Source organism: Chiloscyllium plagiosum, unplaced genomic scaffold, assembly GCF_037043375.1.
Source record: "Chiloscyllium plagiosum isolate Xiang-an unplaced genomic scaffold, Cpla_swu_hap1 HiC_scaffold_19, whole genome shotgun sequence".
In the NCBI taxonomy this organism is placed as follows: domain Eukaryota; kingdom Metazoa; phylum Chordata; class Chondrichthyes; order Orectolobiformes; family Hemiscylliidae; genus Chiloscyllium; species Chiloscyllium plagiosum.
In genome coordinates this window covers 72463967-72608145 of record NW_028270157.1, presented here as the reverse complement: position 1 = coordinate 72608145, position 144179 = coordinate 72463967, and the positions used below count along the sequence as shown (strand labels likewise).

The window sequence follows — 144179 nt, the reverse complement described above, 5'->3', positions numbered from 1 at the left end:
TTCTCATTCATCAGCACAGGGACTGCTGTTCTCTCTAATATACACCAGGACTGCTGTTCTCTCTAATATACACAGCAACTGCTGTACTCTCTAATATACACAGGGACTGCTGTTCTCTCTAATATACACCAGGACTGCTGTTTTCTCTAATATACACAGGGACTGCTGTCTCTATAATATACACAGGCACTGCTGTTCTCCTTAATATACACAGGGACTGCTGTTCTTTCTGGGAGACACAGGAACTGCTGTTCTATAATATGTACACAGGAGCTGCTATTCTCATTCATCAGCACAGGGACTGCTGTTCTCTCTAATATACACCAGGACTGCTGTTCTCTCTAATATACACAGCAACTGCTGTACTCTCTAATATACACAGGGACTGCTGTTCTCTCTAATATACACCAGGACTGCTGTTTTCTCTAATATCCACAGGGACTGCTGTTCTCTATAATATACACAGGGACTGCTGTTCTCTATAATATACACAGGGACTGCTGTTCTCTCTAATATACACCAGGACTGCTGTTCTCTCTAATATCCACAGGGACTGCTGTTCTCTCTAATATCCACAGGGACTGCTGTTCTCCTTAATATACACAGGGTTTGCTGTTCTTTCTGGGAGACACAGGAACTTCTGTTCTATAATACATAGACAGGAGCTGCTATTCTCATTCATCAGCACAGGGACTGCTGTTCTCTCTAATATCCACAGGGACTGCTGTTCTCCCTAATATAACACAGGGACTGCTGTTCTCTCTAATGTACACAGGGACTGCTGTTCTCTCTAATATACACCAGTACTGCTGTTCTCTCTAATACACAGAGGAACTGCTGTTCTCTCTAATATACACCAGGACTGCTGTTCTCGTTAATATACACAGGGACTGCTGTTCTCTCTAATATACACCAGGACTGCTGTTCTCTCTGATATAGACAGGGACTGCAGTTCTCTCTAATATACACAGGGTCTGCTATTCTTTCTGGGAGACATAGGAACTTCTGTTCTATAATACATAGACAGGAGCTGCTATTCTCATTCATCAGCACAGGGACTGCTGTTCTCTCTAATATACACCAGGACTGCTGTTCTCTCTAATATAGACAGGGACTGCTGTTCTCTCTAATATACACAGGGACTGCTGGTCTCTCTAATAAACACAGGGACTGCTGTTTTCTTTAATATACAGCAGGACTGCTGTTCTCTCTAATATCCACAGGGACTGCTGTTCTCTAATAGACACAGGGACTGCTGTTCTCTCTAATATACAGCAGGACTGCTGTTCTCTCTAATATACACAGGGACTGCTGTTCTCTCTAATATACAGCAAGACTGCTGTTCTCTCTAATATACACAGGGACTGCTGTTCTCTCTAATATGCACAGGAGCTGCTGTTCTCTCTAATATACACCAGGACTGCTGTTCTGTCTAATATCCACAGGGACTGCTGTTCTCCTTAATATACACAGGGTTTGCTGTTCTTTCTGGGAGACACAGGAACTTCTGTTCTATAATACAGCGACAGGAACTGCTATTCTCATTCATCAGCACAGGGACAGCTGTTCTCTCTAATATACACCAGGACTGCTGTTCTCTCTCATATAGACAGGGACTGCTGTTCTCTCTAATATACACAGGGACTGCTGTTCTCTCTAATATACACCAGGACTGCTGTTTTCTCTAATATACATAGGGACTGCTGTTCTGTCTAATATCCACAGGGACTGCTGTTCTCTATAATATACACAGGGACTGCTGTTCTCTATAATATACACAGGGACTGCTGTTCTCTCTAATATACACCAGGACTGCTGTTCTCTCTAATATACACCAGGACTGCTGTTCTCTCTAATATACACCAGGACTGCTGTTCTCTCTAATATACACAGGGCCTGCTGTCTCTATAATATACACAGGCACTGCTGTTCTCCTTAATATACACAGGGAGTGCTGTTCTTTCTGGGAGACAGGAACTGCTGTTCTATAATATGTAGACAGGAGCTGCTATTCTCATTCATCAGCACAGGGACTGCTGTTCTCTCTAATATACACAGGGACTGCTGTTCTCTCTAATATCCACAGGGACTGCTGTTCTCCTTCATATACACAGGGTTTGCTGTTCTTTCTGGGAGACACAGGAACTGCTGTTCTATAATACATCGACAGGAGCTGCTATTCTCATTCATCAGCACATGGACTGCTGTTCTCTCTAATATACACCAGGACTGCTGTTCTCTCTAATATAGACAGGGACTGCTGTTCTCTCTAATATACACAGGGACTGCTGGTCTCTAATATACACAGGGACTGCTGTTGTCTCTAATATACAGCAGGACTGCTGTTCTCTCTAATATACACAGGGACTGCTGTTCGCTCTAATATACAGCAAGACTGCTGTTCTCTCTAATATACACAGGGACTGCTGTTCTCTCTAATATACACAGGGGCTGCTGTTCTCTCTAATATACACCAGGACTGCTGTTCTCTCTAGTATACACAGGGACTGCTGTTCTCTCTAGTATCCACAGGGACTGCTGTTCTCTCTAATATACACAGGCACTACTGTTCTCTATAATATACACCAGGACTGCTGTTCTCTCTAATACACACAGGGACTGCTGTTCTCTCTAATATACAGCAAGACTGCTGTTCTCTCTAATATACACAGGGACTGCTGTTCTCTCTAATATACAGCAGGACTGCTGTTCTCTCTAATATACACAGGGACTGCTGTTCGCTCTAATATACAGCAAGGCTGCTGTTCTCTCTAATATACACAGGGACTGCTGTTCTCTCTAATATACACAGGGGCTGCTGTTCTCTCTAATATACACCAGGATTGCTGTTCTCTCTAGTATCCACAGGGACTGCTGTTCTCTCTAATATCCACAGGGACTGCTGTTCTCCCTCATCTTCACAGGCACTACTGTTCTCTATAATATACACCAGGACTGCTGTTCTCTCTAATACACACTGGGACTGCTGTTCTCTCTAATATACAGCAAGACTGCTGTTCTCTCTAATATACACAGGGACTGCTGTTCTCTCTCATATACAGCAGGACTGCTGTTCTCTCTAATATACACAGGGACTGCTGTTCTCTCGAATATACACCAGGACTGCTGTTCTCTCTAATATACACAGGGACTGCTGTTCTCTCTAATATACAACAGGACTGCTGTTCTCTCTAATATACACAGGGACTGCTGTTCTCTCTAATATACAGAGGGACTGCTGTTCTCCTTAATATACACAGGATCTGCTGTTCTTTCTGGGAGACACAGGAACTTCTGTTCTATAATACAGAGACAGGAGCTGCTATTCTCATTCATCAGCACAGGGACTGCTGTTCTCTCTAATATACACCAGGACTGCTGTTCTCTCTAATATACACCAGGACTGCTGTTCTCTCTAATATACACAGGGACTGCTGCTCTCTCTAATATACACCAGGACTGCTGTTCTCTCTAATATACACAGGGACTGCTGTCTCTATAATATACACAGGCACTGCTGTTCTCCTTAATATACACAGGGTCTGCTGTTCTTTCTGGGAGACACAGGAAATTCTGTTCTATAATACATAGACAGGAGCTGCTATTCTCATTCATCAGCACAGGGACTGCTGTTCTCTCTAATATACACCAGGACTGCTGTTCTCTCTAATATACACAGCAACTGCTGTACTCTCTCATATACACAGGGACTGCTGTTCTCTCGAATATACACCAGGACTGCTGTTTTCTCTAATATACACAGGGACTGCTGTCTCTATAATATACACAGGCACTGCTGTTCTTTCTGGGAGACACATGAACTGCTGTTCTATAATATGTAGACAGGAGCTGCTATTCTTATTCATCAGCACAGGGACTGCTGTTCTCTCTAATATCCACAGGGACTGCTGTTCTCTCTAATATACACCAGTACTGCTGTGCTCTCTAATACACAGAGGGACTGCTGTTCTCTCTAATATAGACAGGGACTGCTGTTCTCCTCAATATACACAGGGAGTGCTGTTCTCTCTAATATACACCAGGACTGCTGTTCTCTCTGATATAGACAGGGACTGCTGTTCTCTCTAATATACACAGGCACTGCTGTTCTCCTTAATATACACAGGGTTTGCTGTTCTTTCTGGGAGACACAGGAACTGCTGTTCTATAATACATAGACAGGAGCTGCTATTCTCATTCATCAGCACAGGGACAGCTGTTCTCTCTAATATACACAGGGACTGCTGTTCTCTCTAATATACACCAGGACTGCTGTTCTCTCTAATACACACAGGGACTGCTGTTCTCTCTAATATACACCAGGACTGCTGTTCTCTCTAATATAGACAGGGACTGCTGTTCTCTCTAATATACATAGGGACTGCTGGTCTCTAATATACACAGGGACTGCTGTTTTCTCTAATATACAGCAGGACTGCTGTTCTCTCTAATATCCACAGGGACTGCTGTTCTCTCTAATATACAGCAAGACAGCTGTTCTCTCTAATATACACAGGGACTGCTGTTCTCTCTGATATACACAGGAGCTGCTGTTCTCGCTAATATACACCAGGACTGCTGTTCTCTCTAATATCCACAGGGACTGCTGTTCTCCTTAATATACACAGGGTTTGCTGTTTTTTCTGGGAGACACAGGAACTTCTGTTCTATAATACATCGACAGGAGCTGCTATTCTCATTCATCAGCACAGGGACAGCTGTTCTCTCTAATATACACCAGGACTGCTGTTCTCTCTCATATAGACAGGGACTGCTGTTCTCTCTAATATACAGAGGGACTGCTGTTCTCTAATATACACAGGGACTGCTGTTCTCTCTAATATACAGCAGGACTGCTGTTCTCTCTAATATACATAGGCACTGCTGTTCTATATAATATACACAGGGACTGCTGTTCTCTCTAATATACACAGGGACTGCTGTTCTCTCGAATATACACCAGGACTGCTGTTCTCTCGAATATACACAGGGAGTGCTGTTCACTCTAATATACAACAGGACTGCTGTTCTCTCTAATATACACAGGGACTGCTGTACTCTCTAATATACACAGGGACTGCCGTTCTCCTTAATATACACAGGATCTGCTGTTCTTTCTGGGAGACACAGGAACTTCTGTTCTATAATACATAGACAGGAGCTGCTATTCTCATTCATCAGCACAGGGACAGCTGTTCTCTCTAATATACACAGGGACTGCTGTTCTCTCTAATATACACCAGGACTGCTGTTCTCTCTAATACACACAGGGACTGCTGTTCTCTCTAATATACACCAGGACTGCTGTTCTCTCTAATATAGACAGGGACTGCTGTTCTCTCTAATATACATAGGGACTGCTGGTCTCTAATATACACAGGGACTGCTGTTTTCTCTAATATACAGCAGGACTGCTGTTCTCTCTAATATCCACAGGGACTGCTGTTCTCTCTAATATACAGCAAGACAGCTGTTCTCTCTAATATACACAGGAGCTGCTGTTCTCTCTAATATACACCAGGACTGCTGTTCTCTCTAATATCCACAGGGACTGCTGTTCTCCTTAATATACACAGGGTTTGCTGTTCTTTCTGGGAGACACAGGAACTTCTGTTCTATAATACATCGACAGGAGCTGCTATTCTCATTCATCAGCACAGGGACAGCTGTTCTCTCTAATATACACCAGGACTGCTGTTCTCTCTAATATACACAGGGACTGCTGTTCTCTCTAATATACAGAGGGACTGCTGCTCTCTCTAATATACACCAGGACTGCTGTTCTCTCTAATATACACAGGGACTGCTGTCTCTATAATATACACAGGCACTGCTGTTCTCCTTAATATACACAGGGTCTGCTGTTCTTTCTGGGAGACACAGGAAATTCTGTTCTATAATACATACACAGGAGCTGCTATTCTCATTCATCAGCACAGGGACTGCTGTTCTCTCTAATATACAGCAAGACTGCTGTTCTCTCTAATATACACAGGGGCTGCTGTTCTCTCTAATATACACCAGGACTGCTGTTCTCTCTAGTATACACAGGGACTGCTCTTCTCTCTAATATCCACAGGGACTGCTGTTCTCTCTAATATACACAGGCTCTACTGTTCTCTATAATATACACCAGGACTGCTGTTCTCTCTAATACACACAGGGACTGCTGTTCTCTCTAATATACAGCAAGACTGCTGTTCTCTCTAATATACACAGGGACTGCTGTTCTCTCTAATATACAGCAGGACTGCTGTTCTCTCTAATATACACAGGGACTGCTGTTCTCTCTAATATACACCAGGACTGCTGTTCTCTCTAATATACACAGGGACTGCTGTTCTCTCTAATATACAACAGGACTGCTGTTCTCTCTAATATACACAGGGACTGCTGTACTCTCTAATATACACAGGGACTGCCGTTCTCCTTAATATACACAGGATCTGCTGTTCTTTCTGGGAGACACAGGAACTTCTGTTCTATAATACATAGACAGGAGCTGCTATTCTCATTCATCAGCACAGGGACTGCTGTTCTCTCTAATATACACAGCGACTGCTGTTCTCTCTAATATACACAGGGACTGCTGTTCTCTCTAATATACAGAGGGACTGCTGTTCTCTCGAATATACAGAGGGACTGCTGCTCTCTCTAATATACACCAGGACTGCTGTTCTCTCTAATATACACAGGGACTGCTGTCTCTATAATATACACAGGCACTGCTGTTCTCCTTAATATACACAGGGTCTGCTGTTCTTTCTGGGAGACACAGGAAATTCTGTTCTATAATACATAGACAGGAGCTGCTATTCTCATTCATCAGCACAGGGACTGCTGTTCTCTCTAATATACACCAGGACTGCTGTTCTCTCTAATATACACAGCAACTGCTGTACTCTCTAATATACGCAGGGACTGCTGTTCTCTCGAATATACACCAGGACTGCTGTTTTCTCTAATATACACAGGGACTGCTGTCTCTATAATATACACAGGCACTGCTGTCCTCCTTAATATACACAGGGACTGCTGTTCTTTCTGGGAGACACAGGAACTGCTGTTCTATAATATGTAGACAGGAGCTGCTATTCTCATTCATCAGCACAGGGACTGCTGTTCTCTCTAATATCCACAGGGACTGCTATTCTCCCTAATATACACCAGGACTGCTGTTCTCTCTAATACACAGAGGGACTGCTGTTCTCTCTAATTTCCACAGGGACTGCTGTTCTCTCTAATTTCCACAGGGACTGCTGTTCTCTCTAATATACATAGGGACTGCTGTTTTCGAAAATATACACAGGGACTACTGTTCTCTCTAATATACACCAGGACTGCTGTTCTCTCTAATATACACCAGGACTGCTGTTCTCTCTAATATCCACAGGGACTGCTGTTCTCCTTAATATACACAGGGTTTGCTGTTCTCTCTAATATACACCAGGACTGCTGTTCTCTCTAATATCCACAGGGACTGCTGTTCTCCTTAATATACACAGGGTCTGCTGTTCTTTCTGGGAGACACAGGAACTTCTGTTCTATAATACATCGACAGGAGCTGCTATTCTCATTCATCAGCACAGGGACAGCTGTTCTCTCTAATATACACCAGGACTGCTGTTCTCTCTCATATTGACAGGGACTGCTGTTCTCTCTAATATACACAGGGACTGCTGGTCTCTCCAACATACACAGGGACTGCTGTTCTCTCTAATATACAGCAGGACTGCTGTTCTCTCTAATATCCACAGGGACTGCTGTTCTCTCTAATATACAGCAGGACTGCTGTTCTCTATAATATACAGCAGGACTGCTGTTCTCTCTAATATACAGCAGGACTGCTGTTCTCTCTAATATCCACAGGGACTGCTGTTCTCAAATATACACAGGGGCTGCTGTTCTCTCTAATATACAGCAAGACTGCTGTTCTCTCTAATATACACAGGGACTGCTGTTCTCTCTAATATACAGCAGGACTGCTGTTCTCTCTAATATACACAGGGACTGCTGTTCGCTCTAATATACAGCAAGGCTGCTGTTCTCTCTAATATACACAGGGACTGCTGTTCTCTCTAATATACACAGGGGCTGCTGTTCTCTCTAATATACACCAGGATTGCTGTTCTCTCTAGTATCCACAGGGACTGCTGTTCTCTCTAATATCCACAGGGACTGCTGTTCTCCCTCATCTTCACAGGCACTACTGTTCTCTATAATATACACCAGGACTGCTGTTCTCTCTAATATACAGCAAGACTGCTGTTCTCTCTAATATACACAGGGACTGCTGTTCTCTCTAATATACAGCAGGACTGCTGTTCTCTCTAATATACACAGGGACTGCTGTTCTCTCGAATATACTCCAGGACTGCTGTTCTCTCTAATATACACAGGGACTGCTGTTCTCTCTAATATACAACAGGACTGCTGTTCTCTCTAATATACACAGGGACTGCTGTTCTCTCTAATATACAGAGGGACTGCTGTTCTCCTTAATATACACAGGATCTGCTGTTCTTTCTGGGAGACACAGGAACTTCTGTTCTATAATACAGAGACAGGAGCTGCTGTTCTCATTCATCAGCACAGGGACTGCTGTTCTCTCTAATATACATCAGGACTGCTGTTCTCTCTAATATACACCAGGACTGCTGTTCTCTCTAATATACACAGGGACTGCTGCTCTCTCTAATATACACCAGGACTGCTGTTCTCTCTAATATACACAGGGACTGCTGTCTCTATAATATACACAGGCACTGCTGTTCTCCTTAATATACACAGGGTCTGCTGTTCTTTCTGGGAGGCACAGGAACTGCTGTTGTATAATACATAGACAGGAGCTGCTATTCTCATTCATCAGCACAGGGACTGCTGTTCTCTCTAATATACAACAGGACTGCTGTTCTCTCTAATATACACAGCAACTGCTGTACTCTCTAATATACACAGGGACTGCTGTTCTCTCGAATATACACCAGGACTGCTGTTTTCTCTAATATACACAGGGACTGCTGTCTCTATAATATACACAGGCACTGCTGTTCTCCTTAATATACACAGGGACTGCTGTTCTTTCTGGGAGACACATGACCTGCTGTTCTATAATATGTAGACAGGAGCTGCTATTCTCATTCATCAGCACAGGGACTGCTGTTCTCTCTAATATCCACAGGGACTGCTGTTCTCTCTAATATACACCAGTACTGCTGTGCTCTCTAATACACAGAGGGACTGCTGTTCTCTCTAATATAGACAGGGACTGCTGTTCTCCTTAATATACACAGGGTCTGCTGTTCTTTCTGGGAGACACAGGAACTGCTGTTCTATAATACATAGACAGGAGCTGCTAATCTCATTCATCTGCACAGGGACTGCTATTCTCTCTAATATCCACAGGGACTGCTGTTCTCTCTGATATACACCAGGACTGCTGTTCTCTCTCATACACAGAGGGACTGCTGTTCTCTCTAATATACACAGGGACTGCTGTTCTCTCTAATATACAGAGGGACTGCTGTTCTCTATAATACACACAGGGACAGCTGTTCTCTCTAATATACACCAGGACTGCTGTTCTCTCTCATACACAGAGGGACTGCTGTTCTCTCTAATATACACAGGGACAGCTGTTCTCTCTAATGTACACCAGGACTGCTGTTCTCTCTCATATAGACAGGGACTGCTGTTCTCTCTAATATACACAGGGACTGCTGGTCTCTCTCATATACACAGGGACTGCTGTTCTCTCTAATATACAGCAGGACTGCTGTTCTCTCTAATATCCACAGGGACTGCTGTTCTCTAAAATACACAGGGACTGCTGTTCTCTCTAATATACACAGGGACTGCTGCTCTCTAATATACACAGGGACTGCTGTTCTCTCTAATATACAGCAGGACTGCTGTTCTTTCTAATATCCACAGGGACTGCTGTTCTCCTTAATATACACAGGGTCTGCTGTTCTTTCTGGGAGACACAGGAACTTCTGTTCTATAATACATAGACAGGAGCTGCTATTCTCATTCATCAGCACAGGGACTGCTGTTGTCTCTAATATACACCAGGAATGCTGTTCTCTCTAATATACACAGGGACTGCTGTTCTCTCTAATATACACAGGGACTGCTGTTCTCTCTAATATACACAGGGACTGCTGTTCTCTCTAATATACACCAGGACTGCTGTTTTCTCCAATATACACAGGGACTGCTGTTCTTTCTGGGAGACACAGGAACTGCTGTTCTATAATACATAGACAGGAGCTGCTATTCTCATTCATCAGCACAGGGACTGCTGTTCTTTCTAATATACACCAGGACTGCTGTTCTCTCTAATACACAGAGGGACTGCTGTTCTCTCTAATATACACCAGGACTGCTGTTCTCTCTAATATCCACAGGGACTGCTTTTCTTCTTAATATACACAGGGTTTGCTGTTCTTTCTCGGAGACACAGGAACTTCTGTTCTATAATACATCGACAGGAGCTGCTTTTCTCATTCATCAGCACAGGGACAGCTGTTCTCTCTAATATACACCAGGACTGCTGTTCTCTCTCATATAGACAGGGACTGCTGTTCTCTCTAATATACACAGGGACTGCTGTTCTCTCTCATATAGACAGGGACTGCTGTTCTCTCTAATATACAGCAGGACTGCTGTTCTCTCTTATATCCACAGGGACTGCTGTACTCTAATATACACAGGGACTGCTGTTCTCTCTAATATACACAGGGACTGCTGTTCTCTCTAATATACACAGGGACTGCTGTTCTCTAATATACACAGGGGCTGCTGTTCTCTCTAATATACAGCAGGCCTGCTGTTCTCTCTAATATACACAGGGACTGCTGTTCTCTCTAATATACAGCAAGACTGCTGTTCTCTCTAATATATACAGGGACTGCTGTTCTCTCTAATATACACAGGGGCTGATGTTCTCTCTAATATACACCAGGACTGCTGTTCTCTCTAGTATACACAGGGACTGTTGTTCTCTCTAATATCCACAGGGACTGCTGTTCTCTCTAATATACACAGGCACTACTGTTCTCTATAATATACACCAGGACTGCTGTTCTCTCTAATACACACAGGGACTGCTGTTCTCTCTAATATACATAGGGACTGCTGTTCTCCTTAATATACACAGACACTGCTGTTCTTTCTAATATACACCTGGACTGCTGTTCTCTCTAATATACACAGGGACTGCTGTTCTCTCTAATATACACCAGGACTGCTGTTCTCTCTAATATAGACAGGGACTGCTGTTCTCTCTAATATAGCCAGGGACTGCTGTTCTCCTTAATATACACAGGGTCTGCTGTTCTTTCTGGGAGACACAGGAACTGCTGTTCTATAATACATAGACAGGAGCTGCTATTCTCATTCATCAGCACAGGAACTGCTGTTCTCTCTAATATACACCAAGACTGCTGTTCTCTCTAATATACACCAGGACTGCTGTTCTCTCTAATACACAGAGGGACTGCTGTTCTCTCTAATATACACAGGGACTGCTGTTCTTTCTAATATCCACAGGGACTGCTGTTCTCTCTAATATACACCAGGACTGCTGTTCTCTCTAATATCCACAGGGACTGCTTTTCTCCTTAATATACACAGGGTTTGCTGTTCTTTCTGGGAGACACAGGAACGTCTGTTCTATAATACATCGACAGGAGCTGCTTTTCTCATTCATCAGCACAGGGACAGCTGTTCTCTCTAATATACACCAGGACTGCTGTTCTCTCTCATATAGACAGGGACTGCTGTTCTCTCTAATATACACAGGGACTGCTGGTCTCTCTAATATACACAGCGACTGCTGTTCTCTCTAATATACAGCAGGACTGCTGTTCTCTCTAATATCCACAGAGACTGCTGTTCTCTAATATACACAGGGACTGCTGTTCTCTCTAATATACACAGGGACTGCTGTTCTCTCTAATATACACAGGGACTGCTGTTCTCTAATATACACAGGGGCTGCTGTTCTCTCTAATATACAGCAGGACTGCTGTTCTCTCTAATATACACAGGGACTGCTGTTCTCTCTAATATACTGCAAGACTGCTGTTCTCTCTAATATATACAGGGACTGCTGTTCTCTCTAATATACACAGGGGCTGCTGTTCTCTCTAATATACACCAGGACTGCTGTTCTCTCTAGTATACACAGGGACTGCTGTTCTCTCTAATATCCACAGGGACTGCTGTTCTCTCTAATATACACAGGCACTACTGTTCTCTATAATATACACCAGGACTGCTGTTCTCTCTAATACACACAGGGACTGCTGTTCTCTCTAATATACATAGGGACTGCTGTTCTCCTTAATATACACAGACACTGCTGTTCTTTCTAATATACACCTGGACTGCTGTTCTCTCTAATATACACAGGGACTGCTGTTCTCTCTAATATACACCAGGACTGCTGTTCTCTCTAATATAGACAGGGACTGCTGTTCTCTCTAATATAGACAGGGACTGCTGTTCTCCTTAATATACACAGGGTCTGCTGTTCTTTCTGGGAGACACAGGAACTGCTGTTCTATAATACATAGACAGGAGCTGCTATTCTCATTCATCTGCACAGGGACTGCTATTCTCTCTAATATCCACAGGGACTGCTGTTCTCTCTGATATACACCAGGACTGCTGTTCTCTCTCATACACAGAGGGACTGCTGTTCTCTCTAATATACACAGGGACTGCTGTTCTCTCTAATATACAGAGGGACTGCTGTTCTCTATAATACACACAGGGACAGCTGTTCTCTCTAATATACACCAGGACTGCTGTTCTCTCTCATACACAGAGGGACTGCTGTTCTCTCTAATATACACAGGGACAGCTGTTCTCTCTAATGTACACCAGGACTGCTGTTCTCTCTCATATAGACAGGGACTGCTGTTCTCTCTAATATACACAGGGACTGCTGGTCTCTCTCATATACACAGGGGCTGCTGTTCTCTCTAATATACAGCAGGACTGCTGTTCTCTCTAATATCCACAGGGACTGCTGTTCTCTAAAATACACAGGGACTGCTGTTCTCTCTAATATACACAGGGACTGCTGCTCTCTAATATACACAGGGACTGCTGTTCTCTCTAATATACAGCAGGACTGCTGTTCTTTCTAATATCCACAGGGACTGCTGTTCTCCTTAATATACACAGGGTCTGCTGTTCTTTCTGGGAGACACAGGAACTTCTGTTCTATAATACATAGACAGGAGCTGCTATTCTCATTCATCAGCACAGGGACTGCTGTTGTCTCTAATATACACCAGGAATGCTGTTCTCTCTAATATACACAGGGACTGCTGTTCTCTCTAATATACACAGGGACTGCTGTTCTCTCTAATATACACAGGGACTGCTGTTCTCTCTAATATACACCAGGACTGCTGTTTTCTCCAATATACACAGGGACTGCTGTTCTTTCTGGGAGACACAGGAACTGCTGTTCTATAATACATAGACAGGAGCTGCTATTCTCATTCATCAGCACAGGGACTGCTGTTCTTTCTAATATACACCAGGACTGCTGTTCTCTCTAATACACAGAGGGACTGCTGTTCTCTCTAATATACACCAGGACTGCTGTTCTCTCTAATATCCACAGGGACTGCTTTTCTCCTTAATATACACAGGGTTTGCTGTTCTTTCTCGGAGACACAGGAACCTCTGTTCTATAATACATCGACAGGAGCTGCTTTTCTCATTCATCAGCACAGGGACAGCTGTTCTCTCTAATATACACCAGGACTGCTGTTCTCTCTCATATAGACAGGGACTGCTGTTCTCTCTAATATACACAGGGACTGCTGTTCTCTCTCATATAGACAGGGACTGCTGTTCTCTCTAATATACAGCAGGACTGCTGTTCTCTCTTATATCCACAGGGACTGCTGTACTCTAATATACACAGGGACTGCTGTTCTCTCTAATATACACAGGGACTGCTGTTCTCTCTAATATACACAGGGACTGCTGTTCTCTAATATACACAGGGGCTGCTGTTCTCTCTAATATACAGCAGGCCTGCTGTTCTCTCTAATATACACAGGGACTGCTGTTCTCTCTAATATACAGCAAGACTGCTGTTCTCTCTAATATATACAGGGACTGCTGTTCTCTCTAATATACACAGGGGCTGATGTTCTCTCTAATATACACCAGGACTGCTGTTCTCTCTAGTATACACAGGGACTGTTGTTCTCTCTAATATCCACAGGGACTGCTGTTCTCTCTAATATACACAGGCACTACTGTTCTCTATAATATACACCAGGACTGCTGTTCTCTCTAATACACACAGGGACTGCTGTTCTCTCTAATATACATAGGGACTGCTGTTCTCCTTAATATACACAGACACTGCTGTTCTTTCTAATATACACCTGGACTGCTGTTCTCTCTAATATACACAGGGACTGCTGTTCTCTCTAATATACACCAGGACTGCTGTTCTCTCTAATATAGACAGGGACTGCTGTTCTCTCTAATATAGACAGGGACTGCTGTTCTCCTTAATATACACAGGGTCTGCTGTTCTTTCTGGGAGACACAGGAACTGCTGTTCTATAATACATAGACAGGAGCTGCTATTCTCATTCATCAGCACAGGAACTGCTGTTCTCTCTAATATACACCAAGACTGCTGTTCTCTCTAATATACACCAGGACTGCTGTTCTCTCTAATACACAGAGGGACTGCTGTTCTCTCTAATATACACAGGGACTGCTGTTCTTTCTAATATCCACAGGGACTGCTGTTCTCTCTAATATACACCAGGACTGCTGTTCTCTCTAATATCCACAGGGACTGCTTTTCTCCTTAATATACACAGGGTTTGCTGTTCTTTCTGGGAGACACAGGAACGTCTGTTCTATAATACATCGACAGGAGCTGCTTTTCTCATTCATCAGCACAGGGACAGCTGTTCTCTCTAATATACACCAGGACTGCTGTTCTCTCTCATATAGACAGGGACTGCTGTTCTCTCTAATATACACAGGGACTGCTGGTCTCTCTAATATACACAGGGACTGCTGTTCTCTCTAATATACAGCAGGACTGCTGTTCTCTCTAATATCCACAGAGACTGCTGTTCTCTAATATACACAGGGACTGCTGTTCTCTCTAATATACACAGGGACTGCTGTTCTCTCTAATATACACAGGGACTGCTGTTCTCTAATATACACAGGGGCTGCTGTTCTCTCTAATATACAGCAGGACTGCTGTTCTCTCTAATATACACAGGGACTGCTGTTCTCTCTAATATACTGCAAGACTGCTGTTCTCTCTAATATATACAGGGACTGCTGTTCTCTCTAATATACACAGGGGCTGCTGTTCTCTCTAATATACACCAGGACTGCTGTTCTCTCTAGTATACACAGGGACTGCTGTTCTCTCTAATATCCACAGGGACTGCTGTTCTCTCTAATATACACAGGCACTACTGTTCTCTATAATATACACCAGGACTGCTGTTCTCTCTAATACACACAGGGACTGCTGTTCTCTCTAATATACATAGGGACTGCTGTTCTCCTTAATATACACAGACACTGCTGTTCTTTCTAATATACACCTGGACTGCTGTTCTCTCTAATATACACAGGGACTGCTGTTCTCTCTAATATACACCAGGACTGCTGTTCTCTCTAATATAGACAGGGACTGCTGTTCTCTCTAATATAGACAGGGACTGCTGTTCTCCTTAATATACACAGGGTCTGCTGTTCTTTCTGGGAGACACAGGAACTGCTGTTCTATAATACATAGACAGGAGCTGCTATTCTCATTCATCTGCACAGGGACTGCTATTCTCTCTAATATCCACAGGGACTGCTGTTCTCTCTGATATACACCAGGACTGCTGTTCTCTCTCATACACAGAGGGACTGCTGTTCTCTCTAATATACACAGGGACTGCTGTTCTCTCTAATATACAGAGGGACTGCTGTTCTCTATAATACACACAGGGACAGCTGTTCTCTCTAATATACACCAGGACTGCTGTTCTCTCTCATACACAGAGGGACTGCTGTTCTCTCTAATATACACAGGGACAGCTGTTCTCTCTAATGTACACCAGGACTGCTGTTCTCTCTCATATAGACAGGGACTGCTGTTCTCTCTAATATACACAGGGACTGCTGGTCTCTCTCATATACACAGGGGCTGCTGTTCTCTCTAATATACAGCAGGACTGCTGTTCTCTCTAATATCCACAGGGACTGCTGTTCTCTAAAATACACAGGGACTGCTGTTCTCTCTAATATACACAGGGACTGCTGCTCTCTAATATACACAGGGACTGCTGTTCTCTCTAATATACAGCAGGACTGCTGTTCTTTCTAATATCCACAGGGACTGCTGTTCTCCTTAATATACACAGGGTCTGCTGTTCTTTCTGGGAGACACAGGAACTTCTGTTCTATAATACATAGACAGGAGCTGCTATTCTCATTCATCAGCACAGGGACTGCTGTTGTCTCTAATATACACCAGGAATGCTGTTCTCTCTAATATACACAGGGACTGCTGTTCTCTCTAATATACACAGGGACTGCTGTTCTCTCTAATATACACAGGGACTGCTGTTCTCTCTAATATACACCAGGACTGCTGTTTTCTCCAATATACACAGGGACTGCTGTTCTTTCTGGGAGACACAGGAACTGCTGTTCTATAATACATAGACAGGAGCTGCTATTCTCATTCATCAGCACAGGAACTGCTGTTCTCTCTAATATACACCAAGACTGCTGTTCTCTCTAATATACACCAGGACTGTTGTTCTCTCTAATACACAGAGGGACTGCTGTTCTCTCTAATATACACAGGGACTGCTGTTCTTTCTAATATCCACAGGGACTGCTGTTCTCTCTAATATACACCAGGACTGCTGTTCTCTCAAATATCCACAGGGACTGCTTTTCTCCTTAATATACACAGGGTTTGCTGTTCTTTCTGGGAGACACAGGAACGTCTGTTCTATAATACATCGACAGGAGCTGCTTTTCTCATTCATCAGCACAGGGACAGCTGTTCTCTCTAATATACACCAGGACTGCTGTTCTCTCTCATATAGACAGGGACTGCTGTTCTCTCTAATATACACAGGGACTGCTGGTCTCTCTAATATACACCAGGACTGCTGTTCTCTCTAATATAGACAGGGACTGCTGTTCTCTCTAATATAGCCAGGGACTGCTGTTCTCCTTAATATACACAGGGTCTGCTGTTCTTTCTGGGAGACACAGGAACTGCTGTTCTATAATACATAGACAGGAGCTGCTATTCTCATTCATCAGCACAGGAACTGCTGTTCTCTCTAATATACACAGGGACTGCTGTTCTCTCTAATATACACCAGGACTGCTGTTCTCTCTAATATACACAGGGACTGCTGTTCTTTCTAATATCCACAGGGACTGCTGTTCTCTCTAATATACACCAGGACTGCTGTTCTCTCTAATATCCACAGGGACTGCTTTTCTCCTTAATATACACAGGGTTTGCTGTTCTTTCTGGGAGACACAGGAACGTCTGTTCTATAATACATCGACAGGAGCTGCTTTTCTCATTCATCAGCACAGGGACAGCTGTTCTCTCTAATATACACCAGGACTGCTGTTCTCTCTCATATAGACAGGGACTGCTGTTCTCTCTAATATACACAGGGACTGCTGGTCTCTCTAATATACACAGGGACTGCTGTTCTCTCTAATATACTGCAGGACTGCTGTTCTCTCTAATATCCACAGAGACTGCTGTTCTCTAATATACACAGGGACTGCTGTTCTCTCTAATATACACAGGGACTGCTGTTCTCTCTAATAAACACAGGGACTGCTGTTCTCTAATATACACAGGGGCTGCTGTTCTCTCTAATATACAGCAGGACTGCTGTTCTCTCTAATATACACAGGGACTGCTGTTCTCTCTAATATACTGCAAGACTGCTGTTCTCTCTAATATATACAGGGACTGCTGTTCTCTCTAATATACACAGGGGCTGCTGTTCTCTCTAATATACACCAGGACTGCTGTTCTCTCTAGTATACACAGGGACTGCTGTTCTCTCTAATATCCACAGGGACTGCTGTTCTCTCTAATATACACAGGCACTACTGTTCTCTATAATATACACCAGGACTGCTGTTCTCTCTAATACACACAGGGACTGCTGTTCTCTCTAATATACATAGGGACTGCTGTTCTCCTTAATATACACAGACACTGCTGTTCTTTCTAATATACACCTGGACTGCTGTTCTCTCTAATATACACAGGGACTGCTGTTCTCTCTAATATACACCAGGACTGCTGTTCTCTCTAATATAGACAGGGACTGCTGTTCTCTCTAATATAGACAGGGACTGCTGTTCTCCTTAATATACACAGGGTCTGCTGTTCTTTCTGGGAGACACAGGAACTGCTGTTCTATAATACATAGACAGGAGCTGCTATTCTCATTCATCTGCACAGGGACTGCTATTCTCTCTAATATCCACAGGGACTGCTGTTCTCTCTGATATACACCAGGACTGCTGTTCTCTCTCATACACAGAGGGACTGCTGTTCTCTCTAATATACACAGGGACTGCTGTTCTCTCTAATATACAGAGGGACTGCTGTTCTCTATAATACACACAGGGACAGCTGTTCTCTCTAATATACACCAGGACTGCTGTTCTCTCTCATACACAGAGGGACTGCTGTTCTCTCTAATATACACAGGGACAGCTGTTCTCTCTAATGTACACCAGGACTGCTGTTCTCTCTCATATAGACAGGGACTGCTGTTCTCTCTAATATACACAGGGACTGCTGGTCTCTCTCATATACACAGGGACTGCTGTTCTCTCTAATATACAGCAGGACTGCTGTTCTCTCTAATATCCACAGGGACTGCTGTTCTCTAAAATACACAGGGACTGCTGTTCTCTCTAATATACACAGGGACTGCTGCTCTCTAATATACACAGGGACTGCTGTTCTCTCTAATATACAGCAGGACTGCTGTTCTTTCTAATATCCACAGGGACTGCTGTTCTCCTTAATATACACAGGGTCTGCTGTTCTTTCTGGGAGACACAGGAACTTCTGTTCTATAATACATAGACAGGAGCTGCTATTCTCATTCATCAGCACAGGGACTGCTGTTGTCTCTAATATACACCAGGAATGCTGTTCTCTCTAATATACACAGGGACTGCTGTTCTCTCTAATATACACAGGGACTGCTGTTCTCTCTAATATACACAGGGACTGCTGTTCTCTCTAATATACACCAGGACTGCTGTTTTCTCCAATATACACAGGGACTGCTGTTCTTTCTGGGAGACACAGGAACTGCTGTTCTATAATACATAGACAGGAGCTGCTATTCTCATTCATCAGCACAGGAACTGCTGTTCTCTCTAATATACACCAAGACTGCTGTTCTCTCTAATATACACCAGGACTGCTGTTCTCTCTAATACACAGAGGGACTGCTGTTCTTTCTAATATCCACAGGGACTGCTGTTCTCTCTAATATACACCAGGACTGCTGTTCTCTCTAATATCCACAGGGACTGCTTTTCTCCTTAATATACACAGGGTTTGCTGTTCTTTCTGGGAGACACAGGAACGTCTGTTCTATAATACATCGACAGGAGCTGCTTTTCTCATTCATCAGCACAGGGACAGCTGTTCTCTCTAATATACACCAGGACTGCTGTTCTCTCTCATATAGACAGGGACTGCTGTTCTCTCTAATATACACAGGGACTGCTGGTCTCTCTAATATACACAGGGACTGCTGTTCTCTCTAATATACAGCAGGACTGCTGTTCTCTCTAATATCCACAGAGACTGCTGTTCTCTAATATACACAGGGACTGCTGTTCTCTCTAATATACACAGGGACTGCTGTTCTCTCTAATATACACAGGGACTGCTGTTCTCTAATATACACAGGGGCTGCTGTTCTCTCTAATATACAGCAGGACTGCTGTTCTCTCTAATATACACAGGGACTGCTGTTCTCTCTAATATACTGCAAGACTGCTGTTCTCTCTAATATATACAGGGACTGCTGTTCTCTCTAATATACACAGGGGCTGCTGTTCTCTCTAATATACACCAGGACTGCTGTTCTCTCTAGTATACACAGGGACTGCTGTTCTCTCTAATATCCACAGGGACTGCTGTTCTCTCTAATATACACAGGCACTACTGTTCTCTATAATATACACCAGGACTGCTGTTCTCTCTAATACACACAGGGACTGCTGTTCTCTCTAATATACATAGGGACTGCTGTTCTCCTTAATATACACAGACACTGCTGTTCTTTCTAATATACACCTGGACTGCTGTTCTCTCTAATATACACAGGGACTGCTGTTCTCTCTAATATACACCAGGACTGCTGTTCTCTCTAATATAGACAGGGACTGCTGTTCTCTCTAATATAGACAGGGACTGCTGTTCTCCTTAATATACACAGGGTCTGCTGTTCTTTCTGGGAGACACAGGAACTGCTGTTCTATAATACATAGACAGGAGCTGCTATTCTCATTCATCTGCACAGGGACTGCTATTCTCTCTAATATCCACAGGGACTGCTGTTCTCTCTGATATACACCAGGACTGCTGTTCTCTCTCATACACAGAGGGACTGCTGTTCTCTCTAATATACACAGGGACTGCTGTTCTCTCTAATATACAGAGGGACTGCTGTTCTCTATAATACACACAGGGACAGCTGTTCTCTCTAATATACACCAGGACTGCTGTTCTCTCTCATACACAGAGGGACTGCTGTTCTCTCTAATATACACAGGGACAGCTGTTCTCTCTAATGTACACCAGGACTGCTGTTCTCTCTCATATAGACAGGGACTGCTGTTCTCTCTAATATACACAGGGACTGCTGGTCTCTCTCATATACACAGGGACTGCTGTTCTCTCTAATATACAGCAGGACTGCTGTTCTCTCTAATATCCACAGGGACTGCTGTTCTCTAAAATACACAGGGACTGCTGTTCTCTCTAATATACACAGGGACTGCTGCTCTCTAATATACACAGGGACTGCTGTTCTCTCTAATATACAGCAGGACTGCTGTTCTTTCTAATATCCACAGGGACTGCTGTTCTCCTTAATATACACAGGGTCTGCTGTTCTTTCTGGGAGACACAGGAACTTCTGTTCTATAATGCATAGACAGGAGCTGCTATTCTCATTCATCAGCACAGGGACTGCTGTTGTCTCTAATATACACCAGGAATGCTGTTCTCTCTAATATACACAGGGACTGCTGTTCTCTCTAATATACACAGGGACTGCTGTTCTCTCTAATATACACAGGGACTGCTGTTCTCTCTAATATACACCAGGACTGCTGTTTTCTCCAATATACACAGGGACTGCTGTTCTTTCTGGGAGACACAGGAACTGCTGTTCTATAATACATAGACAGGAGCTGCTATTCTCATTCATCAGCACAGGGACTGCTGTTCTTTCTAATATACACCAGGACTGCTGTTCTTTCTAATATACACAGGAACTGCTGTTCTCTCTAATATACACAGGGACTGCTGCTCTCTCTAATATACACAGGGACTGCTGTTCTCTCTAATATACACAGGGACTGCTGTCTCTATAATATACACAGGCACTGCTGTTCTCCTTAATATACACAGGGTCTGCTGTTCTTTCTGGGAGACACAGGAACTTCTGTTCTATAATACATAGACAGGAGCTGCTATTCTCATTCATCAGCACAGGGACTGCTGTTGTCTCTAATATACACCAGGACTGCTGTTCTCTCTAATATACACAGCGACTGCTGTACTCTCTAATATACACAGGGACTGCTGTTCTCTCTAATATACACCAGGACTGCTGTTTTCTCTAATATACAGCAGGACTGCTGTTTTCTCCAATATACACAGGGACTGCTGTTCTTTCTGGGAGACACAGGAACTGCTGTTCTATAATATGTAGACAGGAGCTGCTATTCTCATTCATCAGCACAGGGACTGCTGTTCTCTCTAATATACACCAGGACTGCTGTTCTCTCTAATACACAGAGGGACTGCTGTTCTCTCCAATATACACAGGGACTGCTGTTCTCTCTAATATACATAGAACATAGACCATAGAAGAATACAGCGCAGTACAGGCCCTTTGGCCCTCGATGTTGCGCCGATCCAAGCCCACCTAACCTGAACTAACCCACTATCCTCCATATACCTATCCAATGCCCGCTTAAATGCCCATAAAGAGGGAGAGTCCACCACTGCTACTGGCAGGGCATTCCATGAACTTACGACTCGCTGAGTGAAGAACCTACCCCTAACTTCAGTCCTATATCTACCCCCCCTTAATTTAAAGCTATGCCCCCTTGTAATACCCGACTCCATACGCGGGAAAAGGTTCACACTGTCAACCCTATCTAACCCCCTAATCATCTTGTACACCTCAATCAAGTCACCCCTAAACCTTCTTTTCTCTAATGAAAACAGCCCCAAGTGCCTCAGTCTTTCCTCATACGATCTTCCTTCCATACCAGGCAACATCCTGGTAAACCTCCTCTGCACCCGTTCCAGTGCCTCCACGTCCTTCCTATAGTATGGCGACCAAAACTGCACACAATATTCCAGATGCGGCCGCACCAGAGTCTTATACAACTGCATCATGACCTCAGGACTCCGGAACTCAATTCCTCTACCAATAAAAGCCAGTACGCCATATGCCTTCCTCACCGCACTATTTACCTGGGTGGCAACTTTCAGAGATCTGTGTACATGGACACCAAGATCCCTCTGCTCATCCACACTACCAAGTATCCGACCATTAGCCCAGTACCCCATCTTTTTGTTATTCTTCCCAAAGTGAATCACCTCACACTTAGCTACATTGAATTCCATTTGCCACCTTTCTGCCCAGCTCTGCAGCTTCTCTATATCCTGCTGTAACCTGCCACATCCTTCCTCACTGTCAACAACTCCTCCGACTTTCGTATCATCCGCAAACTTGCTCACCCAACCTTCTAACCCCTCTTCCAGGTCATTTATAAAAATGACAAACAGCAATGGTCCCAAAACAGATCCTTGCGGAACACCGCTAGTGACGGCACTCCATGAAGAAACTTTGCCATCAACTACTACCCTCTGTCTTCTTCCATCCAGCCAATTCCTAATCCAAACCTCCAACTCACTCTCAATGCCATATCTCCGTATTTTCTGCAGTAGCCTACCATGGGGAACCTTATCAAACGCCTTACTAAAATCCATATATACCACATCTACCGCTTTCCCCTCATCAACCTCCTTCGTCACCTTTTCAAAGAATTCAATAAGGTTTGTGAGGCACGACCTGCCCTTCACAAAACCATGCTGACTATCCTTGATCACATTATTCCTATCCAGATGTGCATAAATCCTATCCCTTACAATTCTCTCTAAGACTTTGCCCACAACAGAAGTGAGACTCACCGGCCTATGGTTACTAGGGTTATCCCTACTCCCCTTTTTGAACAAGGGAACCACATTTGCTATCCTCCAGTCTTCTGGCACTACTCCAGTAGACAAAGAGGACATAAAAATCAAGGCCAATGGCTCTGCAATCTCCTCCCTTGCTTCCCAGAGAATCCTAGGATAAATGCCATCAGGCCCAGGGGACTTATCTATTTTCACCTTTTCCAGGATTTCCAACACCGCTTCTCTACATACCTCAAAGCCATCCATTCTACTTATTTGTGACTCAGTATTCACATCGACGACAATGCCCTGTTCCTGAGTAAATACTGAAGAAAAGTATTCATTCAGTGTCTCCCCAATCTCTTCCGCCTCCACACGCAACTTCCCACTACTATCCTTGACTGGACCTATTCCTACCCTAGTCATTCTTTTATTCCTAACATACCTATAGAAAGCCTTAGGGTTTTCCCTAATCCTACCGACTAAGGACCTTTCATGTCCCCTCCTTGCTGCTCTTAGCTCTCTCTTCAGCTCCTTCCTGGCTACCCTATAACTCTCAATTGCCCCAATTGAACCTTCACGTCTCATCTTGAGATAGGCCGCCCTCTTCCATTTAACAAGGGATTCCAATTCCTTATTAAACCACGGCTCCCTCGCACGACCCTTTCCTCCCTGCCTGACAGGTACATAATTATCAAGGACACTCAATAGTTGCTCCTTGAACAAGCTCCACATATCATTTACACTCTTGCCTTGGAGTCTACTTTTCCAAGCCACACATCCTAAGTCATGCCTCACCGCATCATAATTTCCCTGACCCCAGCTATAACTCTTGCCCTGTAGTATACACTTATCCCTCTCCATCACGAGAGTAAAAATCACCGAATTATGGTCACTATCCCCAAAGTGCTCACCTACCTCTAATTCTAACACCTGGCCTGGTTCGTTACCCAGAACCAAATCCAGTATGGCCTCACCTCTTGTTGGCCTGTCCACATATTGTGTCAGGAAACTCTCCTGCACACATTGAACAAACACTGACCCATCTAACGAACTTGAGCTATAGCTTTCCCAATCAATATCAGGAAAGTTAAAGTCCCCCATAACAACCACCCTATTACTGTCACTCATCTCCTGAATCACCTTCCCTATCCTTTCTTCAATGATTCTAGGACTATTAGGGGGCCTGTAAAAGACTCCTAACAGGGTGACCTCACCTCTCCTATTCCTAACCTTAGCCCAAACTACCTCAGATGGCAAGTCCTCATCCATCGTCCTTTCCACCACTGTAATACTATCTTTGACAAGCAATGCCACACCTCCCCCTCTTTTACCCCCACCTCTGACCCTACTAAAACATTTAAATCCTGGAACCTGCAACAGCCAATCCTGTCCCTGTTCTAGCCATGTCTCCGTAATAGCCACAACATCGAAGTCCCAGGTACCAACCCACGCTGCAAGTTCACCTACCTTATTTCGTATACTTCTTGCATTGAAGTATACACACTTCAAGCCACTTTCCTGTTTACAGACACCCTCCTTGGAAATTGATGCCATGTTCCTAACCTCCCTACACTCCAGGCCCTGCACCCTGAAGCTACAATCTGGGTTCCCATGCCCCTGCAGAGTTAGTTTAAACCCCCCCCCAAGAGCACTAGCAAACCTCCCCCCAAGGATACTGGTGCCCCTCAGGTTCAGGTGTAGACCATCCTGTTTATAGAGGTCCCACCGTCCCCAGAAAGAACCCCAGTTATCCAAAAACCGGAATCCCTCCCTCCTGCACCATCCCTGTAGCCACACATTTAAGTGTTCTCTTTCCCTATTCCTCGAATCTCTATCACGTGGCACGGGTAACAAACCAGAGACAACAACTCTGTTCGTTCTAACTCTGAGCTTCCAACCTAGCTCCCTGAAAGCCTGTCTAACATCCTCGGCACTCCTCCTACCTATGTCGTTGGTGCCAATATGGACCACGACTTCGGGTTGCTCCCCCTCCCCCTCCAGGACCCGGAAAACACGATCAGAGACATCAGGTACCCTTGCACCTGGGAGGCAACATACCAAACGTGAGTCTCTCTCGTTCCCACAAAACCGCCTATCTGTGCCCCGAACTATCGAGTCCCCAATTACTAGGTGGGCGGCACGGTGGCACAGTGGTTAGCACTGCTGCCTCGCAGCGCCAGAGACCCGGGTTCAATTCCCGACTCAGGCGACTGACTGTGTGGAGTTTGCACGTTCTCCCCGTGTCTGCGTGGGTTTCCTCCGGGTGCTCCGGTTTCCTCCCACAATCCAAAAGATGTGCAGGGTCAGGTGAATTGGCCGTACTAAATTGCCCGTAGTGTTAGATAAGGGGTAAATGTAGGGGTATGGGTGGGTTACGCTTCGGCGGGTCGGTGTGGACTTGTTGGGCCGAAGGGCCTGTTTCCACACTGTAATCTAATCTAATCTAATCTAATCTACTACTGCTCTGCTCTTCTTCACCCTTCCCTTCTGAGTAACGGGGACAGGCTCCGTGCCAGAGACCTGAGCCCCGTTACTTACCCCTGGTAAGTCATCGCCCCCACAAGTATCCAAAACGGTATACTTGTTCTTGAGGGGAATGGCCGCAGGGGGTCCCTGCACTGGCTGCTTCCTCCCAGTCCCCCTCACTGTCACCCATCTATCTGCCATCTTTGGAGTTACTACTTCCCTATAACTCTGATCTATGACCCCCTCTGCCTCCCGAATGATCCGAAGTTCATCCAACTCCAGCTCCAGTTCCCTAACACGGTCTTGGAGGAGCTGGAGATGGGTGCACTTCCTGCAAGTGTAATCGGCAGGGACGTCGATGGCATCCCTCACCTCATACATGTTGCAGGAGGAACATTGCACTGCCTTCACTGCCATCCCTCTAAAGCTAACTTTTATTTAAAAAAAACTGGGTCTAAAGAATACAACAAGCAAAATTCAGCACTTACCTACTTACCACAACAGATGTTATTATTAGGTTAGAGGAGGAGGGCGGGTGGGAGGCACTACCCGTGTAGTGCCTCGGGTTCCTCTCCTTCGCGCTTTTAAAGGGGGAAAAAACCTACCCAGGTAAGCTTACACTAACTGCTTCCGGGTCTCGGCTGCCCCTCTGGTCGTCGTCACTTCCCCCTGGTGCTCCCGCTCTTTCTGTGAAGAGAGAGTGAAAGAGAAAAAAAACACCGCTGCCCGCTACCGGTAAGTACTTTTAAAACCAAACGGTCTTACCTTCGCTGCTGCTCGCACTGGAAATGACCGACCGCTTCGAAGGGTGAGTATAAATACTCACCGCTTTCCTTCCCGGCTGCCCCTCTGGTCGTCGTCACTTCCCCCTGGTGCTCCCGCTCTTTCTGTGAAGAGAGAGTGAAAGGGACTGCTGTTCTCTATAATATACACAGGGACTGCTGTTCTCTCTAATATACACCAGGACTGCTGTTCTCTCTAATATCCACAGGGACTGCTGTTCTCCTTCATATACACAGGGTTTGCTGTTCTTTCTGGGAGACACAGGAACTTCTGTTCTATAATACATCGACAGGAGCTGCTATTCTCATTCATCAGCACAGGCGCAGCTGTTCTCTCTAATATACACCAGGACTGCTGTTCTCTCTCATATAGACAGGGACTGCTGTTCTCTCTAATATACACAGGGACTGCTGTTCTCTCTAATATACACCAGGACTGCTGTTCTCTCTCATATAGACAGGGACTGCTGTTCTCTCGAATATACACAGGGACTGCTGGTCTCTCTCATATCCACAGGGACTGCTGTTCTCTCTAATATACAGCAGGACTGCTGTTCTCTCTAATATCCACAGGGACTGCTGTTCTCTAATATTCACAGGGACTGCTGTTCTCTCTAATATACAGCAGGACTGCTGTTCTCTGTAATATACACCAGGACTGCTGTTCTCTCTAATATCCACAGGGACTGCTGTTCTCCTTAATATACACAGGGTTTGCTGTTCTTTCTGGGAGACACAGGAACTTCTGTTCTATAATACATCGACAGGAGCTGCTATTCTCATTCATCAGCACAGGGACAGCTGTTCTTTCTAATATACACCAGGACTGCTGTTCTCTCTAATATACACAGGGACTGCTGTTCTCTCTAATATACACCAGGACTGCTGTTCTCTCTAATATAGACAGGGACTGCTGTTCTCTCTAATATAGACAGGGACTGCTGCTCTCCTTAATATACACAGGGTCTGCTGTTCTTTCTGGGAGACACAGGAACTTCTGTTCTATAATACATAGACAGGAGCTGCTATTCTCATTCATCAGCACAGGGACTGCTGTTCTCTCTAATATCCACAGGGACTGCTGTTCTCTCTAATATACACAGGCACTACTGTTCTCTATAATATACACCAGGACTGCTGTTCTCTCTAATACACACAGGGACTGCTGTTCTCTCTAATATACATAGGGACTGCTGTTCTCCTTAATATACACAGGGACTGCTGTTCTTTCTAATATACACCAGGACTGCTGTTCTCTCAAATATACACAGGGACTGCTGTTCTCTCTAATATACACAGGCACTGCTGTTCTTTCTAATATACACCAGGACTGCTGTTCTCTCTAATATAGACAGGGACTGCTGTTCTCCTTAATATACACAGGGTCTGCTGTTCTTTCTGGGAGACACAGGAACTGCTGTTCTATAATACATAGACAGGAGCTGCTATTCTCATTCATATGCACAGGGACTGCTGTTCTCTCTAATATACACCAGGACTGCTGTTCTCTCTAATATACACAGGGACTGCTGTTCTCTCTAATATCCACAGGGACTGCTGTTCTCTCTGATATACACCAGAACTGCTGTTCTCTCTAATATACACAGGGACTGCTATTCTCTCTAATATCCACAGGGACTGCTGTTCTCTCTGATATACACCAGGACTGCTGTTCTCTCTCATACACAGAGGTACTGCTGTTCTCTCTAATATACACAGGGACTGCTGTTCTCTCTAATATACACCAGGACTGCTGTTCTCTATAATACACACAGGGACTGCTGTTCTCTCTAATATACACCAGGACTGCTGTTCTCTCTAATATACACCAGGACTGCTGTTCTCTCTAATATCCACAGGGACTGCTGTTCTCCTTCATATACACAGGGTTTGCTGTTCTTTCTGGGAGGCACAGGAACTTCTGTTCTATAATACATCGGCAGGAGCTGCTATTCTCATTCATCAGCACAGGGACTGCTGTTCTCTCTAATATACACCAGGACTGCTGTTCTCTCTCATATAGACAGGGACTGCTGTTCTTTCTAATATCCACAGGGACTGCTGTTCTCTCTGATATACACCAGGACTGCTGTTCTCTCTCATACACAGAGGGACTGCTGATCTCTCTAATATACACCAGGACTGCTGTTCTCTCTAATATACACAGCGACTGCTGTACTCTCTAATATACACAGGGACTGCTGTTCTCTCTAATATACACAGGGACTGCTGGTCTCTCTAATATACACAGGGACTGCTGTTCTCTAATATACACAGGGACTGCTGTTCTCTCTAATATACAGCAGGACTGCTGTTCTCTCTAATATCCACAGGGACTGCTGTTCTCTAATATACACAGGGACTGCTGTTCTCTCTAATATACAGCAGGACTGCTGTTCTCTCTAATATCCACAGGGACTGCTGTTCTCTAATATACACAGGGGCTGCTGTTCTCTCTAATATGCAGCAAGACTGCTGTTCTCTCTAATATACACAGGGACTGCTGTTCTCTCTAATATACACAGGGGCTGCTGTTCTCTCTAATATACACCAGGACTGCTGTTCTCTGTAGTATACAGCAAGACTGCTGTTCTCTCTAATATCCACAGGGACTGCTGTTCTCTCTAATATACACAGGCACTACTGTTCTCTATAATATACACCAGGACTGCTGTTCTCTCTAATACACACAGGGACTGCTGTTCTCTCTAATATACATAGGGACTGCTGTTCTCCTTAATATACACAGGGACTGCTGTTCTTTCTAATATACACCAGGACTGCTGTTCTCTCTAATATACACAGGGACTGCTGTTCTCTCTAATATACACCAGGACTGCTGTTCTCTCTAATATAGACAGGGACTGCTGTTCTCTCTAACATACACAGGGACTGCTGTTCTCCTTAATATACACAGGGTCTGCTGTTCTTTCTGGGAGACACAGGAACTGCTGTTCTATAATACATAGACAGGAGCTGCTATTCTCATTCATCAGCACAGGGACTGCTGTTCTCTCTAATATACACCAGGACTGCTGTTCTCTCTAATATACACAGGGACTGCTGTTCTCTCTAATATACACAGGGACTGCTGTTCTCTCTAATATACACCAGGACTGCTGTTCTCTCTAATATACACAGCGACTGCTGTTCTCTCTAATATACACAGGGACTGCTGTTCTCTAATATACACCAGGACTGCTGTTTTCTCTAATATACACAGGGACTGCTGTTCTCCTTCATATACACAGGGTTTGCTGTTCTTTCTGGGAGACACAGGAACTTCTGTTCTATAATACATCGACAGGAGCTGCTATTCTCATTCATCAGCACAGGGACTGCTGTTCTCTCTAATATAGACAGGGACTGCTGTTCTCCTTAATATACACAGGGTCTGCTGTTCTTTCTGGGAGACACAGGAACTGCTGTTCTATAATACATAGACAGGAGCTGCTATTCTCATTCATCTGCACAGGGACTGCTATTCTCTCTAATATACACAGGGGCTGCTGTTCTCTCTAATAAACAGGAAGACTGCTGTTCTCTCTAATATACACCAGGACTGCTGTTCTCTCTAATATACACAGGGACTGCTGTTCTCTCTAATATCCACAGGGACTACTGTTCTCTATAATATACACCAGGACTGCTGTTCTCTGTAATACACACAGGGACTGCTGTTCTCTCTAATGTACATAGGGACTGCTGTTCTCCTTAATATACACAGGGACTGCTGTTCTTTCTAATATACACCAGGACTGCTGTTCTCTCTAATATACACAGGGACTGCTGTTCTCTCTAATATACACCAGGACTGCTGTTCTCTCTAATATAGACAGGGACTGCTGTTCTCTCTAATATACACAGGGACTGCTGTTCTCTCTAGTATACACAGGGACTGCTGTTCTCTCTAATATCCACAGGGACTGCTGTTCTCTCTAATATACACAGGCACTACTGTTCTCTATAATATACACCAGGACTGCTGTTCTCTCCAATACACACAGGGACTGCTGTTCTCTCTAATATACATAGGGACTGCTGTTCTCCTTAATATACACAGGGACTGCTGTTCTCTCTAATATACACCAGGACTGCTGTTCTCTCTAATATACACAGGGACTGCTGTCTCAATAATATACACAGGCACTGCTGTTCTCCTTAATATACACAGGGTCTGCTGTTCTTTCTGGGAGACACAGGAACTTCTGTTCTATAATACATAGACAGGAGCTGCTATTCTCATTGATCAGCACAGGGACTGCTGTTGTCTCTAATATACACCAGGAATGCTGTTCTCTCTAATATACACAGGGACTGCTGTTCTCTCTAATATACATAGGGAATGCTGTTCTCTCTAATATACACAGGGAATGCTGTTCTCTCTAATATACACCAGGACCGCTGTTTTCTCCAATATACACAGGGACTGCTGTTCTTTCTGGGAGACACAGGAACTGCTGTTCTATAATATGTAGACAGGAGCTGCTGTTCTCATTCATCAGCACAGGGATTGCTGTTCTTTCTAATATCCACAGGGACTGCTGTTCTCTCTAATATACACCAGGACTGCTGTTCTCTCTAATACACAGAGGGACTGCTGTTCTCCTTAATATACACAGGGTTTGCTGTTCTTTCTGGGAGACACAGGAACTTCTGTTCTATAATACATCGACAGGAGCTGCTATTCTCATTCATCAGCACAGGGACAGCTGTTCTCTCTAATATACACCAGGACTGCTGTTCTCCCTAATATACACAGGGACTGCTGTTCTCTCTAATATACACCAGGACTGCTGTTCTCTCTAATATACAAAGGGACAGCTGTTCTCTCTAATATACACCAGGACTGCTGTTCTCTCGCATATCGACAGGGACTGCTGTTCTCTCTAATATACACAGGGACTGCTGGTCTCTCTAATATACACAGGGACTGCTGTTCTCTCTAATATACAGCAGGACTGCTGTTCTCTCCAATATCCACAGGGACTGCTGTTCTCTAATATACACAGGGACTGCTGTTCTCTCTAATATACAGCAGGACTGCTGTTCTCTCTAATATCCACAGGGACTGCTGTTCTCTAATATACACAGGGGCTGCTGTTCTCTCTAATATACAGCAAGACTGCTGTTCTCTCTAATATACACAGGGACTGCTGTTCTCTCTAATATACACAGGGGCTGCTGTTCTCTCTAATATACACCAGGACTGCTGTTCTCTCTAGTATACAGCAAGACTGCTGTTCTCTCTAATATACACAGGGACTGCTGTTCTCTCTAATATACACAGGCACTACTGTTCTCTATAATATACACCAGGACTGCTGTTCTCTCTAATATACACAGGGACTGCTGTTCTCTCGAAAATACACCAGGACTGCTGTTCTCTCTAATACACAGAGGGACTGCTGTTCTCTCTAATATACACAGGGACTGCTGTTCTCTCTAATATACATAGGGACTGCTGTTCTCTATAATATACACAGGGACTGCTGTTCTCTCTAATATACACCAGGACTGCTGTTCTCTCTAATGTCCACAGGGACTGCTGTTCTCCTTAATATACACAGGGTTTGCTGTTCTTTCTGGGAGACACAGGAACTTCTGTTCTATAATACATCGACAGGAGCTGCTATTCTCATTCATCAGCACAGGCACAGCTGTTCTCTCTAATATACATAGGGACTGCTGTTCTCTAATATTCACAGGGACTGCTGTTCTCTCTAATATACAGCAGGACTGCTGTTCTCTCTAATATCCACAGGGACTGCCGTTCTCTAATATACACAGGGGCTGCTGTTCTCTCAAATATACAGGAAGACTGCTGTTCTATCTAATATACACCAGGACTGCTGTTCTCTCTAATATACACAGGGACTGCTGTTCTCTCTAATATCCACAGGGACTACTGTTCTCTATAATATACACAGGGACTGCTGTTCTCTCTAATACACACAGGGACTGCTGTTCTCTCTAATGTACACAGGGACTGCTGTTCTCCTTAATATACACAGGGACTGCTGTTCTTTCTAATATACACCAGGACTGCTGTTCTCTCTAATATACACAGGGACTGCTGTTCTCTCTAATATACACCAGGACTGCTGTTCTCTCTAATATAGACAGGGACTGCTGTTCTCTCTAATATACACAGGGACTGCTGTTCTCTCTAGTATACACAGGGACTGCTGTTCTCTCTAATATACACAGGGACTGCTGTTCTCTATAATATACACCAGGACTGCTGTTCTCTCCAATACACACAGGGACTGCTGTTCTCTCTAATATACATAGGGACTGCTGTTCTCCTTAATATACACAGGGACTGCTGTTCTCTCTAATATACACCAGGACTGCTGTTCTCTCTAATATACACAGGGACTGCTGTCTCTATAATATACACAGGCACTGCTGTTCTCCTGAATATACACAGGGTCTGCTGTTCTTTCTGGGAGACACAGGAACTTCTGTTCTATAATACATAGACAGGAGCTGCTATTCTCATTCATCAGCACAGGGACTGCTGTTGTCTCTAATATACACCAGGAATGCTGTTCTCTCTAATATACACAGGGACTGCTGTTCTCTCTAATATACATAGGGAATGCTGTTCTCTCTAATATACACAGGGACTGCTGTTCTCTCTAATATACACCAGGACTGCTGTTTTCTAAAATATACACAGGGACTGCTGTTCTTTCTGGGAGACACAGGAACTGCTGTTCTATAATATGTAGACAGGAGCTGCTATTCTCATTCATCAGCACAGGGATTGCTGTTCTTTCTAATATCCACAGGGACTGCTGTTCTCTCTAATATACACCAGGACTGCTGTTCTCTCTAATACACAGAGGGACTGCTGTTCTCTCTAATATACACCAGGACTGCTGTTCTCTCTGATATCCACAGGGACTGCTGTTCTCCTTAATATACACAGGGTTTGCTGTTCTTTCTGGGAGACACAGGAACTTCTGTTCTATAATACATCGGCAGGAGCTGCTATTCTCATTCATCAGCACAGGGACAGCTGTTCTCTCTAATATACACCAGGACTGCTGTTCTCTCTCATATAGACAGGGACTGCTGTTCTCTCTAATATACACAGGGACTGCTGGTCTCTCTAATATACACAGGGACTGCTGTTCTCTCTAATATACAGCAGGACTGCTGTTCTCTCTAATATCCACAGGGACTGCTGTTCTCTAATATACACAGGGACTGCTGTTCTCTCTAATATACAGCAGGACTGCTGTTCTCTCTAATATCCACAGGGACTGCTGTTCTCTAATATACACAGGGGCTGCTGTTCTCTCTAATATACAGCAAGACTGCTGTTCTCTCTAATATACACAGGGACTGCTGTTCTCTCTAATATACACAGGGGCTGCTGTTCTCTCTAATATACACCAGGACTGCTGTTCTCTCTAGTATACAGCAAGACTGCTGTTCTCTCTAATATACACAGGGACTGCTGTTCTCTCTCATATACACAGGCACTACTGTTCTCTATAATATACACCAGGACTGCTGTTCTCTCTAATACACACAGGGACTGCTGTTCTCTCTAATATACATAGGGACTGCTGTTCTCTCTAATATACACAGGGACTGCTGTTCTCTCTAATATACACAGGGACTGCTGTTCTCTCTAATATACACCAGGACTGCTGTTCTCTCTAATATACACAGCGACTGCTGTTCTCTCTAATATACACAGGGACTGCTGTTCTCTAATATACACCAGGACTGCTGTTTTCTCTAATATACACAGGGACTGCTGTCTCTATAATATACACAGGCACTGCTGTTCTCCTTGATATACACAGGGACTGCTGTTCTTTCTGGGAGACACAGGAACTGCTGTTCTATAATATGTAGACAGGAGCTGCTATTCTCATTCATCAGCACAGGGACTGCTTTTCTCTCTAATATACACCAGGACTGCTGTTCTCTCTAATATAGACAGGGACTGCTGTTCTCTCTAATATACATAGGGACTGCTGTTCCCTATAATATACACCAGGACTGCTGTTCTCTCTAATATAGACAGGGACTGCTGTTCTCTCTAATATACACAGGGACTGCTGTTCTCCTTAATATACACAGGGTCTGCTGTTCTTTCTGGGAGACACAGGAACAGCTGTTCTATAATACATAGACAGGAGCTGCTATTCTCATTCATCAGCACAGGGACAGCTGTTCTTTCTAATATACACCAGGACTGCTGTTCTCTCTAATATACACAGGGACTGCTGTTCTCTCTAATATACACCAGGACTGCTGTTCTCTCTAATATAGACAGGGACTGCTGTTCTCTCTAATATAGACAGGGACTGCTGTTCTCCTTAATATACACAGGGTCTGCTGTTCTTTCTGGGAGACACAGGAACTGCTGTTCTATAATACATAGACAGGAGCTGCTATTCTCATTCATCTGCACAGGGACTGCTATTCTCTCTAATATCCACAGGGACTGCTGTTCTCTCCAATAAACAGCAGGACTGCTGTTCTCTCTCAAACACAGAGGGACTGCTGTTCTCTCTAATATACACAGGGACTGCTGTTCTCTCTAATATACACCAGGACTGCTGTTCTCTATAATACACACAGGGACTGCTGTTCTCTCTAATATACACCAGGACTGCTGTTCTCTCTAATATACACCAGGACTGCTGTTCTCTCTAATATCCACAGGGACTGCTGTTCTCCTTCATATACACAGGGTTTGCTGTTCTTTCTGGGAGACACAGGAACTTCTGTTCTATAATACATCGACAGGAGCTGCTATTCTCATTCATCAGCACAGGGACTGCTGTTCTCTCTAATATACACAGGGACTGCTGGTCTCTCTCATATACACAGGGACTGCTGTTCTCTCTAATATAAAGCAGAACTGCTGTTCTCTCTAATATACACAGGGACTGCTGTTCTCTCTGATATACACAGGGACTGCTGTTCTCTCTAATATACACAGGGACTGCTGTTCTCTCTAATATCCACAGGGACTGCTGTTCTCTCTAATATACACAGGCACTACTGTTCTCTATAATATACACCAGGACTGCTGTTCTCTCCAATACACACAGGGACTGCTGTTCTCTCTAATATACATAGGGACTGCTGTTCTCCTTAATATACACAGGGACTGCTGTTCTCTCTAATATACAGCAGGGCTGCTGTTCTCTCTAATATACACAGGGACTGCTGGTCTCTCTCATATACACAGGGACTGCTGTTCTCTCTAATATAAAGCAGGACTGCTGTTCTCTCTAATATCCACAGGGACTGCTGTTCTCTAAAATACACAGGGACTGCTGTTCTCTCTAATATTCACAGGGACTGCTGTTCTCTCTAATATACACAGGGACTGCTGTTCTCTCTAATATACACAGGGGCTGCTGTTCTCTCTAATATACACAGGGACTGCTGATCTCTCTAGAATACACAGGGACTGCTGTTCTCTCTAATATACACCAGGACTGCTGTTCTCTCTAATATACACAGGGACTGCTGTTCTCTCTAATATCCACAGGGACTGCTGTTCTCTCTAATATACACAGGCACTACTGTTCTCTATAATATACACCCGGACTGCTGTTCTCTCTAATATACATAGGGACTGCTGTTCTCCTTAATATACACAGGGACTGCTGTTCTTTCTAATATACACCAGGACTGCTGTTCTCTCTAATATACACAGGGACTGCTGTTCTCTCTAATATACACCAGGACTGCTGTTCTCTCTAATATAGACAGGGACTGCTGTTCTCTCTAATATACACAGGGACTGCTGTTCTCTCTAGTATACACAGGGACTGCTGTTCTCTCTAATATCCACAGGGACTGCTGTTCTCTCTAATATACACAGGCACTACTGTTCTCTATAATATACACCAGGACTGCTGTTCTCTCCAATACACACAGGGACTGCTGTTCTCTCTAATATACATAGGGACTGCTGTTCTCCTTAATATACACAGGGACTGCTGTTCTCTCTAATATACAGCAGGGCTGCTGTTCTCTCTAATATACACAGGGACTGCTGTTCTCTCGAATATACACCAGGACTGCTGTTCTCTCTAATATAGACAGGGACTGCTGTTCTGTCTAATATCCACAGGGACTGCTGTTCTCCTTAATATACACAGGGTCTGCTGTTCTTTCTGGGAGACACAGGAACTTCTGTTCTATAATACATAGACAGGAGCTGCTATTCTCATTCATCAGCACAGGGACTGCTGTTCTCTCTAATATCCACAGGGACTGCTGTTCTCTCTAATATACACAGGCACTACTGTTCTCTATAATATACACCAGGACTGCTGTTCTCTCCAATACACACAGGGACTGCTGTTCTCTCTAATATACATAGGGACTGCTGTTCTCCTTAATATACACAGGGACTGCTGTTCTCTCTAATATACACCAGGACTGCTGTTCTCTCTAATATACACAGGGACTGCTGTCTCTATAATATACACAGGCACTGCTGTTCTCCTGAATATACACAGGGTCTGCTGTTCTTTCTGGGAGACACAGGAACTTCTGTTCTATAATACATAGACAGGAGCTGCTATTCTCATTCATCAGCACAGGGACTGCTGTTCTCTCTAATATACACAGGGACTGCTGCTCTCTCTAATATACACCAGAACTGCTGTTCTCTCTAATATACACAGGGACTGCTGTCTCTATAATATACACAGGCACTGCTGTTCTCCTTAATATACACAGGGTCTGCTGTTCTTTCTGGGAGACACAGGAACTTCTGTTCTATAATACATAGACAGGAGCTGCTATTCTCATTCATCAGCACAGGGACTGCTGTTGTCTCTAATATACACCAGGAATGCTGTTCTCTCTAATATACACAGGGACTGCTGTTCTCTCTAATATACACAGGGACTGCTGTTCTCTCTAAGATACACCAGGACTGCTGTTTTCTCCAATATACACAGGGACTGCTGTTCTTTCTGGGAGACACAGGAACTGCTGTTCTATAATATGTAGACAGGAGCTGCTATTCTCATTCATCAGCACAGGGATTGCTGTTCTTTCTAATATCCACAGGGACTGCTGTTCTCTCTAATATACACCAGGACTGCTGTTCTCTCTAATACACAGAGGGACTGCTGTTCTCTCTAATATACACCAGGACTGCTGTTCTCTGTAATATCCACAGGGACTGCTGTTCTCCTTAATATACACAGGGTTTGCTGTTCTTTCTGGGAGACACAGGAACTTCTGTTCTATAATACATCGACAGGAGCTGCTATTCTCATTCATCAGCACAGGGACAGCTGTTCTTTCTAATATACACCAGGACTGCTGTTCTCTCTAATATACACAGGGACTGCTGTTCTCTCTAATAGACACCAGGACTGCTGTTCTCTCTAATATAGACAGGGACTGCTGCTCTCCTTAATATACACAGGGTCTGCTGTTCTTTCTGGGAGACACAGGAACTGCTGTTCTATAATACATAGACAGGAGCTGCTATTCTCATTCATCTGCACAGGGACTGCTGTTCTCTCTAATATCCACAGGGACTGCTGTTCTCTCTAATATACACAGGCACTACTGTTCTCTATAATATACACCAGGACTGCTGTTCTCTCTAATATACACAGGCACTGCTGTTCTTTCTAATATACACCAGGACTGCTGTTCTCTCTAATATAGACAGGGACTGCTGTTCTCCTTAATATACACAGGGTCTGCTGTTCTTTCTGGGAGACACAGGAACTGCTGTTCTATAATACATAGACAGGAGCTGCTATTCTCATTCATCAGCACAGGGACTGCTGTTCTCTCTAATATACACCAGGACTGCTGTTCTCTCTAATATACACAGGGACTGCTGTTCTCTCTAATATCCACAGGGACTGCTGTTCTCTCTGATATACACCAGGACTGCTGTTCTCTCTCATACACAGAGGGACTGCTGTTCTCTCTAATATACACAGGGACTGCTGTTCTCTCTAATATACATAGGGACTGCTGTTCTCTATAATACACACAGGGACTGCTGTTCTCTCTAATATACACCAGGACTGCTGTTCTCTCTAATATACACCAGGACTGCTGTTCTCCCTAATATCCACAGGGACTGCTGTTCTCCTTCATATACACAGGGTTTGCTGTTCTTTCTGGGAGGCACAGGAACTTCTGTTCTATAATACATCGACAGGAGCTGCTATTCTCATTCATCAGCACAGGGACTGCTGTTCTCTCTAATATACACCAGGACTGCTGTTCTCTCTCATATAGACAGGGACTGCTGTTCTCTCTAATATCCACAGGGACTGCTGTTCTCTCTGATATACACCAGGACTGCTGTTCTCTCTCATACACAGAGGGACTGCTGATCTCTCTAATATACACCAGGACTGCTGTTCTCTCTAATATACACAGCGACTGCTGTACTCTCTCATATACACAGGGACTGCTGTTCTCTCTAATATACACCAGGACTGCTGTTTTCTCTAATATACAGCAGGACTGCTGTTTTCTCCAATATACACAGGGACTGCTGTTCTTTCTGGGAGACACAGGAACTGCTGTTCTATAATATGTAGACAGGAGCTGCTATTCTCATTCATCAGCACAGGGACTGCTGTTCTCTCTAATATCCACAGGGACTGCTGTTCTCTCTAATATACACCAGGACTGCTGTTCTATCTAATACACAGAGGGACTGCTGTTCTCTCTAATATACACAGGGACTGCTGTTCTCTCTAATATACAAAGGGACTGCTGTTCTCTATAATATACACAGAGACTGCTGTTCTCTCTAATATACACCAGGACTGCTGTTCTCTCTAATATCCACAGGGACTGCTGTTCTCCTTAATATACACAGGGTTTGCTGTTCTTTCTGGGAGACACAGGAACTTCTGTTCTATAATACATCGACAGGAGCTGCTATTCTCATTCATCAGCACAGGGACTGCTGTTCTCTCTAATATACACCAGGACTGCTGTTCTCTCTCATATAGACAGGGACTGCTGTTCTGTCTAATATCCACAGGGACTGCTGTTCTCTCTGATATACACCAGGACTGCTGTTCTCTCTCATACACAGAGGGACTGCTGTTCTCTCTAATATACACAGGGACTGCTGTTCTCTTTCATACACACAGGGACTGCTGTTCTCTCTAATATACACCAGGACTGCTGTTCTCTCTAATATACACCAGGACTGCTGTTCTCTCTAATATCCACAGGGACTGCTGTTCTCCTTCATACACACAGGGTTTGCTGTTCTTTCTGGGAGACACAGGAACTGCTGTTCTATAATACATCGACAGGAGCTGCTATTCTCATTCATCAGCACAGGGACTGCTGTTCTCTCTAATATACACCAGGACTGCTGTTCTCTCTCATATCGACAGGGACTGCTGTTCTCTCTAATATACACAGGGACTGCTGGTCTCTCTCATTTCCACAGGGACTGCTGTTCTCTCTAATATACAGCAGGACTGCTGTTCTCTCTAATATCCACAGGGACTGCTGTTCTCTAAAATACACAGGGACTGCTGTTCTCTCTAATATACACAGGGACTGCTGTTCTCTCTAATATACACAGGGACTGCTGTTCTCTCTAATATACACAGGGGCTGCTGTTCTCTCTAGTATACACAGGGACTGCTTTTCTCTCTAGTATACACAGGGACTGCTGTTCTCTCTAATATCCACAGGGACTGCTGTTCTCTCTAATATACACAGGCACTACTGTTCTCTATAATATACACCAGGACTGCTGTTCTCTCTAATACACACAGGGATTGCTGTTCTTTCTAATATACATAGGGACTGCTGTTCTCCTTAATATCCACAGGGACTGCTGTTCTCTCTAATATACAGCAGGACTGCTGTTCTCTCTAATATCCACAGGGAGTGCTGTTCTCCTAAATATACACAGGGTCTGCTATTCTTTCTGGGAGACACAGGAACTTTTGTTCTATAATACATAGACAGGAGCTGCTATTCTCATTCATCAGCACAGGGACTGCTGTTCTCTCGAATATACACCAGGACTGCTGTTCTCTCTAATTTCGACAGGGACTGCTGTTCTTTCTAATATCCACAGGGACTGCTGTTCTCCTTAATATACACAGGGACTGCTGTTCTTTCTGGGAGACACAGGAACTGCTGTTCTATAATACATAGACAGGAGCTGCTATTCTCATTCATCAGCACAGGGACTGCTGTTCTCTCTAATATACACCAGGACTGCTGTTCTCTCTAATATACACAGGAACTGCTGTTCTCTCTAATATACACAGGGACTGCTGCTCTCTCTAATATACACCAGAACTGCTGTTCTCTCTAATATACACAGGGACTGCTGTCTCTATAATATACACAGGCACTGCTGTTCTCCTTAATATACACAGGGACTGCTGTTCTCTCTAATATACACCAGGACTGCTGTTCTCTCTAATATACACAGGGACTGCTGTCTCTATAATATACACAGGCACTGCTGTTCTCCTTAATATACACAGGGTCTGCTGTTCTTTCTGGGAGACACAGGAACTTCTGTTCTATAATACATAGACAGGAGCTGCTATTCTCATTCATCAGCACAGGGACTGCTGTTGTCTCTAATATACACCAGGACTGCTGTTCTCTCTAATATACACAGCGACTGCTGTACTCTCTAATATACACAGGGACTGCTGTTCTCTCTAATATACACCAGGACTGCTGTTTTCTCTAATATACAGCAGGACTGCTGTTTTCTCCAATATACACAGGGACTGCTGTTCTTTCTGGGAGACACAGGAACTGCTGCTCTATAATATGTAGACAGGAGCTGCTATTCTCATTCATCAGCACAGGGACTGCTGTTCTCTCTAATATCCACAGGGACTGCTGTTCTCTCGAAAATACACCAGGACTGCTGTTCTCTCTAATACACAGAGGGACTGCTGTTCTCTCTAATATACACAGGGACTGCTGTTCTCTCTAATATACATAGGGACTGCTGTTCTCTATAATATACACAGGGACTGCTGTTCTCTCTAATATACACCAGGACTGCTGTTCTCTCTAATACACAGAGGGACTGCTGTTCTCTCTAATACACACAGGGACTGCTGTTCTCTCTAATATACATAGGGACTGCTGTTCTCTATAATATCCACAGGGACTGCTGTTCTCTTTAATATACACAGGGTTTGCTGTTCTTTCTGGGAGACACAGGAACTTCTGTTCTATAATACATCGACAGGAGCTGCTATTCTCATTCATCAGCACAGGCACAGCTGTTCTCTCTAATATACACCAGGACTGCTGTTCTCTCTAATATACACAGGGACTGCTGTCTCTATAATATACACAGGCACTGCTGTTCTCCTTAATATACACAGGGTCTGCTGTTCTTTCTGGGAGACACAGGAACTTCTGTTCTATAATACATAGACAGGAGCTGCTATTCTCATTCATCAGCACAGGGACTGCTGTTGTCTCTAATATACACCAGGAATGCTGTTCTCTCTAATATACACAGGGACTGCTGTTCTCTCTAATATACATAGGGAATGCTGTTCTCTCTAATATACACAGGGACTGCTGTTCTCTCTAATATACACCAGGACTGCTGTTTTCTCCAATATACACAGGGACTGCTGTTCTTTCTGGGAGACACAGGAACTGCTGTTCTATAATATGTAGACAGGAGCTGCTATTCTCATTCATCAGCACAGGGATTGCTGTTCTTTCTAATATCCACAGGGACTGCTGTTCTCTCTAATATACACCAGGACTGCTGTTCTCTCTAATATCCACAGGGACTGCTGTTCTCCTTCATACACACAGGGTTTGCTGTTCTTTCTGGGAGACACAGGAACTGCTGTTCTATAATACATCGACAGGAGCTGCTATTCTCATTCATCAGCACAGGGACTGCTGTTCTCTCTAATATACACCAGGACTGCTGTTCTCTCTCATATCGACAGGGACTGCTGTTCTCTCTAATATACACAGGGACTGCTGGTCTCTCTCATTTCCACAGGGACTGCTGTTCTCTCTAATATACAGCAGGACTGCTGTTCTCTCTAATATCCACAGGGACTGCTGTTCTCTAAAATACACAGGGACTGCTGTTCTCTCTAATATACACAGGGACTGCTGTTCTCTCTAATATACACAGGGACTGCTGTTCTCTCTAATATACACAGGGGCTGCTGTTCTCTCTAATATACACAGGGACTGCTTTTCTCTCTAGTATACACAGGGACTGCTGTTCTCTCTAATATCCACAGGGACTGCTGTTCTCTCTAATATACACAGGCACTACTGTTCTCTATAATATACACCAGGACTGCTGTTCTCTCTAATACACACAGGGATTGCTGTTCTTTCTAATATACATAGGGACTGCTGTTCTCCTTAATATCCACAGGGACTGCTGTTCTCTCTAATATACAGCAGGACTGCTGTTCTCTCTAATATCCACAGGGAGTGCTGTTCTCCTAAATATACACAGGGTCTGCTATTCTTTCTGGGAGACACAGGAACTTTTGTTCTATAATACATAGACAGGAGCTGCTATTCTCATTCATCAGCACAGGGACTGCTGTTCTCTCGAATATACACCAGGACTGCTGTTCTCTCTAATTTCGACAGGGACTGCTGTTCTTTCTAATATCCACAGGGACTGCTGTTCTCCTTAATATACACAGGGACTGCTGTTCTTTCTGGGAGACACAGGAACTGCTGTTCTATAATACATAGACAGGAGCTGCTATTCTCATTCATCAGCACAGGGACTGCTGTTCTCTCTAATATACACCAGGACTGCTGTTCTCTCTAATATACACAGGAACTGCTGTTCTCTCTAATATACACAGGGACTGCTGCTCTCTCTAATATACACCAGAACTGCTGTTCTCTCTAATATACACAGGGACTGCTGTCTCTATAATATACACAGGCACTGCTGTTCTCCTTAATATACACAGGGACTGCTGTTCTCTCTAATATACACCAGGACTGCTGTTCTCTCTAATATACACAGGGACTGCTGTCTCTATAATATACACAGGCACTGCTGTTCTCCTTAATATACACAGGGTCTGCTGTTCTTTCTGGGAGACACAGGAACTTCTGTTCTATAATACATAGACAGGAGCTGCTATTCTCATTCATCAGCACAGGGACTGCTGTTGTCTCTAATATACACCAGGACTGCTGTTCTCTCTAATATACACAGCGACTGCTGTACTCTCTAATATACACAGGGACTGCTGTTCTCTCTAATATACACCAGGACTGCTGTTTTCTCTAATATACAGCAGGACTGCTGTTTTCTCCAATATACACAGGGACTGCTGTTCTTTCTGGGAGACACAGGAACTGCTGCTCTATAATATGTAGACAGGAGCTGCTATTCTCATTCATCAGCACAGGGACTGCTGTTCTCTCTAATATCCACAGGGACTGCTGTTCTCTCGAAAATACACCAGGACTGCTGTTCTCTCTAATACACAGAGGGACTGCTGTTCTCTCTAATATACACAGGGACTGCTGTTCTCTCTAATATACATAGGGACTGCTGTTCTCTATAATATACACAGGGACTGCTGTTCTCTCTAATATACACCAGGACTGCTGTTCTCTCTAATACACAGAGGGACTGCTGTTCTCTCTAATATACACAGGGACTGCTGTTCTCTCTAATATACATAGGGACTGCTGTTCTCTATAATATCCACAGGGACTGCTGTTCTCTTTAATATACACAGGGTTTGCTGTTCTTTCTGGGAGACACAGGAACTTCTGTTCTATAATACATCGACAGGAGCTGCTATTCTCATTCATCAGCACAGGCACAGCTGTTCTCTCTAATATACACCAGGACTGCTGTTCTCTCTAATATACACAGGGACTGCTGTCTCTATAATATACACAGGCACTGCTGTTCTCCTTAATATACACAGGGTCTGCTGTTCTTTCTGGGAGACACAGGAACTTCTGTTCTATAATACATAGACAGGAGCTGCTATTCTCATTCATCAGCACAGGGACTGCTGTTGTCTCTAATATACACCAGGAATGCTGTTCTCTCTAATATACACAGGGACTGCTGTTCTCTCTAATATACATAGGGAATGCTGTTCTCTCTAATATACACAGGGACTGCTGTTCTCTCTAATATACACCAGGACTGCTGTTTTCTCCAATATACACAGGGACTGCTGTTCTTTCTGGGAGACACAGGAACTGCTGTTCTATAATATGTAGACAGGAGCTGCTATTCTCATTCATCAGCACAGGGATTGCTGTTCTTTCTAATATCCACAGGGACTGCTGTTCTCTCTAATATACACCAGGACTGCTGTTCTCTCTAATACACAGAGGGACTGCTGTTCTCTCTAATATACACCAGGACTGCTGTTCTCTCTGATATCCACAGGGACTGCTGTTCTCCTTAATATACACAGGGTTTGCTGTTCTTTCTGGGAGACACAGGAACTTCTGTTCTATAATACATCGACAGGAGCTGCTATTCTCATTCATCAGCACAGGGACAGCTGTTCTCTCTAATATACACCAGGACTGCTGTTCTCTCTCATGTAGACAGGGACTGCTGTTCTCTCTAATATACACAGGGACTGCTGGTCTCTCTAATATCCACAGGGACTGCTGTTCTCTCTAATATCCACAGGGACTGCTGTTCTCTCTAATATCCACAGGGACTGCTGTTCTCTAATATACACAGGGACTGCTGTTCTCTCTAATATACAGCAGGACTGCTGTTCTCTCTAATATCCACAGGGACTGCTGTTCTCTAATATACACAGGGGCTGCTGTTCTCTCTAATATACAGCAAGACTGCTGTTCTCTCTAATATACACAGGGACTGCTGTTCTCTCTAATATACACAGGGACTGCTGTTCTCTCGAAAATACACCAGGACTGCTGTTCTCTCTAATACACAGAGGGACTGCTGTTCTCTCTAATATACACAGGGACTGCTGTTCTCTCTAATATACATAGGGACTGCTGTTCTCTATAATATACACAGGGACTGCTGTTCTCTCTAATATACACCAGGACTGCTGTTCTCTCTAATATCCACAGGGACTGCTGTTCTCCTTAATATACACAGGGTTTGCTGTTCTTTCTGGGAGACACAGGAACTTCTGTTCTATAATACATCGACAGGAGCTGCTATTCTCATTCATCAGCACAGGCACAGCTGTTCTCTCTAATATACACCAGGACTGCTGTTCTCTCTCATATAGACAGGGACTGCTGGTCTCTCTCATATACACAGGGACTGCTGGTCTCTCTCATATACACAGGGACTGCAGTTCTCTCTAATATACAGCAGGACTGCTGTTCTCTCTAATATCCACAGGGACTGCTGTTCTCTAATATTCACAGGGACTGCTGTTCTCTCTAATATACAGCAGGACTGCTGTTCTCTCTAATATCCACAGGGACTGCCGTTCTCTAATATACACAGGGGCTGCTGTTCTCTCTAATATACAGGAAGACTGCTGTTCTCTCTAATATACACCAGGACTGCTGTTCTCTCTAATATACACAGGGACTGCTGTTCTCTCTAATATCCACAGGGACTACTGTTCTCTATAATATACACCAGGACTGCTGTTCTCTCTAATACACACAGGGACTGCTGTTCTCTCTAATGTACATAGGGACTGCTGTTCTCCTTAATATACACAGGGACTGCTGTTCTTTCTAATATACACCAGGACTGCTGTTCTCTCTAATATACACAGGGACTGCTGTTCTCTCTAATATACACCAGGACTGCTGTTCTCTCTAATATAGACAGGGACTGCTGTTCTCTCTAATATACACAGGGACTGCTGTTCTCTCTAGTATACACAGGGACTGCTGTTCTCTCTAATATCCACAGGGACTGCTGTTCTCTCTAATATACACAGGCACTACTGTTCTCTATAATATACACCAGGACTGCTGTTCTCTCCAATACACACAGGGACTGCTGTTCTCTCTAATATACATAGGGACTGCTGTTCTCCTTAATATACACAGGGACTGCTGTTCTCTCTAATATACACCAGGACTGCTGTTCTCTCTAATATACACAGGGACTGCTGTCTCTATAATATACACAGGCTCTGCTGTTCTCCTTAATATACACAGGGTCTGCTGTTCTTTCTGGGAGACACAGGAACTTCTGTTCTATAATACATAGACAGGAGCTGCTATTCTCATTCATCAGCACAGGGACTGCTGTTGTCTCTAATATACACCAGGAATGCTGTTCTCTCTAATATACACAGGGACTGCTGTTCTCTCTAATATACATAGGGAATGCTGTTCTCTCTAATATACACAGGGACTGCTGTTCTCTCTAATATACACCAGGACTGCTGTTTTCTCCAATATACACAGGGACTGCTGTTCTTTCTGGGAGACACAGGAACTGCTGTTCTATAATATGTAGACAGGAGCTGCTATTCTCATTCATCAGCACAGGGATTGCTGTTCTTTCTAATATCCACAGGGACTGCTGTTCTCTCTAATATACACCAGGACTGCTGTTCTCTCTAATACACAGAGGGACTGCTGTTCTCTCTAATATACACCAGGACTGCTGTTCTCTCTAATATAGACAGGGACTGCTGTTCTCTCTAATATACACAGGGACTGCTGTTCTCTCTCGTATACACAGGGACTGCTGTTCTCTCTAATATCCACAGGGACTGCTGTTCTCTCTAATATACACAGGCACTACTGTTCTCTATAATATACACCAGGACTGCTGTTCTCTCCAATACACACAGGGACTGCTGTTCTCTCTAATATACACCAGGACTGCTGTTCTCTCTGATATCCACAGGGACTGCTGTTCTCCTTAATATACACAGGGTTTGCTGTTCTTTCTGGGAGACACAGGAACTTCTGTTCTATAATACATCGACAGGAGCTGCTATTCTCATTCATCAGCACAGGGACAGCTGTTCTCTCTAATATACACCAGGACTGCTGTTCTCTCTCATATAGACAGGGACTGCTGTTCTCTCTAATATACACAGGGACTGCTGGTCTCTCTAATATACACAGGGACTGCTGTTCTCTCTAATATACAGCAGGACTGCTGTTCTCTCTAATATCCACAGGGACTGCTGTTCTCTAATATACACAGGGACTGCTGTTCTCTCTAATATACAGCAGGACTGCTGTTCTCTCTAATATCCACAGGGACTGCTGTTCTCTAATATACACAGGGGCTGCTGTTCTCTCTAATATACAGCAAGACTGCTGTTCTCTCTAATATACACAGGGACTGCTGTTCTCTCTAATATACACAGGGACTGCTGTTCTCTCTAATATACAGCAGGGCTGCTGTTCTCTCTAGTATACAGCAAGACTGCTGTTCTCTCTAATATACACAGGGACTGCTGTTCTCTCTAATATACACAGGCACTACTGTTCTCTATAATATACACCAGGACTGCTGTTCTCTCTAATACACACAGGGTCTGCTGTTCTCTCTAATATACATAGGGACTGCTGTTCTCCTTAATATACACAGGGACTGCTGTTCTTTCTAATATACACCAGGACTGCTGTTCTCTCTAATATACACAGGGACTGCTGTTCTCTCTCATATACACCAGGACTGCTGTTCTCTCTAATATAGACAGGGACTGCTGTTCTCTCTAACATACACAGGGACTGCTGTTCTCCTTAATATACACAGGGTCTGCTGTTCTTTCTGGGAGACACAGGAACTGCTGTTCTATAATACATAGACAGGAGCTGCTATTCTCATTCATCAGCACAGGGACTGCTGTTCTCTCTAATATACACCAGGACTGCTGTTCTCTCTAATATACACAGGGACTGCTGTTCTCTCTAATATACACAGGGACTGCTGTTCTCTCTTATATACACCAGGACTGCTGTTCTCTCTAATATACACAGCGACTGCTGTTCTCTCTAATATACACAGGGACTGCTGTTCTCTAATATACACCAGGACTGCTGTTTTCTCTAATATACACAGGGACTGCTGTCTCTATAATATAGACAGGCTCTGCTGTTCTCCTTGATATACACAGGGACTGCTGTTCTTTCTGGGAGACACAGGAACTGCTGTTCTATAATATGTAGACAGGAGCTGCTATTCTCATTCATCAGCACAGGGACTGCTATTCTCTCTAATATCCACAGGGACTGCTGTTCTCTCTAATATACACAGGGACTGCTGTTCTCTCTAATATACATAGGGACTGCTGTTCCCTATAATATACACCAGGACTGCTGTTCTCTCTAATATAGACAGGGACTGCTGTTCTCTCTAATATACACAGGGACTGCTGTTCTCCTTAATATACACAGGGTCTGCTGTTCTTTCTGGGAGACACAGGAACTGCTGTTCTATAATACATAGACAGGAGCTGCTATTCTCATTCATCAGCACAGGGACTGCTGTTCTCTCTAATATACACCAGGACTGCTGTTCTCTCTAATTTACACAGGGACTGCTGTTCTCTCTAATATACACAGGGACTGCTGTTCTCTCTAATATACACCAGGACTGCTGTTCTCTCTAATATACACCAGGACTGCTGTTCTCTCTAATATACACAGCGACTGCTGTTCTCTCTAATATACACCAGGACTGCTGTTTTCTCTAATATACACAGGGACTGCTGTCTCTATAATATACACAGGCACTGCTGTTCTCCTTGATATACACAGGGACTGCTGTTCTTTCTGGGAGACACAGGAATTGCTGTTCTCTAATATGTAGACAGGAGCTGCTATTCTCATTCATCAGCACAGGGACTGCTATTCTCTCTAATATCCACAGGGACTGCTGTTCTCTCTAATATACACCAGGACTGCTGTTCTCTCTAATACACAGAGGGACTGCTGTTCTCTCTAATATACACAGGGACTGCTGTTCTCTCTAATATACATAGGGACTGCTGTTCTCTATAATATACACAGGGACTGCTGTTCTCTCTAATATACACAGGGTTTGCTATTCTCTCTAATATACATAGGGACTGCTGTTCTCTATAATATACACAGGGACTGCTGTTCTCTCTAATATACACCAGGACTGCTGTTCTCTCTAATATCCACAGGGACTGCTGTTCTCCTTAATATACACAGGGTCTGACGTTCTTTCTGGGAGACACAGGAACGTCTGTTCTATAATACATAGACAGGAGCTGCTATTCTCATTCATCAGCACAGGGACTGCTGTTCTCTCTAATATACACCAAGACTGCTGTTCTCTCTAATATACACAGGGACTGCTGTTCTCTCTAGTATACTGCAGGACTGCTGTTCTCTCTAATATACACAGTGACTGCTGTTCTCTAATATACAGCAGGACTGCTGTTCTCTCTAATATCCACAGGGACTGCTGTTCTCCATAATATAAATAAGCACTGCTGTTCTCTATCATATAAACAGGGACTGTTCTTCTCTAGTATACACACAATCACTGCTGTTCTTTATTGAATAGACAGTGACTACTGTTCTGCATAATACATGCAGGCACCTCTGTGCTCTATAATATACACAGGACAGTTGTTCTCTGTAATATACACAGGGACTGCTATTCTTTATGATATACAGGGCAGTGCTGTTCTCTATAGTATCCATAGGGACTGCAGTTCTCTTCAATATACACTGGGACTGCTCTTCGCTAAAATATACACAAGGACTGCTGTTCTCCATAATATATACAGGGAATACTGTTTTCTGTAATATATACAGACACTGCTGTTCTCTGCAATGTACGTAGGCACTGTTGTTCTTGATAATTTAGATTACTTGATTATTTGATTAACTTCGACAGGGACTGCTGTTGTGTCTAATATACACAGGGATGGCTGTTCTCTAAAAAATACCCAGGGATGGCTGTTCTCTCTAGTATAGACAAGGATTGTTGATCTCTATAAAAATCTCAGGCACTGTTGTTGTATGTAATGTAGATAAGGACTACTGTTCTCTGCAATATACACTTGGGCTGCTGGTTTCTATATTATACACAGGGACTCCTGTTCTCTATAATATATGCAGCGACTGCTGCTCTCTACAATGTACACAGGGATTGTTGTTCCCTATAATATACACAGTGACTGCTGTTCTCTGTAACATAAACAGGTACTGCTGTTCTCTATAATGTACACAGGGACTGTTGTTCTCCATAATATACACAGGGACTGCTGCTCTCTATAATATACACAGGGACTGCTGCTCTCTATAATATACACAGGGACTGCTGTTCTCTATAATATACACAGGGACTGCTGTTCTCTGTACCATAAACAGGTACTGCTGTTCTCTATAATATACACAGGGACTGCTGTTCTCTATAATATACACAGGGACTGCTGTTCTCTGTACCATAAACAGGTACTGCTGTTCTCTATAATATACACAGGGACTGTTGTTCTCTATAATATACACAGGGACTACTGTTCTCCTTAATATACACAGGGTTTGCTGTTCTTTCTGGGAGACACAGGAACTTCTGTTCTATAATACATCGACAGGAGCTGCTATTCTCATTCATCAGCACAGGGACAGCTGTTCTCTCTAATATACACCAGGACTGCTGTTCTCCCTCATATAGACAGGGACTGCTGTTCTCTCTAATATACACAGGGACTGCTGGTCTCTCTAATATACACAGGGACTGCTGTTCTCTCTAATATACAGCAGGACTGCTGTTCTCTCTAATATCCACAGGGACTGCTGTTCTCTAATATACACAGGGACTGCTGTTCTCTCTAATATACAGCAGGACTGCTGTTCTCTCTAATATACAGCAGGACTGCTGTTCTCTCTAATATCCACAGGGACTGCTGTTCTCCTTAATATACACAGGGTCTGACGTTCTTTCTGGGAGACACAGGAACGTCTGTTCTATAATACATAGACAGGAGCTGCTATTCTCATTCATCAGCACAGGGACTGCTGTTCTCTCTAATATACACCAAGACTGCTGTTCTCTCTAATATACACAGGGACTGCTGTTCTCTCTAGTATACTGCAGGACTGCTGTTCTCTCTAATATACACAGTGACTGCTGTTCTCTAATATACAGCAGGACTGCTGTTCTCTCTAATATCCACAGGGACTGCTGTTCTCCATAATATAAATAAGCACTGCTGTTCTCTATCATATAAACAGGGACTGTTCTTCTCTAGTATACACACAATCACTGCTGTTCTTTATTGAATAGACAGTGACTACTGTTCTGCATAATACATGCAGGCACCTCTGTGCTCTATAATATACACAGGACAGTTGTTCTCTGTAATATACACAGGGACTGCTATTCTTTATGATATACAGGGCAGTGCTGTTCTCTATAGTATCCATAGGGACTGCAGTTCTCTTCAATATACACTGGGACTGCTCTTCGCTAAAATATACACAAGGACTGCTGTTCTCCATAATATATACAGGGAATACTGTTTTCTGTAATATATACAGACACTGCTGTTCTCTGCAATGTACGTAGGCACTGTTGTTCTTGATAATTTAGATTACTTGATTATTTGATTAACTTCGACAGGGACTGCTGTTGTGTCTAATATACACAGGGATGGCTGTTCTCTAAAAAATACCCAGGGATGGCTGTTCTCTCTAGTATAGACAAGGATTGTTGATCTCTATAAAAATCTCAGGCACTGTTGTTGTATGTAATGTAGATAAGGACTACTGTTCTCTGCAATATACACTTGGGCTGCTGGTTTCTATATTATACACAGGGACTCCTGTTCTCTATAATATATGCAGCGACTGCTGCTCTCTACAATGTACACAGGGATTGTTGTTCCCTATAATATACACAGTGACTGCTGTTCTCTGTAACATAAACAGGTACTGCTGTTCTCTATAATGTACACAGGGACTGTTGTTCTCCATAATATACACAGGGACTGCTGCTCTCTATAATATACACAGGGACTGCTGCTCTCTATAATATACACAGGGACTGCTGTTCTCTATAATATACACAGGGACTGCTGTTCTCTGTACCATAAACAGGTACTGCTGTTCTCTATAATATACACAGGGACTGCTGTTCTCTATAATATACACAGGGACTGCTGTTCTCTGTACCATAAACAGGTACTGCTGTTCTCTATAATATACACAGGGACTGTTGTTCTCTATAATATACACAGGGACTACTGTTCTCCTTAATATACACAGGGTTCGCTGTTCTTTCTGGGAGACACAGGAACTTCTGTTCTATAATACATCGACAGGAGCTGCTATTCTCATTCATCAGCACAGGGACAGCTGTTCTCTCTAATATACACCAGGACTGCTGTTCTCTCTCATATAGACAGGGACTGCTGTTCTCTCTAATATACACAGGGACTGCTGGTCTCTCTAATATACACAGGGACTGCTGTTCTCTCTAATATACAGCAGGACTGCTGTTCTCTCTAATATCCACAGGGACTGCTGTTCTCTAATATACACAGGGACTGCTGTTCTCTCTAATATACAGCAGGACTGCTGTTCTCTCTAATATCCACAGGGACTGCTGTTCTCTAATATACACAGGGGCTGCTGTTCTCTCTAATATACAGCAAGACTGCTGTTCTCTCTAATATACACAGGGACTGCTGTTCTCTCTAATATACACAGGGACTGCTGTTCTCTCTAATATACAGCAGGGCTGCTGTTCTCTCTAGTATACAGCAAGACTGCTGTTCTCTCTAATATACACAGGGACTGCTGTTCTCTCTAATATACACAGGCACTACTGTTCTCTATAATATACACCAGGACTGCTGTTCTCTCTAATACACACAGGGTCTGCTGTTCTCTCTAATATACATAGGGACTGCTGTTCTCCTTAATATACACAGGGACTGCTGTTCTTTCTAATATACACCAGGACTGCTGTTCTCTCTAATATACACAGGGACTGCTGTTCTCTCTCATATACACCAGGACTGCTGTTCTCTCTAATATAGACAGGGACTGCTGTTCTCTCTAACATACACAGGGACTGCTGTTCTCCTTAATATACACAGGGTCTGCTGTTCTTTCTGGGAGACACAGGAACTGCTGTTCTATAATACATAGACAGGAGCTGCTATTCTCATTCATCAGCACAGGGACTGCTGTTCTCTCTAATATACACCAGGACTGCTGTTCTCTCTAATATACACAGGGACTGCTGTTCTCTCTAATATACACAGGGACTGCTGTTCTCTCTTATATACACCAGGACTGCTGTTCTCTCTAATATACACAGCGACTGCTGTTCTCTCTAATATACACAGGGACTGCTGTTCTCTAATATACACCAGGACTGCTGTTTTCTCTAATATACACAGGGACTGCTGTCTCTATAATATAGACAGGCTCTGCTGTTCTCCTTGATATACACAGGGACTGCTGTTCTTTCTGGGAGACACAGGAACTGCTGTTCTATAATATGTAGACAGGAGCTGCTATTCTCATTCATCAGCACAGGGACTGCTATTCTCTCTAATATCCACAGGGACTGCTGTTCTCTCTAATATACACAGGGACTGCTGTTCTCTCTAATATACATAGGGACTGCTGTTCCCTATAATATACACCAGGACTGCTGTTCTCTCTAATATAGACAGGGACTGCTGTTCTCTCTAATATACACAGGGACTGCTGTTCTCCTTAATATACACAGGGTCTGCTGTTCTTTCTGGGAGACACAGGAACTGCTGTTCTATAATACATAGACAGGAGCTGCTATTCTCATTCATCAGCACAGGGACTGCTGTTCTCTCTAATATACACCAGGACTGCTGTTCTCTCTAATTTACACAGGGACTGCTGTTCTCTCTAATATACACAGGGACTGCTGTTCTCTCTAATATACACCAGGACTGCTGTTCTCTCTAATATACACCAGGACTGCTGTTCTCTCTAATATACACAGCGACTGCTGTTCTCTCTAATATACACCAGGACTGCTGTTTTCTCTAATATACACAGGGACTGCTGTCTCTATAATATACACAGGCACTGCTGTTCTCCTTGATATACACAGGGACTGCTGTTCTTTCTGGGAGACACAGGAATTGCTGTTCTCTAATATGTAGACAGGAGCTGCTATTCTCATTCATCAGCACAGGGACTGCTATTCTCTCTAATATCCACAGGGACTGCTGTTCTCTCTAATATACACCAGGACTGCTGTTCTCTCTAATACACAGAGGGACTGCTGTTCTCTCTAATATACACAGGGACTGCTGTTCTCTCTAATATACATAGGGACTGCTGTTCTCTATAATATACACAGGGACTGATGTTCTCTCTAATATACACAGGGTTTGCTGTTCTCTCTAATATACATAGGGACTGCTGTTCTCTATAATATACACAGGGACTGCTGTTCTCTCTAATATACACCAGGACTGCTGTTCTCTCTAATATCCACAGGGACTGCTGTTCTCCTTAATATACACAGGGTCTGACGTTCTTTCTGGGAGACACAGGAACGTCTGTTCTATAATACATAGACAGGAGCTGCTATTCTCATTCATCAGCACAGGGACTGCTGTTCTCTCTAATATACACCAAGACTGCTGTTCTCTCTAATATACACAGGGACTGCTGTTCTCTCTAGTATACTGCAGGACTGCTGTTCTCTCTAATATACACAGTGACTGCTGTTCTCTAATATACAGCAGGACTGCTGTTCTCTCTAATATCCACAGGGACTGCTGTTCTCCATAATATAAATAAGCACTGCTGTTCTCTATCATATAAACAGGGACTGTTCTTCTCTAGTATACACACAATCACTGCTGTTCTTTATTGAATAGACAGTGACTACTGTTCTGCATAATACATGCAGGCACCTCTGTGCTCTATAATATACACAGGACAGTTGTTCTCTGTAATATACACAGGGACTGCTATTCTTTATGATATACAGGGCAGTGCTGTTCTCTATAGTATCCATAGGGACTGCAGTTCTCTTCAATATACACTGGGACTGCTCTTCGCTAAAATATACACAAGGACTGCTGTTCTCCATAATATATACAGGGAATACTGTTTTCTGTAATATATACAGACACTGCTGTTCTCTGCAATGTACGTAGGCACTGTTGTTCTTGATAATTTAGATTACTTGATTATTTGATTAACTTCGACAGGGACTGCTGTTGTGTCTAATATACACAGGGATGGCTGTTCTCTAAAAAATACCCAGGGATGGCTGTTCTCTCTAGTATAGACAAGGATTGTTGATCTCTATAAAAATCTCAGGCACTGTTGTTGTATGTAATGTAGATAAGGACTACTGTTCTCTGCAATATACACTTGGGCTGCTGGTTTCTATATTATACACAGGGACTCCTGTTCTCTATAATATATGCAGCGACTGCTGCTCTCTACAATGTACACAGGGATTGTTGTTCCCTATAATATACACAGTGACTGCTGTTCTCTGTAACATAAACAGGTACTGCTGTTCTCTATAATGTACACAGGGACTGTTGTTCTCCATAATATACACAGGGACTGCTGCTCTCTATAATATACACAGGGACTGCTGCTCTCTATAATATACACAGGGACTGCTGTTCTCTATAATATACACAGGGACTGCTGTTCTCTGTACCATAAACAGGTACTGCTGTTCTCTATAATATACACAGGGACTGCTGTTCTCTACAATATACACAGGGACTGCTGTTCTCTGTACCATAAACAGGTACTGCTGTTCTCTATAATATACACAGGGACTGTTGTTCTCTATAATATACACAGGGACTACTGTTCTCTGTAACATAAACAGGTACTGCTGTTCTCTATAATGTACACAGGGACTGTTGTTCTCTATAATATAGAAAGGGATGGCTGTTGTCTATAATGTGGAGAAGAAAGTGAGGGCTGCAGATGCTGGAGATCAGAGCTGAACATGTGTTGCTGGAAAAGCGCAGCAGGTCAGGCAGCATCCAGGGAACAGGAGAATCGACGTTTCGGGCATAAGGGCTTATTCCTGAAGAAGGGTTTATGCCCGAAATGTCGATTCTCCAGTTCCTTGGATGCTGCCTGACCTGCTGCGCTTTTCCAGCAACACATTTTCAGCTATAATGTGGAGAAGGACAACTAGAGGCTTTGCTGTTCTCTGTAATATAGACAGGGACTGCTGTTCTCTGTAATATACACAGGGATTGATGTTCTGTGTCATATAGACAGAGACAGATGTTCTCCATATTATACATAGGCACTGCTGCTCTCTGTAATATACTCAGGGACTGCTGATCTCTACAACATGTACAGGTACTGCTAGTCTCCATAATATACACAGGGACTGTTGTTCTCTATAATATAGAAAGGGATGGCTATTGTCTATAATATAGAGAGGGACAGCTGGAGGCTCTGCTGTTTTCTATAACAAAAGCACGGACTGCTGTTCTCTGTCATATAAACAGGCACTGCTGATCTCTATATCATAGACAGGGACTGCTGTTCTCTATAATGTATACAGGGACTGACAATCTGTATAACATACCCAGTAACTGCTGTTCTCTGCAATATACACGGGGACTGCTCTTTGCTATAACATACACAGGTACTGCTGTTCTATGTAATATACACAGGGACTGTTGTACACATTATCTGCTGGTGTATATAATATGTTCAGTTCCTGCTGTTCTCTATGTTTTACACAGGGTCTGCTGTTCTCTGTATGATACACAGGCACTGCTGTTCTCTGTAATATACACAGTCACTGCTGTTTTCTGTAATATACACAGGGATTGCAGTTCTGTGGAATATACACAGAGACTGATGTTCTTCATATTATACATAGGCACTGCTGTTCTCTGTAATATACACAGGAACTGTTGTTCTCTATAATATACCCAGGGACTGCTGTTCTCCATAATATAGACTGGGACTGCTCTTTTCTATAATATAGACAGAGACGGAAGTAAACTTTTATATCTTTTAAAATTTACCTTCGCATCAGCCCTTTGATCCTTGCTGTCACTCCTCCCACTCCAACTGTTGCTCAAAAAGTCAAGAAAACTGTCATTTTCACAGACATTACTGTTCTCCAAAAAGTACACAGTGCCTGCTGTTCTCTCTAATATACACCCGGACTACTGTTCTCTATATTATACAGAGGCACTGCTGTTCACGAGAATATAGACAGTGACTACAGTTCTCTATAATATACACAGGGACTATTGTTTTCTATAATATACACAGGGACTCCTGATTTCTCTATTATACTACGGACTGCCGTTCTATATAATATACGCATTGGCTGCTGTTTTCTATAAGAGACAGATACTGGCATTCCCTAAATATACACAGGGACAGCTGTTCTCTCTAATATAGCCAGGGACTGCTGTTCTCTATAATGTAGACTGGGACTGTTTTTCACTAAATTATGCACAGGTACTTTTGTTCTCGAAAATATACACAGGGTTTGCAGGGACCCTGTGTATATTTTGCAGGGACCCTCTATAATATAGACATAGGCTGTTGTTCTATATAGTCTACACAGGGATTGCCATTCTCCATAATATCCACAGGGACTGCTGTTCTCTATAATATACACAGGGACTGCCGGTCACTGTAATATCCACAGGGACTGCTGCTCTCTATAATATACATAGACACTGCTGTTCTCTATAATATACACAGGGACTGCTGCTCTCTATAATATACACAGACACTGCTGTTCTCTATAATATACACAGGCACTACTGTTCTCTATAATATACACAGGGACTGCCGTTCACTATAATATGCACAGAGACTGGTGTTCTCTTAATATACACAGGGACTGCCGTTCACTATAATATCCACAGGAACTGCTGTTCTCTGTAATATACACAGGGACTGCCGGTCACTGTAATATGCACAGAGACTGGTGTTCTCTGTAATATACACAGGGACTGCCGGTCACTGTAATATGCACAGGGACTGCTGCTCTCTATAATATACATAGACACTGCTGTTCTGTATAACGTACACAGGCACTGCTGTTCTCTGTAATATACACAGGGACTGCCGTTCACTATAATATGCACAGAGACTGGTGTTCTCTTAATATACACAGGGACTGCCATTCACTATAATATACACAGGGACTGCTGTTCACTATAATATGCACAGAGACTGGTGTTCTCTTAATATACACAGGGACTGCCGTTCACTATAATATACACAGGGACTGCCGTTCACTATAATATACACAGAGACTGGTGTTCTCTTAATATACACTGGGACTGCCGTTCACTATAATATACACAGGGACTGCCGTTCACTATAATATGCACAGAGACTGGTGTTCTCTTAATATACACAGGGACTGCCGTTCACTATAATATACACAGGGACTGCCGTTCACTATAATATGCTCAGAGACTGGTGTTCTCTTAATATACACAGGGACTGCCGTTCACTATAATATACACAGGGACTGCTGTTCACTGTAATATGCACAGGGACTGCTGCTCTCTATAATATACACAGACACTGCTGTTCTATATAATGTACACAGGCACTGCTGTTCTCTGTAATATATACAAGGACTGCCGTTCACTATAATATTCACAGGGACTGCCGTTCACTATAATATGCACAGAGACTGGTGTTCTCTTAATATACACAGGGACTGCCGTTCACTATAATATACACAGGGACTGGTGTTCTCTTAATATACACAGGGACTGCCGTTCACTATAATATGCACAGGGACTGCCGTTCACTGTAATATGCACAGGGACTGCTGATCTCTATAATATACACAGACACTGCTGTTCTATATAATGTACACAGGCACTGCTGTTCTCTGTAATATACACAGGGACTGCCGTTCACTATAATATGCACAGAGACTGGTGTTCTCTTAATATACACAGGGACTGCCGTTCACTATAATATGCACAGAGACTGGTGTTCTCTTAATATACACAGGGACTGCCGTTCACTATAATATGCACAGAGACTGGTGTTCTCTTAATATACACAGGGACTGCCGTTCACTATAATATACACAGGGACTGCCGTTCACTATAATATGCACAGAGACTGGTGTTCTCTTAATATACACAGGGACTGCCGTTCACTATAATATACACAGGGACTGCCGTTCACTGTAATATGCACAGGGACTGCTGCTCTCTATAATATACACAGACACTGCTGTTCTATATAATGTACACAGGCACTGCTGTTCTCTGTAATATACTCAGGGACTGCCGTTCACTATAATATACACAGGGACTGCCGTTCACTATAATATACACAGGGACTGGTGTTCTCCATACTATACGCTGGTGCTGGTGTTCTCAAAAATATAGACAGACAATGCTGTTGTCTATACTATATACAGGGACTGATGTTCTCCATTACGTACACAGGGCCTGCTGATCAGTATAATGCACACTGTCCTCTATAATATTGACAGACATTTGTCTGTAATATATACTCTATATTTCCTGGACGTTCTCTATATTCACTGTAATAAAGAGATGGACTACTTTCTGGTATTGAGACTGGCTCAAATGCAATGAGGGGTACGCCGGGTTCTAAGAGATCAATTGTGTTAGGAGATTTTCTAGTGCGAGGTACAAACGTTTCTGTGGCGAGCAGTGAAAAATCAGAATGGTGTGTTGCTTCCCTGGTGCCAGGATCAAGGATGTCTCAGAGAGGGTGCAGAATGTTCTCACGGGGGAGAGGGGCCAGCAGGAGGTCATTGTCCACATTGGAACCAACGATATAGGAAGGGAAAAGGTTGAGATTCTGAAGGGAGATTACAGAGAGTTAGGCAGGAATTTAAAAAGGAGGTCCTTGAGAGTAGAAATATTGGATTATTCCCAGTGCTACAAGCTAGTGAAGGTAGGAATAGGAGGATAGAGCAGATGAATGCAGGCTGAGGAGTTGGTGAGATGGATTCACATTTTTGGATCCTCTTTTGGGGTAGAAGTGACTTGTACAAGAAGGACGGTGTGCAACTAAATTGGAAGGGGACTAATATACTGGCAGGGAAATTTGCTAGAGCTGCTGGGGAAGATTTAAACTGGTAAGGTGGGGTGGGGGGGGGGGTTGGCGGGGGGTGGGACCCAGGGAGATAGTGAGGAAAGAGATCAATCTGAGATTGGTACAGTTGAGAACAGAAGTGAGTCAAACAGTCAGAGCAGGCAGGGACAAGGTCGGACTAATAAATTAAACTGCATTTATTTCAATGCAAGAGGCCTAACAGGAAAGACAGATAAACTCAGGGCATGGTTAGGAACATGGGACTGAGATATCATAGCAATTACAGAAACATGGCTCAGGGATGGGCAGGACTGGCAGCTTAATGTTCCAGGATACAAATGCTACAGGAAGGATAGAAAGGGAGGCAAGCGAGGAGGGGGAGTGGCGTTTTTGATAAGAGATAGCATTACAGCTGAGGGAGGATATTCCTGGAAATACATCCAGGGAAGTTATTTGGGTGGAACTGAGAAATAAGAAAGGGATGATCATCTTATTGGATTGTATTATGGACCCCCTAATAAGTCAGAAGGAAAATGAGAAACAAACTTGTAAGGAGATCTCAGCTATCTGAATGAGTAATAGGGTGGTTATGGTAGGGGGATTTTAACTTTCCAAACATCAACTGGGACTGCCATAGTGTTAAGGGTTTAGATGGAGAGGAATTTGTTAAGTGTGTACAAGACAGTTTTCTGATTCAATATTGGATGCACCTACTAGAGAAGGTGCAAAACTTGACCTACTCTTGGGAAATAAGGCAGGGCAGGAGACTGAGGTGTCAGTGGGGGAGCACTTTGGGGCCAGCAACCATAATTCTATTAGTTTTAAAGTGGTGATGGAAAAGGATAGATCAGATCTAAAAGTTGAAGATTAAATTGGAGAAAGGCCAATTTTGATGGTATTAGGGCGGCACAATGGCTCAGTGGTTAGCACTGCTACCTCACAGCATCAGCGTCCCAGGTTCAATTCCAGCCTTGGCCAACTGTCTGTGTGGAGTTTGCACATTCTCCCCGTGTCTGCATGGGTTTCCTCTGGGTGCTCTTCCCACAGTCCAAAGATGTGCAGGTCAGGTGAATTGGTCATGCTAAATTGCCCATAGTATTAGGTGTATTGGTCAGAGGGAAATAGGTCTGGGTGGGTTACTTTTCGGAGGATTGGTGTGGACTGGTTGGGACATAGGGCCTGTTTTCACACTGTAGGGAATCTAATCTAATCTAAAAAAAACTTTCAAAAGCTGATTGGGAGCAGATGTTCGCAGGTAAAGGGACATCTGGAAAATGGGAAGCCTTCGGAAATGAGATAGCGAAAATCCAGAGAAAGTACATTCCTGTCAGGGTGAAAGGAAAGGCAGGTAGGTACAGGGAATGCTGGATGACTAAAGAAATTGAGGGTTTGGTTAAGAAAAAGAAGGAATCCTTAGAAGGGTATAAAGGCAGTAGGAGTATACTTAAGAGGGAAATCAGGAGGGCAAAATGGGGACATGAGATAGCTTTGGCAAATAGAATTAAGGAGAATCCAAAGGGTTTTTACAAATACATTAAGGACAAAAGGGTAACTAGGGAGAGAATAGGGCCCCTCAAAGATCAGCAAGGCAGCCTTTGTATGGAGCCGCAGAAAATGGGGGAGATACTAAATGAGTATTTTGCATCAGCATTTAGTGTGGAAAAGGATGTGGAAGATATAGAAAGTAGTGAAATAGATGGTGGTACCTTGCAAAATGTCCGTATTACAGAGGAGGAAGTGCTGGATGTCTTGAAATGTATAAAGGTGGATAAATCCCAAGGACCTGATCAGGTGTACCCGAGAACTCTGTGGGAAGCTAGGGAAGTGATTGCTGGGCCTCTTGCTGAGATATTTGTATCATCGATAATCACAGGTGAGGTGCTGGAAGACTGGAGGTTGACAAACGTGGTGCCACCTTTAAGAAGGGCGGTAAGGACAAGTCAGAGGACTATAGACCAGTGAGCCTGACATCAGTTGTGGGCAAATTGTTGGAGGGAATCCTGAGGGACAGGATGTACATGTGTTTGGAAAGGCAAGGACTGATTAGGGATAGTCAAAATGGCTTTGAGCGTGGGAAATCATGTCTCAAAAACTTGGTTGAGTTTTTGAAGAAGTAACAAAGATGATTGATGAGGGCAGAGCAGTAGATGTGAGCTATATGGACTTCAGTAAGGTGTTCGACAAGGTTCTCCACGTGAGACTGATTAGCAAGCTCAGATCTCATAGAATACAGGGAGAATTAGCCATTTGGATACAGAACTGGCTCAAAGGTGGAAGACAGAGTGTGGTGGTGGAGGGTTGTTTTTCAGACTGGAGACCTGTCACCAGTGAGGTGCCACAAGGATTGGTCCTCTACTTTTTGTCATTTATATAAATGATTTGGATGCAAGCAGAAGAGGTACAGCTTTAGATTAGAAGTTAGTAATTTTGCAGATGACACCAAAATTGGAGGTGTAGTGGACAGCGAAGAGGATTACAACAGGATCTTGATTAGATGGGCCAATGGGCTGAGAAGTGGCAGATGGAGTTTAATTCAGATAAATGCGAGGTGCTGCATTTTGGGAAAGCAAATCTTAGCAGGACTTATACATTTCATGGTAAGGTCCTAGACAGTGTTGCTGAACAAAGAGACCTTGGAGTGCAGGTTCATGGCTCCTTGAAAGTGGAGTCACAGGTAGATAGGATAGTGAAGAAGGTGTTTGGTATGCTTTCCTTTATTGGTCAGAGTGTTGAGTACAGGAGTTGGGAGTACAGGACATTGGTTAGGCCACTATTGGAATATTGCATGCAATTCTGGTCTCCTTCCTATCGGAAAGATGAGAGGGTTCAGAAAAGATTTACAAGGATGTTGCCAGGGTTGGAGGATTTGAGCTATAGGGAGATGCTGAACAGGCTGGGGCTGTTTTCCCTGGAGAGTTGGAGGCTAAGGAGTGACCTTTATAGAGGCTTACAAAATAATGAGGGGCATGGGTTTTTCCCCTGGGGTCAGGGAGTCCAGAACTAGAGGGCATAGGTTTAGGGTGAGGGGGAAAGATATAAAAAAGACCTAAGGGACAACCTTTTCACTCAGAGGGTGGTAAATGTACGGAATGAGATGCCAGAGGAAGTGGTGGAGGCTGGTACAATTGCAACATTTAAGAGGCATTTGAATGGTTTTATGAATAGGAAGGGTTTGGAGAATGTGGGTCAGGTGCTGGCAGGTGGGACTAGATTGGGTTGGGATTTCTGGTCGACATGGACAAGTTGGACCGAAAGGTCTGTTTCCATGCTGTACATCTCTATGACTCTACTATTTTGCATTGTAACAACTGGGACTGCTGGTCACTGTAATAAACACAGGGATTTCTGCAATAAAGTCAGAGACACTGATTCTGCAGTAAAGGGATTCCTGTTGTCTATAATAAATAATCACACTGCTGTTCTTTTTAATAAAGACAGGGATGTCTGTTGTTGTTAATAAAGACATGGACTGCTGTTATCTTAAAAAAAAGACAGGAACTGCTTTTCACTTTAATAAAGGTAGGGACTGCTGTTCTCTATAATATACACAGGGACTGTGCTCTATCACTTATACAGGCACTGCTGTTCTCTTTCATAACAACAGGGACTGCTCTTCTCTATAACAAGGACAGGGACTGCAGTTCTTTATAACAAAGACAGCATTCTCTGTTGTCTGCAACAAAACAGGGATGGCTGATATTCACAATAAAGACAGGAATTTCTGTTCCCTATCAGAACAACAGAGACTGCTGGTCAATATAATAAAGACAGGAACTAATGTTCTCTACAATAAAATCAGAGACTGTTGTGATCTACAATAAAGAGATACACTGCTGTTCCCCGTAATAAAGGCAGACTTCTGTTGTTTATAATAAAGACAAAGAATGCTGTTATCACTCATAAAGATAAGGACTGCTGGTTGCATGGGAATTCTGTTCACTGTAAAATGCACAGAGACTGCTATTCTCTAATAATAAAGGCAGGGACTATTTTTCTCTGTAATAAGGACAAGGACTGCTGTTATTTAAAGAAAGACAAGAACTGCTGTTTTCTGTCATTACAAAAGGGAATGCTGTTCACTGTAACATACAGAGCAATTACTGTTCTCGACAAGATACACAGGTACTGCTGTTCTCTAATATAAAGACAAGAAATGCTGTTTTATACAATTAAGGCAGGGAATTGCTGCTCATGGTAATATACACAGGGACTGCTATTTTCTATCATAAAGAATACAGGAATTGCTGTTCTGTATAATAATGATAGGTACTGCTCTTCTCTATGTCAGTGATAGGGATAGCTGTTCTCAATAACAGCTTAGTGGGCGGCACGGTGGTTAGCACTGCTGCCTCACAGCGCCAGAGACCCGGGTTCAATTCCCGCCTCAGGCGACTGACTGTGTGGAGTTTGCACGTTCTCCCCGTGTCTGCGTGGGTTTCCTCCGGGTGCTCCGGTTTCCTCCCACAGTCCAAAGATGTGCAGGGTCAGGTGAATTGGCCATACTAAATTGCCCATAGTATTAGGTAAGGGGTAAATGTAGGGGTATGGGTGGGTTTCGCTTCGGCGGGTCGGTGTGGACTTGTTGGGCCGAAGGGCCTGTTTCCACACTGTAATCTAATCATAACAAAGATAGGGACTGCTGTTTTTTATAACAAAGATGTGGAGGGGCTGATGTTGGATTGAAGAGGACAAAGTTAAAAATTACACAACACCAGGTTATCATCCAACAAGTTTATTTAGAAGAACTAGCGATCGGAGCGCTGCTCCTTCATCAGGTAGCTGTGGAGCTGGATCATAAGAGCTTATAGCAAAAGATTACAGTGTCATGCAGCTGAAATGATATATTGGACAAACCTACATTGCTGTAAAGTCTTTCATCTTTAAGAATGGGTTGCAGTTTTCTGTTCACTAAAATGTAAATCCCAGAACACAGAACATAGAACATTACAGCACAGTACAGGCTCTCTGGCCTTTGATGTTGCACGGATCTCTGAAACCAATCTGAAGCCCATCTTTCCTACACTATTCCATTATCATCCATATGTTTATGCAATGACCATTTAAACACCCTTAAAGTTGGCGAGTCTACTATTGTTGCAGGTCCTTACTACTGGATAATAAGACAAATGAAAGAAAAATAAATGTCCGGTAACCTCGTACAATAGAGGCCCTGACATTCCACGTCCTTACTATTCTCTGAGTAAAGAACCTACCTCTGATAGCTATCCTATATCCATCACCCCTCAATTTAAAGCTTTGTCCCTTGTGCTAGTCATCCCCATCAGAGGAAAAAGACTCTCACTGTCCACCCTATCTAGTCCTCTTATCATCTGTACGCCTCTATTAAGTCACCTCTTAACCTTCTTCTATCTAACAAAAACAGCCTCAGGTCCCTCAACCTTTTCTCACATGACTTTCTTTCCATACCAGGCGACATCTTGGTAAATCTCCTCTGAACTCTTTCCAATGCTTCCACAACTTCCAATAATGCAGCGATCAGAACTGTATTCAATACTCCAAGTGTGGCCATACCAGAGTTTCATCCAGCTGCAACATGACCTCATGGCTCCAAAACTCAATCCTTCTACAAATAAAGGCTAACACACCGTACGCCTTCTTAACAACCCTAAAAACCTGGGTGACAGCATTTAGGAATCTATGCACATAGACACTGAAATCTCTCTGCTCATCTATACTACCAAGATCCTTACCATTAGCCCAGTACTTTGTATTCCTGTTACTTCTTCCAATTTACTCACCTCACATCTTTCTGCATTAAACTCCATTTGCCATGTCTCAACCCACCTCTGCAGCTTATCTATGTCCCTCTGTAACCTGCAACATCCTTCTGCACTGTTCATTACCCCACTGACTTTAGTGTCATCCGCAAATTTTTTAACTCTGGGAGATTTATTATAACCCAAGCAGCCATTTTGTCACATATTAAAGCCTGGGACCCATTTTAATTTTCATATTAGTGTCTACTTGTATGTTCCCAGTGAGGTGGCTGACCTTGTAGCTGTATTAGCACCTGATAGTGAACTCTTTTCCAGCATGGGAATGTTCTTCTTTTACAAGAATCTATTATTATACTAACATTTGCTTATCAACTACTAACCAGCACTGTCCAGACAGCTACATGACTGGGGCTAGTGACTGGGCCGATTGCCCACTTGCTTATTATAGTCCAATTAACAGTTTGCTAATTGTTAAATGATTGTAATCGATATAACCATGCAACTCTCTATCTTGTAGGAGTGACTTGTAACCATTAGGTCAACTTGTCTCTCCCCGTGAGCTCACGAATATAACAGTAATTCAAGGTTTGTGTGGCATGAGTCATTTTCTTTAATTTGGATCGATATGAGTGAGTCTAGGGCTGAATATTTTCGTACCAATCCCTGACACTAATCCATCCTTTTACACTTGCATCCAGATCATTTATAAAAATGGCAAACAGCAGTGGACCCAAAACACATCCTTGTAGTCCACCACCAGTAACTGAACTCCAGGATGAACATTTCCCATCAACCACCACTCTGTCTTCTTTCAGATAGCTAATTTCTGATCCAAACCGCTAAATCACCCTCAATCTCATGCCTCCATATATTCTGCAATAGCCTACTGGGGGGATCTTATCAAATGCTTTACTGAAGTCCATATATACCACATCAACCGCTTTACCCTCATCCACCTGTTTGGTCACCTTGTCAAAGAGCTCAATAGGGTTTGTGAGGCATGACCTACCCTTCACAAAACTGTGTTGACCATCCCTCACCAAATTATTACTTTCTTGATGATTATAAATCCTATCTCTTATAATCCTTTCCAACACTTCACCCACAACTGAAGTAGGGCTCAAAGATCTATAATATCCAGGGTTGTCTCTACTCCCCTTCTTGAACAAGGGAACAACATTTGCTATCCTCCAGTCTTCTGGCACTATTCCTGTAGACAATGATGACATAAAGATCAAAGCCAAAGGCTCTGCAATCTCTTCCTTAGGTTCCCAGAGAATCCAAGGATAAAACCCATCCGGCCCAGGGGACTTATTGATTTTTACACTTTCCAGAATTGCTAACACTGCCTCCTATGAATCTCAGTCCCATCTAGTCTAATAGCCTGTATCTCAGTATTGTTCTCAATAACATTATCTTTTTCCTGTGTGAATACTGATGAAAAATATTCATTTCGTGCCTCTCCTATCTCTTCAGACTCCATGCACAACTTCCCATTACAGGCCCTAATCTTAACTGATCCCTAATTTAAGGTTTCATAAAAAGAGGGTGACATCTCAGATCAGACAATGCATTAAAGATGTGAGGTTAGAGTCTGTCTGTATCCCAATCTTGAGGCAGACTTGGTCTGTTTAAGGTTAGGTGATTGTTTAAAGACAGAAGTGGAGGTAGAGGCAGGTCTTGGCAAGGTGGTCATCCTCATCGATAATGTGTTGCAGGCTGTGAAGAACATGGCACAGTTTTTCCACTCCCAGAAAGTACTGGACAGCGAAGGGTACCCTAACAGTTGCATCCCATGTCTGTCTCCTGAGGAGGTCATTACAGTTTCTCACTGTGGCATGTTGTAACTGGCAATCGATGAGCTAAGCATCGTACTCTTTTCTTATGAGGGCTTCTTTGAGCACCTTCAGGTGTCTGTCACATTTCTCCTCATCTGAACAGATCTTGTGCATTCCTAGGGTTGTCCAAATGGGATGTTTAGGGTGGAAGCTAAAGAGGTGTAGCATCATGAGGTTATCTGGGGGCTTGCGGTAGAGTGAGGTGCTGAGGTTGAAGAGTGTGGTGCTGGAAAAGCACAGCCGGTCAGGCAGCATCTGAGGAGCAGGAGAATCAATGTTTCGGGCATCAGCCCTTCATCAGGAATGAGGTTTGTGGCCCAAGGGGGCTGAGAGGTAAATTGGAGGGGAGTAGGGCTGGGGGGGAAGGTAGCTGACAATGCGATAGGTAGATGTGGCTGTGGTAGCACCCTCCAGGTCATCTCTTCAGCCCTAAAGCTCTTCACCCATATCCTGAAGCGGACTCACAACCTTTGGGCCACAAGCCTCATTCCTGATGAAGGGCTGGTGCCAGAAATGTGGAATCTCCTGCTCCTTGAATGCTGCTTGACAGGCTGTGCTTTTCAAGTACCACACTCCTTGACTCAGATCTCCAGCATCTGCAGTCTTCACCTTTTCCTGAGGTACTGAGGTGTCTGTCCTTGATGGAGATGCGTGTGTCCATGAATGAGGCAGATACTAAAGAGTTCTCTATGGTAAGTCTGATGGTGGGAAGGAATGTGTTGATATCATTGTGCAGTTGTTTCAGAGACTCCTCACCATGGGTCCAGAAGAAAAAAATGTCATCAATATAACTGGTGTAAAGTGTTGGTTGGAGGTCTTGTGCAGCAAAGAAGTCTTGTTCGAACTTGTAAATGAAAATGTTGGCATATACAGGTGACCCCACTACACTATACATTCTCTCACACACATACACACACACATGCATACCCTTGCACTTTCACACACTCATGCAGACCCTCTCTCATACAAATGCTCATATACACACACACATACACCTCTCACCCCCATACTCACATCCTCTCACAGGCTTATATTCTATTACACTCAAACACGCACTTTACCAAGCATGCACACATGCAAACATACACTCTCACACGTGCACTCACACATTCACATGCACACATTCACTCTCATTCTCTCACACATGCACGCACACACACACATATAAGTCCAGGGGGTGAATTTGTATTTGCTGAATTATATTTGCAGATACATTTTATTTTGCTCAAAAAGCATACAATCTGCAGGTAGTCAATGCAAGCAGTTAATCTATGTAATATTTTATAAATTCAACTTTGGAAATAGACTCAAGACTGGGATACAGACAGACTCTAACTTCACACCTGTAATGTATTGTCTGAGCTGAGATGTTACTTTTTTTATATAAAACCTTAAGTTATCTTGACTTAAAAGAAGTTCTAGGATTTACATATTAATGAACCAAAACCTGCAACCCATTCTTAAAACAGCAATCTAGGTTTGATCAATAGATCATTTTAGCTGCCTGACACTGTAATCTTTTGCTATAAATTCTGTATCTTATGGTCCTGCTCCATAACCACCTGATGAAGGAGCAGCACTCTGAAAGCTAGTGCTTCCAAATAAACCTGTTGGACTATAACCTGGTGTCGTGTGATTTTTAAATTTATAACAAAGTCAGCATTCTCTGTTCTCTATAATAAAGACAGGGACTGTTGTTCATCACAATAAAGACAGGAACTGCTGTTCCCTGTTAGAACAATGGGGCCTGCAGGTAACTGGAATAAATACAGGGATAGCTGTTCTCTCCAATAAATAAAGGGACTGTTCTCATAGAACATTGACATAGAACATAGAATTGTACATCATAGTACAGGCCCTTCAGCCAAGACATTGTGCCGAGCATTTATTTTAATCTCAAATGAACCTAACCTCCACACCCCTCAATTTACTGCCATCCATGTGCTTGTCCAGCAGTAGCTTAAATGTCCTAATGTTTCTGACTCTACTACCACTGCTGGCTGTGCATTCCAGGCAGCCACCACTCTCTGTGTAAAGAACCTACTTCGGACATCTCCCCATACTTTCCTCCGATCATCTTAAAATTATGACCCCTTGTGACAGTCATTTCTGCCCTGCCCTCTAGCTACCAACTCTATCTGGGCCTCATCATCTTGTACACCTCTATCAAGTCATCTCTCTTTCTTCCTTTCTCCAGTGTGAAAAGCCCTAGCTCACTGAACCTCTCTTCCTAAGACAAGCCCTCCAATCCAGGCAGAATCCTTGGAAATCTCCTCTGCACCCTCTCTAAAGTATGTACATTCCTCCTATAATGAGGCAAGCAGACCTGGACACAATATTCCAAGTGTGGTCTAACCAGGGTTTTATAGTGCTGCAGCAAAACTCTATGGCTTTTAAACTCAATCCCCTGTTAATGAAAGTCAAAACACTTTCTTAATGCGTCTTAACAACCCCATCAACTTGAATGGTAATTTTGAGGGATCAACTTATGTGGACTCTGAGATCCTGCTGTTTCCCCACACTGCCAAGTATCCTGACTTTAACCCTGCATTCAGCATTCAAATTCGACCTTCCAAGATGAATCACTTCGCATTGTTCCAGGTTGAACTCCATCTGCCAATTCTCAGCCCAGCTCTGCATCCTGTCAATATCTTGTTGCAGCCTGCAACAGCCCTCGACACTATCTACAACACCACCGACCTTTGCGTCACTGGCAAACTTACTAACCAACCTTTCCACTTCTTCACGCAAGTCATTTATAAAAGCTACAAAGAGCAGAGGCTGAAGAACAAATCCCTGTGGTCCACCACTGGTCACCAACTTCCAGGAGGAATGCTTTCTATCCACCACTACTCGCTGCCTCCTTTTGGCCAGCCAATTCTGTATCCAGACAGCCAAACTCCCCTGTATTCCCATATCTCCTGAACTTTCTGAATGAGCCTACTGTGGGGAAGCTTATCAAATGCCTAACTGAAATCCATAAACAGCACATCCACTGCTTGACCTTCGTCAACTTGTCTCATCACATCCTCAAAGAACTCGATAAGGCTTGTGAGGCATGACCTGCCCCTCACAAAGACATGCTGACTACCTTTAATCAAACTATTTTTTTCCAAAGAGTCATAAGTCCAATCTCTCATAATCCTTTCCAATACCTTGCCATCCACAGATGTAAGGCTGACTGGCCTCTAATTCCCAGGGATTTCCCTATTCCCTTTCTTGAACAGAGGAGCAACATTCGCCTCCCTCCAATCATCTGGTATTACTCCCATGGAGAGTGAGGATGCAAAGGTCATCACCAAAGAGGCACAGCAATCTCATTCCTCGCTTCCCATAGTAACCTTGGATATATCTGGTCCGATCCTGGGGACTAATCTATCCTGATGCTTTCCAAGAATTTCCACACATCCACTTATTAATATCAATCTGTTCAAGCCTATTAACCTGATCCACGATAGAACATAGAAAAATACAGCGCAGTACAGGCCCTTTGGCCCTTAATGTTGCGCCGATCCAAGCCCACTTAACCTACACTAGCCCACTATCCTCCATATGCTTATCCAATGCCCATTTAAATGCCCATAAAGAGGGAGAGTCCACCACTGCTACTGGCAGGGCATTCCATGAATGCACGACTCGCTGAGTAAAGAAACTACCCCTAACATCTGTCCTATACCTACCACCCCTTAATTTAAAGCTATGCCCCCTCGTAATAGCTGACTCCATACGTGGAAAAAGGTTCTCATGGTCAACCCTATCTAAACCCCTAATCATCTTGTTCACCTCTATCAAGTCACCACTAAACCTTCTTTTCTCCAATGAAAACAGCCCCAAGTGCCTCAGCCTTTCCTCATACGATCTTCCTACCATACCAGGCAACATCCTGGTAAACCTCCTCTGCACCCGTTCCAGGGCCTCCACATCCTTCCTATAGTATGGCGACCAAAACTGCACACATATTTGTACCTCGATCTCAAGCTCGCTGTTGGGATTACCTGTAGTACAGCCCCAGCACTTGGGGCTATTTCTGAACTCTGCCAATATTGCCTCACTGATCAAGTGCTCCATAATACCCTCCTTCAGCACAGCTGTGGATATCCTCTCTGACCAACAACTCCTCCACCCCATTTACCTTCCTCTCTATCCCACCTGCAGCATCAATATCCTGTGATATTTAGTTACCCAGCATGCCCTTCCCTCGACCAAGTCTCAGTGATATCAATAACATCATTCTCCCAGGTACTAATCCAAGCCCTAAGTTCAGATGCCTTACCTACTACACCTTGAGCCAATAGAATTTAGCTCCACCTAAGTCAATCAGAATAATATCATTTTCCAAGCCACAATCCTCAGCACATTTGAATTAATAAGTAATAGTTTTCAGTGGCCAAAACCCATGGCAAATTTGAAATAGAAGGTCATAAAGTCTGCAATTGAGTCAGACTTGATTGAGAAGACACCAGAGATGTTGGAGAGACTCAGAGACGGAGTGTAGATTGCATGCCCCAAGTCAAACCTGGAAACAAGCATCAGTATATGCCAGTAAAGTTGCTGCCTCTGTAAAGAGAGATACTCACCACATTGCACTTTAACCATTCAGGCAACAGACAATGGACTTGAGTTAAATTATAGTTCAAAACGTACACAAGCAATGACCTATCCCATTGAGAGCTAAGAACTAAATGGCTCTCATCAAGGATACAGAAGCAGTCAGTATTGTTGAATGGAGCACATCAAGGAACCTTGGACTGCTTAAATTCAGAAACTTTCATGAAGCTGTCAGCTATCTCAAGCATCCACGAAAAGTCCAGGAGGAGATCAAATGCAAACAACAGAAGGAACATGAGGAAATCCAAACATCCTACCCAACTCCTCTTCAAACCCCACATGTGTTAGGATGTGTAGATCCTACATTGCACTTTAGGTCATCTCAGCACCCACAACTCCAGAGTAGAAAATCATATCAAGAACAGTCAGGTTCTGCTGATCTAATGTCAGGAAAATCCTGTAAACATTGGACAGAAGTGCTTATTTGGGGCTACTGACTGTGTCATTGGAGTGATCTGTGATTTTAATCCCTATGTCTGTCCCTGGGAATTTCCCTCAAAGGTGGGAATGGATCAGGTATCTCTTTAAAATGTGACCCTGCCCTAATTTTCAGCCTGGTGCCACCTACACCAACTGGGCCAGCAAAATTAAGCCCACAGCCTTCAGTCCTTATCAAAACCCTGCTCTCCAGCTAATATCTCCATCACTTTGAAACTGAATCAGTCTCTTATTCAAGTTCCAAAAAGGAGTTATATTAGACTCAGGCATAAACTGTATTTCTTTCCACAAATGCAGCCTGACCAGCTGAGTCTTTCCAGCAGTTCCTATTTCTATATTATGACTATTTAGTTATCCAATATTCAAAGATTAGAAGAATCCTGACTTATTCTAACTAATTTTTAAATTAATTATTCTGTCCACTAAGGTGCAATATGGAATTGGTTTCTGCCTTGACACAATGACAAAGCTCTGCTCAATGTAATGCTGTCTTTGGGCCAATAATAAGTTTATTTCAATCTTTGTCCTTTATATTTATTATTGGGCTTATAAGTGATAAACAAAGACATATAACACAAATCAAGAAGATTGCTGTGCTTCACAAATTAGAACAGAAGGTCAATGCTCCAAGCTGATGTCACCAGCATGAGTTTCACCCTCCAACCATTCACACCAGGAAATTGTGAGCAATGTGACTGCAATTCCCAGATTTGCAGAGCAACACAATGAGGCACCCAAGCAGAATTGCAACATTACATTCTAAAATGTTTGTCTGCATTATGAACATAATAAGAACAAGTAACTTCTAAAATATATCAAAGTACAGTTACAGAGATGTAATACTTCAGTTGTTCACCATGGATGTAAATCATGCTAGTATACAGTTTTTTACAAATGGAGAATTTCAGATCCCTAGTAATTAATTCTACTGTTTACGTCTATAAATAGAGAAGCCACAAATTTTCAAACACGTGACCAGGATGTTCCACTTGAAGTACACGTTTAAAAGTTTATTTGAACGGGTAGTCCTTGTGATTAATACACCTAAAAAATAAAGAGAATAAAGTTAGAGATATTTCTAATAATTCAAGAGACATTATAAGAATTCCTCATACTGAATCGATTTTACTTGCAGTGAATGAACAATACATTTGAACTGCTTCTCAAAATTTTTGATGGATACCAGAATTAATTGGCTTAGTGATAGGAGACAGATTGAATCTAGAAGGCCGTTTACATTACTGGAGGCTGGCGTGGAGTGGCATACCATAGGGATCAGTGATGACCCCTTTTTGTTTGTAATATGCATAAATGTAGATGAGAATGTGGGACGGGTAACAGTTTACAACTGACACAAAGATTGGCCAGGTGGTTGACGGTGAGGAAGGTGTTACGTTGCAGAAGTATATAAATGGATTGGTGAGATGGGCAGAACAGTGTCAATTGGAATTTAACCCTGATAAATGTGAGGAGATGCAATTTGGAAAAGGGAACAAGACAATCAAGTAATCAATGAATGGCAAGACACAAGGAAGCTCAGAAGAACACAGGTATCAGAGTGCAACTGACATTCAGCAGGATTTTGTCTGGGATTGAGCATTTCAATTTTGACGAGAAGATGGATAAGCCTGGATTGTGTTCTTTGGAGTAGAGTGCATTGCCTGGGGACCTTATAAAGGTGTATAATATTTTGAGGGGCATATAGAGGGTGAATAGAAAGCAGCTGTGCCCCTTAGTTGAAGAGTCATTAACAAGGGGGCATAAATTTAAAGTGAAAGGCAACAGGTTTAGATGGGATCTAGAAAGATGCTTTCATCCAGAATTTGTGGGGGGCCGAGACCACAATGCCTGAGAGGGTAGTTGAAGCAAGAAATCTCACAACCTTTAAAACGTACTTGGATGAACACTTTAAGCGTCATAATATTCAAAGCAATGGGCTTAGTGCAGGGAGTGAGACTAGTACAGGTAGAAGTATATTTTGCCAATACAGGCTGACTACATTGGACAAACAGGCAGAAAACTCGCCAGCAGAGTACAGGAACATCAACTAGCCACAAAATGACATGACCCACTCTCACTAGTATCCTTACATATGGATGAGGAAGGACACCACTTCGACTGGGACGACACATTCATCCTAGGACAAACCAAACTGAGACATGCACGGGAATTCCTAGAAGCATGGCATTCCAACCGGAACGCTATCAACAAACACAATGACTTGGATCCCACTTACTACCCCTTGAGAAAAAGAATGGGAAATGACCAAACCATAGGAAATGACATTGTCAACCCAAGAAAACCCAGACATTTAAATAGAAAGTGGGCTACACCACCAATGCTTCATTCGGAGGCTCACTGAAGACGTTACCTAGTAGGGTGATGACACATCTGAGAATGAACCTACCAACTCTGCGAGCAAACCTACATCCAGAACCTCACCCTGAGCTACAAACCTTCTCAAAACTTGCTAACAATGAAGTTTCTTTAAGGGCCAGCACTGAACCAGGAGGTAGCAGTTATTGACAATCACAATTCAGCTACATTAAGTGAAATAAAGGTAAATAGAGAACAGCAGAAAGAAAAATAGAAAAACATTTCATTCCTTCAGATCACCAACAGTGAACAATCTGGAGGGATGAAACTCTCTGTATACGTTAAGTTTTAGTCCTATAGAGAGATTGCTTAACAATGGCTAAAGTTTATCACACAAGGATACTTATACAAAAATAGACATATTTAACAATTTCAGATCATGTTAATACATATACGTAAGTGCAGCAACTTCACACAATGTCTTTGAACAATTAAGTTTCCTGGCAAAACTCAACGTGCACGTGTAGTTATCAAAATTTTTTTGTTGATCTTCACCATTATGTTTACTGTAAAATCCAGCCCATTGTTAGAATAATAGCTCCACTTCTCCTCTTTAAATTGATAGATACATTTATACCTCCTTTCCATCAAATGGAAGTGTTGACTGAACCATGCACATATGGTCATCCCAGAATACCTTTTGGTATACTTAGTTTACTGACTTCAATTGCAGCAGCAACAGACATTAACATTTTTTTTAGAAAATAAGAACTGATTAAAAAAAAGGGGAAGAAAGACCATTCTGTTCTTCAAACTTCTGCAATTAAATTCCATCATGGTTAATTAATATGTAAGGGCTCAGAGCTTTAGGTGCTAGATCATAGATAGAGGACTGCTTAACAAAGGAAGAGTAGAGATGGTTGGAACATTTTTAAGTTGGTCAGATGCCATTAGTGGACTGCTGCAATGATCAGGAGAAAGTGAGGACTGCAGATCCTGATGAAGGGCTCCTGCCCGAAATGTCGATTTTCCTGTTCCTCAGATGCTGCCTAACCTGCTGTGCTTTTCCAGCACCATTCTAATCTTGTCTCTGCTGCAACGGTCAGTTCTGAGGACAGGTCACCTTGCCTGAATGGCAAATTTTGATTTCTATCCACAGATGCTGCCAGACCTGTTGAGCTTTTCCAGCAATTTGTGTTTTGGTTTCTGATGAGCTCTATGTTTCAGCTATGAATAATCCTTACAAGTTACTTTAAAGAAACTTATTTAATGGAATTACTTGCAAGGCCGATATTTGTCTCTATTTACTTGGAGTAGGTGGTGGAGAGCCACCTTACTGAAGCAAAAAAATCCATTTGTAAATGCTTGCTCAACTCTGGCATTGATGTAAAGATGATTCAGCTTGTAGCTTTCCTGTGCTACTGTGATAGGGTAAATCACTGGGGAGAAAGTGAGGTCTGCAGATGCTGGAGATCAGAGCTGGAAATGTGTTGCTGGAAAAGCGCAGCAGGTCAGGCAGCATCCAGGGAACAGGAGAATCGACGTTTCGGGCATAAGCCCTTCTTCAGGAATAAATCACTGGGCTCAACAGCCAGTCAAGTCACAGGTGCTGGAGCTATCTGTTGGAAAGAATAGCTGGGGAACCTGAGATTACCAAATAGCACATTATGGTAGTTCCATGAGAATTTGGCACACACTTTAATGATCCTCTGATGCTGGTCATATACTAAAGGCATGAAATTATTTCTGGCTGGCTGACTGCAAGCCTGATTATTTCAAATGCTTTTGAAACCAAAAAGTACCAAGTTGCAACCCTTACATAAAGTCATTAAGTTTAGATCAGTGCAAGTCTTTTTTTTTAAGATTAGATTCCCGACAGTGTGGAAACAGGCCCAGTAGCCCAACCAGCCCACACTGAACCTCCGAAGAGCAACCCACCCAGACCTATTTCTCTCTGACTAATTGACCTAACACTATGGGGCAATTTGGCATGGCCAATTCACCTGACCTGCACATCTTTGGTCTGTGGGAGGAATCCAGAGCACCCGGAGGAAATCCACGCAGACATGGGGAGAATGTACAAACTCCACACAGACAGTCACCCGAGGCTGGAATCGAACCTGGGACCCTGGTGCTGTGAGGCAGCAGTGCTAACCACTGAGCCACTTTTCATGCGGCTGAGGTCAGGCTTGTAGTTTCACCTTTTATATTGCATCCATTAGGTCAGTTTCAGCCTTTGATGCCTTCTCAATGTACATTCACCTGCTTCAAGCTGCCAGTGTTACAGACAAAAGCACGCAACTCACTCACTAGTTGTCTTGTGCCAGATCTATGGAGATTGCCTATTATATTTGCAATCTGCCCTGAAGGCTCAGAGGTGGGCAAGATCACATTAGATGAGATGAGATGGGGAGATGAGATGAGATGGGGCAAAAGTCATGCATCGCGATGAGGCAAACTTCTGTTCCTCAAATGTATTCATGAGCTTTCCTTGGTAAGCCAAGGATGGGTCATTCTCACTGAGATTTTGTTATTGAATATCTTGAAGTATTTTTTTAAAGGCTTCCTGTTGTTTATGTATTTAACCTATTGCAGACTCATAGAAACAGACCCTTCGGTCCAAGTCGTCCAAGCCAACCAGATATGCTAAATTAGTCTAGTCCCATTGGCCAATATTTGACCCGTATCCCTCTAAACCCTTCCTATTCACCCATCCAGATGCCTTTTAAATGTAATTATACTAGCCTCCACCACTTCCACTGGTAGATCAGTCCGTACTTGCCACCACCCTCTGCGTGAAAAAGTTGCCTCATATCCCTTTTAAATCTTTCTCCTCTCACCTTAAAACTATGCCCTCTAGTTTTGGATTGCACTACACTGGGGAAAAGACCATTGTTCTTCATCCTATACATTTCCCTCATGATTTTATACATGTCTATAAGCTGACCCCTCAGTCTCAAATGCTTCAAGGAAAACAGTCCCAGCCATTTCAGCACCTCCCAATAGGTTAAACCCTCCAACTCTGGCAACATCCTTGTAAATCTTTTCAGAACCCTTTCAAGTTTCACAACATCCTTCCTATATCAGAGACACCAGAACTGAACACTGTATTCCAAAAGTAGCCTAATCAATGACCTGTACAGCCACAACTTGACCTACCAACTTCTTTACTCATTGCACTGACCAATAAAGACAAACAATGCAGTGACGTAAAGCGTAGGTGTATCATTTATATGGGAAAAATTTTGCCATTTTTTTGTAAGAGAAAATCCTCTTCAGATTCATCAAAACAGTTCCTAATGTAGGTATTTAATAAAAGTGAAGTGGCTTAAAGTGAACATTCAAAAAAGTAGGGGATTCCTGGATATAAATGACAAAAAGGAGACAATCCAGCACTAATCCTTGTGGCATGCTGCTGGGCAGAGGCCTCCAGTCTGAAAAGCAACTCTCAACCACCACCCTCCAGCTCCTACTTCGAGTCAGTTCTGCATCCAAATTGCTAATTGTCGCTGTATTCCATATGAGCTAACCTTGCTAATCAATCTACCAGGTGGAACCTTGTCAAATGACTCACTGAAGTCCGTACAGATCACATCCATCGTTCCGCATTCATCGATCCTCTTTGTTACTTCTTCAAAAGATTCCACCAAGTCAGTGAGACATGATTTTGCATGCAGAAAGCCATGTTGATTATCCCTAATCACTCCTTGCCTTTCCAATTACTTGTAAATCATGACCCTCAGGGTCCCCTCCAACAACTTGCCCACCTCTGGTGTCAGGCTCACCAGTCCATAGTTCCCTGGCTTTTCCTTACCACCTTTCTTAAATAGTCACACCATATTAGCCAACTTCCAGTCTTCCAGCACTTCACCTGTGGCTATTCTTAATACAAATATCTCAGTAAGGGGCCCAGTAATCACTTCTGTTGCTTCCTGAAAAGTTCTAGGGTAAACCTGATCAGGTCACAGAGATTTATCCTCCTTTATGCTCTTTAAGATGTCCAGCACCACCTCCTCTGTAATAGCAACATCATTCAAGATGTCGTTATTTATTTCCTAAGTTCTCTAGTTTCCAAATCCTTCTCCAAAGTAATCACTGATACAAAATACTCATTCAGTTTCTCCCCATCTACAGTAGCTCAACACACAGACGGCCTTGTTGATCTTTAAAGGGCTTTATTTTCACCCTGGTTACTCTTTTGTCTTCACATATTTGTATAATTCCATTGGAATCTCCTTAACCCTATTTGCCAAAGCTATCTCATGTTACCTTTTCGCCCTCCTGATTTTCCTCTTAAGTATACTCCTATTGCCTTTCTAATCTTCAAGGGATTCAGTCGATCCCCGGCGTCAATACCTGACATTTGCTTCTTTCCTTTTCTTGACCAAAAGCTCAACCTCAGTCTCTTTAGCCATCCAGCATTCCCTATAACTACCAGCCTTGCCTTTCCTCCCAACATGAACATACAGTCTCTGGCCTCTCGTTACCTCATTTTTGAAGGCTTTCCAATTCCCAGTTGTCCCAGTTTTCGGCAACTCTTTCCTCATTCTGTGCGATTATTATTGTTTCTATGTAAGTTTCTTTTCAACTTGTGGATGTTAGTTTCAAGCTTAAATCACATTTAACCAAATTACAATTATTGTCTTTATAAATTAAAAGAAACAAAAGGTCTAAATCAGTTTCTTCTCTAGCTCATTCCACAGCTGATTGTTCCTGGATCTATCTTGACAGTGCTCTACATCATCATCCAGACTACCTTTCATGATCAGCCTACGGGAAGATTTAAATATTTTATAATGATTACATTTAGTCAGTTGGTAGTGAAGAACTTGCCTATTGATGACAAATGAAAAGAGACATGCCATCTATACTTTTCATCTATTATTATTAAAATTCTAGGAGTAGCCTGAATACGAATGGCTTGTGTTTCAAGACTGAAAGATGTGCCTATCTGTCTGATGGAAGTGACAGACAATTGAACAATAATCAAGAAACTCAATTACCCTTATTTAACCCTTTGCTTTTGCAATGTTTTCTGGCTGGTGTCACTGACATGATCCAGACCAACAGTACAAACCAGTCCAGGAATTTCCAGTCGCAAATGAGGTGAGCGGTGGTTTTCTATTGGGATGGCCAGAACCATGATGCAAGTTACCGGTAAAACAAGTTATATTCAGCGTCCTCGCGAGCCCAAATGCCGTATGCCAGCCCTGATAGGGTTGATTGGAACCAGGATACCCACTGGGGGCGGAACCTATCTCATGTACTACCCGATGACCACTGCTGGACAACCTTTTCCCGAGGGGATCCTGAAGATGGGGACAGGCAGGCCCCAGCATTTCACCTTTGAGACTGGCAACAAGACATCAAAATAAAACCCAGGGGCAAATGCCTGGCCCTTGCTTTAACTGTTGAAATGTGGCCAATGGGAAGTAACGTGTCTTTAATGTTACCTCAGAGCTGACATTGGGAATCAACAGGCTTTCATCCTATCAAAAGGAAAATCTACTAATATACACTGACTCTTCATTGTGCTTTTAATATGATCCACAATTTTGGAGCCTTGTGGGAACATTGAAGATTTTTAACTCCCAAGGGGGGGCAGCATTATAGTAATGCTATTTTGTCCAATCAATCTGACAGTTATCAAGATATCTGGCTCATGCTGATGAAACTGATACTGTTTCTAAAGTAATGGGCAAGTATATGCAGTTGCCAAACAGGCAGCCATACGCCCCAAACTTCTGATCCCATTGGGTTGCCAGCAAACCTGTTTAGACACAGTATATGGATTGGTATGCCAGACCTGGGTAAGATGCAAAAATCGTGGGGGAATGATACGGTCTGTTCAGTGCCAATTCACAATGTAAAGGTTGATTTCTCTATTGCTTACTGACTGTAATCATTTGGGTTTAATGTTTGGATTGTTTTCAATATTGTTTTGAAATTTGAAAGTAATTTGTAAATTTCCATTTCTGAAATAGTTACTGGTACTTTATACTACAATATACTACTGACTGAATTATCAAGTGATTTGATTTCATACATGGACGCTAAGCCTAAATATCTTTGCTTTGTGTATGGAGCTTGTAAGAATGCACACTAGTTGATTTGATTTATTTTTGGATTGGGCTGAGAGACTTAAGAAAGAGTGTCTGGCTGAGCTATTATCTTCACGTGGATATTTAATACTGAACAGTGATGGTTTATAATTTTAAGATTGTACCAATATCTAAATTCTAGGGTTAGCTCAATATTAGAAAAAGTTCAGTGTGGTTTGAAAGCTTTGTGTGACGTTACCATAATTTGGGAACAGCATTGCTGTAAAAATAGGTTTGCTTAATTCACCCATGCCTGGGCTTTCCATATAAAATAAGAAAATAATGGGGAGGAAGAGAATCTCTAGTGCATCATTTAAAATGAACGAGCTTTTTCCCAGTATGGGCAATATATTTACTCCAGTGGGCTATTTGAGTTTGATAAATTTGAAAACTATTTGTTTTAAAATTGCTCTTAGGGCTTCTAGCCTGCTGAACAGCACAAATTATGGCCTCAAATAAGGTACTCCCGCAGTACTCAAACCAGAATATGGGTGACCTCTACCAGATTAGTTTGTGTTACTTCTTTGCTGCTGCCTATTTTAATTGAATATATGTATATTGTATATACTTATATACAAGAAGGAAATGGTTTATACTTTATTACAATGGACACTTCACGGTCTCCAACTTGCAAGGGGGGGGGGGGGGGGGGGGGGAGATGATTAAGATCGAACTTGACCTGCTGTGTGGACTTGCCATTGCCAGCATTGGTGCACAAGAAGGGACAGTTTACCTGTGCAATCCTGAGCAAACAGAGACTGTGTACCAACTATGCCAGGAAGATGTCCTTGTGTGTGCCAAAAGACTGAATGTTGCCAAGAATGACTTTTGCCATGGTCAACTGCATAGAAATTAACTGTTCAATTACAGAACAAGTCTAAATGGTCTTTACCATGTAAAGGCGTTGTGTGCAGTTGATTACATTTGTACTATGGGCATCCCTGATAAGCCTTATCCCCTTTCAGATAGATCACGGAGTAAAAGAGACAAAGGGGGGATGTTTTTAGAGACCCATAATAAAATGTTTGGAGAGGATGAAGTAATTTGTTATGCCCTTACTTCAGTAAGAGACTCACTGACCCCTTTTATCCTTCCAAATCCTAACATGGGGGGTATGGAATAGTACTAAAGTATTTACAGGACGTAATATCTTTTAGTTATTACCTATCCGCACCTGCTACTTGTTTGTGGACTTCCTCCAATAAATCCGCAATATCCTATCCAAATTACTACAAGGGTGAGGAATGGCAGTGCGCTTACGTAAGAGTGCCTACATTTGTTTTCCTGTGCTATGATTAAATGTATTAGTCGCCACTGCTTTTCTGAAGGACCTTGCATCTCATTTGTATGCCTTAACGAAAAATGCATTCTTATTATCACTGGAATTCAAACTCTATGTGGAGCGGGTAACAATACCCACCTTCATTATGATACCCCTAACGGCACTAATATTTTCCCAGTTATTGGAGGGGAAGAACCATTTTGGGATGTTGACCATGTTTCTTACCAAGAAACTCACCTCATTAGTAATGGATGATTTTCACCCTCAGCACCCAGGGCCAAATTATGTGATCAAGGATTATCCACATACCCCAGGAAGTCACAAAGATAGTCTGCTTCTTATTGGGAAGGTCCCTATATTGCCTATGCTAAACCTGAATATATTTTTTTCAGTTAAAGTAAGGCAGCTAACTACCTTGTCCTGAATAGAGCAAGTAGTCCTCATGCCGTAGCTGTAGGAACACTATTTCCAACTCCTGTTCCCTGTCCAATTACATGGCACTGAAATCATAATTCCCCTTTAAAACATACAGTTTCTCCTGACACTTGTGCAGAATGGAAGAATCCAAAGGCCATATCAAGAAGTAAAACACACTTATTGGCATATGCAGCTGTGATTATTCTTTCAATAGGAGAGTCCTTAAGAATTATTAGTCATCAAAACCATAATTATCTCAATTGTGGACTCACAATTTTGGGAAATGAGACAACAGCTGCTTTAATAGAAATTAGGGACATGCTTTCAGAATTGCGCTTATTTGCCCAACAAAACCGTTTACATACTTGCAAAGGAAGGTGGATTTTGCATTATAGTTAGAGGAAAATGCATTAGGAGGGTCACTGATCTTTTCGAAAACATTACTAGACATATTGATAATATGCACACTTTTGTCAACCAAATGAACGAAGGTGCAGGATGGGAAGATTGGGGTTTTGGCTCATGGTACAACTGATTAATATGTCTTTGTATGGTGCTATTGTTTTAATTGGTCTTTTTGTTGGTATTGCTATAGCAATTATATTGCTTATTATTGCTAAAATATTAACTTCTATTGACAATATTGGTTCCATCCAGAAAATGCTTCTTCTTTACTTAAATCATGATGAGGAAACTTCATTGGCTGCCCTTGATTCCCCTTCGGAGGCAGAGGAAGTATGGCAGTCTTTGCTGCCATTGAATTGGATAAATTTGATCCATGCCTTTATAGTGTGGTCATAGAGTGACCAAAGGGGAGAATGAGGATCTAAAATTTGAATTTAGGCAACAAAAATATGTAGATTTTCATTATAACAAAATGGTTTCTCGATTTGAAAGAATACTATAAACTGGCCTGTGAACCATACTGCTGATTTGCAGAATTAAGTTGTAGTTCAAAGATAAGAGGACAATAGAGTTTTCATAAGATGAACACTAACACATTAATTGACCATTTGAACTAACCTTGAACTGATACATGGCATGATAATTTACGTAAATAAGATATCCTTCTTAAAGAAAATACCATTGGATTAGCCTGTCTTCAATCATATCACCATATTACAGTTGATTGGATTTTTTTTGTAATTAAGAACCCTTTCCCAAGAAATATCATTGGATTAACTTGCTGTAAATCATGTCACCTTATTATACGTGATTGGTCTTTCTTGTGATTAAGGTTGTACTATTACTAAAAAACATATAAATAATGTGTAATTTTCAAATGTAATTGCGCAACTTCACCACGGAACACAGAAGCTTCAATCTCTGTGTTGCTGGATAGAATTGCATCAAGGTACCTTAATTCAACAAACTAATGACCATTGTTTTTTGAATAGACTGCATTTGTCGATTCTTTTGACCGATCTCGAACCAAGAGGCCCCTCTTGTGGGGTCATAGATCTTCACAATCACTATCTTTATAAATTAAAAGAAACAGAAGGTCTAAAAGAGCTTCTTCTCTAGCTCATTCCAGAGCTGATTGTTCCTGACAGTGCTCTACATCATCATCCAGACTACCTTTCATGATCAGCCTACGGGAAGATACAAATCTTTTATAATGATTACATTTAGTCACTTGGTAGTGAAGAACTTGCCGAATGATGACAAAAGAAAAGAGACATGCCATCTATACTTTTCATTTCCCATTCATCCAAAATTGGTTTCTTGCATCTATCCTCAAGTCACAAAAGAACAGTACAGCACAGTACAGGCCCTTCGGCCATCAATGTTGTGCCAGCCTTTTATCCTACTCCAAGATCAGACTAATCTACATTCCCTATCATCGATGCGCCTATCCAAGAGTCGCTTAAATGCCCCTAATGTATCTGTCTCTACTCCCACTGCCAGCTGTGCATTCCAAGCACCCGCCACTCTCTGTGGAAAGAATCTCTTACATCTCCCCTCAGCCTTCCTCCAAATTATGTTAAAATTATTGCCCTCTTGTGATAGACATTTCCGCCATGGAAAAGTCTCTGACTACCCACTCTGTCTATGCCTCTCAACATCTTGTACACCTCTATCAAGTCACCTCTCATCCTTCTTTGCTCCAATGAAAAGTTTTCCTTTATCATTTTCACCTTCTCTCAGTGCTGCTATTTTAATATTGCATGACAATTTATTGTTTCAGCCCAAGTAAGGCAAAGACTACACCAAATTAACTATTTACCTTCAGTATCATTTAATTACAAAAACTGTTCAATCCTGGTCCTAAAAAGGATTTTTTTTTATATCTGATTAAAATGGCGATTGGTTACTTTTCATAAGCGTCTCCAAATTCAACAACTGAGGAACATTCATGTAGAGAGTTTTTGTCTACACTGATGCTGTCAGGCCTGATGAGTTTCTCATCAGATTAGATTACTTACAGTGTGGAAACAGGTCCTTCGGCCCAACAAGTCCACACCGACGCACCAAAGTGCACCCAACCAGACCCATTCCCCTACATTTACCCATGCACCTAGCACTACGGGCAATTTAGCATGGTCAATTCACCTAACCTACACATTTTTGGACTGTGGGAGGAAACCGGAACACCCGGAGGAAACCCACGCAGACACGGAGAGAATGTGCAAACTACACACAGTCAGTTGCCTGAATTGAACCCGGGTCTCTGGCGCTTTGAGGCAGCAGTGCTAACCACTGTGCCACCGTGCCGCCCACAAGGGGAAACAACAATTTATGTCTTCAGAAGAACCATTCTGATTGGCTGGCAAACTGATTCAGATCAGTAGAGCTAGTGCCATGTAGAATGGACAATGGGAAATAGTTTAAGTGTTTAGCTTTTATTAAATCATACCAGGAAAGTTGACTCTGGTCAGGATCACAGGGAATGAACCAGAGAATGCTTCCAAGCTGAAAAAGGCACAATGCATGGTCAGTAATAACACAAATATTATCAGGATGCTGTAATCAATTCAAAAAGAAGTTCTGTGTATCATATAGAGAAGTAATACAATTTATAAATTTCGGTGCCAATATGATGCAAAGTGCGTAAGGTGTAAATATCAAATGGTATATTGCTCTGCCTATACACAACAGGCAGAGTACTGATGTACTCAACCAGATCCTATTTACAAAACTTAGAACAAATTACCAATTGTAAACTCATATCTGTTGTTGGACAGACTTGCAAAATGATCTCAAATGTGCTCAGAACTACACCAACAACTAATTTAAGATCATCAATCAGAGTAGCAGTGTGGCTCTGTCATGCAAGCTAGAAGTCATACACATTCAAAAGCAGAGTCCTGTGCTTTGCAAACAGAAAAAAACACATCCATGCTTGGCACATTTGCATTTCTGGAATAGGCATTCGCTGTGCATTCTCCAAGGTAATGCCTCTACCAATCAAATTCAACCTGCCAACTAATCAAGCACACCCTTCTCATGTAAATATTATTTGTTGTTCTACTTGGAGGTTTGTATTCTTGCAATTCTGCCATAATAAGTGCCGAATCAATAGTTTCAGCAGCATGACTTTTTTTTTCAGCAATACACAGTGAAAAAGGTATTGTGACAATTTGCAAGTTAAAAAGAAAGCAATGCTTCCTTCTCTTCTACATCAAACCTCTGCCTTTAACTCTATTTACAAAGGAGTCATTCCCTGATCATTGTGTTGCATATATAACAATTCAAATATTTGCATCAAAAATTAAATGAGAATAGTCACTTTGTTAATAATAGCTCACCAATGAAATGGGCAGCATCTCCAGTTCCTGTTGAACAAAAGGATAGTCTTCATTTCCTCATCACTCAACTTAAAATCAAAAACCTGCATAAAAGCACAAAACTATCTTTACAATGGACACAAGGCCTACAAAAACAAGGTAAAGCACCACACTACCACTAAGAGCAAACAAAGAATATTTTAACTGATAGCCCATTTTTAAAAATTCAGGCATACCAGCAAAGCTATTCGGTAATCATGGCACTTCAGGCTTCAAAACAGGGATCCCAGGATGGCCAGTTTCCTATGTTTTAAATCCCAAATTTGTCTCATCTAATTCAATTTAATATCTCTGGTACAGAATGAAGAAATTTCAAGCGGGTATTCTACCAACAAATTTCAGTCCTCCTCATCCACTATGTCTTAGAATTTAGGATTCCCCATCACCAAGGCTCACATACCTTAAAGTTTTCCCAAATGCGCTTTTTGGTAACAGACTTTGGAATTACAACCAAACCTCTCTGAATCTGAAAACGGATCAAGACCTGAAAAGAAAAGTCACACGCAATTAGGTTAAGTACACTTCAAACTACAAAGAGTGAAGGACAATTACACTGACTCTTGGAGGTCTACATTGTAATCCGGCTGCCAGGAAGCATCTAGTCTGGGATGAAACATCTGCCTACCTGAAGAAGTGGCAGAATAAGAGGATTTGCTGCAGCAAGTGGCAGCTTTCAAACTATCTGTACAAGGAGTTTTCATCTGCTGAGGGAGCCATGCATTGTGTTTTGGAAAGAACTCAATGAACTAACTCCACAGAGACCAATATCCTGTCACCAAGTCACCCTTTATTTACATGGTCATAGTACTTGGCCGGCACAGTGGCTCAATGGTTAGTACTGCTGCTTCAGAGCACCAGGGCCTCCTGTTCGATTCCACCCTCAGGCGACTATCTGTGTGGAGTTTGTATAATCTCCCCGTGTCTGCTCTGGTTTCCCCTCATCATCCAAAGATGTGAAGGTTAGGTGAATCAGCCATGGCAGTTCCGGGTTACAGGAGTGACATGGGGGTCTGGATGGGACGCTCTTCAGAGGGTCAGTGTAGACCTTATGGGCTGAATGCTCCTTCCACACAGTAGAGATCCTACGATACTTGACATTGGTCCAGCTTCATCACAGCCAGCTCTCAGAGTGAACAGAATCTCTGCCACACCCGTTTATTGTTTTTCACCTTTTCTCTCTCCTACTGTCCATGGGCACTGAGCATCCAGCTCAGAGCCAGTCCATACAATGAGAAGAATCTCTGAATCTTGTGCTTATTTTACCCGATATCACCCGTGGTGACTCAGTAAAGACACCTTATGCAAATAATTTTGTTCAATATTTCCACCACCAGGAAAACACCCATGTGACCGGTGAACCAGTAACAAGCAAAGCACAATAAAGGCAATGCTTAGCCTCTCCTGTTCTTTTTCCCTTTTATTTCGTTTTGTACACTGGCTGTGGTCAGTCCCCTAAACTGAGAAGATTTTAACTCCCCTGTTAATTTTCTTTTGTTCTCCTGTATTCTGTGTGTGTAAGTACAGGGACTCAGCAAAGATACCATTGTGCAAATAATTTTATTCAATACTCAATATTCAAAACTTCATCACCTGGAATAAAGTGTCTCTCTTGATTACAGGAATCTTGTGTCCAACATTCCTGATGCTGTTTTTCCTTCCCCCATTCCCCCCATCCAGGAAAATCCGATTTAATCTGGAGCAGAGGCTTCTCCCCATTAGCAAATCTGCTGGAGCTGTCCCTGTAGTGCATGAGAGGTGGCTCAATAATCAAACAAGAACTGAGACAGTTTGGTGAATGGTATGGAACTATCCCTATATGCCGAATGCCATTCAACTTTAGGAAATATTCAAATTTCTTACTGGGAAATTATGGCTCATTGTCTGTGACCAACACTTCCAGGTGTCTATGTATTTCAAAAGATGCTCAGTTTTTCTATCATCATCCCCATGTTTGGCAAATGAATTCTGTGCACGCTCAACCACAGAGTAGATGTCCACAATGAATAAGAACATGGAGTCCATGAAAGAGCTGGCATAGTCAGCGTGTGACCATGCCCAGAGTTCACCTGGCCATTCTCACAAGTGTAGGAGAAGCTGCTGGAATCATTTCTGTCCTTGTTGGTACTCAGGACACTGTCCCACCAACGTGATTACGTCCATATCAATCTTGGTCACCAGACATAACTTCTCGACAACATCTTCATTAGGACATCCCTGGATGATCCTGGTGGAGCTCAGCTAGTATCTGGCAGCAAGCTTTGCTCAGGCCAATTGCTCTTGCTTCCCATAATAAAATGCCATTCTCTACAGTGATTTGGTCTCATCAAGTCCAGAAAGGTTTCACTTCTGGTTGTGATTACTCTTTTGTTTCCCCCATCACTACCAGCTGTGTTAGCTTTGGCAGGATGGGATCTTGTCATGTCCATAGGCTGATATTGTCAGTGGTGACTGCAAGTGTGACCAGAAAGTTTGAAACCAAAATGGACTCTCCCCATGGTGGCACCACTGGTGGTGTATCTACCAGCCAGGGGTGAGTCAAGACATCAGCATTTGTTTCATGGGCTCCCAGGTGGTGTTCTGCCTTGTAACTGTACGCATTTAGAATGAGAGCCCACTGCTGAATTCAACCTGACCATACAGTGGCCTTGTCCTCTAAGTACAGCTAACAAGTGTATATGGTCTGTTACTATTACAAATTTACGTCTGTAAGAGGTATAGGTGGCATTTTCTCACACCAAAGACGACCACCAGACCTTCCAGAAAATGGAACATAGAACACTCGATGATGTGCCAACCTTTTATCCTACTCCTGAGATCAAACTAACTGACAAACATTACATTTTACTATCATCCATATGCCTAAGAGTTGCTTAAATGTCCCTAATGTATCTGATTCTACTACCACTGCTGGCAGTGCATTCCACGCACCCGCCATTCTCTGTGTAAAGAACCGACCTCTGACAGGGGTAGAATCTCCCCTAAACTTTCCTCCAATCACCTTAAAATAATGCCCCCTCAAGATATCCATTTCCACCTGGGAAAAGTCTCTGGCTATCCACTCTATCTGTGCCTCTCATCATCTTGTACACATCTATCAAGTCACCTCTCATCCTTCTTTGCTCCAGTGAGAAAAGCCCTAGCTCCCTCAACCTTTCTTTCTAAGACCTGCTCTCCAATCAGGCAACATCCTGCTAAATCTTCTCTGCACCGTCACTAAAAGCTTTCACATCCTTCTTGTAATGAGGTGGCCAGAACTGAATACAACATTCCAAGTGTGGCCTAACCAGGGCATTATAGAGCTGCACTATTATAGCCTCATTGCTCTTAAACTCAAATCCTTTGCTCAGGAAAGACAACAGACAATATGCCTTCTTAACAACTCTATCAACCTGGGTGGCAACTTTGAGAAATCTATGGACATGGACCCAAAGATCCCTCTGTTCCTTCACACTGCCAACAATCCTGCCCTTAACTTGTAAGCTGCATTCAAATTCAATCTTCCAAAATGAATCACTTCACACTTTTCCAGGTTGAATTCCACCTGACACTTATCAGCCCAGCTCTGCACCCTGTCAATGTCCTGTTGCAACCTACAACAGCTCTCCACACTATCCACAACACCATTAACCTTCGTGTCTTCGGCAAACTTACTAAACCACCCTTCCACTTCCATCCAAATCATTTATTAAAATCACAAAGAGCAGAGGTCCCAGAATAGATCCCTGCAGAACACTACTGGTCACCAAACTCTCGGCTGAATATTTTCCATCTACCACCAGCCTCACTCTTGTGAGGCATGACCTGCCCCTCAAAGCCATGCTGAATATCTCTGATCAAACTATGCTTTTCCAAATAATCATAAATCCAGTCTCTCAGAATCCTGTCCAATAACCTGCCTATCACCGACGTAAGACTGACTGGTTTGTAATTCCCAGGGTTATCCCTATTTCCTTTCTTGAACAAGGGAATAACATTAGCCACCCTCCAATCATCTGGTACTACTCCAGTGGACAGTGAGGATGCAAAGAGCATAGCCAAAAGCGCAGCAATCTCTTCCCTTGCTTCCCCTAGAAACCTTGTGTGTTTCCCATATGGCCCAGGGGACTTATCTACCCTCATGTTGTTCAAAACTTCCAACACATCCTCCTTAACATCACCTGTTCAAGCGTTTCAGCCTTTTTCATGCCATCCTCACAAATGACAAGGTCCCTCTCACTTGTGAATACTGAAGCAAAGAATTCATTAAGGACCTCCCCTACCTCCTTCAATTCCCGGCACCATTTCCCTCCACTATCCCTGATCGACCCCACCCTCACTCTGGCCACCCTCTTCCTTCTCTATCTGGGCCCATTTGCTCTCTGCATCAGTCAGCGCTTTGGGTGTTCCTCTCCATTGGGCCATCTGTGAGGCAACACTACCCGATACCATACAGGGAGGCGTTGCATATCAGCATAAAATCTCACTTGGGATCACAGTGTGCCAACACCTTAGATGTCGACAGCTGCATCTTTCCTTCCCTAAAGGCTACATCTTGACTACGACCCCTTCCAAAGCTGACCCTTTTTCAACAGCATTTGTAAGGATACCAGGATGGAGGACAGGTTACACATGAATTTTCTAAATAATTCACCAATCTAAGGAAAGAAATAAGCTCCGATACAGACATGGGAGTCAGAGTACCTTTAATCACCCTTACTTTATATTCTAATGGGTGTAACCCAGTCTTGTCAGCTCTGTAGTCCAAGTAGGTCACTTTGGGTGCCTGCAACACACATTTGTCACTTCTAAGGCATACACCTGTCTCAGCGGAATGTCTAAGAATGTCTAAATTCCCCAAGTACTTTTTGTTGGTCTTCCCTGTCATTATCATATTAGATAAATAGCGACCTGGTACAGACTTCGTAAAATGTTCTCCACTGTCCACTGAGAAATGGCACAGGTTGGCTATATCTAAAATGACTGTCTTGTTTATTGGTACAAATCCTTATGGGTATTAATTGTAGCATACAATCCTCATCTAATCGCAATAGTATGCATGGCTCATGATGAGCTTTGTGAAGAACAGTCATCACCTCTCCACTCTACCAGCACCGCACCGTTCCCCCCCTCCCCATCCAGCTTTGCGTACGAGTCCTGTATGTGAGGTAATTGGTTATTTATCCAGCTGCAAACAATATTTTCCTGAAGAAAATGTTAATTGTTTGGCTGATGCTTGGCTTTGTTTTTGGTTTTTGTAGTGGGCTGACCTAGAATCCCTCTGTTCCCGATGAGACCTGAACGAGATTATGCAATTGCCTCTATTCAAGTGGTGTCCCCCAAGCTCAGTCGGCCTGGTGATGGCATCCTTTTCCATTACCAGTAAGTCCATCCCTGTTAATCACGAGCTCTATTTCCCGAACTTGCTAATGACAAAGCCAGTCACAGAGCCAATTTGAAGTCTAGTTGGGCTTCAGCTAACGGGCACTTTTGCACAGTGACATCATTAATCCCACATACCAAATTGGTGTCTCAGCCTCTTCTTTAGGGTTAAACCAAATGACGTGCCTCTGCCAGTCGTCTTAACCTTGTCAAAAATCCTGAAACAGATTTCCCTGGTTCTCAAACAGCCGAGTAAAACCGATAACATCTCAGAATTAGTGGAGGCTTGGGGTCATAATACTCATAACTAAATCCACCAACTCTTGAAAAGGTTTTAGTATCAGTGCCTCAAGAAATGTTAGGCTCCTAATAACCAAAATAGCTGCTGGACCACAAGCTGTCAGGAGAATGCTTCATTGCTTTTCATTTGCCCAGAAAAAAATGATGCATTTTTTCCCACACTGGGCCCAGTCTTTGAGAGCAGGAACAAATGGGTAAAGCTTCCCAAATAATGGCATGATGCCAGAAATGCTTACCCCAACTCAAAGACGACTGTTGTGAGCTATTGTCTTTAGGAGCGTATTTATTCTCTCGCCGTCATTGAAATAACTCCACAGAGGCTGGTATGCCATCACCAAGTCACCCTTTAGTTACACGTGCATAGTACTTGACACTGCTCCAACTTCATCAGAGCCAGTTCTCAGAGTGAACACAACTTCTGGCACTCCTGTTTATATGTCAGCCAGGGCTCCATGATAGGACCAAGTTAACAGTCCCAGAGAACCATGGCTGACTCTATAATCACTACACTCTAGGATTCCCTTCCATTTAAATTTGAATGCTGGAATCAAAAAAAGAACCAGTGGCAAAATCAGAAAAGTAGCAGAAAACAATAAAGCCAATGTTTCTTCCTTTCCACAATATATATCAATATGCCCATATGATAGAGAACTGTTTTCAGCCAGAACTTCTCTCTGGAAGAGGAGAACTTAAAGTCATATTCCTGAGTATAATGTTGAATGTCAGGAGTCAAGGGAACAAAATCAGAAAGCCTCTGTCGTTTGCATGGCACTCAAGGAACACCCAAAGGAAGTGCCGTACAAAGGAAGTCGCCTCAGGCGACTGACTGTGTGGAGTTTGCACGTTCTCCCAGTGTCTGCGTGGGTTTCCTCCGGGTGCTCCGGTTTCCTCCCACAGTCCAAAGATGTGCAGGTCAGGTGAATTGGCCATGCTAAATTGCCCGTAGTGTTAGGTAAGGGGTAAATGTAGGGGTCTGGGTGGGTTGCGCTTCGGCGGGTCGGTGTGGACTTGTTGGGCCGAAGGGCCTGTTTCCACACTGTAAGTAATCTAATCTAGCAAGAAATCCAAAGCCTAATATATTCAAAGAGTTGATAGTCAAATAGCAAATTATGACAAACAGATATACACTCCTTTCTAGAAGAGTGCCTGCTTGCAACGATATACAATAGCTTTCATCCATACAGACTGTCAAAGTAGTAAAAAGGCAGCAATAAACCAGTTGTTACAAATATCAAAACAAGCTGTCCTACAAAGATGCAAACAAAGAACTAGTGTAGGCCATTCAGACCTTCCCTGCGGCCTCCTCCATATTGGGGAGACAGGCCGCCTACTTCCGGAATGTTTCAGAGAACACCTCTGGGACACCCGGACCAACCAACCCAACCACCCCGTGGCTCAACACTTCAACTCCCCCTCCCACTCCACCAAGGACATGCAGGTCCTTGGACTCCTCTATCGCCAGACCATAGCAACACGACAGTTGGAGGAAGAGCGCCTCATCTTCCGTCTCGGAATCTTCCAACCACAAGGGATGAACTCAGATTTCTCCAGTTTCCTCATTTCCCCTCCCCTCACCTTGTCTCAGTCAAATCCCTCGAACTCAGCACCGCCTTCCTAACCTGCAATCTTCTTCCTGACCTCTCCGCCCCCACCCCCACTCCGGTTTATCACCCTCACCTTAACCTCCTTCCACCTATCGCATTTCCAAGTCCCCTCCCCCAAGTCCCTCCTCCCTATCTTTTATCTTAGCCTGCTGGACACACTTTCCTCATTTCTGAAGAAGGGCTCATGCCCAAAACGTCGATTCTCCTGCTCCTTGGATGCTGCCTGACCTGCTGCGCTTTTCCAGCAACACATTTTCAACTCTGATCTCCAGCATCTGCAGTCCTCACTTTCTCCTCCATTCAGACCTTCAAGCCTACCCTGCCATTCAGTATGATTGTGGTTGATTTGCTTTTAACATCGACTCCACATTCCACATCTCCGATTATCTTTCATCCCCCTTGGAAACCAAGGAGCTATCTACCTCGGCCTCTGCCTCCAGCTATCTTCTGTCAATGTTTTACCCATTACATCATGGGTGTTTGTTGTCAAAAATAACCTTTGATATGGTATCTTCTAAGTATAATACCTCTACCCTGACTCCCTTTTGTTCCCAACACAAATTATTTCTTCAAAAGATTTCTAACATATTTGTAAAATATGCTTTCCCTTTGACTTAGAATGCAAATGAGCCTAGGCACAAAGTAGCAGGAATCATACAAATAATAGATCAGGTACACATCCACTTAGTGTTTCAATCATACGCTCATTCTCAATCCTTTAACACTTCTCCACAAAACATATTATAATTTTATGCATGAAGTGAGATGAGGAGAAATTTTACTCAGTTGTCAGAATTTGCAATGTGCTGCCAAGGACAGAGATGGAGGCTAATTCCACAAAAGGTTTCAAAATGGAGCTGGATGTATATTTGATAGTGATGAATATAGAGGGCTCCGCAGAAAGGGCTGTTGAATGGGCCTAGTTGGATAGTTGTTTTGGGAGCTGGTAAGATATGATTGGCCAAATGCCCTTCTCCTGTGCCATAAAATTCTATGATTCTATCACATCAGAAGTGATTATGTCTGACAAAAGACCCTAACTTAAACAACAGGAATTTGTAACATTGCAGAACTACAAAACAGATTTAGCCTTTATCAATACATAATGTATAAGTTACAAATTAATTGAAGAAGTTTCTGAAAAGATGAACACCTCAAGGTGGGAGCTTACACACTTATGATGAGAAATTGATTCTAACATTGTCCTATATGCTGGAGGACTTGAGCTTAAGTGGTCAAAAGTGAAGTTTCATGGTAGCTAGAATCTAAGTGGAGGCAACTTTCATTTCTATAGAAGCACTGAAACTTGAGCTGCTGAAAAATTACAATTAATAATAAAATAAAACTATGGTCATAACAACATAAGAAATAGGAGCAGGAACAGGCTATATGGTCTTTCGAGCTTCCTCTGCTATTCAATGAAATCATAGCTGATCTGATGTTCGTTTCACCTTTCCTTTATCCTCGTATACCTAAATTCCGTTAACACTCAGAAATTCACTGGTCTCTGTCGAAGGAGCAGCACTCTGAAAGTTTGTACTTCCAAATAAACCTGTTGGACTATAAGCTGGTTGTGTGATTTTTAACTTTGAAAATATTAATTAGCTGATCACCCAGAATTCCCTGGAGTAAAAGAATCCAAAGCACAACCCTTTAAACAAAGAACATCTCAACTTAGACCTAAATTGCTGGAATTTTATTGTGATTGCGGCCCCCAATATCTTAGACATGACCAATGGGGGAAATATCCACCCACGCCTAGATCGTGTGTTCCAATTTGCATGTTTAATTCTTGTGAGCTCCTTACGTTAATCAACCTTCACAAGTTCATCCCTCATCCCATTCCATTTTGGGTTATTGCCATGAATTAACCCATCATAAATACATATACTTCTAAAACATTATTCTAAGAAAATTAATTAAACAAACAGCAATTACATTATATAATGCTAAACATTAATGCTAAACAACAACTATTGCTATTGTACTCAAACCAGGGTCTCATTGCTGCAAACTTAACAAATATTCACATACTTGTGCTGTTGATTTACCATGCTGACATGCTATACGCTTGAGTTTAGGATCCTGGAGAAGTATAGGGTCATCTTTTTTTATCCTAAAACAATGAAAGTAAACCAGATTACTCAAGTTTGCAAGTTTCCAGGAAGTAAAACCTGAAGAATGTGATTCACAATTGGAAATCCATGATACAAATTAGTTGCTGACTGGCAATGAGTAACTAGGAGAAAGTGAGGACTGCAGACGCTGGAGATCAAGGAAGAAAAGTGTGGTGCTCGAAAAGCACAGCTGGTCAGGCAGCATCCGAAGAGCAGGAGAGTTGATGTTTCGAGCATGATAAAGAGCTCATGCTTGAGATGTCGACTCTTGCTCCTTAGATGCTGCCTGACTGAGTGTGCTTTTCTAGCACCACACTTTTCAAAACTGGCAATGAGTAATTGGCAACTTTAATACTGTTCCAAAAATACCATTTAGAGTCATACATCTTACTTCAAAGTACAAAGGGATCTGGGAGTGCTAGTCGAGGATTCTCTAAAGGTAAAAGAAAGCGAATGCAATGTTGTCATTTATCTTAAGAGGGTTGGAATATAAAAGCACCATTGTGCTACTGAAACTTTATAAAGCTCTGGTTAGGCCCCATTTGGAGTACTGTGTCCAGTTTTGGTCCCCACACCTCAGGAAGGACATACTGGCACTGGAGCGTGTCCAGCGGAGATTCACACGGATGATCCTTGGAATGGTAGGTCTAACATACGAAGAACAGCTGAGGATCCTGGGATTAAATTCATTGGAGTTTAGAAAATTAAGGGGAGAGCTAATAAAAACTTACAAGATAATACACGGCTTGAGAAGGGTGGACGCTAGGAAATTGTTTCCGTTAGGCGAGGAGACTAGGAGCCGAGGACATAGCCTTAGAATTCTGTTCTGTAAATTCAGAACGGAAATGCGGAGACATTTCTTCAGCCAGAGAGTGGTGGGCCAGCGGAATTCATTGCCGCGGAGTGCAGTGGAGGCTGGGACGCTAAATGTCTTCAAGGCAGAGATTGATAAATTCTTGATGTCACAAGGAATTAAGGGCTACGGGGAGAATGCGGGTAAGTGGAGTTGAAATGCCCATCAGCCATGATTGAATGGCGGAGTGGACTCGATGGGCCGAATGGCCTTACTTCCACTCCTATGTCTTATGGTCTTAATAAGGAAACATTTCTTTCTACAAATGAGAACAACTGATTCTGGGGGAACTAATGACATTATTCCTTCCAGGGTGTCTTACCAAAACTTGCAGGGCTCTGTGAAAAGAATGAGACAGGGTCACAAGGTTAATTGATCTTCCAGTGAGTTACACAGATACAACAGGTCAAAAGGCCCCCTCCTCCGCTGTAACAATTGTCTGATTTGCACCTACAGCAGAATGCGATTGGCACAGTGATCATGGATTTCAGTGCAGCATGATCAGAGTTCAAACATTTAGTGTGAATGAAAATTTGCTGCAGGGGGATGGAGATGTTTCATTTTAACCTACAGTATAAATTGCCTCAAACTAATGTGATACACTATGATATTGGAGGCAGCATCTCATGGTCTGGGATCTGCAGGCACGGACTGAAACTTAAATACTTATGGTCACTTAAACTCAATAACAACACTTCTTTTTTACTCTTTCAGATTTGTATCTAGGTACTTGCACCTAAGATGGTGCCATTAAATGCCGCCATTGTATAAACATTTCACTGTACTCCTGTGCTTCCGTACTGGACCACATGTGACAATAATAAATATTCTTTAATATTGTGAAGACCTCTCACTTTGAAGTGGTCCAGAAAAAAACGTTTGATTTTTTAAAAAAACTTGTAGGGAATGAGCCATTGTTTGAAACAAAAAAAAGTTACCCACTATGCACCAATTATGAGAAGCCTTCAAAGAAGAATAGTTCAGGTAGGGACCAGACAAATTCCCCAGAGACATAAAGCAAAGGACATCCAAAGCAGAGAGTAGAAATAAAAGTATTTGTTTTAAAAAAAAGAGTAAGAGGCATAGCAGTAATTTTCTACACTGATAAACATTTCAGGAAAATGGGTTAAATCCCACCATGACAGATGATGTAATTTGAACTCAATACAAATCCGGAGTAAAATGATAGCCTAATGATAACTGTGTAGCCATTGTTGATTATTGTGAAATCCACCTTGTTCACTCATATCCTTTACAGAAATATAAAGGACCATCATTTTCTGGTCTGGCCTACATGTGACTCCAGCAATGCAGTTGACTCTTAACTAGCCTCTGGTCAAGTAGGGATTAGCAATAAATATTAGCTTGGCTAGGAATGCCAACATCCTATGAACAAATAAACACTAATAATAAAAGGAAATTCAAGGATAGGAGGGGCCAATTTCAGGCCAAAAAACATATGTATCCTTGGAGGTGGAGTTCATGATTTATGTACCAAAACAATACTTTTCAAACTTGGTCACCGCTGAGGAGAGTTGCCAAATATTGTGTTTGTTCCAACAAGGCAAAACCATATTTAAGGGCCTGGATGGTATACACCAAGCCAAAGAATTTGGAAATGACAAATACACCCGATCTGCTACTCCACTCCAAAAGAAGCCATAACTATTAAGTACAACATAGGTCCGCTCTCCTCAATCACTAGGCTACCCTCCTTGACACAAAATCCTAAAACTACAAAAAAGTACAGACAGATGCAAAATATTTTAATATAAACAAATGTGGAGCAGATTTTTTTGAACTATATTATGTGATGATTAATGAGTTTATATCTTAGATACCATGGTCTAGCTGGAGATCCCAGTGGGCTATAGGCAGTCACAACAATGTCGTTTGAATGGCAATAGGCGATCAGATCTTCTTGAGTCAGGTAAGGGTGGCATTCAATCTATTAAAGCAACCAGAATAAGGTCATGGATTAGTTTTACAGAATGAAGCATTGCAGACCCATGAATGCAATTGGAAAATGGGTAGTGAAAATCTGTAATCCAATAATTTAAAAAAAAAACTACCTGGTTAACTGCAGGTTTGTATTTCAAAGTTGGTTTCTTCAAGATCCGGTCAATCTGATCTTGATTAAAGTTGGATACTCCTATAGCTTTAACCAATTTTTCATCAACTAAATCTTCCATTGCCTGTGAATGAGTATCATCTTGCTCTTAATTCCTACTTTAATTGATGAAAATGATAATACGAGATTAAGACAAAGAATCGTCAGTACACAGTTACACTTAGTGAAGCTTAAGTCGATGGATCAGCCGATCAAAAGTGGGGGTGGGGGGTAAAAATATTTACCATTAGTTATTCTTCTAATTAACAATGAATTCAGAAAATAAGCACCAGTAACAAAACCATATGACCAAATCAAATACTTACCTCCCAAGTGTCAAGAAAATCGGTGTCACTTGGTATTATCAAATCATTCTCATCCAAAGGAAAATTCTCATCACCAGCCTAGAATTAAAAAAAGAATTTTGAAAATTTTGTTTAAATATATGTTCCTGAAACCTATAAAAGAGAATAGAGGCACAAAGAAGGATTAAAACCAAAGAAAAATTGCTGTGAAATAATGGCAAATGTTGGTGATTGGAAGAAAGGACATACTTATTGGTAAGCTTTCATCTACTTTACACCTAAGAAACACCAGTCCAAATGTTTTATGTCTTGCAACATGTTTCAAATCAGCAAGATGGGTCTCAGTAACTTTAGATATATAGCACACTGTGGCTTGTTGAGGCACAGGTTTATCATGCCTCATCTGATCTTCCCCCATGGTAAGACACATTTATGGTACTTCACTGCTATCCATAACATACATTGGTTCAGTTTTCCTTCTGTCACAATTAATATCCCATCATCATCCTACTCTAGGTGGAGTTAAAGACATACATTACCCTCAACCTCATGGCCACCTCTGAGTGCAGCTGTATCACATTGCCTCAGTATGCAACCGCCAAGTACCACCACATGCTGAGATTCTACCTCTCTCTGGTGATGCAAAGGATCAGTCAGGTCATGCTGTCACACTTACAATATTCTACGTAATTGGATTGTGCTGGATCATCCATCTCTTTTGGAGAAGTTTTACAAAAGAACACTTCTGACCATGAATTGATTGGGCAGTATTCAGCACATAAAACCGTGAAGACTCAATAGGGAGAAAGAAGAAGGTAGATGCTGTTGGCTTGTTCCCTGAGCAGAATGGATCATCACTAGAACAGACCAACTGGCATTAAACATAGCTTGACCGACAATGAAAACACTATTTCTGATTAAATCCTTCCTACATGCCTAAAGTCTCACCCTTTTCACATAGTGCCCCCAAGATCACTGTGGAAGGGAGAAACAGTTGTCCTCTTCTTGTGGATTGTGCCTTGGTAAAATGGTCTGGAGAGAGATGTAGTGGTTTTTGTCAAGGTTTATCCCAAGCATACAAACAAGATATAGAACAGGAGTAGGCCATACAGGCCTCAAGCCTGTTCTACCAGTCAATGAGATCATGGTTAATCAAGTTATAACCTCAGATGTGCATTTCCAACTCCCTTGATAACCTTTGACCTTCATGCTTAAGAAGAACCATTCCAACTCTGCCTTAAAAAGATTTAAGGATTCCGCTTCTATCACCTTTTAGGAAAGGCGAGATTGCTTTTGATTATTATTCTCAGACAAAAATAAATATCCTCACCTGATTGGTGACATCTGAGTTTTAAATCATTGATCCCTAGTTGTAGATTCTCCCAGAAGAGGAAACATCCTCACCACATCAACCCGGTCAAGGATTTTTTCTTATTCTTCTGCACTCCAGTGGATACAAGTTTGTCCAACCTTTTCTCCTAAGGTAACTTCCTCATTCCAGGTGTCTGTTTGGTAAACCTTCTCTGAACTGTTTCAGCACATTTACATTCATATTTAAATAAGAAGACCAATAGCACATACAGTACTCCAAATGAGATCTCACTAGCACCCTTTCTAATTGAAGCATAACCTCCCTACTTTTGTACTCAATTCCTCTCACAATAAATTAATGCATTTTATTAGCTTTCGTAATTACTTGTTGTACCTGTATACTAAAGTGTTGTGATTCATACATTAGGGCTCCCATTTCAAAAGCTTTGCAATCTTTCATCATTTATGTATCTTTTCAAAAAAAAATTCTTCCTTCAAAAATCGATAATTACACATTTTCTCACATCATACTCCAATTACCTGATCTTTGCCCACTCAATTAACCGACCGTTTTACAGCCACTTATAGTTTCTTCACAACTTACTTATCTGTCCATTGCTATACAGGTAGGTCTGTGTTAATGTGCATTTCAGTAGCATGATTTGGCTAGAGCTTTGCTAAGAATTAGAAAATAGTATTTTCGAGAATGCTTCCCTCTGTTGCCAATAGCCTGATTCCAGAAGGGATTGGTTCACGTGCTTTGTTCTGCGCATGCGTTGATGTCCACGCCATTCTGTACATGTGCCGGTGTCCGTGTTGTTCTGCGCATGCACATTGCCAGTACCGGTATTTGTACTGTTTTGCATATGCACTGTTCTGCGTATGAAGGTCAAAGGTTATCAAGGGAGTTGGGAATGCAAATGTGAGGTTATAACTGGATCAGCCATGATCTTATTGACTGGTGGAACAGGCTTGAGGCCTGAATGGCTTACTCCTGTTCCATATCTTGTTTGTATGCTAGGGATAAACCTTGACAAAAACCACTACATCTCTCCAGCCCATTTCACCAAGGCACAATCCACAATAAGAGGACAACAGTTTCTCCCTTCCACAGAGACCTTGGGGGCACTATGTGAAAAGGGTGAGACTTTAGGCATGTAGGAAGGATTTGACTGAAGTGCTGTTTACATCACCAGTCAAACTATGTTTTAGTTTTAGTTGATCTGTTCTAGTGATGATCCGTTCTGCCAAAATGACTCTGATAGTCTGCTCAGGGAAGCAGCCAAGAGCATCTACTTTCTTCTTTCTCCCCACTGAGTCTTCAGGATGTTATGTGCTGAACACTGCCTGATCAACTCATGGTCAGAGGTGTTCTTTTGCAAAACTTCTCCACAAGAGATGGATGATACAGCATGACCCATCTATGCCTACTCTCTGCTTCTTGCTAGCAAAGCAGTCAATCTGTTAGCAAAAGGAGGAACAGGGTAGTGAGCTGGATAGGGTCAGGCTTCTTAAGTATTGTTGGAATTGCACACATTAGAAATGTAGGGACTATTGAGGTCAGACAGCACCCGAGTAGCAGGCGAATTGATGTTTCGGGCACAAGCCCTTCACCAGGTAGGGCTTATGCCTGAAACGTCGATTCTCCAGCTGCCTGGCCCGCTGTGCTTTTACAGCACTATACTTTTGACTCTGATCTCCAGCATCACCGTATTTATATAGTGACTTTAAAATGTGCTGCTGGAAAAGCACAGCAGGTCAGGCAGCATCAAAGGAGAAGGAGAATCGACGTTTCGGGCATTAACCCTTCTTCAGGAATCCTTCTCCTTTGATGCTGCTTGACCTGCTGCGCTTTTCCAGCAACACATTTTTAAGCTCTGATCCCCAGCATCTGCAGTCCTCACTTTCTCCGTATAGTGAGTCCAGTTCAATTTCCGGTTAAAAGTAACCCCCAGAATAGTGATAGTGGGGATTCAGTAATAGTAATGCCGTTGAATGCCAAAGGGATGATGATTAGATTTTGTTTTGTTGGAGGTGGTCATTGCCAGCCATGTGTGTGGTACGGATGTTACTTGCCACTTCTCGATCCAAACCTGGATATCTTCTAGGTCTTGTTGCATTTGAATATGGACTGCTTCAGCATCTGAGGAATCGTGAATTGTGCTGAACATTGCACAATCATTGCCGAACATTTCCACTTATGACTTTATGATGGAGAGAAGGTCATTGATGAAGTAGCTGAAGATGGTTGGGCCTGGGAACTGATATCCTGGAGCTAAGGTAAGTGACCTCTAATGACCACAACTATATTCCTTTGTGCTATCTTGGGCAAACCCAGAAAAGTTAACTATTATCTACAGAGTATCTCTAAACTAAGATTGATGATCGTCTGTCCACTACACAATAAGTACTGAAAATTGCATACCCCTCATACGGTGCGTAATAACAAAAGAAACATGTCTGTATGACGTGGATTGTTTTAAGGAGGAATAGCAATCATGAGGAGAGATTGGACACAGTTACTAAACAGTCCTAAACAGACTGTTTAGTCCTAAACAGACCACGTCATGGTATAGGCTGACGTTATAGAGGCTTATAAAATCTTGAGGGCATAGACAGGCTAAACAGCAAAGGTCTTTTCCCTAGGGTGGGGGAATTTGAAACTATGTGGCATATTTTTTAAGGTGAGAGGAGAAAGATTTAAAAAGGGACCTGAAGAACAAGTTTTTCCACAGAGAGAGAGCTTTGTATGTAGAATGAACTAGCATTTATTGTCCAAGCATAACATGGGTGTGGAGTCTGGAGTCATATGCAGGCCAGATTAGGTAACAATGGCAGTCTCCTTCCTTAAAAGGACATCAGTGAACCAGGTGGGTTTTTTTCCCCAACGAATCGATAATGGATTCATAATCATCATGAGAGTCTTGATTCCAAATTTTGTTATTGAATTCAAATTCTACCATCTGTCATGGTAAGATTTGAATCTTGGTCCCCAGCACATTATGTGAGTCTCGAGATTAACAGTCCAATGATAATAGCAGAAGGCGTTTAGTATGCTTTCTTTTATTGGTCACAGCATAGAGTACAGGAGTTGGGAGGTCATGTTGCAGCTGTACAGGACATCGGTTCGGCCACTTTTGGAATGTTATGCGCAATTCTGGTCTCCCTCCTACAGGATGGATGTTGTGAAACTTGAAATGGTTCAGAATAGATTTACAAGGATGTTGCCAGGGTTGGAAGGGTTGAACTATAAGGAGAGGCTGAATAGACTGGGGCTATTTTCCCTGGAGTGTTGGAGGCTGAGGTTTATAAAGGGGTTTATAGAGATTTATAAAATCATGAGGGGCATGGATATAGTAAATACAGTCTTTTCCCTGGGGTAGCTGTGTCCAGAACTAGAGAGCATAGGTTTAGGGTGAAAAGGGAGAAATTTGAAAAGGGATCTAAGGAGCAACTTTTTCACACAAAGGGTGGTGAGTGTATGGAATGAGCTGCCGGAGGAAATAGTGGAGGCTGGTACAATTACAACATTTAAAAGGCATCTGGATGGGTATATGAATAGGAAGGGCTGAGAGGGATATGGGCCAAGTTCTGGCAAAAGGGAGTAGATTAATTTAGGTTATCTGGTCGACATGGAAGAGTTGGTCCAAAGGGTCTGTTTCCGTGCTTTTCATTTGTACGACTCTATGACCACTGGGCCATTACCTCCCTATCTGGTTTGTAATGTACTTTTATGAATAGAGCATACTCCTGGCAAAGATCTTCCTGCTCTCACAACCACTCCTGCATAGGTCCTTCTCCTTCTTCTATCACCAAATTAGATTGGTTCTGAATTAAACAATTACCAGACGTCAAGTTACAGTGTTGTCTGCAAAAACAGCATTGTGCTTTCAGTTGGACTTCAAAGGATCCTGAGAGATAACTAAAGCTCTCAAGAATGGCGATATATTTTCAAGCCAAGTAACACAAATTGAACAAAACTATCTAAATAAATTTGGCCTGAACAAATGACACCCAGAAAATAATTCAATAAGCCCAAAATGGAACAACTGCAATAAAGCCAGAATGTGTCATTTATCTAAATACTGTTAGTTGTATTAAATTAGACCTTCATAGGGAAGTCTAACCACAAATCAGTAGCCTAGCATCTAAATGTCAGGAATTCAAATCTCATACAACCTTTCTGGCCATTGTGTACATGTTCTGCTCCTATTGATGGTGTTTCCTTATTCACACTTACAAAACCATCATCATCTCTTAAATCTCCCCTTGGCATTCTTGGCAATCATCAATAACAACACAGTTTCTTCAACCTCCGCAGAAACTGAAATCTTTTGTTGATAGTAATTTGCCTGCACCCTCTCCAAGACCTGAACATGCTTCATCCAAATTGACCATAATACAACAGCACCTGCTTTTGATCAAAGAACATTTAACTGGTTACGGGATAAGGGGTCATTCTCTCTATTTTCTCTCTATTCAGGTGCTTATCCAATTGCCTTTTGAAACCCACAATTGAATCCATTTCCACTACAGTACTTGACAGTGAATTCCAGATCCTATACACACACTGTTTAACAGTATAATTTCTTTGCTATTGTGTTTTGCCTCTCCTGAAAGAAAGCAACTAGTCCATGCCAAACATAATCTTGCCTGCTCCTTGTCCATACCACTCAAAACCTTTCCTATTCATGTATATATTAAACAAAGAAAACAAAGAAAAAACTTACAACCCAGGAACAGGCCCTTCGGCCCTCCAAGCCTGAGCCGATCCAAATCTACTGTCTAAGCCCAATTCCTAAGCATCTGTATCCCTCTGCTCCCCACCTACTTATGCATCTGTCCAGTCACATCTTAAATGAATCTACCATGCCTGCCTCTACTACCTCTGCTGGCAACGCATTTCAGGCACCTTCCACCCTCTGTGTAAAGTACTTGCCGCGTGTGTCCCCCTTAAACTTTTCACCTCTCACTTCAGCTTGGGAAAAAAGCTTATCTCTATCTACCCTCTCTATACCCTTCATGATTTTGTAGACCTCCCCCTGTCAATCTCCTTTTTTCTAATGAAAACAAACCTGACCTACTCAACCTCTTCATAGCTGGCACCTTCCATACCAGACAACATCCTCGTAAACCTTCTCTGCACCCTCGCCAAAGCATTAAAATATCTTTTTAACATCGTAATTGTACTCGTTTTCTTAGGAAGTTCATTCCAGACATGAACCACTCTCGATGTAAACATTATGCACCCATTGTCTTTTTTAAATCTGACTCCTCTCACCTTGGAAATGTGCCACCTAGTCTTCTATACCTATCCTAGGGAAAAGACAACTACTATTAATTTTATCTATATACCTCTCATTCTTTTATAAATTTCTACCAGATTGCCACTCCACCTCCTGCTCTCCACATTGAAAAACAATTCTGATTTTTAATTATGGATTTTTTGAATGCTAATGAAACAAGATGAATAAAGATCTTATATTAGTAAAATACAATGACAGTAATACCTGTTAAAAAAAAAACTTTAACTAAGCCTGCAATCCAAAGATCCATAATGCCTCCTCATTCAGCCAGGTATTTCTTGAATCATGGTGTAGGTTAAAGCGACAGTGAAAGAATGGTGATACAATTCCATGTCAGGATGGAGAGTGGCTTGGAGGGGAACTTGCAGATTGTGTTTCCTATGTATCTGCTGCTCTTGTTTTTCTAATGGTAATGGTCATTGATTGTCAAGATGCTTTCAACAACAGTATTGGTTAGATTTTGCTGTGCGTTTTGTACATTGAATACATTGCAGCTACTGAGCATAGGCGATGAAGGGGATGGATATTGCAGGTGATAGATAAATACCAATGAAGTAAGCTGTTTTGTCATTGATAGGGTTGAGGGTTACAGTATTGCTGGAGCTGCACTTATCCAAGCAAATGAGCAGAACTCAATCACACGTCTGATTTGTGCCTTGTCCTTGGTGGAGTTTGTTCTGTGAAGTCAGGAGATGGGTTACTCACCATACGATTCTAATCCAGTGTTTTATGTTGGGTCAGATCAATTTCTGATCAGTGTTAATCTCAGAGATGTTGACAATGGGATGTTCAGAGATGGTGATGCAATCAGAGGGCAATGGTTGGATTCTCTAGGAGACGGTCATTGAATGGCACTTATCTTGCACAAATGCTGCTTGCCACTCATCAATCCAAGCCTAGAAGTTGTCCTGCTCTTCTTGCAATTGAAGATGAAATGCTCCAGTAGCTGAGGAATCACCAAAATGCTAAACATTGTGTAATCGTTAAGGAATATCCCTCACATTGATCTCACAATGGAGGAAATGTCATTGATTCAGCAGCTGAAAGATGGTTGGGCCAAGGACACTACACTGAGGATCTCCTGGAACATGTCCTGTGGCTGAGATGTTTGATTTCCAATCACCAAACTATCTTTCTTTGTGTTGGGTATGACTCTAACAAGACAAGAGTTGATGGGAATTGAGGAATAACTCCCACAGTCCAAAGATGTGCAGGTCAGGTGAAATGGCCATGCTAAATTGCCCGTAGTGTTAGGTAAGGGGTAAATGTAGGGGTATGGGTGGGTTGTGCTTAGGCGAGGCGGTGTGGACTTGTTGGGCCGAAGGGTCTGTTTCCATACTGTAAGTAATCTAATCTAATCTAATCTAAACTGCAGTTTTGCTTTGGCTTCCGAAATCTCACAAATAGCCAATTGTTGACCCCACCATTTTCCTTCTGAAATTCAGCTCTTTTGTTCATGTTTGTAAGGAGCCCATGAGCATAGCAGAACCCAAACTGACAAGTGGTCAGAGTATGGTTGAGAAAGTATTGATAATGGAGAGTAGACTGATGAGGCATTTTATGGACAGGAGAGATCTAGGTAATTTTCTACAGGAGATTTTGTGTTCAAAAATTGTGGATGCTGGAAATCAAATTGCTGGAAAAACTCAGCAGGTCTGGTCGTATCTGTGGAGAAAAAGCAGAGTTAATATTTCAGGTCACATGAGAGCTTATACAACAGTCACACAAATTTCTGAGGATCATATAAATTAAAAGTTTCAGGACAGTTGGTGCAAGTATTTCAAAATTTGTTCACGGGTTGTGATTAGGAACAAGCTGCCCGAGAGAGGGACAAAGCAGATCCAACAGTAACTTCTGAAAGGGAAAAATAGATTAATGCTTAAAAAAAAAGGAAACATTTGCAGAGCTATGGTAGCAAGGATTCAAAGAGCAAGGTAGTATGACATTCAATAGAATCACAGGATCATCACTGCACAAGGAGAACATTTAACCCATAGCTGCACTGCTCCTGCATGAGCACTGGCTCAGCACCATTCTTCTAACTTGTCTTTATAATCCTGAATATTGTTTCTATTTAAATAATAATCTAATGCTCTGATTACAGTGTGATGAAAGCAGGTTCAAATGAGGCAATGTATTAACTAACCATTTGCTTTATTTGGAATTCTCACATTCTGACTTGATGCTCATAAGTGTCTGGAAGAGGTTCTTTGTTGCATTTGTCTGACAGCTTGCCTTGCTGCTCATTGTTGTCACAAACCCACACAGCTTGCTCTTCCTGACCTCACCTCTTGCATGATGGGTGTGCTTTGGTTTGGGCTGGCTTCACTTCCTTCACAATGTACCACTATTTGGTAATACATAATGACATAAGATTACAAGTAGGATGGCCTTCACCTGAACCAAAGGGATATGAATAACCTGGGGGAGATATTTGCTAATGCGGTTCAGGTAGTTTTAAACGAATTCAGCAGGGGGATGGTAACCTAAATTGTAGTTCAAGTATACAGGAGATTGAAAGCAGTGAGGTCAGTATTAACGTTTCAAGGTTACAAGACGACACCGGTGAGCTAGAAGTGGGTTTGAAGTGTGTCTACTTCAATGCCAGGAGTATGCGGAATAAGGTGGGTGAACTTGCAAGATGGGTTGGTACCTGGGAGCTCGATGTTGTGGCCATTTTTGAGACATGGGTAGAGCAGGGACAGGAATGGTTATTGCAGGTTCTAGGATTTAGATGCTTCCGTAAGAACAGAGAAAACGGTTGTGGGGTGGTGGTGGTGGGGTGATGCGGCATTGTTAGTCAAGGACATTATTATGATTGCACAAAGGACATTTGAGGACTCCTCTACTGAGGTAGTATGGGCCGAGATTAGGACAGGAGAGGTCACACTGTTGGGAGTTTTCTATAAGCCTCCGAATAGTTCCAGAGATGTAGAGGATAGGATAGCAAAGATGATCCTTGATAGGAGCAAGTGTGACAGGGTAGTTATTATGGGGGACTTTAACTTTCCAAATATTGATTGGGAATACTGTAGTTCAAGTACTTTAGGTGGGCCAGTTTTTGTCAAATGTGTGCTGGAGGGTTTCCTGACACAATATGTAGACAGGCCAACATTAGATTTGGTACTGGGTAATGAACCCAGCCAGGTGTTAGATTTGGAGGTAGATGAGCACTTTGGTGATAGTGACCACATTTCGGTTATGTTTATTTTAGTGATGGAAAGGGATAAGTATATAACGTAGGGCAAGAGTTATAGAGAGGGGAAAGACAATTAGGATGTGATTTAGGATGCATAGCATGGGGAAGGAAGCGCAGGGGGTGGGCACAATTGAAACGTGGAACTTAATCAAGGAACAGCTACTGCGGGTCCTTGATAAGTATGCAGCGATCAGGCAGGGAGGAAGTTGTTGCGCGCAGGAGACGCGTGGTTTACTAAGGAAGTTGAATCTCTCGTCCAGAGGAAGAAGGCGGCTTATGTTAGGATGAGATGTGATGGTTCAGTTGAGGCATTCAGAGTTACAACTTAGCCAGGACAGACCAAAAGAGAAAGCTCAGAAGAGCCAGGAGTCTTTGGTGGATAGGATCAAGGAAAACCCTGAGGCTTTCTACAGGTAATATCATGAATAAAAGAATGACTAGAGTAAGATTAGGGCCAGGAGACAGTGAGGTCTGCAGATGCTGGAGATCAGATCAGACAGCATTCAAGGAGCAGGAAAATCGACATTTCCGGCCGGAGCCCTTCATCAGGAATTATAGCCAATCAAGGATCATAGTGGGAAATTGTGCTTGGAGTCAGAGGAGATAGGGGAAGCGCTATTTTGTCAGTATTCACAGTAGAAAAAGACAACTTGGTCAAGGAAAATACTGAGATACAGGCTACTAGACTAGATGGGATCTGCTCTCCTCCAGTCTTCTGGCACTATTCCTCCAGACAACGACGACATAAAGATCAAAACCAACGGCTTGGCACTCTCCTCCCTGGCATCCCAGAGAGTCTTATGGTAAATCCCATCCGACCCAGGGGACTTATGTGTTTTTACACTTTCAAGAATTGCTAACACCTCCTCCTGTGAAATTTAATCCCATCTAGTCTAGTGGCCTGTATCTCAGGATTTTCCTTGACCACATTGTCTTTTTCTACATAATGTTTCTTGTATTAGGACCGATTTGCCTTTGAAAATATACACCAAAGTTCAGCTCTGTATGACCAAAATAAACAGGTACCTCTAATACTGTCAAGTCACACCTTTATAATTTTTTTTGCAATTCTTGTAGTTGGCATCAATTAGCAGTTGCTCACACTGGCTCTTACAGGTGTAACTTGGAGAAGGTCTTCAACTTCATAATCAAAGTATAGATCAAGAGGAATATCTTGATCATTGTGCAACTTGGGTAACATCTTTGAGGAGAAAGTGAGGAATCTGCCCTGAAGAAGGGCTTATGCCCGAAATGTCGATTCTCCTGTTCCCTGGACGCTGCCTGACCTGCTGCGCTTTTCCAGCAACACATTTTCAACTTGGGTAACATGCTCAGGGTACCAATTGTAAATCACCCTGTTGCATCCACAGGCAAGAGACAATGAATGAAAGTTATAACTCTGAAAATAGCTGGAATTGAAGAGAATTAAAGACTTACCATTAGGTTGTAGCCTACCTTTGCCTGGTTATGACTAAGATAAATAGTTTTTAAGATATGAACTCCAAAGAGAACTCATGAAGACAGCAAGCAGAAAAACTGACTGCACAGCATACACAGTTAGCAACCACATTGTCAAGTTAACAGTGCTTGTTAAGTTTAAGTTATTTACATACAATGGAGTTGAGTTTTGCCTTAAAAAAATCTCATTGCATAATTCTGTTGGTTAAAATGAGATATTAGGCTCTCTCTTGACATGAGAAGAATGGGATAGTAATAAATACCTGGAGTCTCTCGAGGCTGAAATGAAACTGTTCTCACACCCAAGCTTTTAAAATCAATCAATTTTATGTGCAATACAGTGAATACATCTGAGACAATAAGAACTTTACTCAGGAGGTAACAAGTCTAAATTAAGTGAAAAATGTAGCAAAATATCAGAGTTGGAAACTATACCTTGAATCCCATTGGCCAGTGAATAAGGTAGAGGTCCACATATTCCAGATTCAGGTCAGATAGTGTTTTACAGCAGGCCTCTTTCACTTTATCTTTTGCATGAAAAGTGGACCAGAGCTAATAGGACAACAGAAAGTAGTATTAGCACAATGTCAAGATCAATGCATCAAAAATAAATTGCTCTTTTAACCTTCTCCCAACATTCTCTCAGACAACTCATTTCCTTCTCTAAAGTGTGGAATTCCTCTATAACAGATATTAATATTTTGGAGAAAGATAAAAGGGCCTAAAATTTAATGGGAGAAAATGAATTTTTTTTTGTCAAAACAATTTTTTTTTTATAATCCTTTTGTGTGTCACTAAAAAATTCAACATTTACTGCCCATCTCCAATTGCCTTTGGGTAGTAGGTGTGGTGTAGGTACATCCAGGTTCCAGGACTTTGACCCAGAGACAGTGGAGGGTTGGTTACATGGCTGTGTTAAGGTGGTATGTGGCTTGTAGGGGAACTTGCAGGTTGCAATGGTCCCATACATCAGCTACACTTGTTCTCCTATGCAGTGGAGGTCGGCCACAGATTTAGAAGTTGCTGTTGGAGAAGTTCTCCTTTGGTTGTATATAGTACATGCTGCTGAATTGTGGTGGAAGAAATAAATGCTTAAGTTTGTTAATGACTTTCAAAACTCTCCATTTTACCTTACTGACAATAAAGAGGTCTTCACGCTTTACTGCTCCTTCCTTAATCTTCTGGTGTATAGCTTCACCCACTTCTTTCTCATTCTGATAAACGTATGCGCAATCAATGTGACGATATCCTATGGAAATAGCGTCCTTCACTGCTTCAACCACTTGACCTTTTAGGGACTGAACAAAATATTCATCAGAATCAAAATCAAACTAAAAGCAAAGAATGTCTGGAACACAGGTGAACAATTGCATGTAATCTTTCCCATCACTTTGATGGGCGGCACGGTGGCACAGTGGTTAGCACTGTTGCCTCACAGCGCCAGAGACCCGGGTTCAATTCCCGCCTCAGGCGACTGACTGTGTGGAGTTTGCACGTTCTCCCCGTGTCTGTGTGGGTTTCCTCCGGGTGCTCCGGTTTCCTCCCACAGTCCAAAGATGTGCAGGTCAGGTGAATTGGCCATGCTAAATTGCCCGTAGTGTTAGGTTTAGGGGTAAATGTAGGGGTATGGGTGGTGTTGCGCTTCGGCGGGTCAGTGTGGACTTGTTGGGCCGAAGGGCCTGTTTCCATACTGTAATGTAATCTAATCAAACTGTCTCTTTTTCTCAAGATAATGCCTGTTCACACTCAGCATACTTCACCAATCTCTGCAAACATGCAATTTGCCCTGTATACACATGCCTAACATATTTCACCTGTGACTCCAAACCTTTACACACTCATTGTCTCCTTCTCTTGGCCCCACTTTAAACTTATCCATCTCTTCTAGCCCAAACACCATTCTCATTCAAAATTCATAACTCCATCGGAAGACATTCATAATTTCTTACACACTCCCATTTCTCCTGCCAGTAGCCTCACAATGAACACATGCCTCATCTCTGTACCATCTCAGCCATGATCATATTGAATGGTGGTGCAGGATCGAAGGGCAGAATGGCCTACTCCTGCACCTATTGTCTATTGTCTCGTATATCTATCCCAGCCTCTGATTGCAAACACTATTTTGAACACATAATTCCCAACCATTGCACATTCAACACCTCCCTGCCACAGGCAATAGTGCTGTGTTGACTGAATTAGTAATCCACAGCGCCAGGCCAACGTTCTGTGACGCCAACTCGAAGAACTACACCACTGAAGCCAGATGCCAACTCGAAGAATAACCGCCTCAAACTGTCTACTACCCTCCCCCACTCCAACCTCTCACCCTCATAACGTGCAGCCCTCCACTCCCTCTGCTCCAATCCCAACCTCACCATCAAACCAGCAGATAAAGGGGGTACAGTGGTAGTCTGGCGCACTGACCTCTACACTGCTGAAGCCAGACACCAACTCCTCCTACCTCCCCCTCAACCATTACCCCACCCCCCCATCACCAAACCATCATCTCCCAGACCATTCTGAACCTCAACACCTCAGGAGATCTCCCACCCACAGCTTCCAACCTCGTAGTCTGGAAACCCCGCACCGCCCGATTCTACCTCCTTCCCAAGATCCACAAGCCTGACCACCCTGGCCGACCCATTGTCGCAGCATGCTCCTGCCCCACCAAACTCATCTCCACCTACCTCGATACTGCCCTATCCCCCCTAGTCCAGGAACTCCCTACATACGTTCAAGTCACAAACCATGCCCTCCACCTCCTCCAAGACTTCAGTTTCCCCGGCCCCCAACACCTCGTCTTCAACACGGACATCCAATCCCTCTACACCTCCATCCGCCATGACCAGGGCCGCCAAGCCCTCCTTTTCTTCCTCTCCCGACGTCCCCAACAGTACCCTTCCACTGACACCCTTATTCATTTGGCTGAACTGGTCCTCACCCTTAACAATTTCTCCTTCGAATCCTCCCATTTCCTCCAGACCAAAGGGGTAGCCATGGGCACCGTATAGGCTGCAGCTATGCCTGTCTCTTTGTCGGCTACGCAGAACAGTCCATCTTCTGTAGTTACACTGGCACCACTCCCCACCTCTTCCTCCGCTACATTAGTGATTGCATTGGCGCCACCTCGTGCTCCCGCGAGGAGGTTGAGCAATTCATCAACTTCACCAACACATTCCACCCCGACCTCAAATTCACCTGGACCATCTCTGACACCTCCCTCCACTTCCTGGACCTCTCCATCTCCATTAGTGACAACCGACTTGACACTGACATTTTTTTACAAACCCACCAACTCCCACAGCTACCTGGAGTACACCTCTTCCCACCCTACCACCTGCAAAAATTCCATCCTGTATTCCCAATTCCTCCGCTTCCGCCGTATCTGCTCCCAGGAGGACCAGCTCCACCACAGAACACACCAGATGTCAGCAACTTCCCTTCTCACATGGTTGAAGATGATCTCCAAAGCATCTCATCCACATCCCACACCTCCGCCCTCAAACCCCACCCCTCCAACCGTAACAAGGACAGATTCCCCCGGTCCTCACTTTCCACCCCACCAACCTTCGCATAAACCGCATCATCCGCCGACATTTCCGCAACCTTCAAACGGACCCCACCACCAGAGATATATTTCCCTCCATACCCCTTTCCGCAAAGACCGCTCCCTCCGTGACCACCTGGTCAGGTCCACGCCCCCCAACAAACCACCCTCCCGTCCTGGCATCCTCCCCTGCCACCGCAGGAATTGCAAAACCTGCGCCCACACCTCCTCCCTCACCTCCAACCAAGGACACAAAGGAGCCTTCCACATCCATCAAAGCTTCACCTGCACATCCACCAATGTCATTTATTGTATCCGCTGTTCCTGATGTGTTCTCTTCTACATTAGGGAGACTGGACGCCACCTCGCAGAGCGCTTCAGGGAACATCTCCGGGACACCCGCACCAATCAACCCCACCGCCCCGTGGCCCAAAATTTCAACTCCCCCTCCCATTCTGCTGAGGACATGCAGGTCCTGGGCCTTCCTCCACCATCGCTCCCTCACCACCTGATGCCTGGAGGAAGAACCCCTCATCTTCCACCTCGGAACACTTCAACCCCATGGCATCAATGTGGATTTCACCAGTTTCCTCATATCCCTCCTTCCACATTACCCAAGTTCCAATCTTCTAACTCAGCACTGTCCTCATGATCTGTCCTACCTGCCAATCTCCCTTCCGACCCATCCACTCCACTCTCCCCTCTGACCTCACTCCTCCATCCCCACCCCCATTCATCTATTGTACTCATTGCTACCTTCTCCCCAGCTCCACCCACCCCCATTTATCTCTCCACCCTGGAGGCTTCCTGCCTCTATTCCCGATGAAGGGCTTTTGCCTGGAACATTGATTTTCCTGCTCCTCAGATGCTGCCTGAACTGCTGTGCTTTTCCAGCACCACTCCGATCTAATTTCTGGTTTTCAGCATCTGCAGACCTTACTTTTGCCTAACATTCTGTGAACCCAGGCTTCAATATCACCATGATAGATGGCAAAATTTGATATCAATTAAAACATTTGGAAATGAAAAGTTGGCCTAATAACCTCCATGTAACCACTGTCAATTGTAAAATCTCATCTGGTTCAATAACTCTTTAGGGAAGAAAATAGGCCATTCCCACTTGGTCTGGCCTACATGTGACATCAGACACACAGCAATGTGTCAGGGTCATACACCAGTGAAGAGGCCCTTTGACCTATCTACTCTAGACCCACTTTCACTCATTGGCTGATAGCCTTAAATGTTATGACATTTCAAGTGCTTATCCACATACATTTTTTAAAAGAAAAGCTGTTAGGTTTTCTGCCTCTACTACTTTCCTGGCAGTGCATTCTAGATTCTTACCACCCACTGGAGGGAAATAACTTTTCTTCAAATCCCCTCTCAACCTCCCACCCTTCCCCATAAAATTATACCCCTTCATTATTGACCCTTCAACCAAAGGAGAACAATTGCTTCCTATTTACCTTTCCATGACCCTCAATCTTACATACCTTAAATCAGGTTTCCCTCAGCCTTCTCTGCTCTAAAACAAAACACAAGAAGCACAGCCTGATAAAGAGCTTATGTTTGAAATGTTGACTCTCTGCTCCACGGATGCTGCCTGACCGGCTCTGCTTTTCCAGTACCACATTTTTTTACTCTGATCTCCAGCATCTGCAGTCCTCACTTTCTCCTAAAACAAAAAATATCCAAAGCTTTTCCATCCTCTCTTCATAGCTGAGATGCTTCATCCTAGGCAACATCCTGGTGAATCTCCTCTACACTTCCTCCAATGGAATCACAACCTTTCTCTAGTGAAGTGGCTAGCTCTGCAGTCCGTACTCCTGCTGAACAAAGAACACAACACAGGAACAGCACTTTCAACCCACCAAGCCTGCACCACTACGTTTTGCCCTTCTATATTAAAACTGTCTTCACTTACAGGAACTGTATCCCCCTATTCCCTTCTCATTCATGTATTCATCTCGGTACTTCTTGTATGCTACTATTGTGTATGCTTCCACCACCAACTCAGGCAGCACGTTCCGGGCACTCACCACCCTTTGCGTGTAAAATGTGTCTCGTACATCTCTTTTAAACTTCTCCCCTTGCATTTTGAATCTGTGTCCCCTAGTAATTGACTCCTCCAGCCTGGAAAAAGGCTCATACCTTCCACACTCTTCATTCCATTCACCATCTTATAAACTTCTATCAGATCGCCCCTCAGCCTCCTGTGTTCCAGTGAAAACAAACCCAGTCTATTCTACTTTTTCATAGATAAAATCCCCCATAATTGGCAACATCCTGATAAACCTTTTCTGTACTCTCTCCAAATTATCCACATCCTTCTGGTGACCTGAAACGTATGCAATATTCCAAGAATGGCCTAACCAAAGTTCTTTAAAGCTGAACCATAACTTGTCTATTTCTATATTCAATGCCCATTCCAATGAAGGCAAGTATGCCAGAAGCCATTTTTACTACCTTATCTACCTATGCTGCCACCTTCAGTGATCTGTGGACCTTCACAGCATATCTCTCCGCATATCAATACTCCTAAGGATTCTGCTATTCACTGAATGATTTCCACCTGTACTTGACCTTCCAAAATGCATCACCTCATATTTGTCTGGATTAAACTCCATTTGCCATTTTTAAGACCATGCATCCAACTGATCTATATCCTGCGGTATTCTCTGACAATCCAACTCACTATCTGCAACTTAACCAATCTTTGTATCATCCGTAAACTTATTCATTATACCAGCTACGCTTTCCTCTAAATCATTTATGTAGATTATATCAGAAGACCCAGCACTGATCCCTGTGGAACACCACTTGTTACAATCCTCCATTCTGAAATGCTATCTTCTCTCTCCTCTGAGTAAGCCAGTTCTGTATCCATCTTGTCAGCTCACCCTGATACCATATGACTTTACCATTTGTACCAGTCTGCCATGAGGGACTTTGTCAAAGGCTTTACTGAAGTCAATGTAGGTAATATCAACTGTTTTTCCCTCAATCATCTTCATCACCTCCTCAAAACCCTCAATCAAGTTAGTGAGGTACAACCTCCCCAGCACAAAAGTGTGCTGTTTATCACTAAAAAGTCCATTTCCTTCTAAATGCTGATAGATCTTGTCCCTGACAAGCTTTGCCAATAATTTTCCTAACACTGACATGACGCTCACAGGCCTGTAATTTCCTGGATTATCCCTGTTACCCTTTTTAAACAACATTAGCTATTCTCCAGTCCTCTGCAACCTAACCCGTGGCCAGAGTATACAAAGTTGCCTGTCAGTGCTCCAACAATTTGTCCTTTTGCCTCCCACAATATTCTGAGATAGATCCCATCAAGACTCAGGGATTCATTTACTTAATACTTTTCAAGATACACAACATCTTATTCTTTTTAATAGTAAATTGGCATAGAAATTCGAAACAGCCTTCCCAGAGATCATCCTCCACATTTCCTTCGCTTTTGATAATACTGATACAAAGCCTAACAGAAGTTCTATTCAGCTCAAACATAACCTCCTTGCTCTTAGAACCTGTGCCACAACTGAAAAAGGAAACATCCCAAATGCCTTCCTATCTATAATGTTAACCTGGCCCATTACCTTCAGGGATATGTGGACATACACCTTTAGATTCCTTTGTTCCTCTGAGCTTTCTGCTGGCCTGCCATTCACGGACAACTCACTCAATGTGTAGTTGGAAGAGTAACATCACCTCAAATTTATCAGGGTAAAATCCATCTGCAACTGATCTACCCATCAGATCAACCTTCTTCCTCATTTTTAACCATCCAGCCAATTTTTGTCTTCTGAAAACCTTCGTACAATTTTCCCCATATTTCCCCTCTTCTTATTTAGACACATACTGATCCCTGTGGTGTGCTACTTGACACCAGGCTCCAGTCACACCAAAAGTCTTCTCCCACCACCAAGCCAATTTTGGATCCAAGTGAAGCGAAGCTGTTGTCTCCTGCTTCTATTTATAGGTTTGTCCTGGATGGGGTTCCTGGGGTTTGTGGTGATGTCATTTCCTGTTTGTTTTCTGAGGGGATGATAGATGGTATCTAGATCTATGTGTTTGTTTATGGCGTTGTGGTTGGAGGCCAGGCCTCTAGGAATTCTCTGGCATGTCTGGCAGGAGACAACTGCTTCGCTTCACTTGGAGGTCGCCACTGATGATGTTACCTAGCCAGGTAATGAAACGTCTGGATATCAAACCTACAGCTCAGCAAGCAAACCTACACCATAAATTTCAAGGAAGTTGATAGTGGGGGTATTCAGTGATGGTAATACCATAGAACATTAAGGGGGGAATTGTTAGATTGTCTGTTATTAATGATGGTCCCTGTCTGCCATTTTTGTATGTTGTGAGTGTTATTTGCCACTTGTCAGCTCAAGCCTAGATATTGTCCAGACCTTGTTGCATGTGAACATGGAATGCTTCAGTATCTGATTCGTCATGAATGGTGCTGAACATTGTTTACACATCGGCAAACACCTCCATTTCTGACATGATGAAGCAGCTGAACTTGATTGGGGCTAGGACACTGTCCTGAAGAACCCCTGCCTAGATGTCCTTAAGCTGAGATGACTGACAGACAACAACACATCCATCTTCCTACCTGTGAGTTATGATTCTAACCATTAAAGAGTTTGCCCCTGATATCACTGAGTCCAAATTTACCAGGATTCCATGATACTATGCTCAATCAAATGCAGCCTTGATGTCAACAGCTGTCAATGTCATCTTACTTCTGGAATTCAGCTCTTATGTCCATGTTTGAACCAAGGGTGTAATGAGGTCAGGAATGGAGTTGCCCTGGTAGAAACCAAACTGGGTGCCACTGTGCAAGTTAATGCTGAGTAGATGCTGCTTGATAGCACTGTTGATACCTTCCATCACTTTACTGATGAGATCAGACTGATGGGCTGGTAATTGGATAGGTTAGACTCATTTGCTTCCTTCACTCCTCACCTCCATCTCTAATTCCATCTTTTCTTGCAGTTCTACCTCTTGTCATCTCCTCCTGTTACCCTCTGACCCTCCCTTTCTGATTTGATTGACCTGCAGGCAGCAAAAGATTTTACCCCGTCGTCCTTGGTTTTTTTTAAAAACCAAAAGTGATCATAAAGGCAGAGATGCTAAAATGTCTACTTTAACAGTGGCAGAGGAATGGCTAGTTCTCCCAGTTGAGGTTTTCTTCTAGTTTGATTCAGTTGTAACAGAGAGAAGCTGATGGTTCAGCTGTAGCAGAGAAGCAGCTGCAGTCCAGAGAAAGGTTCCAAGCTTCAACAGATGATTCTCTCTGAAATCTCTCCTGCCTGGACGAACCTGTGTCAGAAGGTATCATGAATGCAGGACGTGGTAGAACTGCAAGAAGAGAGGGAGTTAGAGGTGGGGGTGAGGAGTGAAGGACGAAAGAATCCAGAGGGTTCTGAAGGATTTCAGAACCAGTGTTTTTTAACACCCAAAAGAAAACAGTTTCTGTAAGGCACAGGTGAGATAAAGAATGAAATGGAACAGGGAACTAGGATAGCTTTGAGACAGTAACGCAGTGCTGATGGAGAAGTCATGTATTGGAGAATTGGCAGAGTATGACCTCAGGATGTGGTGTCCTAGGAGTACTGCCTGTTTCAGAAATCCCTGTAAATCTTGCTGGGTGGACTGGATTAGGAACACAAAGGTGAATCGTCAATTGGAATCCAAGTGGCGTAAAGCAGAACCAAAGACAGAGGTAGTCAATAAGGGAAAGATGCAGTGGTGAAAACTACTTTTAATAAACACTTTATCTAACATTACAAGAGAAACAGAAAACAGTGAATGAAAACAAACAAGCTGTAGAATTAAAATGGAATCCCATCAGAGAGAAGACAAGAACTTTAAATTGGACTTCTCTGGAAGAGCAGTGGGAGCAAACAAATTAACGCTCAAATAAAATCAATACCAAATGCTGAAAATAAGCACAACTACTGATCTATTGCATGTGAAGTGCCTTGGGCACATTTCAGTATGGAAGAAGAGGGGTAAATTCATACCCAAACACAGCATCTTTCAGCTGCCTGCTCCAAGCTGATGGCAAGCTAGTGCACCGCAGCTGGAGTTCAGCCACTCCATCTGGTTCCTTCTATTTTGCATTATGTTTCTCTCTTCTTCCTTCTCTGTGACATCCCAAACTCCCAGCCTCAGACTCCCATCCTCAACACAGACCTAGCATGGCTGTCTTTCAGCCCAGCGTGGTCTCCCAAGGTGATTGAAAAGCTGTCCTGCAGCATCAAAAGCCTTGAGGTGAAGCCCAATAGTCTAGAGTCAAGGTCTGCTGCAGACTGGAGGACACTGCCGGTGTGGACTGGTTTGGGAAAGACTTTTATTCTGAACTTATTTATTTTCTCTTTTATTCCTATGATCTGTAATGCTGGATAATTTATTGCTTTATTTTTCTAATTATTTTTCTATGAACCTGTATCTTGTATCCCAAAAAAACCAAAGACCTCTCTTACACAAGACTAATATTTACATACATCTAAGTCGTTAGGAGGGTCCAATAACTGAAAGGACCCCCATTTACCTTCAGCAGAAAAGATCGCAGACAGTGGTCTTCCCCTAATGTGCCTCGGCGGCAGCTGCCCTAAGTTTTAGTGCATCCCTGAACCCATAGTCGTGGACCTTGAAATGTGCCAGCCTCATTCCTAATGAAGGGCTCGAAATGTCAACTCTCCTGCTCCTCAGATGCTACCTGACCGGCTGTGCTTTTCCAGCACCATACTCTTCATCCCTGATCTCCAGGTCCTGATGGAATGCATTCCAGAGGACTAAAAGAGATGACGGGAGAAATAGCAAATGCACTTGCGGTAATTTTTCAAAATTTGCTGGACTCCGGGGTAGTTCCAGCAGATTGGAAAACAACAAATGCGATGCCACTGTTTAAGTAGACAAAAGATGGGGAATTACAGACTGGTTAGCTTAACTTCTGTAGTGGGGAAAATGCTTGAATCTATTATCAGGGAAGAAATAGCAAGATATCGAGATAGAAATTGCTCCGTTGGGCAGATGCAGCATGGGTTCATGAAAGGCAGGTCACGCTTAACTAATCTACTGGAATTCTATGAAGACATTACAAGCACGATGAACAATAGGGACCCAGTAGATGTGGTGTATCGAGATTTCCAAAAGACATTCGACAAGGAGCCACACAAAAGACTGCTGCATAAGATAAAGATGTATGACTTTATGGCTAATGTATTAGCATGGATAGAGGATTGGTTTAATAACAGGAAGCAATGAGTGGAGATAAAGGCATGCGAATATGGTTGGTGATCAGTGGCTAGTGGTGTGCCTCAGGGAGCAATTTTGGGACTACAGTTACTCTCAAATTTACATAAAAGATTTGGAACTGGGGACCACGTGTAGAGTACCAAAGTTTGTGGATGACACAAAGATGATTGCTACAGCAAAGTGTACAGAGGACTGTGGAATTTAGCAAAGGGACACAAATGGTTAAGCGAGTGAACAAAGGTGTACAATGTTTATCAATGTAAAGTCATCCATTTTGGTAGGAAAGACCGTAAAAAGGACTATTATTTGAACCGTAAACAATTGCAGCATGCTGTTGTACAGATGGACAACCTAGGTATCCTTGTGCATAAAACATAGAAGGTTGGTCTGCAGTCGGCACAGGTAATTAAGAAGGCAAAAGGAATTTTGTCCTTCATTTCTAAAAGGATTGAGTTAAAAGCAGGGAGGTTATGTTGCAGCTACATAGGTTGTGAATGAGATCATATCTGGAGTACTATGTGCAGTTTTGGTCTCCTTATTTGAGAAAAGGGAGACAGGCATGAGAAGGGGTGCAGAGGAGGTTCAGTAGGTTGATTCCGGAGTTGAGGGGGTTGGCATGTGAGGAGAGACTGAGTAAACTGGGATTATATTCATTGGAATTTAGAAGAGTGAGGGGGGACCTTATAGAAACATAAAATTATGAAGGGAATAGATAAGATAGAAGTAGAGAGATTGTTTCCACTGGCGAGTGAAACTAGGACAAGAGGGCATGGTGTCAAAATAAGGGGGAGCAGATTTAGGATGGAATTGAGAAGAAACTTCTTCACCCAGAGGGTTGTGAATCTGTGGAATTCCATGCCCAGAGGAGTAGTTGAGGCTTCCTCATTGAATATTTTTAAATCTAAAATAGATAATTATTTTGAATAGTGAAAGGAATTAAGGGTTATAGTGAGAGGGTAGGTAAGTGAAGCTGAGGCCATGAAAAGATCAGCCATGATCTTATTGAACATACCCAGTGTTGCCCTCCTATTTCTTATGTTCTTCCCCCTGTTTATCCAGAGATTTTGTATACAGAGCTCCCGCAGACCCAGTCTATCTGAGGCTTCCAGATGAAATGGAAGATGACTCAGGTGATTGAAACAGCAGGTTTTGGGGATGGGCCAGACCTGTGCTATGTCCAACAGATAGAGCGCTTCACACCTGATAATCAGGTTTTTAACTCGCAGAGAGAGTAGTGCTCCCAAAGGACCAGTTTCTGCTTCATTTTGGCGATGTGCTCCTTGGCCCCTCTGAACCATATTCCAAGTACCTTCATGTAATCTGTCCTGATGGTGAAGGGAATGATGGTTTGGTCAGCCCAGTTCCCAAAGTAAACTGACCTCGCTCTTGCCCCGATTTACCTTAGTACCTGAGACCAGTTCAAACTGGTCACAGATGCTCATGAGTCTGTGTACTCACAGCAGATCTGAGCAGAAAATGCTGTCATCCATGTACAGAGAGGCTTTCACCTGCTCTTCTCCACTGCTTGAAACAGTCACCCCTCTCAGGCTTACATCCTTCCTAATGGACTCAGCAAAGGATTCTATACAAACATAAACAAGGCAAGTGACAGTGGGCAGCTCTGCCTGACTCCAGATCTGATCATGAAGCTTTCTGATTCCCATTGGTTGATTGAGACTGTGCAAACAATGTTTGTGTAGAGCAGTCAGATTCAATTGTAGATTCCCTCCACAAAGCCAATTTCAGACAGCATGTCTCATATGTCCGTTTGTGAAATCCTGTCATCGGCCTGATCCAGACTGTTGATGCTGGCATCCAGCCCCCTCTGTCCTGCATGTATGCAATCACATCCCTGAGGAGCGCAAGGTTCTCAGACATTGTCCTGTCTGGTACAGCACAGGTTTGTCTCAGGTGAATCACCAATCCCACAGCGGACTTGGTCCTGTTGGCGATTACCTTAGACAGGATTTTGTCATCTGCATTCAGCAATGATATTGCTGCAGTGATTCACCTGATCCAAGCCCCTCATGAATTTATAAATGGCTAAGGTCACCCCTCAGTCTCCGACACTACAGGGAATATAACCCTCAATGAGGGCGAATCCAAAGAGGTTATTAAAGTATATTAAAGGAAAAAGATTTTTTTTCATAATGTAATGGAAAATTAACAAATTTTACATTTACTGTCAAATTTGAAAGAGAATATGTTTCAAAAATTTAATGCTGTGCTGAGCTTTGTAAACAATACTTTGATGAGGTTTGCAGCCAGCTTGTCTCTGTTTGAATTTTGTTAACATTCAATTGGACCTTGCAACAGTCAACTCAGCGAAAGCTGAAGAATTGTTATGTCCAAGACCAGGGGATGAGAGAATAACAACTTGAGTTTTCCTGGTCTTTGCCCCTGAGAGCATGATAAGAAACAATATAAGGCAAGTATCTGAATAATGCTCAGGTACCCCTTACATTGAGACATCTAGCTGAACGTACTGGGTCAATTCTGCAGAATTTAAGTAAAGCTCCTTTCTTTGCTTTTGCTAACAGTTGAGTCAAGTCTATTTAATTTCCATGACAAAGGAGCAAGAGGGTAACTACAGAAAGGGTTGGCCCACTCAAGGACAAAGGAGGAAAGTTAAACATGGAGTCAGAGAAAATGTGAGAGATTCTTATCGAGTACTTCACATCGATATTCACTGAGAAGAGGGACATGACGGATGTTGAGGTTAAATGATAGATCTTTGAGTACTCTCGGTCAAGTCGGCATAAGGACAGAGAAATTTAGGGTATTCGAAAAGACATTAAGGTAGACTAGCCCCCAGGTGTTGGATGGGATCTACCCCAGGTTACTGATAGAAGCGAGGGGAATTATCGAATCATCAATATGATTCTCTAAGGTCCGGACTCGCTGTTCGAGAGTCCGGATCTGATCCACGGCCGATTGCGCTGTAGTTTCGGAGATCACAGCCTTTAGCTCCGCTCCTCCGACTCGGTGCTCGATTTCCTTGATGTCGCGGTCGTGCTTTTGCAGCGCGGTCGAGAGTGAGTCCCATCGATTTCTGGATTCTTCAATAAAAGCGTCGATCTTCACATCCAGTTTAGAGATGATTTCCACGAGGCTCGCCACCATAGGTAAGTCCCCCGGGGCGGCTATGGACGCCTCGCTGCAGCTGGAGAGAGTGGGGGAAGGGTTCCTGCTTGCTGAGAGCTGCAGGCTCCCTTCCCTTTAGTCATTTTTACTAAAGATTAGATTGTTTAAATTTAATACTAAGCAACTAATTAAATTAAACAACTATTTTAAATGATTTGGTGAGTGTGGTGGGGGTGGGTGGCCCACTTTGCCCAAGTCTTGGGAGGAGCACTGTACACTCAGACTTGCTGGATCGCCGCCATCTTGGATCCAACCAAATCTGTACTTTATCAGTATGACCTTGAACAGCTGGGGCAGTGGGCTGAGAAATGGCAAATGGAGTTTAATATAGATAAATGTGAGGTCTTGCATTTTGGAAAGTCAAATCAAAGCAGGGGTTTCATAGTGGATTGTAGGGCCTAAGGAGTGTAGTGGAACAGAGGGACTTTGGAGTTCAGATGCATGGTTCACTGAAGGTGGTGTCACAGGCAGACAGTTGAGAATGATGCAGGCCAGTGTGCCAAAACCAGTCAGAGCACTGCATATAGAAAATATATTCCCCCGGCCTCTGGAACTGCTCGGACGCCATTAGTCATGCGGCTGCTGCAGCTACCACCCCCACGGTGATTGATGACGTCACTTCCGCCCCCATCATGGCCACTTCCACAGCCACTACCGCCCCTCACAATTCCTCATGCACCACACGTGACATCACGTCCGCCTCCACATCATCGCTGAAGTCACACTCTCAGTGACTTCCACGCCCCCCCACTGCCGTGGTCGCCACCACTTCCACCCCCACCAATGCCACTCACCTGCATTCTGCTGACACACCCCCCACAGATCCCACTGTCACCATCCCCGCCCCCCAGAACCCTGAGGGGAACATCACCCTGCTCATGACTCCACCCCCATTCCCCCGACCACCACACCCACTCCAGTTACAGGCTCCGCCCCCACTCCCAGCTCCACACCTCCATCAGGTCCTCGGTCCTAGCTCCCAGCCCTGCCGAGTTTTCACCAACCCCCCCAGACCTTTCCCTCACTGAGGACGAATGATCAGTCCTCAGCAGAGGCCTCACCTTTATCCCCCTCCGTCCACACATCAATGAATTTAATACACGCCGTGACTTCGAACACTTCTTCCACCACCTCTGGGCTTACTTTTACAATCAGGACTCCTGTCCACATTCCAAGGACCCCTTTGCCTGCCTCCAACACACTCCATCTACCTGGGCACCCCGTACTGGCCTACTGCCTGCCCTCGATCTCTTCATTTACAATTGCCGCCGAGACATTAACCGCCTCAACCTGTCTACCCCCCTCCCCCACTCCAACCTCTCACCCTCACAACATGCAGCCCTCCACTCCCACTGCTCCAATCGCGACCTCACCATTAAACCAGCAGATAAATGGGGTGCAGTGGTAGTTTGGTGCACTGACCTCTACACCGCAGAAGCAAGACGCCAACTCAAAGACACCTCCTCCTACCGCCTCCTCGACAATGACCCCACCCCCCCATCCCAAAACCGTCATCAGCTAAACCATACAGAACCTCATCACCTCAGGAGATCTCCCACCCACAATTTCCAACCTCATAGTCCGGGAACCCCGCACCGCCCAATTCTACCTCCTTCCCAAGATCCACAAGCCTGACCACCCCGACCGACCCATTGTCTCAGCCTACTCCTGCCCCACCGAACTCATCTCCACCTACCTTGACACTGTCCTATCCCCCCCTGGTCCAGGAACTCCCCACATATGTTTGAGACACCACCAATGCCCTCCACCTCCTCCAAGACTTCCGGTTCCCCAGCCCCCAACGCCTCATCTTCACCATGGATATCCAATCCCTCTACACCTCCATCCGCCATGACCAGAGCCTCCAAGCCCTCCGTTTCTTCCTCTCCCGATGTCCCCAACAGTACCCTTCCACCGACACTCTCATTCGTTTGGCTGAACTGGTCCTCACCCTTAACAACTTCTCCTTCGAATCCTCCCACTTCCTCCAGACCAAAGGGGTAGCCATGGGCACTCGTAAGGGTTCCAGGTATGCCTGTCTCTTTGTCGGCTATGCAGAACTGTCCATCGTCTGTAGTAACACCAGCACCACTCCCCACCTCTTCCACCGCTACATTGATGACTGCATTGGCGCCACCTCGTGCTCCCGTGAGGAGGTCGAGCAATTCATCAACTTCACCTACACGTTCCACCCCGACCTTAAATTCACCTGGACCATCTCTGACACCTCCCTCCCCTTTCTGGCCCTCTCCGTCTCCATTAATGACAACCAACTTGACACTGATATGTTTTACAAACCCACCGATCCCACAGCTACTTGGATTACAACTCTTCCCACCCTACCTCCTGCAAAATGCCATCCCGTATTCCCAATTCCTCCGCCTCTGCCGTATCTAGGAGGACCAGTTCCACCACAGAACACACCAGATGTCCTCCTTCTTTAGAGACAGCAATTTCCCTTCCCACATGGTTAAAGATGCACTCCAATGCATCTCATCCACATCCCGCACCACCACCCTTAAACCCCACTCCCTCCAACCGTAACAAAGACAGAACCGCCCTGGTCCTCACCTTCCACCCCACCAACCTTTGCATAAACCACATCATGCGATGACATTTCCGCCACCTCCAAACGGACCCCACCACCAGGGATATATTTCCCTCCCCACCCATTTCCGCAAAGATCGTTCCCTCCGTGATCACCTGGTCAGGTCCATGCCCCCCAACAACCCACTCTCCCTCCCTGGCACCCTCCCCTGCCACCACAGGAATTGCAAAACCTGCACCCACACCTCCTCCCTCACCTCCATCCAAGGCCCCAAAGGAGTCTTCCACATCCAAAGTTTTACCTGTACATCCACCATTATGATTTATTGTATCCGTTGCTCCTGATGCAGTCTCCTCTACATTGGGGAGACTGGATGCCTCCTAGCTGAGCGCTTTAGGGAACATCTCCGGGACACCCGCACCAATCAATCCACCACCATGTGGCCCAACATTTCAACTCCCTCTCCCATTCTGCGAGGACATTCAGGTCCTGGGCCTCCTCCACTGCCGCTCCCTCAACACCCGACGCCTTGGAGGAAGAACACCTCATTTTCCGCCTCGGAACACTCCAACCCCATGGCACCAATGTGGATTTCACCAATTTCCTCATTTCTCCTTCCCCACCTCACCCCAGCTCCAACCTTCCAGGTCAGCACCACCCTCATGACCTGTCCTATCTGCCTATCTTCCTTTCCACCTATCCACTCCACCCTCCTCTCTGACCTATCACCTCCATCCCCACCCCCATTCAAATTTTGTACTCTATGCAGCTTTCTCCCTACCCCTACTCATTTATCTCTCCACTCTGCAGGCACCCTGCCTCTATTCCCGAAACATCAATTTTCCTGCTCCTCGGATGCTGCCTGACCTGATGTTGTTTTCCAGCACCACTCTAATCTAGACTCTGGTTTCCAGCATCGGCAGTCCTTGTTTTTACCATATAGAAATTATGTTGCATTTGTACAGATGTTGGTGAGGCCACACTTGGAGTATTGTGTTCAGTTTTGGTCACCTTGCTATTGGAAGGATGTAATTAAACTGGAAAGAGTGCAGAAGAAATTTACAAGGATGTAGCCAGGACTCAACAATCGGGGTTATAGGGAGAGGTTGTACAGGCTACAACTCTTTTCCCTACAGCATAGGGATGGGGCGACACAGTGGTTAGCACTGCTGCCTCACAGCACCAGCGTCCCAGGTCCGATTCCAGCATCGGGTGACTGTGCGGAGTTTGCACATTCTCCCCATGTCTGCGTGGGTTTCCTCCCACAGTCCAAAGATGTGCCAGCCAGGTGAATTGGTGTTAGGTGTATTAGTTAGAGGGAAATGGTTCTAGGTGGGTTACTCTTCGGGGGGAGGGCCTTATAAAAGTGCATCAGATCATGAGCGGTGTGGATAGGAGGAACATATTCAGTCTTTTTCCCAGGTCTGTGGAATCGAGGACATCAGTTTAATATAAGAGGGGTCAGAATAAATGGTTCAAGGGGAAAGATTAAAAGGGCACCTGAGGGGCAACTTTTTTTACATCGAGGGTGGCACACATATGGAATGAGCTGCCTGCAGAAGTGGTTGAGGTGGGTAAGTTAACAACATTTAAAAGGCATTTGGACAAAAACACGGATAGGAAATGTTTAGAAGGATATGGACTAGGTGCAGGGAAATGGGGTTAACGTGGATGGACATTTTGGTCAGCATGGACCAGTTAAGGCCAAAGGGCCTGTCTCTACACTGTCAGACTCTATGACTCTATGAGCACATTAAACAATATAGCTAATTCAATTCAATCATCTCGAAATCTTGGCGAAGGTGAATCCATTTACTTCTGGAAGCTTCAAACAAAATCACATCACACACAATCCTGTATTTAGAGAGTAATTACAAACATCCTCGGTAAGATTTGGCATTTGACAACGTCCCCAACCCCGTCATACAACTTTGGTAAAGACCCTAACGCCCCCTCCCTCACCTGCCAAGTGCCCAGGCCGATCATAGGGATACAAACTTCACTATTCAGGCGAAGCGACATTGTCCTTCAGACAAAACAAAACCGTCTGAAATTTCCAACAACGGCTCCGCGCGAGCCGCCCGTTGCTGTTTTCAAAGCGCTGAAAGCTCGAGCCGCTTCGTGGGCGGGGACTGCAGCCCGGAGCCGCGCCTGATTGGTCAGAAGTCACTGTCAATCACACCCCTGGCGGTAGCCCCGCCCCATTTCTCCCGGCCGTGGGTCTTCATTGTGATCGGGTGAGTGTGGACTGTTAGCTGGGCCGGGCTGGGCCTTGACTCTGAGCTGGGTGAGGGGACTGGGTAAAGACAAGGACTGCAGATGCTGGAAACCACAGTCTAGATTAGAGTGGCGCTGGAAAAGCACAGCAGGTCAGGCAGCATCCGAGGAGCAGGAAAATCGACGTTTCGGGTAAAAGCCCTTCATCAGGAATAGAGTTAAAAATCACACAACACCAGGTTATAGTCCAACAGGTTTATTTGGAAGCACTAGCTTTCGGAGCGACGCTCCTTCATCAGGCGGTTGTGGAGGGCTCGATGGTAACACAGAATTTATAGCAAAAATTTGCAGTGTGATGTAACTGAAATTATACATTGAAGAATTGATTGTCTGTTAAGCCTTTCATCTGTTAGAATACAGTGATAGTTTCACTTCTTTCATGTGTAAATCACAAAACCCTTTTTTTTAAAGTTGCATTCTCAGGTTAGCTGTTAACAATGGTGATAGCTAGACAATATGTTGAAGGTGTTAGCCCCCTGTGTTCTCTATCTATGACCTGATGTTTAGATTGATTCCAATCTAAAAACGTGAGATAACAGAGTTTTACTTAAATTCATGTAGTTTTTGAGCTCAGAGTTCTACATGAATATATGTGGTTTTTGAGCAAAGTGCAATGTAACTCTGCAAGTACAAAAAAATTCACCACACAAAATATATGTGTGCATGTGGGTCTTTGTGTGTGTGTCTGTGACGCCATGTTCTTCGTGACCTGCAACACATTATCAATGAGGATGAGCACCTCACCAAGACCTTCCCCACACCTCCACTACTTGCCTTTAAACAACCGCAACACTTCAAACAGATCATTGTTCGTAGCAAACTGCTCGGCTCTCAGGACAACTCCATACAATCCTGTCACGGTGGACGCTGCAAGATGTGTCAGATTGTGGACATAGATACCACTATTACGCATGGGAACACCTCCCACCTTGTACATGGCAGGTACTCATGTGACTCAGCCAACATTGTCTATCTTATACGTTGCAGGCAAGGATGCCAGGAGGCATAATACATTGGGGAAACCGAGCAAAGGCTACGACAACGGGTGAATGGGCACCGCACAACAATCAACAGACAGGAGGGTTCCCTCCCAGTTGGGGAACACTTCAGTGGTCCAGGACATTCAGCCTCGCACCTTCAGGTGACCATCCTCCAAGGTGGACTTTGGGACAGGCAGCAGAGGAATGTGGCCGAGCAGAGGCTGATAGCTAAGTTCGGTACCCATAGGGAGGGCCTCACCCGGGACCTTGGGTTCATCACCATTGCACTACACACACAGATATTCCTACACACACGCACTCTCACATACACACGGACACAGGTACACACAGACGCGCACACAGACACCCACACACACCCTTATAGATACACACACTCCCATGCGTGCACCCCCTCACAGACTTAAGACACTCTGCACTCACTACACACACACACTTTCTCACTCACAGCCCCCACCCCAGACAGACACACACACAGACAGACAAAGACCCACATGCACACATATATTGTGTGTGGTGAATTTTTTTGTGCTTGCAGAGTTACATTGCACTTTGCTCAAAAACCACATACATTCATGTAGAACTCTGAGCTCAAAAACTGCATGAATTTATGTAAAACTCTGTTATCTCACTTTTTAGATTGGAATCAATCTAAACATCAGGTCATAGATAGAGAACACAGGGGGCTAACACCTTCAACATATTGTCTAGCTATCACCATTGTTAACAGCTAACCGGAGAATGCAACTTTAAAAAAAAGGGTTTTGTGATTTACAAATGAAAGAAGTGAAACTATCACTGTATTCTAACAGATGAAAGGCTTAACAGACAATCCATTCTTCAATGTATAATTTCAGTTACATCACACTGCAAATTTTTGCTATAAATTCTGTGTTACGATTGAGCCCTCCACAATCACCTGATGAAGGAGCGTCGCTCCGAAAGCTAGTGTGCTTCCAATTAAACCTGTTGGACTATAACCTGGTGTTGTGCGATTTTTAACTTTGTACACCCCAGTCCAACACCGGCATCTCCGGAATAGAGGCAGCGTGCCTGCAGAGTGCAGAGATAAATGGGGGGTGGGGGGCAACAGCATAGAGTACAATAGGTGAATGGGGGTGGGGATGAAGGTCAGACAGGAGAGTGGAGTGGATAGGTGGAAAGGAAGATAGGCAGGTAGGACAAGTCATGGGGACGGTGCTGACCTGGAAGGTTGGAGCTGGGGTGAGGTGGGGAAGGAGAAATGAGGAAACTGTTGAAGTCCATATTGATGCCATGGGGTTGGAGTGTTCTGAGGTGGAAGATGAGGCATTCTTCCTCCAGGCGTCGGGTGGTGAGAGAGCGGCAGTGGAGAAGGCCCAGGACCTGCATGTCCTCGGCAGAGTGGGAGGGGAGTTGACATGTTTGGCCAGGGGATCCAAGATGGTGGCGACCCAGCAAGTCTGAGTCTACAGTGCTCCTCCCAAGACTTGGGCAAAGTGGGCCATCCATCCCCACCACACTCACCAAATCATTTACAATAGCTGTTTAATTAGTTGCTTAGTATTAAATTTAAACAATCTAATCTTTAGTAAAAGTGACTAAAGGGAAGGGAGCCCGCAGCTCTCAGCAAGCAGGAACCCCTCCCCCACCCTCTTCAGCTCCAGCAGAGACATCCGCAGCCGCCCCGGGGGACTTACCTATGGTGGCGAGCCTCGTGGAAATCATCTCTAAACTGGATGCGAAGATCGACGCTTTTATTGAAGAATCCCGAAGCCGATGGCACTCACTCTTGGCCGCGCTGCAAAAGCACGACCGAGACATTAAAGAAATCGAGCACCGAGTCGGAGGGGTGGAGCTAAAGGCCGTGACCCTCGAAACTACAGCACAATTGGCCATGGATCGGATCCGGACTCTCCAACAGCGAGTCTGGACCTTAGAGAATCATATTGATTACCTCGATAATCGAGGTCGTCGAAAAAATATTTGTTTGCTGGGCCTTCCCGTTTCTCAAGCAGTGGCTGCCACAGCTTTTAAACCTGGAGGCTGGATCAGGCCAGGTAAAGGTAGAATGGGCCAACCGGGTCACCATACGCGGGCCCGGCTCGAACCAGCGCCCCGCCCGGTCCTGTTCCGGCTGCAGAGCTACAAGGAGAGGCAAATACTCTTAGAAGCCTCTAGAAATCTTGGAAAAGATTCCCAAGCCATGATCTACAAAGGATCCAAGATCATGTTATTCCAGGACTTTTCCCCAGCTCTGGTCCGAAAGAGGAAGGCATTCGATGAGATGAAAAAGTGTTTAAGGGACTTAAATATTCAGTACTCCTTATGCTACACAGCGACGCTACGCTTTAACCATGAAGAATCCGTGTATAACTTCAGATCGCCGGAAAAGGCTAAGGAAGTTTTGGATTCTCTTAGATAAATTGTAAGAGATAATGGATGTTGGTTTGCCTCCCCCCCACTCCGGTTTATATCCCCCCCTTTTTCTTTTTTCTTACCTTACTGTTTAATATTATCTTGCTTACCTAGCTTCCCACAGAGTTCTAGGCTACAGCTGATCTGGTCCAGGTGATTTAGAAAATAATTGATAAAATAAGCAGAGATATAAAAACAGTTAGAATAAAAAAAATTCAAAACTAATCAATTAAAATGAGGATGGAGGATCAGGTGGTGTGTTTATCCTGCGTGATGTGGGAGCTGGTGGACCCCATTGTGGTTCCCAGTGACCATGTCTGTAGTAAATGTTGGTTGCTGGAAGAACTCTGCCTCAGAGTCGATGAGCTGGAATCTGAGCTTCAATCATTGCGACACATTAGGGAGGGCAGAGTTACGGACAGTGTGTTTCAGGAGACAGTCACAACCTTTAGACTAATAACTCAAATTCAGTCAGTGGTCAGGCACAAGTAGGTGTGGCATGTGAGTGAGGCAGGTAGAGGGAGCCAGGAGGAAGAGTTGCAGAAGTCTCAGCCCTTGTCCTTGTCCAATAGGTTCAAGAGTTTTGCTCCCTCTGTGGACAGGAATGGGGACTGCAGGGACGATAAGCCAACTGACTGCAGCACCATAGTGCAGAGAGCCATTTAAGTGGGGGGAGAGAAGAGAAATATTGTTGTAATTGGGGATAGTATAGTTAGAGGTATGTTCTCAGTGACCAGGATCAAGAGTCCCAAAGGTTGTGTTGCCTGCCTGGTGCTTGGGTTCGAGTATCTCATCTGGGCTACAAAGGAACTTGAGGTGGGAGGGTAAAGATCCGGTGGTCATGATCCACATAGGTACAAACAGCACAGGTAAGGCAGAGGTGTTGCTAAGGGAGTATGAACAGTCAGGAGCTAAATTAAAAATGGCATGGGTGTTGGAGTTCAGCTGGAGAGGAAATTAGAAAACGGACATGTGGCTGCAAGGGGATCAATTGACAATAGACAATAGGTACAGGAGTAGGCCATTCTGCCCTTCGAGCCTGCACCACCATTCAATATGATCATGGCTGATCATCCTTAATCAGTATCCTGTTCCTGCCTTATCTCCATAACCCTTGATTCCACTATCCTTGAGAGCTCTATCCAACTCTTTCTTAAATGAATCCAGCGACTGGGCCTCCACTGCCCTCTGGGGCAGAGCATTCCACACAGCCACCACTCTCTGGGTGAAGAAGTTTCTCCTCATCTCTGTCCTAAATGGTCTACCCCGTATTTTTTAGCTGTGTCCTCTGGTTCGGCACTCACCCATCAGCGGAAACATGTTTCCTGCCTCCAGAGTGTCCAATCCTTTAATAATCTTATATGTCTCAATCAGATCCCTTCTCAGTCTTCTAAACTCAAGGGTATACAAGCCCAGTCGCTCCAGTCTTTCAGTGTAAGGTAATCCCGCCATTCCAGGAATTGACCTTGTGAACTTACGCTGCACTCCCTCAACAGCCAGAATGTCTTTCCTCAAATTTGGAGACCAGAACTGCACACAATATTCCAGGTGTGGTCTCACCAGGGCCCTGTACAGCAGCAGAAGAACCTCTTTGCTTCTATAATCAATCCCTCTTGTTATGAAGGCCAGCATGCTATTAGCCTTCTTCACTACCTGCTGTACCTGCATGCTTACCTTCATTGACTGGTGTACAAGAACACCCAGATCTCTCTGTACTGCCCCTTTACCTAAATTGATTCCATTTAGGTAGTAATCTGCCTTCCTGTTCTTGCCACCAAAGTGGATAACCATACATTTATCCACATTAAACTGCATCTGCCATGCATCTGACCACTCACCTAACTTGTGCAAGTCACCCTGTAATCTCCTAACATCCTCATCACATTTCACACTGCCACCCAGCTTATTATCATGAGCAAATTTGCTAATGTTATTTCTAATACCATCTTCTATATCATTAACATATATTGTAAAAAGTTGTGATCCCAGTACTGATCCCTGCGGTACCCCACTGGTCACTGCTTGCCATTCCGAAATGGAGCCGTTTATTACTACTCTTTGTTTCCTATCAGCCAACCAACTTTCAATCCAAGTTAGTACTTTGCCCCCAATACCATGCGCCCTAATTTTGCTCACTAACCTCCTATGTGGGACTTTATTAAACGCTTTCTGAAAGTCCAGGTACCCTACATCTACTGGATCTCCCTCGTCCATCTTCAGAGTTACATCCTCAAAAAATTCCAGAAGATTAGTCAAACATGATTTCCCCTTCATAAATCCATGCTGACTCTGACCTATCCTGTTACTACTATCCAGATGTGTCGTAATTTCATCCTTTGTAATAGACTCCAGCATCTTTCCCACCACTGAGGTCAGACTAACTGGTCTATAATTTCCTGTTTTCTCTCTCCCATCTTTCTTAATCAGGATTGGGAGCTGAATATTCAGGGATATTCGGCCCTCGATATTGCACCGATCTCTGAAACCAATCTGAAGCCCATCTAATCTACACTCTTCTATTATCATCCACATGTTTATCTAATGACCATTTAAATGCTCTTAAAGTTGACGAGTCAACTATTGTTGCAGGCAGGGCATTCCACACCCCTACTACTCTGAGTAAAGAACCTACCTCTGACATCTATCCTTTTTTATCACCCTTCAATTTAAAGCTATGTCCCCTCATGCTAACCATCCCCATCTCAGGAAAAAGGCTCTCACTGTCCACCCTATTGAATCCTCTGATAACCTTGTATGTCTCTATTAAGTCACCTTTTGCACCCTTTCCAATGCTTCCATATCCTTCCTATAATGCAGTGACCAGGTGTGTACACAATACTCCTCGTGTGGCTTCACCAGAGTTTTGTACAGCTGCGACATGATCTCATGACTCCGAAACCCAATCCCTCTACCAATAAAACCTAACACACCGTACTCCTTCTTAACAGCACTATCAACTTGGGCGGCAACATTCAGGGATCTATGCACATGGACACTGAGATCTGTCTGCTCATTCACGCTACCAAGAATCTTTCCATTAGACCAGTATTCTGTATTCCTGTTACTCCTTCCAAAGTGAATCACCTCACACTCCATTTGCCATCCCTCAACTCAGTTCTACAGCTTATCTATGTCTTTCTGTAACCTGCAACATCCTTCAGCACTATCCACAACTCCACTGACTTTAGTGTCATCCGCAAATTTACTAAATCATGCTTCTATGCCCTCATCCAGGTCATTTATAAAAATGACAAACAGCAGAGCCCCCAAAAACAGATCCTTGCAGTACACCACAAGTAACTGAACTTCAGGATGAACATTTTCCATTAACCACCAGCCTCTGTCTTCTTACAGCTAGCCAATTTCTTATCCAAACCACTAAATGACCCTCAATCCCATTCCTCTGTATTTTCTGCAATAGTCTACCATGGGGAACCTTATCAAAAGCTTTACTGAAATCCATATACATCACATCAACCACTTCACCCTCATCCGCCTGTTTGGTCACCTTCACAAAGAAGTCAATACGTTTGTGAGGCATGACCTTCACAAAACAGTTTGGACTATCCCTAACCAAATAATTTCTTTCCAGATGATTATAAATCTTATCTTTTATAATGCGATACAACATGGCTTTGTGCATGGGAAATCATGTCTCACAAACTTGATTGAGTTTTTTGAAGAAGTAACAAAGAAGATTGATGAGGGCAGAGCAGTAGATGTGATCTATATGGACTTCAGTAAGGCGTTCGACAAGGTTCCCCGTGGGAGACTGATTAGCAAGGTTAGATCTCATGGAATACAGGGAGAACTAGCCATTTGGATACAGAACTGGCTCAAAGGTAGAAGATAGGGTGGTGGTGGAGGGTTGTTTTTCAGACTGGAGGCCTGTAACCAGTGGAATGCCACAAGGATCGGTGCTGAGCCCTCTACTTTTTGACATTTACATAAATGATTTGGATGCGAGCATAAGAGGTACAGTTAGTAAATTTGCAGATGACACCAAAATTGGAGGTGTAGTGGACAGCAAAGAGGGTTACCTCAGATTACAACAGGGTCTGGACCAGATGGGCCAATGGGCTGAGAGGTGGCAGATGGAGTTTAATTCCGATAAATGCGAGGTGCTGCATTTTGGGAAAGCAAATCTTAGCAGGACTTATACACTTCATGGTAAGGTCCTAGGGAGTGTTGGTGAACAAAGAGACCTTGGAGTGCAGGTTCATAGCTCCTTGAAAGTGGAGTCGCAGGTAGATAGGATAGTGAAGAAGGCGTTTGGTATGCTTTCCTTTATTGGTAAAAGTATTGAGTACTGGAGTTGGGAGGTCATGTTGCGGTTGTACAGGACATTGGTTAGGCCACTGTAGGAATATTGCATGCAATTCTGGTCTCCTTCCTATCGGAAAGATGTTGTGAAACTTGAAAGGGTTCAGAAAGGATTTACAAGGATGTTGCCAGGGTTGGAGGATCTGAGCTATAGGGAGAGGCTGAACAGGCTGGGGCTGTTTTCCTTGGAGCGTCGGAGGCTGAGCGGTGACCTTATAGAGGTTTACAATATTATGAAGGGCATGGATAGGATAAATAGACAAAGTCTTTTCCCCAGGGTCGGGGAGTCCAGAACTAGAGGGCATAGGCTTAGAGTGAGAGGGGAAAGATATAAAAGAGACCTAAGGGGCAACTTTTTCACACAGAGGGTGGTACATGTATGGAATGAGCTGCCAGAGAATGTGGTGGAGGCTGGTATAATTGCAACATTTAAGAGACATTTGGATGGGTATATGAATAGGAGAAAGTGAGGACTGCAGATGCTGGAGATCAGAGCTGAAAAATGTGTTGCTGAAAAAGCGTAGCAGGTCAGGCAACGTCCAAAGAGGAGAATCGACGTTTCGGGCATGAAGAAGGGCTTATGCCCGAAACATCGATTCTCCTGCTCCTTGGATGCTGCCTGACCTGCTGCGCTTTTCCAGCAACACATTTTTCAGCATGGGTATATGAATAGGAAGGGTTTGGAGTGATATGGGCTGGGTGCTGGCAGGTGGGACTAAATTGGGTTGGGATATCTGGTCGGCATGGACGGGTTGGACCGAAGGGTCTGTTACCATGCTGTACATCTCTATGACTCTATGACTTTACTCATTAACCGAAGTAGGGCTCACTGCTCTATAATTACCAGGGTTGTCTCTACTCCCCTTCTTGAACAAGGGGACAACAGTCTTCTGGCACTATTCCTGTAGACAATGATGACATAACGCTCAAAGCTAAAGTCTCTACAATCTCCTCCCTAGGTTCCCAGAGAATCCTAGGATAAATCCCCGCTGACCCAGGGCACTTATCTATTTTTACACCTTCCAGAATTGCTAACACCACCTCCTTATGAACCTCAAACCCATCTAGCCTAATAGCCTGTATCTCAGTATTCTCCTTGACAACATTGTCTTTTTCCTGTGTGAATACTGATGAAAAATATTCATTTAGCGCCTCTCCTATCTCTTCAGACTCCACAAACAACTTCCCACTACTGTCCTTGACAGCTCCTAATCTTAGTCTAGTCATTCTTTTATTCCTGACATACCTGTAGAAAGCTTTAGTGTTTTCCTTGATCGTACCTGTCAAAGACTTTCCATGTCCCCTCCTGGCTCTTCTTAGCTCTCTCCTTAGGTCCTTCCTGGCTTACTGCCTCTTAAGGGTTCCTTCACCTTAAGTTCCGTTTTTAAGTCTGCCTCATTGCAGAACAAGTAAATCTAGTATTGCCTGCTCCCCAGTGGGCTCCACCACAAGCTGCTCCAAAAAGTCACCTTATAGACATTCCACAAATCCTTTTACCTGCAATCTACTACCAACCTGATTTTCCCAGTCCATCTGCATATTGAAACCCCCATCCTGTGGATTTATCCTAGGATTCTCTGGGAACCTAGGGAGGAGATTGTAGAGACTTTAGCTTTGAGCGTTATCTCTCTAGCATGCTAGCTGAGCTTTCACACCTCTACTTTACATAAGCCTCCTTCTTCCTTTTGACAAAAGATTCAGCTTGACCACTTCCTCCCTGCCTGACAGGTACATACGTATCAAGGACATGCAGTAGCTGTTCCTTGAACAAGCTCCACATTTCAATTGTACTTATTCCCTGCAGTTTCCTTCCCCATCCTATGCTCCTAAATCTTGCTAAATCACTTCATAATTGCCTTTCCCCCAGTATAACTCTTGCTCTGTGGTATATACCTATCCCTTTCCATTGTTAAAGTTAACGTAAGCGAATTGTGGTCACTATCACCAAAGTGCTCATCTACCTCCAAATCTGACACCTGGCCTGGTTCATTACCCAGTACCAAATCCAATGTGGCTTTGCCTCTTGTTGGCCTGTCTACATATTGTGCCAAGATAGTAGACACAGTTCAAACCACCTTCCTGCCTGTCAGTACACCCCTGCGACCTTGAAACCTTATTCATCACCTCACTACTCTCAACCTCCTGTACACTGGAGCTACAATTCAGATTACCATCCCCCTACTCAATTAGGTTAAACTCGCCCGAAGATAAATCCTATTAAAAATATAGACAGGTGGGCAGAGGGTTGCCTTATTAGTAAGAGATGAAATTAAATCAATAGTAAGAAATGAATTTGGGTCAAATGGTGTAGAATCTGTGTGAGTAGAATTGAGGAACCGCAAAGGTAAAAAGAAACTATAGTTGGAGTTGTGTCCAGGCCTCCAAATAGTAGTCAAGAGGTGGGGTGCAACATGCAACACGAGATAGAAAAGATGTGTAGGAAAGGCAAAGTTACACTGATCATGGGGGTTTCAATATGCAGATGGACTGGGAAAATCAGGTTGGTAGTAGATTGCAGGTAAAAGGATTTGTGGAATGTCTATAAGGTGACTTTTTGGAGCAGCTTGTGGTGGAGCCCACTGGGGAGCAGGCAATACTAGATTTATTGTTCTGCAATGAGGCAGACTTAAAAACGGAACTTAAGGTGAAGGAACCCTTAAGAGGCAGTTATCATAATATGATTGAATTACTCTGCAATTTGAGAGGAAGAAGATGGACTCAGAGATGATGGTATTACTGCTGAATAACGGCACGAGGGAGGAGCTGGGTAGAATTGATTGGGAGAGGAGCCTAGCAGGAAAGACAGGGGAACAGCAATGGCAGGAACTTCTGGGAGTAATTCAGGTGATACAGCAGAGATTCAACCCAAGGAAAAGGAAGCATGGAACAGGAGGATGAGGCAATGATGGCTGACCAGGGAAGTCAGCGATAGCATAAAAGCTAGGTGCCAGAAGACTGGAAAATTGCTAACGTGACACACCTGTTTAAAAAGGGAGTACAGCAAAAGACGGAAAATTACAGACTGATTAGCCCAACTTTGGTCATGGGTAAAATCCTGAAGTCCATTGTGAAGGATAAGATTTCTGAATACTTGGACGTATATGGTAAAATAGACCAAAGTCAGCATGGTTTCATTAAGAGGAGCTCCATTCCTGATAAAAGGCTTATGCCCGAAGCGTTAATTCTCCTGCTTCTTGGATGCCTGACCTGCTTTGCTTTTCTGGCACCACACTGTCAACCCTGATCTCCAGCATCTGCAGTCCTCACTTTCTACTAGTTGATTTTAACCTTACTGCGAAGCCTCTTCCAAAGATACCTACCTTGAAGAAGTTCTCCCCCTCTCTCTACAAGATTCTCACTGAGCCTCTATCTCACTGTACCCTCCAGATCACCTCCTCTTCCCTGAAGCTCTTCAGCCATGTCCTGAAACATACTCGCTACCACAGCCACATCTCCTTCCTCAGTGCGAGCCTCATTCCTGAAGAAGAGTGTGGAAGAAATTTGACAAGACTTGACACAAATATGCTTGGAAGCCATCTTGTCACAAAGCAATTTTTGCAGTAAAATATAGACTACTAACAAAGTGCTGTTAGAGCCCAAGCTGAGGAATGTGTTTTGACTTGCAGCTGAAAACCATCTCAGTTCTTCTGGCGACTTAGAGACAGTTCTGCTTCATAGATGATGTTTTGTTCATTATACCCCTTATTGGTTTCTGGTTGTGCCTAGCTAAACCTGCAGTATAAGGTAACATTCAGTTTTATAGAAATTAAGAAATGTACGTCTGGACAATAGACCTTACGACTGCCCCTAGGTTGCATAGTTAATGGGAAGTGGGTAATAGGCAGTATACTATGTAACTTGTAACACTCTGTACCTCATTGGAATATATCAGATTTCTCTGAACAAACGAAGATGTAATTCCCATGTCCATGATTAAAAGCTAGTTAATTGCTCAAGGTCTGACTATTTTGTTTTAAAATGATCCAGCAAAAGATTTATTCCCTAACAAAGGGCTTATGCCTGAAACATCAGTTCTCCTGCTCCTTGGACACTGCCAGATCTGCTGTGCTTTTGCAGCACCAACTCTCAATCTTCATCAAGGGGAGGTCATGCCTGACAAATCTGCTAGAATTCTTTGAGAAGTAATGAGCAGGTTAGACCAAGGAAAGCCAATGGATGTTATCTACCTGGACTTCAAGAAGGCCTTTGACAAGGTGCCGCACAGGAGGCTACTGAGTAAGATAAAGACTCATGATGTCAGAGGCAAGGTGCTAGCACGGATAGAGGCCTGGCTGTCTGGCAGAAAGCAGAAAGTGGGGATAAAAGGGATGACAGCTGGTGACAAGTGGTGTTCCACAAGGCTCAGTGTTGGGAACCACAACTTTTCACTTTATACATTAACCATCTAGATGAAGGAACTGAGGGCATTCTGGCTACGTTTGCAGATGATACTTAAGATAGGTAGAGGGGCAGGTAATACTGAGGAAGTGGGGAGGCTGCCGAAGGATTTGGCCAGATTAGGAGAGTGGGCAAAGGTGTGGTAGATGGGGTACAACATGGGAAAGTGTGATGTCATGCACTTTGTTAGGAAGGATAGAGGCAGAGACTATTTTCTACATGGGGAGAGAATACTGAAGTGCAAAGAGACTTGGGAGTTTGAGTCCAGGATTCTCTCAAGGTAAACTTGCAGGTTGAGTCAGTAGTTAGGATGTCAAATGCAATGATGGCATTTATTTTAAGAGAATTTGAGTATCAAAGCAGGATGTACTTCTGAGCTGTATAGGGCTCTGGTCAGATGAAATTTGGAGTATTGTACGCAGTTTTGGGCCCCAAATCTCAAGAAGGATGCACTGGCCCTGAAGCATGTTCAGAGGAGGTTCATGAGAATGGTCCCAGGAATGAAAAGCTTAACATATGAGGAGCGTTTAAGGACTCTGGGTCTATACTCAATGGAATTTAGAAGTTGAGAGGGGATTTGATTGAAACATACAGAGTACTGAATGGCCTGGGCAGACTGGATGTTGGGAAGATGTCATTGTTGGTAGGAGAGACTAGGACCCAAGGGCACAGCCTTAAAAGAGAGGGAAGACCCTTTAGAACAGAAATAAGGAGCAACTTCTTCAGCCAGACAGTGGTGAATCTATGGAATTCATTGCCACAGAAGGCTGTAGAGACCAGGTCATTGAGTATATTTAAGACTGAGATAGATGGGTTCTTGAGTATAAAGTGGATAAAGGGTTACAGGGACAAAATGGAACAATAGGGTTGAGACACTTTTCAAACATGATTGTTATGAAGATGTGGGTGTACCTTTATGAGAGTTAAAAACAGCAGAACTACCGGACATAGCACCAAGTGTTTTCAATTAATCAACAATGTATGTAACACTATATTGAACAATTCGAGTAGCTTGTTGTCTGGAGACAAAAACAAATTTGAATTCAGGCAATCAGTTTAATTTATAGCCTGATAAAACTACTATTTTCCAATCAAGTTTGAATTGGGTATATTGACAATCTTAAAAACCAATGACACAATCCAATGCTCTGGGGTATAAGACCAGGGCAAATTTGAACAGTTGGGAGGAGAACTGCCAAGTCTTAGCATGTAGACTAGTATTATAGAAGGGAAGGCAAAAGATAGGTTAGAGAAAGAAATTGTAAATAATGGTTATTTAATTATTCTCTGTTATTCTTTAAGAAATAAAGTTGTTAATTTTTACTTTACATCGTTCATGACCACTCGAATGTTTATAGATTACTGCATGGGATAAATCTTTTCTTTGTTCCTGGTTTTAAATTAAGCAGGAGAGTTTACCCCGTGTCATAACAGTTTGGGGGCTTGGATCCATGATTTGAACTGCCTTAGACACATTTGAATAGATTTGGGGATATGAAAAATCCCAGCAGATTTAAACACTTGCAGGTTAGTGTCCTAGATCTTTAAATAAAATGTAGGTAAGACAATTTGTTAATTTTGGTGACTTGTGATTGATTAAATTAAAAGTGAGAGAAATGGCTCTTAAAATTGCACAAGAGGTTCTGGGATTTGAAGATGATTCTCAAATTTGCCAAGAAAGTTTAGAAGGAAAGAAAAAGACCATACATTTAGAATTAGCAAAGAAGTTAGATTTGGGTTTAACCAAGGACAAAAGTAAAGTTGAAATTGTAAAGGGGTTACTCAAACACTTAGGTGTGTCAGAGAAACAGACAAGTGCAGTAGATGTAGAAAAACTTAAATTACAATTGAGGAAAATGGAGTTAGAAGATAAACAAAGAGAAAGAGGAAAGAGGGAGAGAGAAAGGGAAAGAGAGAGAGAAGAAAGAGAAAGAGAGAAAAAGAGAGGGAGAGAGAGGAAAAAGAGACAGAGAAGGTTCTTGGCTGAGCAAAGAGAGAGAGAATTTGAACTTGAGAAAGTGCGACTTAGTCAGCAAAGTCAAGTTAAC

The 144179-nt window shown here is 43.3% G+C and overlaps 2 protein-coding genes across 2 annotated transcripts; one reads left to right on the top strand and one right to left on the bottom strand.

Moving 5' to 3' along the window:
• Positions 1-73890: 73890 nt before the first annotated feature.
• Positions 73891-129861, bottom strand: LOC122559454 (aldo-keto reductase family 1 member B1-like). Its single transcript, XM_087997528.1, has 10 exons — positions 129701-129861; positions 112355-112522; positions 111660-111776; positions 99972-100049; positions 99608-99730; positions 99377-99483; positions 96600-96681; positions 87704-87787; positions 87265-87347; positions 73891-74443 (listed from the first exon to the last, which is right to left on the bottom strand). Exons 1-10 carry the CDS (start codon positions 129758-129760, stop codon positions 74410-74412), a joined length of 936 nt encoding a protein of 311 aa, XP_087853654.1. The 5' UTR covers positions 129761-129861; the 3' UTR covers positions 73891-74409.
• Positions 129862-132461: 2600 nt separating this feature from the next.
• LOC148146810 (uncharacterized) lies at positions 132462-141680 on the top strand. Its single transcript, XM_087996916.1, has 2 exons — positions 132462-133420; positions 141121-141680. Exon 1 carries the CDS (start codon positions 132695-132697, stop codon positions 133415-133417), a length of 723 nt encoding a protein of 240 aa, XP_087853042.1. The 5' UTR covers positions 132462-132694; the 3' UTR covers positions 133418-133420; positions 141121-141680.
• Positions 141681-144179: the final 2499 nt, after the last annotated feature.

Excerpts from the sequence above, each read along its gene's own strand:
- LOC122559454 (XM_087997528.1), bottom strand. The coding sequence starts at position 129,760 with ATGTCGCTTCGCCTGAATAGTGAAGTTTGTATCCCTATGATCGGCCTG. Across the intron at positions 112,523-129,700 it reads TCGGCCTGGGCACTTGGCAG|TCCCTAAAAGGTCAAGTGGT; the intron begins GTGAGGGAGGGG and ends TATTTTGTTCAG. Across the intron at positions 87,788-96,599 it reads ATGGTAAATCAACAGCACAA|GTCTTGATCCGTTTTCAGAT; the intron begins GTATGTGAATAT and ends TTTTCTTTTCAG.
- LOC148146810 (XM_087996916.1), top strand. The coding sequence starts at position 132,695 with ATGGTGGCGAGCCTCGTGGAAATCATCTCTAAACTGGATGCGAAGATC.